The following is a 113,193-nucleotide window of genomic DNA, read 5'->3' as shown; positions in this document are numbered from 1 at the left end:
CTAATTAGAATGATAAACATTGATGTTACCTTAGTAACACTTGAATTCAACGATAAATATCAATGTTGCAAATGACCTGTTGCCATAGCAACGGCTCATTTACGCAAAAAAGTTCTAGTTTTGATTAGAAAAAGGACTTTGGACTCTGATTTTTCTTTCATTTCCCCTAATTTAATGGTAAGAATTGATATGTTTGCTGTTAACATACAAACAATATCTGAAGCCATTGTCATGGCAACCAAATTAATCTAATTTGAAAAAAAAAAATAACATGGTTGACAACACAATGGACAGGTGGAAAATACAATTAGAATTGACTTAATCTGTATGCTTAACTTTTGACCCCCTCATTTGAACAAAAAGTACTTAAAATGTTCTGCAGGAGTTCTTTAAAAAGATATGAACTTATGTTGCCTTGGTAACACTTGGATTAAATTCTTTTTTAAATGTTACAAAGGGCTCGTTGCCATGGCAACAGCTTATTTCCCTCTAGAAAGGTAAAAATATTGATAAGAATTTAGAATACAGACATGTATGATCATCTTTCCATTTTCAATAATTTTAAGGTACTAATCGAGATATATATGTGACTAAATTTATAAATATAACATCTTAGACCATTGCCATGGCAACCAGATAACATCTAATTAAAAAAACAACATGGATGAGAAGGATATGGACAGGTGAAAAATACAATGAAAATTCACTTGATGTGCATCACTGTATGCATCAGGATTGACCTCAATTAATCTAGGGGAAACAATACAATGAGTGTTCTGCATGAACTATTTATCATTCTAAGAATGATAAACATTGAAGTTGCCTTGGTAATAATTGAATTCGATAAACATCAACGTTGCAAATGACCTGTTGCCATAGCAACTACTCATTTCCCCAAGAAAAGTACCAGTTTTGATCAGAAAATCTGTAGAATCTGATTTTTTCCTTTCATTTCCCCTAATTTTAGGGTAAGAATGGATATGTTTCCTGTTAACATTCAAATTATAGCTTAAGCCATTGTCATGGCAACCAAATAACATCTAATTTGAAAAAAAATAACATGGTTGACATGATAATGGACAGGTGGAAAATGCAATCCATTAACTCAAGGTTTGACCCAGTCAATTAATTTTGAACAAAGATTACAGTGGTTCGCATTAGTTCATTAGAATGATAAAATTTGAGGTTGCCTTGGTAATGCTTGAATTTAATGATAAATATCACTGTTACATATAGCCCGTTGCCATGGCAATGACTCCTTTTTTCCCGAATAAAGTACCACATTTGATCGAAAAACAGTTTAGAATCTGCATTTTGTCATAAATTTCCCCTAATTTTAGAGTGCAAAGCATTATGTTTGCTGTTGATATACAAATAACTTATGCCATTGCCATGACAACCAAATTACATCTAATTCCAGTGGCTTAATGTGGTTTATATGCAATGGTTTTAAGGGTGAAGTAGTATATTGTGACTAGTTACAAGGACAGCCAGTGGTCTGATGTGTCCAAGACCCTGAGACAGCTTCCAAAAATGGAGTTTGAAATGGCTGTTGATATATAAATGGACATAGCTTATTTCATATCCGTCTGGGATATATGATTTGGTGTCTAGACCATGGTTTCAATGGTCAAGTAATACACTATGACAAGTTACACGGACAGTCAGTTGTCCAGTATATTTAAAAAATCCAAGATGGCTTTGAAAATAGAGTCTAAAATTGTTGTTGCTGCATTAAAAAAACGTAGATTGTTTAATAGCCTGGAATAAGTTTATGCCATGGTGAAATGTGTCAAACTATACATTAGGACAAGTTACAAGAACACTCAGTGGTCAAGTATGTCAAAAATCCAAGGTGGCTTCAAAAAATGGATTATAGAATAGCCCTGTTACTAAAGAATTGACATATTTCGTGTAATATCTGCCAAGGGCATATTATTTTGATATCTAAACCATGGTTTTAAAAGTCAGTAAATACATCATGATATGGAACAAGTTACAAGGACAGTGAGTAATCCAATATGTCTAAACATCTAAGATGGCTTCAAACAATCGGGGTTTAATTGGAGTCTGTTGCTTAAAAATTGACATAGTTCATTGAAAGTCAACCAAGGAAAAATCATTTTGGTGTTCAAACTTTGGTTTAAAGTTTCGAAAAATACGTTTAGACTTGTTACAATGATATCCAGTTGTCCAAATTGCCTAAAAATCCAAGAGGGTGACCAAAATGGAATCTAAAATTACTTCTATCACTAAAAAATTATCAGAGTTCATACAACCTGTGAGAAACATCTTTGGTGTCTACACTGTGGTATGAAGGGTCCACTATTACATTAGGACAAGTAACAAGGATGGTTAATTTTCAATTTTGTCCAAAATCCAAGGTAGATTCTCACAAGTGGATATCATATCCACTTCAACGTAACAGTCGTCATTTTTTAACCCATTCATTGATGCCATCTTGGATTTTCAGGCAAAATGGACATCTATACATCATTGTAACCAGTCCCAACGTATCATTTGATCCTTGAAATTCTAATGTAGACACCAAAATAACATCCCCAGGAGTATTTTTTAATGTACTATGTCCACTTTTAAGTAACATTAAAACCCCCATTTTTCAAACAATCTTTGAATTTTTGGACACAATATTGACACCTGACTGTCCATTCAACTTGACACAATGTACAGTATTAGTTGACCCCTGAAACACTAGTGTAGACACCAAAATCATACCCCCAATGTGCATTATTAATGAATTATATGTCCATTTCGAAGTAACAACAGTCAATTTAGACCCCATTTTGGAGGCCATCTTGGATTTTTTTAACATACCAGTCCATTGGTTGTCCTTGTAACTTGTTCTATAAATGCATTAAACCATGGTTTTATGATGATGGTTTAGACATCAAAATCATATTCCCCAGACAGATATTGAACAAACTATGTCCTAATTTATTATTTCACTTTTGAAACTATGGTTTAGACACCAAAATCATATCTCACAGGTGAATATAAAAGGAGTTATTCCACTTTTAAGTATCAGCAGCCATTTTAGAATAGTTTTTGGAAGCCATATTGGATTTTCGAATACACCTGACTGTCATTGTAACTTGTACTAATATTGTTAGACTCTTGAAACCAATGATTTACTCTTGAAACCAATGATTTAGACACCAAAATATTATCCTCCAGGCCAATATGAAATGAGGTATGTCCGCTTTAGGTATAAGCAACCATTTTAGATTCAATTTTTTGAAGCCATCTTGGATTTTTGGACATTCCAGACCACTGGCTTTCCCTGTAACTTGGTCCAATGTACTACTTGATCCTTAAAACCAATGAATAGAAACCAAATTAAAGCCATTTTATCAAGTAATGGATGAATTGTGGATTTTTAGCCTATGGCACCCACTGAGGGCACCATCTTGAAATACAGTAAAGGTATTTTTTATTTTATTTGACGAGTCTACTTTTCATGTAAAATAACCAGTGAATAGATTACACTTGGCGTTGAATAGATTCATATGTTACTTTAAGAATTATCACAGTATTACAAAATTTTCTTCTTCAAAATCAGCAGTGCAATTTTGAGGGGGCCAGATATGACATATCAAGCAAAATTTACTTTAAAATGTTCTCACCGAGCCAGCGACAGAGCAAAAATTTCCAAATTTTTCCTTTTTGGTATATTATTCGTAAAATAATCATGTTTTATCCATCTCTCTTTCACTTTCTCTGTATTCTTTCTTGATAATGATTTTTTTTCTTTTTTGGGAGGGGGGGGGGAGACGGGTTGCAAATTCCCGGGAATTTTCTTGATGGAAACTTTCCATGGGAATAAACGTGACTTTTGTGGGAATTTTTTTTAAATTTTCGGCAATTTTCATGAATTTTTAAAGAAATTATGGGAATTTTCACAAAGTAACGATTTTCTGACATTTGTATGCAGGAATTAAAAGGTGTATCCTGGCAGATGATGCCTAATAGTGCTTTGCTATCATATTTCAAGCCAAGTATGCTAAAACAGTCGAACAAGGAAGGATTTCATGATTTCATGATCTCCATGTAAAAGTTGATTTACTGTATTTACCTTGATTAGGATATCAAGACCATGTCTACTCCTCAAATAGACTTAAGATTTTGATTCATCAACCCCTATAATCCCCTTAGATATTGATATGATGAACAGCTTTAAAACACAAATCACCCCAAAACGCTCTCTTCAAAATGGCCGCCTGCGAATACTTTGAACGTAATTGTCCAGCATCAAAATGAGAGTTTCGGGAATTTATTTGAGCCCAAAAAAGTCTGATGTGATTTGTGTAGGTCTTATTTCGATGCCATGTATAATGAAATAAGATGGTGCTTATCATGTAGCATATTTATGTTCAGCAACCTCCTATAAGGGAAAAGGAAATAAATAAACATATTTTTATCAAAATTTGTACTTTTCTGGAGCCATTTGTAACATTGATATTCATCATTATGTTCAAGCATTACCAAAACAAAAGTAATTTTTGTCATCCTAATGAAATCATGCATAACACTTAATGTAACTTTTGTTCAAAATTAAAAGAGTAGGTCAAACCTTACGCATATTCAGTTAATTTTATTGTATTTTCCTTCGGTCCATTATCTTGTCAGCTATGTTTTTTTTTGTAAATGAAATGTTATGTTATTGCCATTTCAACGCCTTAAAATGTTATTTATACATTTAACAACAAACATGTACGTGTATGTTTGACACCCTAACCTTAGTGGAAATGAATGAAAAATAAGATTCTACTAGGTATTTTTTTTATCAAAGATGGTATTTTCTGGGGGAAAAACGATCCGTTACACATTTGCAAAAAAATGATATTAAATTCAACCATATCCAAGGCAGCATCAGTTTTTATCATGCTATTGTACTCATGCAGAACACTTACTGTAATTTTTGTTCAAAACTTAAAGGAGAATGAAACCTTTGGAACAAGATAGCTTGTGTGAAAACAGAAAAATCTAAGAAACAGATCAATGAAAGTTTGAGAAAAATCGGACAAATAATGAGAAAGTTATGAGCTTTTGAATATTGCGATCACTAGTGCTATGGAGATCCTCACATTGGCAATGCGACAAAGATGTGTGATGTCACTCTTGAACAACTCTCCCCATTACTTTAGTATATATTTCACTTAAATTGCCTCTTTTATTACATCTATCAGTAGAACATGTATTCTTTCTATAGGAGGGCATGTAATACAGATTTTTAAAGAATACATCATGGATAAAGAGTTTGTATCACCATACGAAAAAGCAAAAAGACACATTTTCAGGGTCCATCAAAGGGAAAGTTGTTCATGTGTGACATCACGCATCCTTGTAGCGTTGCCAATGGGAGGATCTCCATAGCATTAGAGATTGCAATATTCAAATGCTCATAACTTTCTTATTATTTGTCTGATTTTTCTCAAACTTTCTTTGTTCTTATTCTTTGATTTTTCTGTTTCGACACAAGCCTACTTGTTCCAAAGGTTTCATTCCCCTTTAATGACTGGTCAAACATTATGGAGCTTTTAAAAGTAAACCTTTATTTTACATCCCACCTGACCATTATCATTTCAATAGTAATTTTTTTTTGTATTTATAAATTACATCTTGATTGGTTGCCAAGGCAATGGCTGAAGATGTTATCTACATATTAACCGCAAACATATATTTTCTAATACCCTTAACTTAAGGGAAATGAAAGAAAAATCAGATTTTATCATGTTTTTATTTATCAAAGCTGCTGATACTTTTCTGGGGGAAATGAGCTGTTGCCATGGCAACAGAACATTTGAATTATTAATATTTATCATTTAATTCAAGAATTACCGAGGCAACATCAATTTATTATTCTAATGAACTCATGCAGAATACTTAGTGAATTTTTTGTTTAAAATTAAATGACTAGCCAAACCTTTCGCATATTGAGTTATATTTGTATTTTCCACCTGTCCATGATCTTGTCATCCAAATTATTATTTTTTTGTGAATTAGATATTATTTGGTTGCCATGGCAATAGCATTAGATTTTATTTAAACAATTTGCATCAAACATATCTATGTTTAACACACTAAGATTGGGGGAAATGCAAGAAAAACCAGATTCTATAGTCCTTTTTTAATAAAAACTGGTACTAAATGATCCGTTGCTATGGCAACAGGCAATTTGCAACATTGATATTTATCGTTGAATTCAAGTATTACCAAGGCAACATCAATCTGTATCATTCCAATTAGTTCATGCAGAACACTCACTGTATTATTTCCCCTAAATTAATTGAGTAGGTCAAACCTTATGCATATACATAAGTTAATTTTCATTGTACTTTTCACCTATCCATAACCTTGTCATCCCTGCTGTTGTTTTTTAAATTAGATGTTATCTGGTTGCCATGGCAATGGCTTAAGATGTTATATTTATAAATGTAGTCACAATCATATTTTGATTAGTTCCTTAAAAATATTGAAAATGGAATGATGATCATACATGTATTCTATATTTTTATCAATATTTTTACCTTTCTAGAGGGAAATAAACTGTTGCCATGGCAACGGGATCTTTGCAACATTCGTTTTTTTTATTTAATTCAAGCATTACCAAGGCAACATAATGTTTTATCTTTATAAAGAACTCCTGCAGAACACATTCTGTATTTTTTGTTCAAATGAGGGGGTCAAAACTTAAGCATACAGATTAAGTCATTTCCAGTTGTATTTTCCACCTGTCCATTGTCTAGTTTACCATGTTATTTTTGTAAATTAGATGTTATTTGGTTGCCATGGCAATGGCTTGAGATGTAGTTTATACATTGAGCAACCAAAATATCGTTGTTTTACACTGTAAAATTAGGGGAAATTAAAGATAAATCCTAATCTACAACGTTTTTTTAATCAGTTTTTTTATTTTTCTGGGGAAAAACAAGCCGTTGCCATGGCAACGGACCAATTGGAACTATCTTGTTAATTTTGAATGTTTCTAAATTTTATATATATTCAATTGGGAACTTGAAAATTATCATTTTGGTCATCTATGTCATGTTTATTTACCATTTACATGGGAATGTATGTCATTTTTTAGAAATTAATCCGTTGCCATGGCAACGGCCGAAAATGGCATTTTGAAATTTACCTCCCACCTTTAAAATAAATCTTACGGCATATACTAATACTTGTGAAAGTTTCATGCTTTAGTCAAAATTTGCACAATTGTTGTGATTTTTGGAGCTAATCCGCTCTACTATATTAAAATGTGAAGCAAAATAAAGATAATTGTATTGTTCATCTTAAGTGAAATGTGTGTATATTTTGATCATTTTTAAGAGAATATATATTATATTGTATATTTTGAAAAAGTGGTACTGAATAATGTTATGATTCAATATTTCAAAGATTTTTGTAAAAGCTGAATTATGATTCTCATGCAATTTTGTGTCGGTTAAACAAAATTAATCTTTTTATAAAATGTGTTATCTTCCAACATGAAAGACCTTATTACAGCTATGGTAAGGAATTTGTTTGTTTAATTGTGTGTTCTGAAATCAATTTACAAAAAAAAAGTCAGTTGAAGAATCAGTACTGGGCCAGTTTAACAAACATATGTAATAAATATCATAACTCTTCATATAGGAAATGTACAGAACATTATCTTGGCAACGAAAAGGATATGTCAGCACAATGATTCACATACCACTATGATGTTGGGGTCACTGGCTTTCCAGAGTTGTCAATCGAATCGTTTGAGAGGAGGCCTTGAATGGTTGGAGTCAGGTAGATGCCATGTACACATATTTTCTTAAAGGGGAAGTTCACCCTGACAAAAAGTTTATTGTAAAAATAGCAGAAAAAATAATAAAAAATATTGCCGAAGGTTTGAGAAAAATTCATCAAATAATTAAAAAGTTATTAGAATTTCAATTATTTGATTTGTGACGTCATGTGCGAGCAGCATTCCTACATAGCGAAAGGTAAAAAATCAATGAAATGTCATTTTCTCAGAAAATTGAAAATGGTTTTCACTGTACCTTTTGTATATCAATAGACAAATCATTTCACACCCGATCATGAATAGAAAAAAAATTAAGTCATCAGGAACCATACAAAATTTGAAATTCATGCATTTTATATTACATAACACATGGGGCAGCTGCTGGTTTATGACGTCACAAATCCAAAACTCTGAACTCTAATAACTTTCTTTAACGGATTTTCATCTAACCTTCACCAATATTTTTTACTATTTTTTCTGCTATTTTTACAACAAAGTTTTTTTCAGGGTGAACTTCCCCTTTAAAGAGAAATTCCAGTATTTGCAGTAAACACTGATTTCATGAGAAAGTCTGTAAAACAAGGCTTAATTGTCAGTATATCATCGAGGATCCAGATCTGGTACAGTTACATAAACTGAACTTTGTGAAATCTTGAAATCTACGCTGAAAAATGTTCACACTGAAGATCACCAACACAGATAGGCACACGTGGGACAGTGTATTATTATAGCTAAAATAAAGACCCGACGGAAGTGACCGAATCCGCGCTTATTTTGCTTATTTCTCAGCAATTACACAATTTCTTCCAGAATCCTTTGGCACATATTTTTTATTCATACAAACAGACACTTGGGTGGTCATTATATTAGATTCTGTAAAACGTCATTTTTAGATCGTTACCAAAACTGGAATTTATCTTTAAGACTTATCTATTTATGATCGGGAGGTTGTTTCACAAAGAGATAAGTATGACTTTGAGTCACACTTGAATGTCTAGTTGTGTGCCTTATAAAAGACATCACTGCATGGGTAAAAATCATGCTAAGTGGACTCGCGCTACTGCGTGTTAATCAATATTATCATCTATATAGAGTGTTTTAGCAATACATTAAAAAACATGTATTTTGGTCTGCATCAATTGCCCGTTCAATACCAGAGCGTATCCCTAAAGGACAGAAATCCAACGAAAATCCCATAGGCTCCTGTACAAAACTTGCTGTTGAATATGAGACCATATTCATTCAATAGTCTAGTGCACATGTGTCAATGCATGAAATATACAATGCATACAACAATAAAAGGAATGCGATGCACAGCATAGAGCACAATGACACTCAATGACATCATAATGAACTACATGTAAGTCGCATATCATTGGCCAAATTTGATCTTATGAAGTGATGATGCTATAATGGTAAGTGACATGACTTGTTCAATCAAGTTTATTGCACTGGATGGATGGTAATAATTATATTGGATTACTTTATTTCATGGAATACCAGAAATGTTCCACTCGTTAGGGCCTATATTGTACTCCTCTTCAATTTGCCCTAACTCTTGAGAGTATTTCTGGTAATCAATTCTGAGCCATTCAATATTATATAAATATTGTGCATTAGATTTCATGTGTGCATCAGCACTTAAGCATGACTCTAAATCACGTTAAATCTTTATGAAACACCCCCCCCCCCCATGATCAATTTCAGACAAACTGATTACCCTGGCTTTTGGCTCATCATTTAATCAAGATATAATCCATTTCAGAAAGATATATATCCTAGACGACAGATACCTACAGCAGAAAATTACACGGGGGCTAAAGGTATTTTTATTGCTTATGAAAATTGTACAGTATATGTAATCTATGCATGGTGTACATGGGCTTCTGATTCTTGAAACTGTCAAATTTGCTCTTGATAAAATTGAAGAGACTGACGTCCGTATGGACAAGTCCATGAAAATTGTATATATTCCGACGGTGATAACATATGTGAAGATAAGTGTTTACATGTTCCAGTCCATAGAGTCATCAGGCTAAATGTTGGTTGTACAAGAGCCTAAAAGGGCCGGCATTGCAAGAAACTTGCTACCAATTACATCTATGTTTTCAGTCTCTAGATAAATTATAACTCTTGAAATTAATTGTGAATTATCGATTGATTGCTAATCTACTTCTGGAAACAAGGAGTGTAATCTGATTTGCTACAGTTAAAATTGATTGATCAATTATAAAATTGGATAAGAATATTTGCAATTGATTGCAAATATTTTCTTGCAATACCCCCTAAGTTTGTCTGACAGACGGCATATATTTTCTTGAAACATTTGGGGGAAAATTGCCTTGTGTCATTGGCTCAGTGCTGCACATCTCATAATTGAGGTTAATTAGAATTTGTGTAATTTCTGTTTTGATGAACAATGTATGTTGATTTAATCTTGAAACTTGCAATTAATTCACATATTGAAATGTACAGCAATAGTTTTTATGTGTCACAACTTTGAAGAAGGTTGAATAAAGTGAATTATTGGAGTATCATCTAACATTCCAAATTTATAAGAGAGTACTTTGCTGTTAATATTTTTGTCCATTTATTCTATGTGAAAATGTTAATTTTACATATGAGGCTAATAAGTGCACTCTCTTAGTAATATCTTAACTTTTCTTTAAAAGAAAATGCTATTTGAAATTATCTTACAAATTAAGTGATTGCATGGATCATGAAATTTTCAGCCAATTCCATACTTGAGACTTGGTCTTATACCAAGAGAAAAAGTACATTCACTTCTCTTTTGGCAAGGATCCAACCAAAAATAACTTTCATGTAAAACATAAATTCTTACACTTCCAATTAACATCATACAAATCTTAGAATAAACATATTAATATAATGTTCTAGTAGTATTGAATTTGAATAGTGGCCAATAATTATGGGGGAATAATCAAGTTAGAGAGACATTAATCATTAAAGAAATGAAAATCTTATAAATGGTTAAGATAAAAGAGAAAGAGTCAGAAGAGAGAGAAAGGGGAGAGGGAGAGAGAGAGAGAGAGAGAGAGAGAGAAGGGGGGGGGGGGGGGGGGACACATATCATAGGCACATAATCTGAAGTCAAGTTTGATTTAAACTCTGTTCTAAAGTTGTAGTTTAACTCCGGATAGCCAATTGTGACACAAATCTCTTTAACAGCACAAGTTCAATTCATCATCTCATCTATCAGATCATTAATAAATATCTGAGATTAATAACTAAATTGGTTTTATTCACATTTACAGCATGATAAAAGAGCATACTGAGCATAAGAATCATACAATTTTAACAAATTGTTGACATTTTGAGCCATGATTTTAGCACAGACTATAGCTGAGGTTAAACCAGACTTCAGAATATGGGCCATTGAAGATGAGAAATAATCAAGTAAAAAACAGAGAAATTAGAGGAAACAGGGAGACAATGATGAATGCAGTACTAGAACAATTTTTGAGCTACACAATTGAATACACAACAAATTGTACAAGTACATCATAAGATTGTAATAAAGTAATTTTAATACCAATCTTGCACTAGATAAGTTTTCATATCGTTAGTAGCCTAATCATCCATAAAACATACAATCAATTGTGACATAAACTATAGTAAACAAATCTATATCATATAATATCAAGTTAACCCTATCTCCCCTCCCAATGTTTACAAAATGTTTTTAACACTTCAAATACCAAAATATACATCTTATTTTAATATATACATATTTCATGCAGTACAAAGAATATAAATCAAAACAAACTATGTTGTCATCAAAGCTCTGACTTCACATATAAGTTGAATCTCCGCAGATGTAAAAAAAGAAGATTGCTTGGGTCCAAAGGGGTAAGACTAAAGCAAATTTGTGGTATATATTTTTTTTTTCTGGTACATTAAACCACTAAGACATGGCATTTTCACATTTCAAGATTGTAATTGCAAGGCATCAACACTTTTTCCCTTTTTCAGACATTATTACCAATGGGGATGGATCACCTTATCAACCATCACTGAGAGGTGATCTATTGATCACACATCGAAACGTTCCTCTATCACCACTCACACTTTTGTGCTACGGATAATACCACGGTCACATTTGATCTACGGCGGCCGTACGGCGAGTCGAAAACAGCCGTTTTTTTCAATTTTATTCAAACCATCGATGTATAGCTGGTACAAAAAATTTTGAAACGGCAGTTTCCGACTCGCCGTATGGCCATCGTAGAGTGAATGTGACCAAAGTATTAGACGGCCATCACAATAATGTCTCAATCATGTCTCGCCAATCACCACTGGTGATAACTGGATGTAGCTAAATTCACACGCAATACAGTGCCATAATTTGCATAGCGATGCACCATAGGTCAAAATGCTACGGATAAAGAGTGTGTAACATGTTACAAGTGGTGATAAAGAGTGAATGACATATTACTGATCACATATGGCAATCTATCATAAGTTGCCATGATGTGTGGATGACATGTTACTGATCACCACTAGTGATTGTTAGCACTATCCATTGTGAGTGGTGATAAGGTCTGAACCTGCCCTGTAATGTTAATGAACATTACAAACAACCAAATTAACTGGAATACCTATGCCATGCTGCATAAACATCTCAGTAATTTTAATTGCTGTACTAGCCGGAGCTAAAAATATGCAGATGCTGATTTATTGATAGCTACTCAAAAACAGTTGAAGTGCAAATCATATATATTTTTAAATCTTTATTTGAACGAAATCCTCTAAGAAAAACTTTTATTGTGTATTTGTACCAAGAAATGAGTAACTTAACAAACAGCTTTATTCACACAACCCAATACAACATGATTGGAAATGGCAAAATTGTGAGGCAGAACAATGATACTACATATTCTTTTACTTTGGCAGGATGAAAGCACTAGACAAGATATATAATGTACTGGTTAATATGGTGTTTTTTATGTAGGCCCAGTGGAAGTTTGGGAAACTATTTTATTGCATACAAACTGTATTACCATGACTTTTTGGTCAATACAGGTGAAGTTGCATAATTTGATTATCTTGATTTTAGCAAGTTTTAGACAAAACATATGCCTCTTCAAGGTAAGTCAAACAGATTTCTGCAGTCCAATTAGAAACAACTTAGTAAGGATGATAGATTACTGAGGTATACAGTATACTTTGTATTTTTAGCAAACATTTCACAGATCAAATGTGGTCTGTTTGGAAGTTGCTCAGTATGTATTTTTTAGTACGTAATGGTCTGTATTCCTCTGATGAAGACAATCATTAATACACCTAACTTTGGAAAGGGTAAATGTCATTGTCTATAGATTGGCAATTAAACATGTATAACATGAAAATTGTTAGGTCTTTAGCTACATTCATTATTTTACCCTTCATTTGCATGTTGTGACACAATGTTGAATGGGCATCAGTATGAATAGAAAACTTTTGATATAACATGAAAGTAACGATGACCTATTTCATTCTTCTTAACCCTATTTGGTAATACATGGAAGGATGGAGAAAAGCAAGCATTTCATCTATGAATAAAATATTCTCAACAAGCTGAACATGAAAACAAAAAAAAAACACCTTAAAGAGAGCCTACAAATTATTGCATTGATTTCAAATGAATTGCACAACCAAAACTATCTATAGGCAAACAGTGCATGACATATCTAAGGAAAAGATCACAGTGTGCAAACAATTGTATAAAAATTGTTACATAATAAAGATATGTTAAGAGAATATCACCAATGAAATGGAAGAGAATCCAATTATCTACAATGAATAGATTCACTGACTTGGGATATCATGAAGCAATCAAACTAATTGTGACTGTTTGTACAAGGTTGGCCACAGACTTCAGTTTCAATCAAGTGTATGATTGATAGGTATCTTTTATACCACAGCTTTCATACAAATTGCCATTAACATTCATGTTTCCAATGTAAACAAATAGCTTGCACATGTAACTCCATGAATAATTGTGGTGGTAGGGGGGCTTTCACAAAGAATGAAGATTTAAGATCAACTTAGATTCTGAGTTGTGTTTAAATTATATAAATATCACTAAATTTTGTGCCTTAAGCACTCTAAAGAGTGGTTTTGATGCATTATTAATCAATATATATTAGATCATGCCTTCATAGGGAATGTGCATTACTGTACAATTAAAGGAAAATAAAACATTTGGAACAAGATAGCTTGTGCAAAAACAGAAAATCAAAGAAACAGATCAACAAAAGTTTGAGAAAAAATGAATAGATAATAAGAAAGTTATGAGCATTTGAACTTTAGATCATTATTGTAATGTAGATCCTCCCATTGGCAATGCGACAAAGATGTGTGATGTCACATGTGAACAACTTTCCCATTACTTTTCAATATATTTCACTTAATCTGCCTCTTCTATCACATATATCAGTAGATTATGTTTTCTTTCTATAAGAGGACATGTAATGTAGATTTTCAAAGAATATATTTTGGATGAAGAGTTTGTATAACCATTATGAGAAAGAGCAAAAAGAGACATTTTAGGGGTATTTTAAAGTCCATCACTGGAAAAGTTGTTCACATGTGACATCACAAATCTTTGTTGCATTGCCAATGGGAGGATATCTATAGTATTAGTGATCGCAACATTCAAATGCTTGTAACTTTCTCATTATTTGTCAGATTTTTCTCAAACTTTCTTTGATTTTTCCGTTCCACACAAGCACACGTGTTCCAAAGGTTTTATTCCCCTTAAATGATATTACACAAAGTGCACACACTTGTACTTCAAAATGTCTTCACTATTTATGAAAAACTTCCCCTAGACTGAATGAAACTCATCATGCACTCATTGAAATTCTTGGAACTATATCAACATGCACTATCAAAATACATAGGTGAAGTAAAAAAATTACCCTGTATACGTTATCATTTGACCTATACTCCAAACTCATTACCCATCACACAAAATACTTTGAGTTTACTTACTATGATAGATGAAACAAAAAAGGAAAAACATTTACTATTCAAAATATACAAATATTTCATTCAGAACAGAAATATCATGAGATGTATGCATATCAATAAAGGTTACCACCTATTACCGTACGTACTTCACTATTAAAACTCAATTTAATTACTGATAAATAATGACCATTTTGAATTTCAATTGAAGCACAGAAGTCATATTATATAGACCTTTTAATTGTACTCTTGAAAAAAAAGGTTATCTGTGAATTGTTTTTAAAGTACCGGTATGCAATTTTTTTTTGCCGAGATGGATCTCAAACCATTGTCCCAAATCTTAATCATTTTCATTTCAATTATATTAGCTTAAAGAAACCTAATCTATACTTGGATGATCAAATTTCTTCGCATACATTCATTTCCATTACATTTGATAAGTTGATAAAAGAGAAATAGAGAAACATAGATTCAGCGCAGGTCTTACAGGGGGGGGGGGGGGGGGATAAATGGCAGTTCTCCACATATACTTACAAAAAGATATATTTAATCATTCAGATCTAATTTATAGGTTATAGCACTGTAAAACATATATGGAATTTGCCTTCTGAAAGGCACCCTAAATGAGGTATTTAATCATTCAGATCTAATTTATAGGTTATAGTAATCAACTGTGCATACATATTTCTCATATAAACATGAAAAAGGATTTATCCTCCCTCGCTTTCTGAAAATGAATATTTGACCACCCCCTCATCTGTAGTATAAAATACTTGTATTATAAAAAAATAATTTCTAAATAAACCTACATCTTTATATAAAATACATCATTTTTATTGCTGAAGATACAACAGACCCTTTTAAAAATGCAGTAATCCTGATAGACATTGGATGTTCCTACCAATATTCAAGATTTCAATAAAAATACAAGTGTCATGGAAATCAATATGAAAATCACGTTGTTTCCCTCACTTAACCAAAACGGAACATAAATAGCAATGTTCAAGAATAGAAATATCAGCCATATGATAATAAATGGAAGATTAGGAAAAATTATTTTGAGGTATAATATTGCAAGGTGGGATTCATTACGAAAATAGAAATTTCTCACAAGACATAGTAAGAACAAATGTAGCAAGAAATGTAGTGATTAAACTACTCATAATTACTAGAAATATGTAGGAAATTATTAACTGATACTGTACTAATTTTTTTATAACTTCAATTCTTCAGAGTTAATGGTATTGTGAATTTGCTTTTTTTCAATGTCATATACCCTTATCATTATTATCTTTATATGTTTTTATCATCATTATGATTATGATTACTTATTTTATATTGTGATCATTATCAATAACACCATCATTACCCCCAACCATCGTCATTATTACTTGACTAATCAAGAAAATATAATTTAATGCACTAAGCAATAATTTACCACTTAAATGAAAGAAACAATACCATGCAAATACAACATGTTAATAAAAAAATGTCCAGTAAACTAAATAGTTACAGTGACATGATTCATAGTAACATTGATATATTTGTTTAAAAAAAGGGAAAATGATATAGAATGAATAAAGAAAGTATGTTGATAGGAATAAAGGAGAATTTGAAAATTATAAATATATTTATATCAATTTCAGGTTATTTCATAGAAATCTTTGATTGATAAACATAAAACATTTTAGTTAGTTTCATAAACACCAAACTAGATGAATTTCAAATGTAACATATAGCATACGTGAGTGTAATTAACATATATTGTGACCTTTATATAAAAAATTAGCAATGTGCAAAATTTAATAAAAAATATCCTGAAAGATTACAAGAAGACTTTAGACCTGCCATTCTCAATCTATCCACATAAAATACAAACATATCACTTAGAAAGTATGCACATATATTGGACACATGTACCATATTACAATCTTAAGTACTGTCAGCATGCATTGGAAAAAAAAGTATGTATTAAAGAGAAACACATCATTTTGATTATCGGTATACACTCATATAAATCAAGAAAGTTCACAATCTTCACAATTCAATATTTGTCAGATACAGCTATCATCGTATATCATAAATGTGTACACAAACAAGATAACTCAATCATCATTATAAAGAAGATTAATAAATTGATAAACATTACATGAAAGGTTCTTCATATTGGTTGTTCACTCGATCTTAATCATAAAGGCCTGTATTTTGAACTCGGGTTTAATTCAAACTCTGGTTTAAAGTAATGGTTTAACTATGAATAGCCAACTGTGAAATATATCTCTCACATTACAAGTTCAATTCATCACCTTGTTTGACATTCAAATCATTCTTAGTAATCAGGAAATAATACCTAAAATTGTTTTCTTGACCAAAGAGCAAAGTAAACATGAGACACAAAATATGTAAACAAACTTGACATTTTCAGCTTCCCATAATTTTAGGCACAGAGTTAGACCATAGTCTAAGTTAAATCAGACTTCAGAATACAGATTATTCTTTCTTGGGAGGTATTTTACACTTAGCATTGTAAAAAATATATGGAAATTGCCTTCTAAAATGCACCCAACAATGTTTCAAGCCCACTTTATATTTCATATATTTAGATCCTAAACAAAGATTTAGTGTTTCGCTTGCTTTTGAGAGAAATCTCAACATTTCCTACATTTTCCCTGATCTTTCAATTCTTAATTGAACTGAATATGGAGCACTGAATTTGAGGCCATTTTCCATACTTTTTGGTGTTTTTGATACCCTTAATGCAATATGCATATTACATGCCTGGTGACAAAAATAAAATGGGGGAACAACTCCTGTGAGTTCACTTTATCTTTTTTTTCGTTTTTATGTTTCTGTATATCAGGAATACTAAAACAAAGTGCATATATTTGATATTTCAGATGTAAAGGATAATAAATAATATGGTTATCTTTAATGCGCTCAATACATTGTACATATCTAAGCGCTTAAAGTATCATTGCCCCAGTCTCTAGATTCAATCATTCATTCCTGCACAAAATGTATTCATAGTGTCCTACATTCCCTGGAGAGTATTCCAGCCAGTTACCATGGGGTGCACAGTACTGGACAAGCAACAATGACTTTCACATCCTACCAAGTACCCATTTAGCAAAGTGGCAAAGTGTGTATTAACGCCTTGCCAAAGGCCGTGGTGGGATCTGAACACACCACCCTCTGACTACAAGGCGAGAGTCAGAACCACTACACCACTGCTCTTCCAACATGTAGGATATAACAGTTTGTCTCCCCCTCATTTTTTCATGTCCAGCTCTAGCTATTGAGATTTAACAACAAGGTACCTTATTGCAGTTTATTAACTCTTTGTATTAACAAAGTTATCCCTAAATTACGACATTTATGTTCATATATCTGTTCAAACTAAGAAAATCCTGATTAAAATTCACTTTTAAATACAAAAATGTATTTAAATTGCACAACTTAATTCCTGCTGTAGTTATGAGTGACTCAGTTGAACATCACCAAATATTTATATTATTATTTCCAGGAAGTCAAATGAGATTTGGCAGTTTTGAGGAGTGCAAAAAACAAATGAGTAGGTTATGACAATAAACTTATATAATTCCTTTGTTTACCACAGAATTATATGAATGTAACCAGAGGGTTGTTTCATAAAGCTGTTCGTAAGTTAAGACCGACTTGAAGAACGACTGGTGAACCTTTCTTATGCGCTAAACCATCGATCGCCAATGAACGTTTTGTTGTATACCATTTACCACCAGAAAGGATCACCACTCGTTCTTAAGTCGCTCTGAACTTACGAACAACTTTATGAAACACCCACCAGGCAAACTAGAAATAGTGATATGACAATGCAAATTGATTTATTACACTTGTGTGCCATCAAAATTGATTGCATGCAAAGAGTGTGATAACTTCCGCACTGATAAAAACCGTGTTTAAATCTAGTCGATATGGGGCCCAACTCATAAAGATGTTCAACTATAGTACTTCTGCCATTATTGTAAATACCATGAAATATGCTGCTGGGCCCTGTTAGTATGATCTAGGTCTCTGATCTCCAACTTGACTTGATGCATGGAACATGAAGACAAATGCTGCAATACAATAACCTACAATCTCGTTCAAGGACAACTCCCTTCCCAGTGAATGGCATGATATCTTTGAAGAGTTGCTTGATTTTAGGTTCCCTCTGTGGAATTCTGTAAACCAGGGAGCTATCGTTTGTGGGCGATTATGCTCTTGCTCAATGTGGGAATACCATCTGAAGTATTTGTCCTCTTGAGGTTTTCTTGTAAAACTTTATACTGCATTGTTCTGATCTGCACTTCCATTGCCATGTGCATGTTGCAGTTGCTCAGATGTTAGACAACCCCACCAACACAAAGTTATATATGAGCAGGAACTACATGTATATGGTTCAATGAAAAGATCGAGCACAAAACAGAGTTGAAAATTAAGAGACTTGATATCAGGACCCTTTTACACAGAACTCAAAGATTAATCACATGATTGATTGCTAATGGCTGTCATAGCAATCATTTGTTCAAATCAGTCCTGTCGTCAATCACTGAGCTTGTGTTACAGGATCAGTTAATGTTTGCATAAGGTGTGAGCAAAAAATATCCAGATTGTGACAACTGATCCTGATAAATAAAACATGGTTCTTTTTCATATATTTATGATAAACGGAACAATTTTTTTTAGCTATAGCTTACTGCACTGTCCTTTAATTTGCTGTAAGCTTCGATACAGAGTGTCCCCTAGCTGAGCCATCCAGCAAGCCCTGACCAAGTGTTGTAATAGCTGGTCTTGGCATTGACATACACATCATTTTCACCAAGGCCTTCTGTGAAATCTTCAATGTCAGGAACGGTCGACAGTGCTTGATTCGGGCTTCTATTGGTGTTACATTCCTGTAGTGTTTAATAAATGATAGGAAGTCAGGGATGAAAATAAAATGTTATTTGAACTTATCTCCTCTGTGTAAAAATAAGTTTTGCACTAACTTCCAGTCATAGTTCAATCTTTTAAATTGTCTAGAGGGGCTGTCAATTATGGACCATTAGCCAGCGTGTGCCGACACACATAGGGCAAGCCATTTTCTTATTAATTGCTATTTCTTATTTCAAGAATTGCCTTTTACTAACAACACAAAAGGAATTCTTAAAACAAAGATTTGATTTCTTGATATTCTGAACTGTTAACAATAGGCTAATCTTCATGTCAAGAATGGAATGATTGATAGCAAGATACAGGATTAAGTAAAAAGTAAAAAAGATTGCCATTCATATGAGCAGAAATTGTATAGAAAATAGAAAGATGTTGAATGAAATTCTCTCTGAAAGGTTAAGCATCGTGTTGGTTCTAATGAAAGCAGGAAAATGAGTTTTATCAAAGATTTGAGAAAATTCAGTTTTATTTTTTTTTTAAATTCAATTTGTGTCCTCACAAATAAGCAGCAATGTCATGTAATATACGTTAAATTCCATATAATAAAATTTTATTTTTTGAATCATTCATGACTACAAATTTATCTTATAAAATCACATACATGTATAAAATCATGTGTCTATTCATATCATTTCCATTTTTAGAGATATGGCATTTTATGGATTTACATCCCATGAAATATGGGGTAGCAGCTCCCTAACCCTAATGATCCATAACTTTATTTATATTTGATGATTTTTTTTCATGAAACATTCATCAATGTTTTTTTTTTCATTTTTAAACTTCCAACAAGACCAACTTGAAGTCGGACTGAATTTCCCCTTTACTGTGGAACAGACATTTTTTAAATATTAATAGGCCCTATTGATGAGTTACCTTACAGGGACAAAAACATGGCTACGATATAGAGCCCAAGTACACATGTGAAGAGCTCGGTTCCAAAAGGATTTACATCCACTTGTGATGAAAATTGAATTATGGGTATTCAGTTAGTGACCAATCATGGAATTTTTTTTTGAACTTGAGAAAATTGACTTTTTATCTATTATCACATTACCAGAAAGGTGTACAAAATATTGCAAACAAATTCATTTTTCTCTGAAGTTATGAAGAGAGAGATAATTCCTTTTGGAACTGAGGTCTTCATATTCTGAAATAAAAACACCACATATATGATTTCTTTTAATAAGGTTTATATTTATTACGTTTCATCCCAAAACAGAAAGAAAACACACACCTGATACCTCCTTCAACAATAGCAATATAATATTCTGCATTCATAATGTTTTATTAATGCACTTTACCATTCCAAAGTGTTTTTAACATTCTGACATTGCATAGACTATAAATACTAGATCAGGCTGCTTCTAAGAAAGTGGTATTTGAGACATACCTTCTGGATTCCTCTCTCCTAGTGGTTTTTAAGCAAAATACATTCAAAATAATTTGAAGTACAATTTTGCTATATAATATCAAAGGGTAGAGTAAGTTCTTCTGAAATATACATGTAATTACCAAAGGCAAATAACCATTTATTTACCATTGATTTTATGACAATGCTAACCACATCATAAATATAATAAGCTCATTGAAAACTAGAATGTAATTTAAGGGCCTGAGGTGATGGGGGGAAAATTTGGTCAAGTAAGGTACCGGGGTATGTTAAATTTGATGATCTTTAGATGTAAACATTCAGAATAAAAAAGTCAAAAGTAAATTATGAATGTCTGAAATCTTTGGGCCAACTTAAAAAAAGATACCATACAAATATGGAACTCAAGAGCAATCATATGCATTATGTTGCAATACACCTTTCTGCCATGTCATAGAAGAGATGTTAGTAAAAAAAAATTGCATCCTTATACGATTAACTGTATTTTTAAAAACGTAAAACATTTTACCATTTTTTTTGGCCCATATATTGATGTCATCAACCAACTTTATGTAAGAAAATGATGAAAGATTTAAATTTGTGAATTCAATTCATTCTCAAGTCCTATACAAATGCACTCGACAAGCCATATACTTCTTGCATCTTTGTTACTAACACACACATCCATGTGTATTATTTGTACAAAAGAGGCCTTTCAAGTTTGGAAATGTTCAACTATATGCAGATCTCTATTTTGTGCAATAATAAAAAAAAAAGAACAATGGAATGTTCAAAACCTTACACTAGAAAGAGATTTCATGAAGGAAAATATAAATCATAAAAAGGCTAGTCAGGAATTGAATAACTATAAAATATGTATCCAGTATCAAGTTCACAAAGATACATGATAAATAAAAACAAGCCTTCAAAGCAAAATTAAAGAAAATACACTCTCAATATATCTGAAATACAAACTGGTCTCATCTTAGTCTGTAAAACAAACATTTCTAGAATATTATAGAATATTTTGCAGCACTCTGTAGAGAATTGATACAATTCAATCACATTCACTATTTACTAGAGAAAGTCTACAGCATCTCAATCTCTTTTTTTATTATTATTACCTCAAAGCATTTATATGAATATCTTTCAATCACCCCTTTCGAAGAGAAGAGGAGCAAAACATTTAAATATTTTTGAAAAAGTTTTAGATGCAAATAAGTTAAATTCATTATTTGCTAAAAATAAAATAAAAACAAATATCATTGTAATCAATTTTGTGTGCACTTGGACTTGAGAATACAACCGTTAATAATTATTCACAATTGTTCTTTTAATGATTGTCATTTGTTACTACATTAACCCTATCTAGGCCGGGGGGACGGGGTGGGGCATCGGAGGCCAACTGGTAATTAGACAAAATGGTGAGTGGACTAATTAGCAGTTACACAATGTGGACAGTGGACAAACTGATGGTAGACCAAATGATAGTAGACGGGTTGGCAATTGGACGAATTGGCATTAGACAAATTGGGAATAAACCGACCAAAAATTGCTCAATAACATGATTTAGAGTACAAAGTCAATGCAAATTGTGTTTTCAACCAAAAATCGTATGTGTGATTATTTTTAGTTTTACTAATCTAAATAGATTTATTTTATGCTCTTTCTGATCTCAAAAGAGTCCTGATCAAAGTTCATCAGAAAAAAACAAAAGGTAAAAAAAAACACAGAAACGCATAAGAAATCGATCTACATTGCAATTTTTGTTCATGTATATTTGCTAAGAACACCACAAAGACTTTCTACACCAAAAATTAGACCATTTGGAGCTTTATTTAGGGAGTTAGATTAAAAAGTGAAATTTTGCATACTAATTACATATAACATAAATTAGCATATCAATTAATAGCAATTTGCATGAAATAAATTAATAAAAAATTTAGTAGATAATGTCCCAGACAACCTTCGTGCCAATTTTCGGCGTGATCGTGCGATCAACGGCCGAGATCTCGCCTTGCAGCACCCCTCATCGGCCTTACGATCTCCCAAAATATCCCAGCCTAAATAGGGTTAAAACATATAAATAAACATAATATAGTAAACAAATAGTTTTTTAAATATCAAGTGAATTGTGAATTACAAAAAATATCAACTCAGTGTGAAAATCTTGAGTACAATTAGGGAGAATATTTTGAACAACCCAGAGTGCACACATCAAAACACAAATACAGCCTCAATTCATTGCACTTATCATCATCATTTCTACAAATTATGGGGAAAAAGTCGTTCACACAGGTTATGAAAAATGATCTGAAAAAAATAGAAAGAAATTTCAAGAGAGTACTAAGATAGTTCCCAACTTATAAATGACAGGATTGGTGGAATATTGATGTCAAGGATGGTTTACTTAACAGTTAAAATCAATTTTCTGAAATATGATTGGTCTATAGTTTCTTAAAGCTGATATGGATCAGCCACATTGTAAAGACCGAGCTCAAGAACTGAACTGCTCATATAGTCCCTGGATCCTTAACCGTAGTGCAACATTTTGATCATATAGTCTAATAATATATACCCAATAAACATGATTTTCTTCTATCTAAATAACATTCATAACACAATATTTGCTTATTATTGGCTATGGAAAATTAGTGGTTCACTTGAGCTCCTTGGGAGTTTTTGTTTCCCTCTAAAATTGATTTTTCACTTAAAATATCAATTGACAAATTATTTTTTTTAAACATTTTTTTGGGGTACATGCAAATATTCTTTATTTACAATGATGAAATTTCACTTGTTTACTTGTTCTGTTTCACTTGCAATGCTGCTATCATCATCAGAATTTTGTCATATATGCCATAGGTGATGCAGCATGATGAAGCATAAAAATGGGATTGAATGTCAAGAAGAGAGAGAGAGAGAACAAAGAACATTTTCACATGTCTCTATACCAATGAGAAGAACATTTTCAGTGTGACCCTTTTTTATAAATGATAAATCATTGGCCATATCTTAATTTTCTTTCACATCGAGGCCTTAAAGGATTTCATTAATTTGGCCAAATAAGCTACTTGGAAATTTCAAAGGAATTTGTTTGTTATTTTCAATCTTTTTGCTGGAGCTGAATTTTACAGTCTATACATGGTCTAAGGAGCATCACGAACAAGGAGGATGAAGGATGTTGCAGTATTGTCACAAGACCCAGGAAGAACTAGCTGAGAGGGTGAAACCTAACCCCTTTATTAAGGTAGTTTTGATCTCCTGTTGCCTATTTGAGGAAGCCTCGTGGGTCACTGATTTTCTGGAACCGCCTTTGGAATGGGTAAGATATTCTGTTTGAGATTAGGGAGAAAGAAAATGGGAAATGGTAAATTATCAAAAGCTTGGATGGTGCGATCCTTTCTCACAGAATCAGTTTAGTGCACCTTGACTCCGAGAGAGCGGTCAATCCATTTAGGGGTAGACCTCAAGGACGCAGACTAACAGGAGATCAAAACTACCTATATAACATCCTTAACCTGTTGCCTACGGGAACCGAGGCTGATGCGCTACAGCTTTCCAGAGATTCCAGAAGAAAATTGACTGGAAATCGTTTTTCTTTAACACCTACAAACGTTGCCATGGAGAAGTGATATTTTCAGGTCTGATTCCACAACTGGCCTTCGGAGTCCATTGACATCCTCCTGCCATGGGTGACCTTGAACATCCTCATTCAAAATGGCAATATTACTCAATGAATGTCAATAAACCTTTTACCAAATATATTTTTGCTATATATATGAATTTTAATATTTCTCTAAAAGAACCTCATTTATTAACTAATTCCCTTACAATACACTATGGCCCCACTATAGAACGCATCTATTTTGTACACTGTTATTGTTAAACCTAAACTAGCTCTGGAATTTAACACAAAAAAGATTTTTCCCCAGGAAATATATAACATTACAATATAATATATCTTTTGAATATGGAAATGGGCAATTCCATAGGTTGGTGGACATGAGCTCAATGTGTCTTTGTACTGTATAGCCCATCTAAACTGTAACGTGACTTTATCTGCACCCCTAGTAAAAACCATGTGTTCTTTATTTTTTAATTATATACAAAGTTTGTCTCCCTAATATACTTCTTTGAAATGGAAATAATCAACTTTCATAAAAGCCTTGTATGAGGACACTTTTCACTTATGTCGACTTTTCATTTTATGCATGTCCAAATCATGTAACATGAGTAACCGACACATTTCAAAGATTTGCCAGGAGCATAATAAAATTTTCCAAGTTTTGTTTTTATACAAAGGATAGTCAGACTGCGTACTTTGTTGTGATAAAGAGATGTTTAGTTCCTATCAATAATAATGGAGTTACAGCTCCAAGTATGAGTCAAGGTGTCTCCAAATGTAACGTGAGTAACCGTGGAATAGCCCAAATGTAATTAATTTCCAGTCAGTTAAAAAAAAATACAAAATCACAGAAGTTATTAAGAACCAATACCACCCCTAAACAAAAAACACCACAACAAACGATGCATGGCATATATGTGCCATGGTGGTGCGTTGGCAATAGTGAAGAGCCAAAATTCTTTTTTTACAGATAAGCCACTATATGATGTGGCAGCAATTGCTTCTGTCTCTATTTGTTTATACATGTAGTGGCAATAAACTTGATTTCCTCATAACTAAATATCATTTCCAATTGGGTGGCCTCTAGACATAGCTTCTATTAAATAGAATTAGGTTCAGCAGATTGTTTTGTGCTATGGTTAGTGCTGCATGTAGCCATACTGAGTAGATATCACTGAAGGTGTAATATGTAAGTTAGGAAATGATTAGTACATGATATTGGCAGTGAAGCAATAAGCCGCATCAAAACACTTTAACCTTAAATCCATTGAACACTGGACAATCCCTTCTAGTAGATTAGATGCGCTTAAGAATACAATATATTTGATAAATAATGAGTAAAGAGCAAAAATTATTTGAAATTTACTTACTTCAGGTTTAGGTCTGTGCGTATCTACTGCTGGGATGTTTAACGTCACAGTTTCTACCCGACAACCTGAAAAGATTAAAACAAACAATCATTCAGTATTCTAACTCTACTTCTTGGTTTTACAATTGAAGTTGGGAAGGGAAACATTTTTCATGAACCAAAATTGTCTCAAATCAGGTATTCTTCCTCCATGCAACTTAATACTTAAATCAACAAATATCTGTCATGTACTTGTTGATCAATAAAACTTTACGAATTTAAGACTTTAATTGTTACAGTAAAAATTTATAATTTTCAGCAGATTTTGAAGCGAAGGAGAGCATTTCAAATTGCTTGAGAATTAAAGGAAACCTTTCAATGGTGGATATACTTTCCATGTTATGAGAAAACCCCCAGGAAATATAAGCAAAATAAAATATCAAAGCAGAAAAATGATGAAACACTCCCCAGGGTTATGTTAAAGGTCAAGTCCACCCCAGAAAAATGTTTATTTGAATAAATAGAGAAAAATCAAACTAGCAAAACGCTGAAAATTCCATCAAAATCGGATGAAAAATAAGAGAGTTATGACATTTTAAAGTTTTACTTATTTTTCACAAAACAGTGATATGCACAACTCAAATGAGACAGACGATGATGTCCCCCACTCACTATTTCTTTTGTTTTTTATTGTTTGAATTATACAATATTTCATTTTTTATAGATTTGACAATAAGGACCAACTTGACTGAATCATATAGTATTAAACAATGCTCATTCCACATATTCAGGGAGGAATTAATCGTTGTTTCATTTGATAATGAGGAGAAAAATAGAATATTCCCTATTTCATATAATAAAATACAAAAGAAATAGTGAGTGTATGACGTCATCAGTCTCCTCATTTGCATACCCACCAGGATGTGCATATAACTGTTTTGTGAAATCGAGCAAAACTTTAAAATGTCATAACTTTCTTATTTTACATCCGATTTTGATGAAATTTTCAGTGTTATGCTTTTTGGATTTTTCTCTTTTTATTCAAATCATCTTTTTGTTGGGGTGGACTTGTCCTTTAACAAAATAAAATATCAAAGCAGAAAAATGATGAAATGCTCCCCAGGATTATGTTAACGATTAGGAAGAGAAACATGCATGTAAATGTATTGTAGAGGTTCTTGTAGTTCTATTGAAATGGTTATATTATCTTGTAAACTTACCATAGGCCACAGGAGTGAGTTTTATGACTGTGTGCAGTGGACACTTCAGGTATGGAAGTTCCTCTGTTAAAAAAAAATCAAATGAAAATAATACATTATGCAAATAATGAATTTCAAAAGAATATTGTAATTCAATACTTTAAAAAGAGGAAGGAATGTAAAATACTCTGTATATCAAATCTGATATCTGAAAAATATTTTAATCAGCCCCCCCCCAAAAAAAAAAAAGAAGGAAAGACAGAAAATCGTAGATAAAATACACAATCATTTAATACTAATAGCCAAATAAATTATTTTATGAGCATTTCCTTTAAAAAAAAAATATATATTTTGCTACATTTGTGACTAACATGAAATACCAGTGTATTAGCTGTAAATTTTTATTCAGTACAAATGAAAGATAATTGTTACCTGAGTTTTTATCAAGGAAGTATGCTAGAAGACATCTCATGACTCCTTGATGACAGATTACTAGTACATTCTTCTGTCTCTCTAACTCCTAAAATAACAGATCATGTTAAAGAGTATTATTTATGGTCAGAAATTGATATCTGTTTCAAATAATGGTTAAATACAATTCATATTTGAATACAAGCCTCTCATAATCAAATGTAAAATCATTGTCACTGATCATGATACGGAAATGTATTGCATTTTGCTGTTCAAAGAAAATATTTGTGTGGCTGAATAGTGTTAAGCTATGCAGTTGTTATTTATTTATATTCTTAAGTCATAAAGTTAATCAACTAAAACTAATTTGATGAATTTTAAGTATACAATTTATAGGTTGATTTTTAAGTCAAGAGAGAATACTTCAACACCAATTTCATTCAAAATTTCTGCATTTTTTCTTCAAACCTAGATACATAAAAAAAAAATAATCATCACCAAATAATGCGATGTCAGAAACACTATAACAGAAATGATATGAATAGGAATATATAGTGCTATCTATCTGAGGCACACTCGTTCAATGTCAAAACTCACCATGATAACTGGCTCTAGCCTGGCTACAAGATCTTGGTATGACTGTAATCAAATGAATAATTCATTAAAAGAGGATCAACACACTGAATGGATGACATTTTCGGGTAAATGCTTTTATGTAAACCACAATCTATATAAAGGGAACATCTATCATAGGCTGCTCCATTTGAGTGTTTTGGGTTAAAATCATCTACTTTCAAGTATCTTTCTTTTACCTGGTATGCATGAGAAACCTCATTAACACTCAGAGAGTACTAATACTTTGACATGAAATATGTACTGCTTTATAAAGCATATATTTAATAGCTTATTCACATCTTTCTGTCTCTGTTTTGTTTGCAATGACACAGCAAAAGTTGTAAGTATTTTAGGGAAATTTCACATGAGAAAACAACCAACCCACTTCATTTTTATAATCAGGGCTGAATCATGTCAGAATTTTACATTTTGGTATTATAAATTTATAGATAAATGTTGGAAACTGGGAAATATTCAGAAATTATGGATTTTCATGTTCCAATTATCTTTGTACATTTATGTAAAAAATGATTAAATGGAAATGTATTAAGCTTACCTCTCCCATTGGGTACCTATAATGGAACTTGTCTTGATCTCTCAAAGCAAACTCTTCTGGATGTCTTGCCTGGATCTCTTCATATGATAGACCATCACAAACACCCTGCATATATAATATAAACATATCTTTACAACATTGTCTGTATACATTCACTATGAAGTTGTTGCGAAAAAATCTTTTTCAATCGATCACAAATATCAACTGCAAACACAATTAAAAGATAAAATTTCTACTAAGGTAAATCAATCTGCATTTTCTGTTGCAAGATATAGATTACCAATTATTTTGCAAATTAGCAATGAATTGCAAGTTCTTTTAACATCCCATTAAATGGCCCTAGTCAATCCTTATTTTCTGAAGTTTCTTTCATAAAAGGTTTTGTAACAAGTTGAAAATGACCACAGATCAATCTTACAATTTATAAACAACTTTTACAATCCTTTTGTGTATATATAGGCCTATATTATTTTTTAAATGGTTACAGTATTTTTAGATTTTACTCAAACTGTATAAATTTCAATTCACACTCAATAATTCAAAATGTAATTCTTACAGCATCGAGTTCATCTAAGCTCTTCCACTGCTCAATGGCGACGTCGATGCTGGATGCCGTCTGGACGGTCCTCTTGAGCCGACTGGTCCAGACCTTGAGATCCTGAAGGTTCTGTGATGACATGTACTCTCCTAGAGCCTTAGAATACGCCCATCCCCTCTCAGATAGGTTAGCATCGCCACCGATCCGACCCTTCTGATTGTGCTTGCTCTCACCATGCTGAAGGGATGGAAAGAGAACAAGAGTTTTTTAGTTGGGGTCTTTAAGCTTTATTATTTTTTAATGATTCATTCCATGTATGATAAAATAGTGCAAATGCAGACTAGGTACATGTAGCAGTGCACTGTTTTACCTCTCTATATTGTACATGTTACTATCAGCAGTGCTGGAATGTTATACTCTGACATAGGATTGTAGGAGCAGCACCTTCAAGTTTTTGTCTGATCAGAATGTTCCTTTGATAGGGTTTAAATCAGAGCAGAGGTAGTGAGATTATGACTCCACCAAAAGAGGCAAGGGGAAGAATTATCATAGCAATTACATTTAAAATCTTGGCCAAAAAACTAAATTCTATTCAAGTTAATGAAGAATACCCCTTGATAGACAATGTGTACATTCTGGAAAGTCTTTTGAAATCAAAAATTCATTTGTCTGTCGAAACAAAGTATTTTAATACTAAGATTCACAGACTTAGCTCAAGATGAAAATAACTCACCCTTGTCAGGTAGATGGTTCTTGGGATGATGTGAATATTCATGAGATAGTAGACTACCCTGCTTTGAATATGACCTGTCAGAAAAGAAAGGCAAAATTAACACTTTTATCCCATAAATGTCACTTTTCTCTAAATATTCTCATAAACATATATACATGTACTTCAGATATGTACATATGCTGATACCCACTTTCATGAACCAGGATCATATCTACATATTGAACAATGATTGAAGTTTGGCCAAATCATAATAATGAACAAGGCAACTTCTTTTATTCACTATCAATGAACCATGAGTAAAAGGACAACAGTTCACCATGAAGCGCAGCAGTGGTCGAACAATTTTTATGCAATATTGAGTGTAATAAAGATATCTTTAAAATCAAATTATAAATGCATTGTGATATGTAGAACTAGATATCTGAACAAACTCTCAACTATTTAGCTCAAGGTTGCATATAGATTACACATAATTTAGGTTTTCACTGAATCAGGGTTTCACTGAATAAAGTTTCATGAATACATTGGTATACATACTACACTTGGTAATAACACTTCTAAAAATTTGGTGTAAACAGAGATAAGCCTTTTACCCCATTTTGAATAATTGTTTACACTATGAAGCAGACAAAACATTCATATGCTAGAAACAGATCAGGTTTAAAAGCTATTTCCACATATCTAATGTTGTATAAAAATAGTGAACGTTAAACTTACCACTGACTTTATTGACAAGAAAACGATCCCCAACATTGATGATCTTGATATAGGACAAATTTCTATGGATGAAAATTTAAAAAATGATTCTACCATAAGAGAGAGAGAGATCATTGCTACATCCTCACATCTACAGCTATATTGTACAACCTGTGTACTTGACACTTCTATTTTTGTAAATTTTATGATTGGAAAAATATACACAAGTTCATAGTACATCAACATATCTTGACAAAATACATACCCTCCTTTAAAAATAACATGAAATTTTAAATAATTCAATCGGCTACCGCTTGCTCAAGGCACGCATATTTTGCTTAGGTCTCTGGGTGCAAAACACAAATCTCCCAAGGCATGCAGCAAAGGTCATTAATTTGCCAAATGTCTGTATGCACAGATAACAACTTTATGCAATATTCATTAAATGAATATAACTCATAAAATGACTTAAGAGTGCTATTTACCTATCATGGTCATCTGAGAGCGATTGATATGTCTCCTTATAGTGTTCTATTCTCTGTAAGAAGTCTTTGATTGCTTTCTCTTTGTTGATGTCGTAGTAGTCAGGACTGTTTAGTTTCACCTCCTATAAAAAAAAAAGATCAAAGAATTTATCATTATTTTATTTATAATCATACTGCATAATTTCTAAAATTGACAAGTATGATAAAATGTATGGTAATATAAGAAAGTTCTGCTTTCTGAGAGGTGTGTTGGTTGTCGTAGGAGGAGAGACAACAGCTGTCACTATGACGATACAAAGCTTTTGATTAAAGTTTCAAGAACTCCATTCCTTACCTCTAGGCTTTCCTCTCCCAAGAGTGAAAGGGAATATGAGCAATGCTTGTGTAACAGAAAAATACATGATGTATGGAATCTAAGACCTGGGCATTGAAATGGTATAGTGTAGAGTACATGGAGAAATTGAGATGAGAAAAGATAGGTGGATGAGCAGGATATCTCTTTATGAGAGAATGAAGAATAGTCTTCTTTGAATTTTTAGGACTGTTCGAAGTAGCACAGGTTATGTTGAGAATAATTTGAAGATGTGGCAAGAGTGCAAGAAGGCTCTCAAGTTTCTATTCATTAAAATGAGACATAACTGGAGAACCAAAAAACACAGAAAAAAATGCTTGAAAAGTTGACATTGGGGAGATGAAATTTCCAACACCACATGGTTGAATAAGTGGGCTCTAAACCCTGATGAAAAGAAAATCTATGGATTGAAGATTATAAGGAAGAGGCAACTTACCCTGATATTAGACTGTATAGTCTCAGGATCATCACACACCGATTCCACAAAGAAACACTGAAGAGATAAAAACATGAAATGAAATTTTAATAAAACATTTTTATTGCATAAATGAAGAAAACAAACACACTGGTAAATAATTCATTGGCTTTTATTCCTTTCTTTTCTGACTTCATGACTTTAATCTCAACTAACAATGATCTCACACCAATATTTGGGTACGTGAAATATTGTACAAAGAATATAAAGAAAAGTCCATCAGTTATCTAAATTCCCAATTAACATCCAAACCTATTGACCCATCGACTTCTGAATTCTGTAATTCCTATTGATATGCCTTGAGCAGGAACCACCTGGTTCCAGTAGGAAACAGTTTAACAAAGTCATCATGAAATGAGGACAAGACAGATGACCGTCCTAAACTCAATTTGGGCTTTCATCAGAAAGCATAACCCATAATTCAATATTCTCAAAATAACTACCTCTCTGGGGAGAGAGCGAAGGGGAGAGTTGCCATTATCCACATAGTAGTAATTTGTGTCTACACTATTAAAGACCCAGACCAGATCCAAAAGTGAAATTCACTATTCACATATCAGTTGACAGCTTATAAACTACCAAAAACAGTATTGCAAGCTTTATTCATTTTAATCGCTTACCAGCTGAGTATTTTGCTTAAGAATAACTCCTACTATCAAGCTTAGAAAATAGGGTTTTGTGTGCTTTCTAACAGCCTCAAGACCGTGACGTTATGTTGCATTAGAAGCGCTGTGATTCCATAGGTTTATACACAGAAAAACTGGGTGATATTTCTGCTTTTTAGATTATGTATTTTACTTTATTCACTTCTATCATATCATAAATGTCTTTTCCTTCAAGCTTGGATAGTTGAAATCTACAGCTTTTCACTATTTTTTTGCCATATTTTATTTTTTGCTTATTTGACAAAACTTTCACATTTTATCTGCATTCAGATAATGTGCAACAACTTTTCCTGACATAGCAAGTTAGGTCCAATAAGAGACTTAGTGAAGAGTTGATTTCCATCTGAATAAGCACTGAATCAGTGCCATTTTTTACTGCAAATTGAAAAAAAAAATATAATTCATACTATGGAAATAAAAAAAAGATTCTTTCATTCTACATACAAACCTATAGAATTACAATTTTCCTGACAACAATGTGATGTTACATAGTTCAGGCCGTTAAGAAGCTCAAAAGAGTTTATTGTCAAAACCACTTGAGTTTTTCCTTAAACAAACTACTTGGCTGTCAATCAGAGAATATGAGTAAAACTTACATTGTTGTACTTTGTAATTTTACATATTTTCCAAAAGATAAATATTCAATGAATGTACATCACATTCCTTTCCTACTTGTAACTGTGATTTCACTGGCAAACAAATAATTTCATATTTTCTTAAAATCAAATTCAGTGAAAAATATAATTATTGAATACAAAGACACACAAAAGAGGTGCAATGGTTGATTGAATAATTGTTTTACCTTGATCTGCCTCTCTCCTAAGAAATCAAGGATGATCTTTCTTCTGTCCCGTGTAGTATTGGTTGCATCAAATACCTTTAAGGATGTAAATATAAAGACATAAAATATTCCTTCATGTTTAATACAATCGAGAATGACATTGCATTTTGTGACCGAAAGTATGACATGTAAATATCTGAAGTACACATAAGCAAATTTGCCTTATGGTAAATTATCAGCAGTCTACCAACTCAGAAAAAAAAATAGTATACTAATACAGAAAAAAAAAGATAAACTGTACGGTGACTTTGCATTTCTGCTTTGATATATAGACACAATAATGATGTTGTATGCATATCAATGTTTTCCTTTCCAAAAAGTAAGTGGTAATTACCCAGGAATTCCTTCCTGTAACTAATGGCAATTGGAAGCAAGTAGTAATTCAAATGAATGAAGAATCTCATTCTCTATCATGACAGTGCTTTATCATTTGGCAATGGCTTTGGAAAAAACAAAAGATGTTCAAAACCCCTAGCTCATAGTCTTTACTTTGAGCACCACTTTCAACTCTTTAACTCACCTATCTTCAAATAATTTATATTTAAAGTATCCTCATTAAAGCCTCCTTCCCAAATTTTCCATTAAAGCAAGATTCCTTATGTCCTCTTTTCATGTAATATTACCCATGAACTACAAGACCTCAGAAATCAGTTTCCTTTGCACCGAATCACTTTAATAAATGATTGAATAATAAAGCCATCATAGATTAAATTCATGTACATGTAGATATTGAAAATAACACATCTAATTCTGTCTGGGTTGATTACTTAAACTGTACTCCATTCATGTTTGAAATAGAATGGTATAATGTCACGGCAAGAGAGAGATTTCACATAATTTTCTTTTTATAATGATCAATCTAATTACTTTCCATTACACCCTTTCCTACTGTAGATCAGATTAAGTAGTGAGAAAGGGGTCCTTTAATGAACTATTGCTACTTACCGCTACTTCCCCATCCTCCTCTAACCAGTTTGCCATATCTTCCAGGGCTTCTTTGGCACATTGCCTAGACAGGGAACAGAAGACATAACATCCATCAATATATCATCCCAATGCAATGCAGAGGTTATATGATACCTGGGAGACATGAATGCTTATTGTTTGGTTTCTAGGAAAAAAAACCCAGTGTTTTATTTCTCTCATGATTGAAGAGGTACCATTGACTTGCATTAATCTTTATGCTATAACTGTTGGAAATTGCTTCAAGTCTCAAGACCAAGATTGTATTGGGAACATTCAAGTAACCCTATGGATTCACTCATTCATAGTGCAATACAAAGCATTGTCCAAATAATATAGGCCTAAAACTTCATGGATCACTTGCGTAATTTTCAACTCATATTGTGATATACCATAGTCAATATTTGTCTTTGACAAGCTTCAAGAAGTTAATGTGCAAGATTTAAAAAAAAAATCATTTTTATCATAATCCAGCACTTCTGATTTAAGGTAGATAAAGATAAGAAAATCTTCTTCCCCTCCTTGCTGTAGAAGGTTTGTTCTTTATAATCAGCAATTCAAATTAAGACTATCTCTTTTCATGTGTAAAATAATCATTTCAAATGCAGTGTATGACATGAATGACATGCTGCAGGTTGATATAGGAAAAAAAACTCAACATCTGGCTCAGGTGCTTGCTGCGGAGCCAATAGGAAAAACAAATTATCATAAGCCCTGTCTTGAATGGCACAAACAGATGAATTGATAGCAAAAATAAATTAGTTGCATTCTCAGTGAAAATGTTGTGACCTTTCAATGGGTAAGCACATCAATCTCTGCTACAAAATTTGTAGGCCTGTTATGAGCTGAACTAACAATAAAGAAGATGCAATATCTTTAACTGTTCTTGGTTATTCTGTTGACTTAAAACAAATGTGTTGACATTCTTCTGCCAAGCTCATCATCATAAAATGTGTATACACATGAATTCAAAGATAAATGTTCTAGACGAAACATACTGTAATGTTGCATGAAATATAATCAGTTAGACTATGGTTTAATCAAAGATATTTTCACAATATCTTGCAGTGTGATATCTCTCAGGGAAGGTGTTAGTTTAATGTAAGATTTAGTTCTACTGCACTGCGTAGGTCTACACATTTTTTAATATGATGATTGGGATACCATTTGCTGTCATCACCATCATGGAAATATTATTAGCTTCCAATTTTCACAACTTTAAATTTCAGTTAGCTCCAATTACTGCAGCAAACCACAGTATCATATTAGCTACCAATCAAAACAGGATCTGACAGTAATAATTTCTGTATTAAATTTGGAATTGAATTTTATATACTGGTCTACTACTCTCAAAACAAAATCAGCAGATCCTGCAAGCTCGCCAGACATTGCAATGAACTGGATTCAGGTATTGTACTATTTGCAGTTAAATTTTATACAAATTATAGGAATACCTTGTTACTACCAGTTTCCATGAAATAAAGATGCATAAATTACTATACTTACATGTAGGCTCACATTCAAAAAGAAGGTTTTTTAAAAGAATCGGTTGAACCCATGGTTTATGCAGATTTCCAGTAATAATTACGCTTATTTACCACGTATATAAAAAAAAATGTCCAATACTAATGCACACTTTTGTCACAGTGCGCCAAATTGGCGCCTGTTGGCGTGGTTATCCACGCTATTTCATTCTTGAGTCCACTGTTTTGAATTAATGAGTCCACTCTTCACACAGTGGACTCATGAATACAATAGTGTATTTAACCATGGCAACAGGCATCAATTTGGCGCACTGTGACAAAAGCGCGCATCAGCATTGGACATTTTTTAATATACGTAGTAAAAAAGTGTTATTTATACAGAAAATCTACATAAACCATGGATTCAACCGATTGTTTTAAAACCACCTTTGTGAATTCGGGCCATTGAATCCCATTTCAAATTACATGAAGACAGGGTTTCATTATATTTTGAAAGTTAGAGCTTAAGTAAAAATATTGCAGTCTCACAGTTTTTATGATTCTGAACATAAAAGGTCCAATGCCATTTTTCTTGAAGTTTTTTATTGATAGGGTATGAATATGCAGACTACATGAAATACAACTTCACTCTGATTGGAAGGTATTATAATTAAATATTCTACTCGCCTACTTCAAATCAAATTAATTTTCCATCTCTAGATGGAAGCCCATGTTTTAGAGATACAGATACAATCTGCTAAGTTGAATTCACTGAGCAAAGAATACTGTTATCACCAACATCTTGAGCTCTCTTGCCTTCATTAATATTCCATTTTAATAAATTCAGCTTGATTGTATCTATCAAATAGATCTCTAAAGCTTATTCCTGACCTATGGCATCTGAATTTTCCATAGCCCTTTGTCTTGCATTCATATTAGGTTCTTAATGGATTGAAATAAAGTTAACTCCATATAAAAAGTAAATAAAAAACAAATAAAATTACAAAAATAATGCATCATTTCTTTATGGATTAGAAAATTAGAAGTCTATCACAAGGCAATCTTTATGAAATTAATGTGAATTAATGGCAACAGAAAATAAAGATGAAGTTACATTGACTTGAAAAAGAAAAGATCAGACAAAAACCTATGTTAACTGTACACTGCTTTCCCCATTCACAAGCAAGCATTATTGTGAATAAGTGTTTATATCATCATAACACACAACTTTAAATAGCTTTGGGGGGGGGGGGGGGGAAATAAATCAATAATCTGTTCCTTTCATTCCTAATTCACAGCAATTCCAATCTGTAAGTTACAAAGACCAGTATTTGGCAACACATTTTTAAAAAATAAAATGAAAATGGTATTCAATTTCTAGTGAGAATATGTCAAGTCTGATGTCAATATTGATCAATTTCAGGTGAGAATTCACCTGCTTCACACCTGTAATAGATCAGTTTCATCGTTCACCAACTAAAGTAGTCCAGATGCTGGACCTTCGAGATTTTGTTTTCCTCCACACACTGCGCTCTAACCACTGCTCACTTTTCCTACACACTGCACTAACCCATTGATCGCGCGATCCCCAAATTTAGGGGATCGCGCGATCAATGGGGAAAAGCGAACAGTGGTTAGAGCGCAGTGTGTGAAGGAAAACAAAATCTCGAAGGTCCAGCATCTTCGGTAGGAGGGCAAATTAGGGGATCGCGCGATCAATGGGGAAAAGCGAACAGTGGTTAGAGCGCAGTGTGTGAAGGAAAACAAAATCTCGAAGGTCCAGCATCTGGACTACAACTAAAGATGAAAGGAAGTGCCATCAAATATTTTGAAGTGCTTTAGATATACATGTACAGTTCAATTGTGAAAATACTGATTTAATGTATATCAAATCCAGTCGAGCCTAAAAGCCCATTCATAATTTCATGCAAACTAAATGACAATCTGCATTTTACTATTACTGGACAGTATGAAATATCAATGATACATCTTGGTACCTACTTGTACAATCATCTTTCAAAGTAAAGTAGTTTTATTTGTGTGACTTTCTGTTTGGACTTTGGACACTGAATTTCTCAAGAAAGACACCTCAAACAGGTGAAAATATTTACACTTCATGTTGCATAAGTTTGCATAGTGCATAACATTCAGCTTGCGATGGCCTTCATATTTAATTTCACACCAACCCAATGATGAAAAATACCTGGTATTTTGCCAGTGTCAAGTTTAAGTACATTATCCTGCAAAAATACCTGCAAATTAGTGGACACTTTTCAAAGTTAAACTTCTAAGAATTTTCACAGGGATTTTCCTCAAGGTCACAGGAATATTTGCAGCAATATAGCGAATCATGAAAACTTTCATTTTGATGCAACTCCAAAACATGGATTTGCAAGCAATCTTTGCTTTCAAATGTGAGTCTTGTTATTGGGTCATAAACACAAGAAAGTTACTACATCTGCTTGAGGCAGGTTGGAATGTGCAAAATAAATTATCAAGAATTTTCAGACTTAAATAATTTCTTCTGATTGGGGAGGTGTGAAATGTTAATACACCTATTGAGTACCAAGGTTTACCTTCCTCACACTCAATGACATGTTGAATATTACTGTCAATAGGATATAGTAAAATCTAAATGAATGCCAAGTTTAACGGTAATATTCTATAATTCATTTCCTTGTTTGGTGTACAATATGGTAGTCAAAAATAACGAGAAACCAATTCAATCAGTTATTTCCTGCAGAATTCCAGATGAGAAGGACTTTTTCAGGAAGCAATGTCCCAATGACAATCTAGTATTTGCCATTTTATGATGAGATCCTTGAATTGGAGGCAAATTGACAAAATATGGTAAAAAAAGGTGAAATCATGTTTCCTGGCTAATACCCAACTTATTATTTTGATGTCATTTAATCCTTTGCACAAGGGTGCTATCTGTCTGTTTTCTATGAAGACTCAGAGCAGTTTAGCTGTTTGTACAAAGAATAAAAAACTACAATCTGTGGCAAGCCATGAAAGTGGGTTTACAAATCATATCTGATCAAGGTAAAAATAATAGCAATATGGTAATCTTGATATGATGCAAAGTTGATAGCTGTAAACGCTAGAGAAAGAAATATATATTTAAGTGTAAGTAGGCCAATAATTTAACCCTGCCACTCTGAAAAACAGTTATTTAAACTTTTTTTTTAATTTTTCTATTACATTGACATAAAAATCAAGTAATTACTGTACTGCTACATATATATATATGTTCACCCCACCTCCACCAGTCTAAACTAAGAATAACATGATTTTGAGCAGTGATAATTGTTTTGATCTTGAATTTATCCTTGACCCTGTAATTATTACAATACAAGCCTGTCAATAAGTTTGGACTCCTTGTTATTCCAAATTGGCAGAGTTTGTGAATAAATAAACAGGAATTCAAAAAAAAAAATCATGCTCCATGAAGAAGGTCACTTTTTATTGTACACTATGAATCATAACAATGATATATTCTACAAGTAAATAATACTATATCACAAAAATGGAAACACCTTTGAAAAAACCCTGTCTGAGATTTAAAAAAAAGAAAAAAGAAGACATTGTTACTTTTAACAAGGCTGCAACAAATAACATAAAAAGATGACAAAAAGTTATTTCACACAGAATTATTCATATTCAATGAATATTAAGGTACATGTATTGTATTTTGTTTATTTTGTTTTGTTTATTCATTGTTTTGTCATATTGCTAATGATTAGTTATTACTTTCCCTCTACAGCAACAAAATGGGTATAATTTCTTTTTCTTCTGATCAATTATCATTGACTTGTTTGATTTAACATGTTGTAATCAAATTACAATAACTACAAAGTAAACCTAAAACACAAAGCCTTTACCTGCATCTAAAAGGATAACAATCTTCACATAATAAATTGTCACAATTGAGGAAACCTATCAAAATTTTACAAATAATTCAATAACAATTAAGAGGACAATCTGACTGTATCAGAAAGAGAGAGAAGGGAAGGGGGGTATTTTAGATTTGCACATGTAGGAGAATTTTGTTAGCTACGTATAATTCAGTCTGCAAGATAGCTGTATTATAGGGTAAAAGAATTCTACATCCTGATTAATTTCCGTTAAAGCCTGATTGCTACACAAATACAACTAGTCACAATCTCGCATCACTACCTGCCAATTTCCCATCAGGTCATTCAAATCAGATGGCTGTCTCTAGTATTATCAGTCATTTATGAAGGATATAAAATTGTCTGAAAATGAGTGACCATTTGGCACCATAAAAATCAAATTGGAATATCACTATTGTAATTTTGTGACACTACTGAAAACGCAAAATGTCAAATTAACATAAAGCTAGGTGAAACAGAAACTATATTTTTCCCACACAAGCAACCTCTATTGTTTCAACACATAAAAATGTTCAAACAATGACAGGTAACATGTGGGCAAGAATGGTATAAGTAGAAAATCAAAGCAATAAAAGATAGGCCAAGTTAATTCTGTTTTCAAATCTGCCCTTACAATAATTAATGATTCTGTCGAATCCCAGTGCCTCCAAGGCTAAAGTTTGCTACACGTACTACACATAATTTCATTGGTGGATCAGATATTCCACTCAGAATCAGATAACACAAAATCTGTTAACGCTGCACAGATAATCACCCTGGTAATCCAAGTTTTTATTCCACATTAAAAAAGCATGAAATATCTGCAGATAGATTATAAAAAAAATTGGCAATAATGATGAAAGTAGATCATCATTGAGATCAAGTTTAAAGAATCTGTTTTTTTTTCACTTTCATGTGTGTTATATTAAATTACAGATATCAAAAGTAAATATAGTAGCCAGTTGGTGCACAATGTGAACAATCTTGTTATCCATTTTCATGACTTATTGCCAAATATTTAATACAGTTTTAATGAAATGACAAAATAATAGGAGGTGGAATTGCCATTATCTTGGCATGGAATTAGAGAATTTGCCCTTCAGGCAAAGCTCCATGTGTGTAGAAGCAACATACATTCCCCTAGATTGAGAGCCACCTTAGCTGTCCCAAACTCGGCCTAAACCAAAGACGTGATCGACTATGCAGGGCGATGTTATCAACAGGAGCAGAGCCACCCCACCCCTCCCACCCCCCAGAAAAAGGTAAGAAAATTGAAAAAAATAATACAGAAACTAGAACAAAACATTCTTGAAAAGTATCTGTTATAATTCTTTGAGAGCAAACATAAAGCAGAAGTGAAAACATCATCCAGGCATTTCATAGTGAGCTCTTTATTGTTTAAATGAAAGGGGGAAAGAATGAAAGCAGGATGATGAAAGGAACTAAATGGCACAGTATGAAAGGCTAAGATACAAACTTCCCCCCATTGAAACTTACATGTAGGAGGGTAACTTCTCCACCTCGCACGGTGGTGAAGTTGGATGAGGAAGTTGTTTTGCTACTTAAATCTAGCAGCGTCAAAGGGGTGCTACAAATTTCACCACTTCATGACGTCAAAGGTAAAATTGAACTCTCTGCCCCCCCCACCCGCAACTAGATAATTACAAAGCCTATGTCCTAAAACACCAGCCTGCTGTACTTCCAGCATAGCTTTGTCATAAAAGGGTCCTACTTTGATTGGTAAAGAGAAGGTAGTCTGAAAGGATACTTTTCTCTTCATAGGGTCACCAGATAAGTGAAGGGATGCATGCTCACAAAGTTAAGTGGTGAATTTTAACAGGTAACAGGGAAGAACTCACTATGAAATGGGCATAACAAATATTTTGAAAATAAAGGTAGTCAACATATATGTCAACTAGATCAAGGCCATACTAAGATCAAGAAAAATTTAGAAATAGCAATTGCTGACTATAAAATGAGGAGTAGCATCATTTATAGAAGGAAAGAAACATTTAATCTATAATCTTGAAGCATCACATAACATTCTTATAATCCTCCAAACTGAAAATATGTTGTTAGCAAGTCACAAGTGAAACACTTATTACCCCCTTGAGAGGCACAATTAAAATTTGTAATGTAAAAATATGGTTAAAACAGAAGTGTACCCCTCCCCCTTTTGAAAGGTTTTTTTTTGTCAATTTTTTGTGTGGACAGAATGTCCTTATTTTTTTGCTTTTCTAATTCTCTTCAGAAAAATGTGCCCCCCCCCCTTTCGAAAATCCTAGATCTGCCCCTGTTTACGGGTACATTACTTGAGATGAAGTGGATCAGAAATTTGAATCATAATAGATGTATTGCACTTTTACAGACTTTGTCAGCTTTCGTTGTCGAAATAGATCTATTTTCAATAGGTTAAAGGATCAACTTCCTTAGTTATTCACTCATGCATAACATAAGTTTTACCTCTCTTCTTCGCCTGAATGTGTTTCTTCCATACAAAACCCTGATAAAAATTAGAACCACCTATATACAGTCCAACAGCATGCAAATCCTTATTCTACATTTCAACTTCATAGTAAATGCTTGATCTCACTTCAAGCAATAGCTTATATGTGCAACTGCATGAAAATGTATGACACAAGATTCTACACAAGTTTTTACTTCTAACAGGTAAAAACTTGCATGAAATTGCTTCTTATGATAGAACATACATCAAAATATAAAAGCTAGCCACAGACTAAATGTACACTATATCAACTATAAAAGCAAAGCAGTGATGGCAGTTAAATAGGGTATTGGCAAACATAAAACATTGGACATAAAATGTACATTATAATTGAGAATAAAACATGCCATTGATAAGTGAACCACTCCTACAAAAGTGACTTCTTACAGTGTCATGCAATGAACAATAACTTGAAATGTTATCTTTATCATGCAAACGTAACATTCTATCCAAGGAAAAGATATAAAAAAAATATTGTGTTAGTACTAGAGTGTAGTAAAAATGAAACAACAGTTTGAGTCTAGTTCCGTTTCAGGTAATTTCTCATTACTTGATCCAGCTGCAGACCTGAGCCCCTGTAACATCAAGCTTAATGATCAATCACACATGATTTACATGAGTGCTTGCATTAATGCAATGTCGACTATTTAAATTGATGGTATGATCAAACACAAAGCTTTCTATGACAGGGTCTGGGTTAAAACGGGATTGAATGAAACTTGTAAAGGTAAAAATAACTACATGTATTTTTCAGAAAAACTAAATAGAACCTGAATATTAGTAGAAGAACAATGAGAGACTGGCAACAAAATCAATTTGGTGCTATGTTGAACAGCAGCTGGGTCCATTTATTCAAATTGGCCATGTTGGTGGCAATCAAAGGAGTAATTTCAATTAATACCTCTTCAAAAATTTTTCCAGAGAAATATCTAACTTTTTCCTAATTAGTTCACCAGCAATAAGGCACTTCTCATAGCACACGCAACTTGCCATTTCTTGAAAGCTCTATTCTACAGCTATAAGACTAACCTACCTCCATTTATTAAAAAAAGTGCTGTCATGTTTAAAGAGAAATGAAGTAAAAGTGTTGCCAATTTCAGAGTCCTAGCCAAAAGGTGCACTAAAAAGACCCCCACCAACATAGCCATTTTTGCCAGAGTGAATACTTACAACCGGATCTTATAAGCCTCCATGTTGTCATGGCGGAAGAAGTCATGGGATATTTCACCAGACACCGCCTTGCGCCGATATTCGCCAACATTGAAAACTGGAGATGGTTGGAGACAAGAAAAAAATGGGTATATACTCCACTGAAAAAAATACACACCTACAACTGTTCACCCCACCCTCGAGTTAATACCTTCCCTAAAAAGCTGATAGACATCTAGGTTTATGGGTTTTATGTACTTACAATCTTACTTGTTGTGCTTCATCATTATCTGGCCTAAAGAAGTCGTGAGGACTCTTTCCTCCCACAGCCTTTCGCCTGTACTCACCGACATTGAACACTAGTGAAAATAAAATCATATGTTACATGTACTACTCAAATATTGCCTGCAAAAACCCTCTTCTCCTTTCTTCCAAACGTGGATAGATTAGAAAATTATGCGAAACAATTATGTTATTCATTAGAAAGGACCTAAAAAGAGAAAATTATTAATTCAAATTAGGAATAATCTACATGTAGTACTGACCAAATGAAAAACAATTAAAAAAAAAAGTCAATTCAGGACTAGGATTGGTTTTCCTTCGTTTATTTATGCATACACCTTGCCAGTACAGAAAGTTAAACACCATCTTGAGGTCAGTTTCTAGACAACTGACCTCCTTTGGTATTTATTTTCCACAACCTCTTGGCAAATAGAGCACTAACCAGAGGTCATTTCAAGAGCTTTGTGTTCGACTGCACACTTTAGTACAGGGGTACTCTAGGTTGAAAATAAAATTATTTGAATGAATGGAGTTAAACAAGCAAGAATTTAAAATCTCATTAAAATCAGATGAAAAAAATTGATGGAATATCATCAGTTCACTCAATGGATATTCATGATGACAATATAACTGTTTATCATAACAATTCAATAACTAAACTATTTCCTCCCAATATTTTATGAATTTTTATGCGATTTGCTTAAATTCACTTGCATGTAATTTCTTCAAAATCTCAAATCCTATCTTTTTTTTACAGTCCGTAGTACACCTTTCAAGGCCAAGTCAACCCCAACAAAAATTAAAAATTGTATAGATTTGAATGGATGCTGAACAGGTTTCAGCTATGTGTGGGTGTGACTCTGAAGCTATAAAGCCTTCACTCCACCACCAGCCAATCAACTGTGTGTGCAAAATAACACATAGACACTACAGCAGTCACTGCCTATTACCTATCGTCCCAATCAAGCAAAGCCCCTATTTCATATTAACAATGCAAGCCCTGACACCGTAATTCATAAACCAAGGCAGTGTAATAAAAAATAGCTGTCAACATGTATACAAATTACAAGGCAGGTGATATTATAATTAGAGGTTTTCTTTATTATTATCCCTGATGAAGCTCATGTTTAGAGTCAAGGTTGTCTACTATTAAAGTTCAAAATAAAACTATTAACAAAACAATTCACACAGCCACTGGCTTTATACATATAAGTAACTGTTTGATCTCTGAAATGTTGATTTATGAAAAGGTTTGGCACTATGGCAGTCTTTGTGAGTTAACCCATATAAAGAAAATAAACTGAGGGGGGGGGGTAATTAAAAAAAAATCAATATTTGTTATGAATAAATGGATTCATTGAATGGCCATGACCCTGTTTAGATCAGACAATACCTCTGATTGAAACACAATTATTTGAAATGGGTCATTGTAATTTTTCAAACGCAGGAAATGCCTGTGGAAGGATTGGTGGGGTTATTTTCAGAGGGTTTTTTCCCAACTAGGTCAGATTCTAAATGAAAAGTAGACACACACCAACAAGGAAATGCTTGATTTGAAAGGTTGACAATTAAGTAGAAGGTAGGCACATTCACATCTGCCCAATCATGTAAATTTCTGTGAATTACAAGTACTAGCTTAAAGAGATAAATACAATCATTTTCTTGGTACATTACTACCTACTTGAACCACATTAAATACTAGTGTTAAAACTAAGTTATAAGACTGCATTCGTTAGGAAAGGATGTGCATTCTCACATCAAAATTTTTCTTAATTTCCTGTCATAGAGAATTGCGAACACCCCCCTGATCTTTGAAGAAATCTCTTTGACTCTTTTCTCACAGTTTTGGGAAGAATCTATTAATTTGCAGTTCTTAATTTTTTTCCTGGGGATGCTAGTACTTTGCCTTCCAATGGCAAATAACTGGTATTTTCTGATCGGGATAGACTTCTTGAAGAGATAAGATACCTAACCAATTTTGGTTTTGAATTTATTAATTTGGCTTAGTACTTTGTCTAATGTTTCGAAGACTAGAGCCATATAATTTGGAAATCTCATTGACAAGTAAAGGTTTTTGTACTCAGTCATCCTGGGCTGCACAGAAGTGTATTGCTTTTGGTGGGACCTGGCAATAATAACACAATGTAACAATGCTTCTCAGTAATATTTTGACTTATATTACTGAAGTACAGAATTATTAAATGAATATGAAAATTAAAGTAAATTTCTTGCCAACTAAAATACTTTGAATAGGTTTTAAATTGAATATCAGCCAAGGTGTTTTTTTTTATTGGGCAGGTGTCAAAGCATCTATACCTTTTATCATTATGTAACTTGTGTTAATTCCTGTTTACCATTTTATACTGACCTTTAGTATTGATACCAATCCAATTCAGGTATCTGGAAAGTTTCTTGGCGATATATGTCTTCCCTCTGGCAGGCAAGCCAACCATTACGATCACTGCATGGGGTTTGTGAAGGCTTGGCATGTGAGCTGAAGGAGACAAAAAGAATCAAGAATATTCTGAATTCTAGTCACCATTCCACACATTAGGGGCCTTAACACCTTCTGCAGACTCATTTCAAAGGGTGCATTCAATTGATTTCCTTAACCTCGAATCGCAAATAAAAAAGCTCAAACAAAAAAGATGGTTAAAAGAATATTCAAGCAAGTTTGTTCATCGAAGCTGATGCTCCCTCATATTCAAGCTGAGAGCTATCCTTATCATAATTTCTATGTTAAATTTATGATTGATAAAAACTTGAAATAATAATCTTTGATGATTTTCACAGGCATTTGCATAACCTTTAAGGGGAAATACAAACTACATTGAATACACAAAATGAGTCTGCTAAATTATAGGCCTTCAATGTATAATGCCAAACCTCCACTCTCTTTCAGTTTTGCAAAATACAATAATGTGATGAAACTAGTGATAATTTTGAATTACATTTTTGGCCATAAAATGTGAGCTTAATGACATCACCTCCTGAACAAAACATTGAAGGATTATGAAAATATAGGTCAATGAGCAACCACATGTACATATTCAACCTTGGGAAGGTAATGGTAGAACAATTGACGAAAAGGTTGGTTTTATAGGTCATTTATTTACATTACACAGCATGTTATCTTCTTGTGAGGATGTTAAGTTATGAAGAAAAAAAGTTCCATATCTAATAGCTGAATTCCAATATATATTGCAATTATTGTTTTTGACTCCATACTTCCTCTTTCTTGTAAATCCATGCAGGTCGAGACAAGAGAAGGGTGCAATAAAATGTGTAATTTTTTTTACTGCACAAACTCTTTTTGATTTCTAGACTTGTTTTTTATTGAATCATCATTATGGGGGACAACATCACACAAAAATGACGACAATGATGAATGTAGGCCTACATTAAAAAAAATGACTGGATGCACTGTTCATCCCATTATCTGGAGTATCGCAATGACCTTGCACTTAGGCTGAATAACAATTTACAAAGCCTTGCCCTTGGGCCAACATATTATTTATGCAGGACATGGTGTGTACATGTATGTGTGTCGGCTCCTAGTCGAACTGATCTACACGTACCGTACACGTACAAAGACATCTCTGTGTACCCGGTTCTGTAACAGATAACCATGACCTCAATATTGTGTCCCTGGTCAGCTGTGTGACAACAGCAGCAAGCAATATTCAGGGTACCTTGTACATTGTGGAAATAACCGACAGCAGCTTGCCATAAAGCTAAACTGGAATATATCTGGGCAAAACGTGTTGACCGAGTAAAAGTGCATGTTTACAACATTTGGTGAATAATGACTTCTAAATTATTTACAAACAAGTGGAACGCCTCTGGCAGTCTTGCCTGCATTATGCGATTCGATATAGCAACAGAGCTACATGTAACTTTGAAAACAGCTATTGAATAATTATTCACAAAAGAAAACATTCATATGATAATAAAATACTATGTCCATTGACCCAACATGACCTTTGACGATGATCATGTGACATAAGAAATGTGCAAAACATACTTGATTACCCTTATGTCTATGTTTCATGAATTACATGTGTAGATCCATAAACTTTCTAAGTTATGGTGCCAATTCAACAAACACCCCCAACACGGCCAAAGTTCATTGACCTTAAATGACCTTTGATCTTGGTCATGCGACCTGAAACGCGCACACAATATATTTAGGGATACATGGTTACTCTTATGTCCAAGTTTCATGACCTAGGTCCATATACTTTCCAAATTATAACATTTCAAAAACTTAACCTTGGTCAAGATTTCGATATTGATTCCCCAACATCTCTGAGTTCATTGACCCTAAATGACCTTTGGCCTTAATCATGTGACCTGAAACTAAAGCAGGATGTTCAGTAATACTTGATTAACCTTATGTCCAAGTTCCATGAACTAGGTCCATATACTTTTTAAGTTATGATGACATTGCAGGCACAGACCCTGATTGAAACTTTGATCAACAAGCGTGTCTCCATGCAGACTACATGTAGCACATCCAAAACCATTCACCAGTGGATATCATGCATGTCCTTTTAAAAAGAATGTTCAATGATCTGGAAATGCATCCCAAATAGGGTGAAATCCTAACGTTATCATGAAACCGCGCCCTTAATTATATAGCTATAGAACCCCACCCTTTACAAGTATTGAGTAGGAAAGAGTAACCCCTTAACAAGTTGAGTATATACATACATTTTGTACCAATATAATTTTATCATTTTAGCAAGCAGAATGATAATGTAACAGTGCCAGCAAAGAGCCACACTAATGCTTTCTTCAAGCATAAGGCATGGAGCTAACCATAAAGTATTTATCGAGACTTTACATGTACATCACAAAGAAACCCCCCATTCTCCCCAAAATTATACCCTTTTTACATATTATTTTAGTTTTCTACCTCGAAAATCAGACCCTAATCACATACATGTAGGTTACTGCATGAAAAGTACCGGTATACCTTTTCCAGTATTTTAGTGCTTTTGACACCCTCATTACTGTTGGTAACATGCTTTACCGTATCTTGAAATAAAATGTAGATTGGGCATGCATGATATGCACTTGTCAATGGAAGTGCCCCCCCCCCCCTCCTAGCTATGAGATGATCTATGCAGGTAGAAATGTGCATGCCCATGGTTTCATCAGATCTCGGCCAATTCATGGATGTCCATGTTGTGACCATGGTAATATAGGCATTCCAAATGATAATCTTCTTGACTACAGGTGCGTTTATGCACCACTGTTTTGCCCAAGAATCGTGATTTGAATCATGATTCGAATCGTGATTTGAATCATGATTCAAATCATGATTCTGATTTCTTCATAATCTATTTTGATCCAGCACCCAATTAAAATAGCTTTCCCATATTCATTAATGTTTGTAAATTAAAGTGCTGAAAGGGCTTTTTCAAAATAAATTTAAAAATTACATAGAGTGGGTGCAACATGCGAAATTGAATTCTAACAGCTGGAAAATGCCAAATTAAAATTCTAATGGCTTAAAAACATTCCATGACAACAACTCTGTCGTAATATTGGACGATAATTCACATTATTGACCCTTTAGTACAAATAATCAAAATTAGAAGGGGCAAGACAATCATATTCATAGAATCTTTAACATGTAGGCCAACAATGTAGGCTTGTGAGGACTTAAAGAAGCCACCCGTGTACTTTTCATCCAAAGATACCCCTACTCATGTGATCCATTAGTACATTTTTCCAAGATGAATTGGCATGATGATTAGAAGCTGATGCAATGTATCCATTGTTCAGACAACAGACAAACAACTGACACGTGTGTGTCGTGTCGTCCCATCCAATGCATGATCCTAATACCCTGGACCTCTCTGTCCTGGACATCATAGGTATTCTATTTCCATAGCCTGATTTCAGGCAAGGTAGAGTGATGTGAACTGTAATGTAATCTTATCATACATTGTAGAGACTCGAGAGTACCGTACATGTGTATCAAAGTAATTTATCATCACAATTACATTTTAGATTTTTTTCCTGATTGGGAAATTTATATTTATATATATTGAGAGTTATGCCAAATATGAGGGCTTATCATACAGAAAGGAATATTTTGCAAGTGACTGAATATGTGAACTATACAGAATACTTCAAATGTTTAATGTGAAAATATACATTTCAAGATGATTCAGATATTTTAGAGATTTTTAAGAAATAAAGGCTCTATATATTGAATCACAAGTAAATTAGGGGTTGTTGGCAAGTTATCATTGCATGCAAAATGTATCGCTCCTCTAAAAGAAACAGATCACGTCAGGAATGTCAAGACCTTTTTTTTTCAAACAGTTCTTCTCAGAACTTATTACAGAAAGAAGTAAAATCATTCTTTTCAGGTTCACAAGTACGGATACATGTACCTGGTATTTCTTTCGAGCTTGTCAAGTATACATGTAGTTTGCCACAATGAAGGAAACTTTTAAAGCTCAATTATTATTTCAATTTTCAATCACAGAAAATCTTCATTGCAATTTTCATAAACCAACAATATATTGATTGTACTAAATACAATAGCAATGACAACCAAAGAATGAAATAAAAAGGAAAGGTTAAGTAATGTATCAGTCAGCCAGTGACGACTTTCTTTCAAACACACAAGTTTTCATTTCTCGGCAACCCCAGGTGTTTGCTGTATCAAACATTGAAAATTTACCAGACCTGAATGCTGCTTTATGTCTCCATATGAGTGCAATATCAATAGCCAAATGCTTTATGATATTTACCCACTTCTATATAAAATGGCCAGAAGAGAGTACCGTAATGAAAAATTTCATTTATATATCCTGGTAATAAAATGTTATTCATAATGAAGCTTCCTGTTTTGGGAAAAAGGGTTTGTGCATCAGAATATCCACCGGGGTCTAGGAGGCTGTTCACACCGCAAGGGGGGACCGTGGGCGGACCGTGGATCGCGCTATCGTAGCGCGATCCACGGTCCGCCCATTGGCATTCGCCGGATTCACACCGCAGTGAGATAGCGCGGTCTATCGTAGCACTCCCTTTTTTTAGAGGTCCTGTTGCCATGACGCGTGACGTCATGAGGTCAGAGCGGTCAAAGATTTCGCGCGCTATTACGAACCCGTACTAGTTAGTTGAGAGCTCGATATCGCTGTGCCTATTATGCTAGCCGGCCTACGTTTATTTCATGGCGTTGTATACAGAATGAGTATAAAATTCCCCGCGTGTAGAACGATGACTTCCGGCGTGCTATCGTAGCTCGGGTTCACACCGGCAGAGATAGCGCGATCTAGCGTGCGCTAGACCGCGCTATCTCTCGTGGACCACCCCCAAGAGGTGCTCCAGTGGCACGCCGTTTTGGCTCGCCGTGGCTCGCTGTTGGGCGGACTGAAACGACGTTGTACCTTCCACACCGCAGAGATAGCGCAATCTAGCGCGCGCTAGATCGCGCTATCTCTGCCGGTCTGAACAGGCTCTAGGATTCAAATATCACTGCAGCTCTGATGTCCTTCAATAACACTATTTATGATATGCTACCTTGTTTAACCATCAATGCCAGAACCTCACATTGGACAGATGAATTACTCCCCAAGGAGTGGAGAATGTGCATGCATTGTATGCAAGAAGAAAGGTTGATTGAATCTGACAAGCTGATAAGGATGAAACTTAGGCTGCGTTTATGCGACCTCAATCCAGAATCATGATTTGAATCATGATTTGAATCATGATATTGATTCAAAACACAAACATGAATCACGATATCACAGAATCAGCGTTTAGACAACCTTCATTCCAATGCTGTTTCTCCTCAGATTCGGGCCAATCCAGTGCGTATCACTAGTGTGCAGTTTGACAGAGAAAGTTTTTCGCACGTGTTTCGGCTCTCGAAAAATCTTTTGCTTCCAGAATTCAGTCTATACCTAATTTTGTTTAATTCTATCATATAGGGTCCATATGCTTCTATTCATCTTGTTAGTTTATCCAAAATGGTGTTCGGAAGTGAATTTCAGCGTAGATCCAATTTAATATTGACACTCTATACTCAACAACAACTGAGATCATTGTCTGTCCAGTTAATTAATTTACTAGAACTTGAAGTTGAAGACATGACCAAAAAATGAAAAGTAGTGGACGATGCGATGACCAACACAGAACTTGAACATGACAAGAAATGCATGCAGAGTAATCATGTACATACAATGAGCATATAGAGAGCCTTGAGCTTGGCAAGAGTCAAACCGAAAGTAGCCCGACACAGTGAGGTCATATAATCATGATTCAAATCACGATATCGTTTATTCGAACATTTTCGTACGTGATTCTGCAGAAACGTCTTTCCAAACGCCCCTTTTTTCGTTTTCATGTTTGTGATTCTAATCATGATTATATTCAATTTCGACTAAATGCAATCGTGATTCTGCAGAATCATGATTTGAATCATGATTCAGATCATGATTCTAGGGTGAAAAAGTGGCGGATAAACGCACCCTAAAACATTTTTGCAGCTTGATAACCAGATTTTTTTCTACTTTCTGATAGAAGGCTTGCTTCTCTTATAAATGCATTTATCGTCAATACAGATACATCAATGCCTGACTACAGTTTCTCTACAGTACAGACACAGACACATTGATAGAAAAAAGACATCTTTCACTCAGGTATAACTAAGCTGTATGGAATTATAAAGTGAAACATGAATCCTACCCCTAGAACCCATTGCCACAATCTGGCCTGAGCTGGTTCAAGGCAATCAAGCAACCCATATCCAATGACCAACAAGGCCTGGAAAGATTCAATGGCTTTTAGGCTACATGTAGGCCAAAATCATAACATGAAAATTAAGAATATTCATGCTATAAAGCCAGTACATAGTTACCTCATGGGCAAGTTTGTACAAATGACATTTCCTTTCTTTCATTAGGTTAGGAAAATTTCAAAGGCAGGTTTTACATGAACATTTCTGATACATAAACAGGATGCAGAAATTGCAAAAACTAGGTAACTAGAAAAGCACATCAATTTTATACTTTGAATGCATAGCATGCTGCTCTTATGATGTACTGTACTTGACTATCATAGCGCAAAATACCAGTCGATAATAGACACATTGTTTTCTAGTGGATCTAATGAAAAACACAATTTAAAAGAATACATATGAATAATCAAGAAATCAAAGTTGGTGCTTATCTCATTGAATATCAAACCACCATTCCATCTGAGTTAAAATGACCTTCTTCTGATCATGTGCAAAATGGAACTAGGAACTGGCTTATACAGGGGCCATGGAATGGTTTTGAAAGTAGGGGCTGTGCTGAAAGTTGAAGGGCTGACCATACAAAATATCACAATCAGATGGTCATATTTACTTTACATTACTATTCACGTTTTTTTTTAAAGTGGAGGGGGGGGGGGGGCTGCAGCCCCCTCCCCCTGTTCCAAGGCCCCTGTATTCCAAGGCCTAACTATTGTATAAAGCAAGCTCATAGTTTACAATCATGACTTATGCATAAGAATTCCGTTTCTTTTTTACATCCATTATTGGTGAAGAATTATATTTGGGGTGTATAGTAACATCTTTACATGTATACAAAGTGTTATCAACCTACTTGAATGAAAACATTTTTCACACGCAAAATTATGTTAGGAAAACTTGCATGATAAATCACAGAATTGCTGCCTAAAAACAGCTTTTATGTATAAATGCATCCTTATTGACTAATTTTTTTTTCAATTGCAGATTCTCCAATATTTAAGGGGAAATATATAGGCCTACATATCTTCATTTCATTTGTCAAGGCGAGTCAGTATAATCCTGCATTCCTTGGCCAGTCAACAAAAGAGAAAAAAGATTGTTGTGTTTCCTCATTCCACCGAAAGCCAAAGGTATACAGGTGAATAGCATTTCATACCCAACCATTTTTCAAGGGTGTAGGCTACATATTGAAATCTTTCCAAGAAGAAAAACAAGATGTGACGTTTGCATGTGATCAAAAGCATTACATAAAACTATGAAGAATTATTAAAAGTAATTTCTTCTTCAAGTTTTCTATTGTTGAACTATTATAAGCTTTAAAAAAAACTTTGACCCAACCTAAAGGGAAAGTTCACCCTGATAAAAAGTTTTTTTTAAATAGCATAAAAATATTTTTAAATATTGGTATTAAAGGTTCGAGGAAACTCCATCAAAGAATGAAAAAGTCGTTAGAATTTTAATAATTTCATTTGTGACGTCATATGCAAATGGCTTTCGTACAGATATATCGTATGGTAACAAATCAATAAAATATCATTTTCTCAGAAAATAGATTTTATTGTATAACAATAGAAACATCATTTCACATCTGCTCCTAAAAAGAAATAAAAAAAGGGGTGAACTTCCCCTTTCAAACATAATATATACAATAGCAACAGAAGAATGATTAAAGTCAGGAATACATCTGTCATACTCACTTCCATTTTCATTCTTGTAAAGGTACACAGGGTTCCAGTAATTCCCATTATTTGTCATGATGGTGATATCCAAGAATATCAGAGGGCAGATCCAAAATATATAAAAAAGTACTTTTCAAAACCTCACTTCTCAAAAAAGCAATCAGCACATATAAGTCATTAAGTGGCATATATATCACAGCCTTGACATTGCAAAAATAAAGTGAATTTGAGCCTGACATATATAAGTTTCAGCCCCAAATAGCAAAGAATGAGATCTTTAGTGATGCACCAAGGCAATCATAATCTCTTTATAAGAAAGCTTGGAGAAATGAGGATTTTCTTCAGAGTCCAGCTCCAGTGATTCTGGTCCATTGAGAGCGGAGTATTGAAAATGTAAACAGTGCAGACCACTGTATGCATGCAATGTAAAATTGTTCCCTGATCAGCTGACATGCACCTGTGTGGCTATCAAATGCTGTTCATTTTTGGCATGCATGCACGCTGCACCAGATCAGTGGAGAAACTGACTACATGTAGTCTCATCAGCTAGACACAACTAATGAGAATATGCATCACATGGAACTACTATACAGGAGAGACAAAAGGATCTACTGTACAAACATATATAAGTACAGGTATTTATTTGTAAATTAAGTTACAACAAAGAAATGTAATGAGAAAGGGGCTATAGAGTATTATCAAAAAAGATTTCATTGAAATCTACAGCACAATATTGATTTTCATAGTAGATCTTCATGTACATGTATGTATTGCAGTGACTACATGGTATGGTGCCCTCTATAGGCTAAAACTTTATATAAAAATTTGTTGTTTTTTCAGCTGTTATACATGTAAAGGTGGAATCTTCTCTTCATGTTAACTGTTCCAACATTTTTTTTCTAGCTTGTATTTTATCATTCAATTTTCTCTTTATATGCAATATAATATTAATTTACAAAAAATATAAATGTCACTATAAGTGCTACTGTAATTTGATCTAATATAATGTTCAAATAGTATAAATTTTATATTTGGTCTAGTGATTGTCTCATCAGCAGAGTCAGGATTACCAGAAACATTGTAACTTCTGATAGTTTCCATGGCAAAGAAGAAAGAGTGTAGTGGTTCCAAGGTAGTGTACATGTACATCATGTATTCTATAGTGGGCATGTGTTGGTCCTGAAAAGGACCACCCAAACTTGACATTTCAACAAGTGTGTTTTGTCATCTTCAGGAGAATTTTGAACAAAAAAATGCATCAAATTTCCTAAAATGTAAAAAAAAAAAAAAAAATTGCATGGAGTCACGAGACAATCGCTACCGGTAAATCAGGACAGAGGCTATGAAAAAAACTTGACTTATTTTTTTTTTTTCATCTCCAACAGTTATTTTTCAGTTAAAATAAGCTGGTTTACGGTTACTTGAATAGCTCCGCCCACAACGTAGCGGCATGCGCTACCAGAGCTTGTGCGCAAGGACCGTCTAACTATTTTAGTAGCTCAAAATGCCATCTTCTGTTTCAGCATAAGATTAAGAGTGAACGTGTGTGCTTTGTTAAAATTAGGTGGGGTAGACTTCTTTGTTATATAATACAAGCAGGCCTCTACAATTATTTTTTAATATCACTTGCCCTATTAGGATAGTGAATTAACATCAATTTTGATATACAGTGACCTACAGAAAGAATGACATAAATAATCATATTTTTCTTCAGTGACCTACAGAAAGAATGAAATGAATGAATAACCATATTTTTCTCCAGAATGAAGGCTTCACGGTACACTAGAAACTAGGCCTGCATCATAACGTTTATTTGAAAACATTTAAATGCTATTTATCAACCTTCATTTCCGACATTTCTACGATATTGATTCCATTTTTAAACAAAGAATTCATAATAAAAACGAAAAAATATCTTGAAAAGACGGGGAAGACTTGCCGCGGTGTTTGTATCGCCATCTTATTCTCTTTTATCTTTCGCCAAGCTACGTGACGCACATCAAGGATCGTAGCCTATTTTAGCTAGTCTACGATAGCAAAGACGGCAAAATGGCAACAACGATTCATAATATTCATCGGCTGATGCAAGTATTTTACAATTCATGACATTTATCGGCCGATGCAAGTATCTTTTTTATCTAGTTGGCACTGCTCGTGATATTGTCGCCCTCTATACACGTCTTTGTATCTAGGCTACAATAACAAAGATGGCAAGGTGGCGACAATAACAGACTGTGAGTAAACGCTCCTCTACTTTTGATATTTTCATGTATTTAGTAAAGTATAATTTCACTAAAAAAAGAACAATTTTTTGCCAAAAGTTGCAAACCAATATCGTAGCCCATTTGGGCTCAAAACCCTAAAGAAAACAAGTATTTTGCAACAACTTGATTGTTGCCAAAATACTCTGTGTGCATAGAGCAATGGCATCCCGTCTCCACTCGTGGGTGCATTACGTGCCGCCGTGCACAGGAAAATTGAAGGCACGGCGCATGCACAATTGCATGGCCCTCCTGCAAATATACGAAGAGGTTTTTGTAAAATCAAGTACTTCTATGAAACTTACTGAAAGATGTGAAGTCAATTTCCCCTAATATCATGAATATCCCTCAAATAGCGTCATTTAAGCGCTGATTTTTCTTCTCGTTGACAAAATACGGAGCTTGCTTCTATTTCCGAAATTATATCTAATTAGCTAAAGAGGGCGCACAATTTATCTTCATATCAAAGACTCTACAAGGGAAAGATTAGGCACAAAAACTATTTTACACGTAAATCGCAAAGCGTTACGCAAAGTCGGCAAAGTGTCCAATCTTTTTACTGTAAAGACTTTGGTGGAACGTTTATTAACAAACGAATGGTAGCACTACAAAATTTGTTCACGGAATTTTCTATTTTTTGTTTGATTTGTCATCGCTTTGAATGTTTTTCAAAAAACTATTATCGTCAGCAAAAATAATATAAAAAGTATGTTTTTTAAGTTATTGCATTTATTGGTGTCTATATTTTATCAAACAATCATGGGAACTGCGCATACATTGAATCAAAAATCTAGTTTAAAAAATACCGACAAGCTGAATTAAGGTTGTGAATTGTATTAGCGCAACCAACGACCTTCCTTTTATTTCCGTGGAAGAGACATGATGCGAAGCCACTTTCCAGGTTGTAAGCGATTTTGCTCTTTTTTATGTGCTTTTTATATTAAAAAATATTTAAAAAATTGAAAATGGAATGCTATTCACCAGTAAAAGCCCTGGTGAGTAGCGGAATGAGTTTCGGCTAACAATATTCCCACTATGAAGCAATTATAACCGGCAACTCTAAAATCCATTGCGTAAACATGTTCGTAGTGCGAGGTTAGTGTAGCACTAACCTCGCAATACGTGCGAGTGTCCCGTCCCTGGCTCCGTGGAGATTGAAGCACGTTGGGACTCGTACCTAGGCAGACATTGGTACTCTCCAAAATGGGGCAGAATGGGGTCGCAATAGCACTCCAAATAAAAGGGAAAAAAATAAATCATGCACTTACCTCGATCATACGGATGAAGGTCTACCATGACACAGAATCCTGACATCGAAGCACCAACTGGACCCTCAAAAAAGGATAAGTTAGACCTCCATGAGACCATGACCATGTCGCGTTCATTCTTGGTATCGATCGGCCATTTTGTTTTCAATTTTGAAAGAAGGAGAACGAACGAAACAGAACTTTTCCTTTTTTGAGGGTCCAGTTTGTGCCTCGATGTCAGGATTTTTTGTCATGATAGACCTACTGTGGGTGCATGATTTATTTTTTCCCCTTTTATTTTGGGTGCTATTGCGACCCCAATCTACCCAGTTTGGAGAGTACCCTCTGCCTAATAATTACACAGATGAGTCCTGGGCTCCGGCCCGCAAAGCGGGCCAGAGCTCCCTGGGTTAGTCAGTGATATGACATTATCTCCAGGAGCCTCCTGGGGCGGTATTCTGAAAACCGTGTTAGCACAAAAACGGTGTTAGCTAACACGATTGGTATTCTGAAGATCGTGTTAGCATGGCCCAAGTGGTAACACCGCGAAGGTCATGAAATACGCAGTGCGCAACCCCTATACGCGGTGTTAGGGAGGAAGATATCACAAAATTTGGTATTCTGAAAATGGTGTTAGCTAAAATTTTGTTCAAAAATAACACCAACATTTAACACTGCGTTAAGGAGAGGTTAAGTTGGGGATGACGATGGCTGCACTTTTTCTAGCAGATGCAAACGTCAAAAAGAACAAATACGGGCATATTTCATCTGGCAGAATTTACTGTAAATTTCATTCATTTTTCCAGCTATATTTTCCATCTACCTTTCTATTTCAAAGTCTTGGCCTTGAACATTCAAGCCTTGGCCTTGAGGATTTTGAGCCTTGAAATTTCAAGGCATTTTCAAGGCTTTTTCAAGGCATTTCGTATTTTGTAGTTTCATTTGTTTTTATATGAGTAATTATAAATGTTTAAAATTTTCTGTATATTTAATGACACTAATGGTCAATTCTACCAGTCAACAATAGCAGTAGCAGCAGCAGTAGTAAGTGTACTAGCAGTGCCATCAATTGTAATTATCACCATTATCAAGAATTATCATCACATTATGTTACAAAGAAAACAGCAGTGATGAAAAAAAAAACATTATTTATGTGTTGTAATCATGACTAATAATGATAATGACAATATTAATAATAATGATCGTAATAATGATTATGATAAAGATTATAGTTATTTGATGACAAGAATAATTCAGACAGATCTGATTGCAATTTTAACAACAATTTTTATACAAATTTCATAGCTAATTCTGAAGAATGATAACAAGGTTGATTTCTATTCCATTAGGATTTTCCTCATATTATTTTCTTTGGTCAACAAGAATGTTTTAAATCTTATTGATATTCTGAAAGGATTTGGTAAACTTGAACACAATCTCCGATTTTGTCATATCCAAATAGGCTATGTCAATGGCATGATGAGCCACAAATTTTGAGCGGCCAAGCATGGCATATAGAGCAAAATTTCTGCCAAAAAAAGTTGAAAGCGATCGAAGCGAGCGAGCAAGCAAAATTGTTCACTCTCTTACTATAAGGAAAGCTAATTTTGTGATAGATTGTGACAATACATAAATTTAGAAAATAATATCTCATTTACTCCTTTTCATTTCCTTTTTTAAGTTTATTCTTTGTGGTGGAACTTCCTCTCTCTCTCTCTCTCTTTTTTTTTTTTTTGGGGGGGGGCGGGGGTTCTGATATTTTTAAACAGGCGAGAAAAGGAATGGGGAGAGAGAGAGGGGGGATAAACATGTGAGAGCGTAAGAAAGGATGGGGATGACACATTTGGCCGGTTAGGCAGAATATACTGCAAAATCAGTTATGTTGATAGGCAGTACATCTTTTCTATTAAAATTATTATAATTTTGTTTTGGGTCTAGTGTCTCAGATTGACAAATCAGTCTATGGTTTGACAGTGAATTTCATTTCACTAGTTTTAAGGAAATAAACAGTGTATTTGTTTTGTGTAATAATAGAGTACTCTATTTTACTGTTTCAAGAAATAATTAAGATTTACCCTCCCCCAACTAAGGGTATGGGGTGCGCCCCATTCATTTTATATCCTTTTGAATATAACTTCAATTTGCTAGTATTCTTTTTTCCGGTTTTTGAGATAAAAAAAGAGTAGAAGATACAAAAATGATAATTGAAATTTAACAGTGGTTGTAAGCAGAAAAAAACATGAAAACTGACAAGAGCCCCCAAAATGACTAATTTTCAGGTCAGCATCTGAAAATTTCAACTTGCACTTTGTGCACTCTTGCCCCCCCCCCCCCCCGAAAAATTCCATGTAGGAAAAAATGTCCCTTGTTTAAATTGCATGCCAGGATCAGATGACCGTGGTAATAATACTTCTTACAATGTAAATCGCCTAGAAAAATAATGTATTAAATGTACAAAGGTAACTTTATTATTATTTAACTTTTATTTAGTTGCATGTATGCGCTTGCAAAAATGTCACAATGCAGGCTTCGTGTCACCGTGCGTGCACCCTCCTTTTCCCTGAAAATTTTGCACGATTTGTTTCTTTAAGAGTAACAGCACATTTGATTGGATTAAATACATGTAGATGCAGAGTGGGAGCACTCAAGGGTTCATTACATGCCGCTGCGCACAGAAAAATCAAGCCATAGAAAATATAGAAGTCGTGTGTTGTGGACACCAGAAGTGGGATCGCAGCACGCGTGACCCACTACTACCGGTAGTTAGAAATCCACTGCCAAACGCTGTTCATGGTGCGAGGTTAGTATTAGTATACTACTAACCTCGCAATACGTGTGAGTGGAGTGGGTGGAGCTGCCTGAAGTCAAGATAACATGATGATGAAATAAGATACCGGTAACACTAACAGTAACACGCAGATATTATTAATTATCATGATTATTATTAAACACGGTTTTCAGAATACCGATTTGGCCTTTTGGGGGTATTTAGGGGCGTGTTAAATCAGAGAGATAACACGATATTTAACACCAAAAAGTTAACACGATTTTCAGAATACCGCCCCTGGCTACCCCGGCCATGACACGTCATGACTTTCTAATTCTATTTTCTTTCGCTCTCCATCTCTACTATACTCCAGCGCACAGTCCCACAACTTCATTTTCATGTCAGCCTTGTTTTTCTCGTCACGAACACAACTTCACAAGTTCACAACTTACCTGGGCCAGAAAAGTGCCATAATCGTTGGGAAGGGTTCATTACATGCCGCTGCGCACAGAAAAATCAAGCCATAGAAAATATAGAAGTCGTGTGTTGTGGACACCAGAAGTGGGATCGCAGCACGCGTGACCCACTATTAGTATTACCGGTAGTTAGAAATCCACTGCCAAACGCTGTTCATGGTGCGAGGTTAGTATTAGTCACTCTAGGCGACACCCCAATACTTACCCGTGCTAATAAACTGGGACTCCACTCACGCGCGTTTGGGCCTCCCTAGCTTAGAACTAAGCACTAATATCACCTTAAAAACTAAATCTACAAGGTATGTATAATCTATTTACAAATTTAATAATGTTTAATCGGTACTCACCGGTTCTTTTGTTGCATTTTCAGACCATTTCTCACAATTCTTCGTAAATATTTGCGGCAAATTTTGTCGCCATAGACAGCTTAGCGTCCATCTTTATTGATAAATGGAGCGCCCTTTACGATAGTTGTTAATGCCACGGAGAAATCGTTAGGCATTTTGGCCCGTGTTCAAGGCGTTCTTTCTGTTTTATTTTTTATATTGAAGATTGTGCATTTGTTAAATAGCGCCGTCTACGTCAGGTATGAGATCGAGTGTATAAATACACTCTTCCAAAATAATTATGATTCCGACCTGCCGCTGTTTAACTTCAATCTCTTTCACCTAAATTAGCGATGAATGCTAGCATTATAAAATATATATTATTAACGTCTGACGAAAAGAATAACCAACCGATCAGCTGACGAGAACGCGAATCACGTGATCTTCATATCAGCTTCGATCGCGAGTCAGAAGAGAAGAGCAGCTGCCCAGAAAATCAGGAAAAAGCCGTGAAAATGTAAGTTCCCCTTCATTTCTTTCATTTTTTGTTGTTGCTAACGATGCATTTACACTATAAAATTATAATTTAAATAAGAGAAAGGAATTATAGCTTGTACTTGTGATATAATGTTTAAATATCCTGTTCTCAGAGATTTCTAACCAAAAATACTACTGATGTCGCCTATGAGGTCCATACATGTAATGTTGGACCTCATTGGTACTAGGAGTGGTATTAGTATACTACTAACCTCGCAATACATGTGAGTGGAGTGGGTGGAGCTGCCTGAAGTCAAGATAACATGATGATGAAATAAGATACCGGTAACACTAACAGTAACACGCAGATATTATTAATTATCAATGATTATTATTTAAACACGGTTTTCAGAAAAGACAGAATACCGATTTGGCCTTTTGGGGGTATTTAGGGGCGTGTTAAATCAGAGAGATAACACGATATTTAACACCAAAAAGTTAACACGATTTTCAGAATACCGCCCCTGGCTACCCCGGCCATGACACGTCATGACTTTCTAATTCTATTTTCTTTCGCTCTCCATCTCTACTATACTCCAGCGCACAGTCCCACAACTTCATTTTCATGTCAGCCTTGTTTTTCTCGTCACGAACACAACTTCACAAGTTCACAACTTACCTGGGCCAGAAAAGTGCCATAATCGTTGGGAAGGTGTTTTTCCAATTCTTCGCAAATCCGTCTTTCCAACTTCGTCATCATCTCCATCATCATCAGAATCAATATCTCTTGGAATCCCAACAAAATTTGTTTTTTTCTGGGCCATTTTCTGATGATTTTCTCGCAGACGTTTATCGCGTGATAAGTTGCACGTAATATAATAATACATATCACGGGTTTTCTGCGTGATTGTAATTGTGCAGTCTTGATTATCAGCCCCCATAGTATACAAAGGCAGGCCCAGCGCGCTCGGGTAGCGGGTAAAAAAAGTGGTAAAATGTATTTCAGACAGCTTGTTCTTTCCTTCTTCTTCTTTTCTTTTCTTCCTTCTCCTCCTCCTCCTTCTTCTTCTTCTTCTCCTCCTTCATCTTCTCCTTCATCCTCCTCCTTCTCCTCTTCCTTCCTTCCTTTTCCTTCTTCTTCTCCTCCTTCTACTTCTACCAGGAAAACTTTTTCCTGCTCAGTGGTCTTGAAAATCATAAGGGGAAAGGGGGTATATCAATATCTTACATGCTGCCTTCAGAACATATTTTTTTAAATTATAATAAATACATCTGACGCACTTTTATGTCTAAAATAAGTATTTGTTTATTTCTTGAATAGTCATTCTCTATTTTAAGGAGTACACTTTTCTTAACCTATTTACAGACTGGCAGTTATAGAAATATCATGTATCTTTATAAAACGAAATGGAAAAAAAAGAAGCGGGATTGTATAACCCAAAGCCATAAATACAATGATATAATAAAACATAAAAAAAGGAAACAAATATAGGATTTCATTTAAGAGGAAATAAAATTGCACATAAACTCAAATTGTAAAAAAAAAAAAAAAAAAAAATCAACTTTACAAGTTCAAGGCCAGCAAGAATATCTGAATGTTACAAATTTTAAATAATTATAAGCTCAAAAAGAAACAAACCTAAGAAAGGCTGATTACTTATACATTTCTAATCAAATGCAGAAATTGTGTTTTTTTACATTTACAATCTTTATTGTTTTCTATATATTCTTAAAATGTTTTGTACTATTTATACTTCTTTCTTTTTCAATTATGCTTTAAAACATATGTAAAAAGCGTTGTTAGAATTTTTTTGTATTATCATTAAATAAATCTTGAAAAGAAATGTCTGAACGACATAGAAAATATTTAAGAAGGGTCATAATTTTTTTGACAACTGAGATCAATACACTTCATCAAATATGTTTCTTTCCATAACAATGTAGGAACACAAGGGAAAACATACCTACTTTGAATAAAAAAGGGGGAAATGAATATCAATTTATAATCCATCATCGATTTAGAATTCTGTTAGAAATCAAACACTTCTAAATTTTTTCTCTAATTTTTTCTCTCTAAGTTTTAATCTAATAATTAAAAACTCTCAATATGAATTTCTTCTTTTTTTACTTCCAGAAAATTACCTAATGAGAACTGTTGAACTGTCTTGCAAATTTATTTTCAAAATGAAAAATGGCAAACCAGGTCAGAGAAATGCGTTTACAGTATATGATTGGACCAATAAAAACATTAGTCAGCAAAAATAGCAAATGGCAACAAAAAGAGCACCTAATATTTTTTTTCTATACATCATACTCAATTAACAAAGATAACTTACCACACCTTGTAAACTTGATAGCTTGAATTAATATATTTTTAAACCACATAATGCATCATTAAACACCTCAACTAGTTAAATGATTTGCTTGGTTTTCTCTGGGAAATAAACATAGACTGATATTACACAGTTGACAAAATAATATATAATTTTTTACAACTAGCAAAACACTACAACACTCTGAACAATGGAACATCTACATTCATACAAAAAACAACCTTTGTGTAAGTCTAGGATTTTGTAACAATATATCAATCATGAAAGAATAATTCAAATATAAGCAATAAATGGGGACATGGGAAATGAAACCATGGTAATAAAACATGAAAATATGATGACCATCACTCATGACTAGAACATTCAATTATAATAAATAGTAATAATAATAATGATAATAAAATAATAATGATAATAATAATAATGATAATAATAATCATCATCATAATCATATTGAGGTTGATATTAATATGAATGATATTAAATATAATTAATTTTCATAAAAAGCTTAATATATTGGGACTTTACAGACATATTTGCCCATACACAATGTATGTATTTTCTTCTCTCCCGAGCAGATTTCCAGTAAGAACTTTAAAGTTCAATTGTTTTGCATACTATATTACTGCTTTCTCATCCTCATGAGTACCCATTGAACGCCAAAGTAAACAGTAGCAAAATCAATTTTGATGCCTTGCCAAAGGACACAGGTGCGACATTGGGATTGAAATTGGATTACAACGCAGGAGACATACACCAAAAGACTTTAAAAAGATGAACAAGTTTGCCAGTTTGATTTCAAAAAGGAATAAAGGGCAGTGTTACCAAATGAAAGACAGATAGCAGATTATAGTTAAGATCAGATAAATATGAAATCTTCTGATGTATTTGAAATTATTTGTATTAGACAAAAAACACAAATGTGATTGTTTTAAAGGTAAATACGCTACCAAAATCACGCCATTTGATACTGATATGCCCAGAAAAAATATTTATACAGCATTTGTTATTGAAAGCAAGTTTTACAAAACATGAAGAAGTGGTACACAGACAGAAATCAAATCTTACTGGCTCTTCATTAACCTGATACATCAAAAAATAAATTACTTGTTCAATGTTTGAATATCAAATCAAATATATTTTTAAAAATCAATCATTTATATCTTTACAAATATATTTTTTTATATCTCATCAACTTATCAATAAATACAAAAATATTTAAATTCAATTTGACATCAATTCATTGTTAGAATACAAACAAATTCATTAAAATTTGGAAAAGGACTTGGCAGAGAAGCCTCAAAATATACATTTAGATTATTATCAAGTTCAGCAAAATTATAAACATATAATTTTACAAATATTGTAAATATATTACAATCATTGTGACATATTCCTTCTAGACAATATCAGTAATTCAGTAAATTACGTTCCTTTTTGTATAGTACACATAATCTGAAACTTTAAATGACAAGAAATTTAAAATGAAAACTCATAAGATTACGTTTTTCAAATATATTTTTTCAATATTCAATATCAAATTATCAAAACAATATATAAATATGTTGACAATAACTTTAAATGCTACTATGTGAGTAAATATCTGTGGTAGACGCAGCGGTCATGATATTGTTGCTCATGCAGCCATGGGCAACAATAGCGGGGTGCTACCCACAAATTTTATTTAGTACAGGATCCTATGGGAGAGGGTTGTCTTGTCCCATCTGGGGCCCGTTGCAGAAAGAGTTGCGTTTAAACGCAAGTCAAAAAATCAATCGCAAGTCCCAAATGCGCGCTGTTGATTGGTTGAAAATCAAGTTGAGCATGATTTTTAGAGTTGCAATTGATTGCAACTCTTTCTGCAACGGGTCCCAGCAGTGATAAAAATATTACAAAAATGCTGTTTATGCATGCATGCACTTATCAACAGCTGAATATAATTTCACCATTTCTTTGTATCTGGTACAGTAATAGTGTATACTTACATCCCATTGAATAAGTGGTTGGTTAAATGTGTGGACTAGAACACCTATGAATGATGTATCACAATAGTTCAAATTACTCTCCAATGATATTCTCTATTTAAATGTGTGGACTAGAACACCTATCGCATGAAATTACTCTACAATGATATTCTCTGTCAAAGAGGAAAATGATGTAAATATATAGGTCGCAAATTAATAATTGTGATATTTTTTGTATCGCATTAAAAAATAATTCTTATGGAGCACTTTCTGTACCAAAGCAATATTTGCAACAAAATAAAATAAAAATTTGTGACAGAGTACAAATTAGGCTGATATCATAGAATTTTCAGCAAGTATTAAATGTTTATAACATCTTGCATAAAATGATTATGTGACATGGATTATATTAATTTTACCTTACACTGTACAAAATGGCTACAACCACCATAGAATTTAACATAAATTTCACATACATAAAAATTAGTAATCATTATTTACAGTTATTTCACAGCTGGCCTTTTGAGCACTATGTACTGTTATGAATATGAAAAGGCACAACTGTTGATAGAGCTAAAGCAATCGATACCCCATATCACAAAACTTATTGATTGCAGTGCTGATTTTTTAACGATGGATTGCACTGATAATTATGTGCAATCAATCACACAAATAAGATGTACAATCAGTTACTTAGCTTTGTTTTATGGGGCCCAAATTTCACCCCCTCCCCCATGGATGATAATTAATACGTAATTATAACCATTCAGATAAAAACAAAAGTTTCATCTTTTCTTATCAGCACCAGTTCTGTTTCTCATTCAAGTGTACTCTGCAAACTGGTATGACCTTTTGTGAGACATTGTTGACAAAAACTAAATCAGATAGTAACTGTATTCACACTTTTTTTAAAGGCAATAGTGGAACCTGATTTAAAAATCATTTCCATGACCATACTAAGTACAATGATCAGGTAATCTGATTGGTTGAATATGGAGACATATATTGAACTATGCCAAAATACTAAAATATGCAAGCATCCCTGGATATACTTTTTCCCCCCTCTCCTACCCCTATAAGTATATGAAGTGTTATGTAAGCATGGACAGCATAAAAGTGTGAAACCAAAAAATTTTAGGCAATCTTTTTTTTACATCTTGGATCAACGTTTGACAGTAAAATCTGAAAGATGTGAGGAGACAAACATTCTCATCTATCATTAAGACTATTTCAGGAATATGAAAAAATATGTAGACTTCAAGCAGGTGGCCTATGGAACATAGGTACTGTTACAGAAAAATATTTCCATAATGAAAATTATATCAATGTCAGTCATCAAAATAGAAAAACCCTGATAAGATTTTAAGGCAGAATTTTCAAGGTATAATTTCATTTTATACCCTGTCTGTACAAATATTTCATCAGCTCCCTAGAAGAAGGTCCTTCTTTTTGCCATGATTTAGTAGTTTCTTTATAAGAAAATGAAAACTTTTATGGTTTACGGATAGTTAAATTAAACTAACTTATGTAATTTAAATAAAGGATAAAACTATCTCAAAATATTGGGAAAGTACTGGTGGTTTGTGCTATAAAGTTTTGGAATCACTAAAATGGGAACAAATTGATTCAACTCTGGCGAGTTTGACACACACACAGAAAAACATACATGTAGATGAGATTACACATAAAGGATCACTAGATGTTTTTCTTTCTTCTGTTTGCTGATATAATTAATGAATATGAGGGCATATGAAGATCAATAATTAGCATAATTTGGCTTATTTTTCTACAATAGCCTCCTTGAATATCATTAAAAGCATTTAAAATCTCACAATATTAATTTCTATCCTTTCCAAACTATATTATCTCTTTAAATGAAGGAAAAAAGCATTTTAAAAAATGATCAAGTTTAGGAATTTTTGACCGAGAAGGAAATAACATTCATACTTAAAGCTATTCTTTACTGGCAAATAAAAAAGGCAAACACTCCTAACCACAACATAACAAATTTGAAGAAGAATTGAATATATCCATTTAGAAGTACACACTTAGTTGATCATTGTGTATAAACTTTTTGGGGAAATCACTTTTTTAATGACACAATAAGTAATATCCTGTGGACCAAATCATAGCTCTCTATCAAAAATAATGATTAAAAAGAAAAAACATGTCAAAGGGATAGATGTATGATTGTTTAAAGTGTTAAGGCAACCAATTTTCTTTGTCTTTCCTGAAAATATGACTTTGAAATACAAAAAAAAAATTGTCACCCTATTATGCAGAAAAGAGTTTAATTTTATAATATGACATAAATCAAGACAATGACATCTGCTCAGTTGACAGATACTTAGATGAAACATTGGAAACTTCATCTCAAATCAAACCCTTATCCTACTTCTCATTTACTCCTATTACATCTCTAAAGAATTAAGATTAGGAGTATTTATCAAAGGAACAGGTGCTATGTCACTACATAAAATAGACCAAATATAAAAAAAAATAATAAATGGAAAAAACACAACATTTCCAATATCTTTCATGTCTAAATAGTTGAGATGTGAGAAAATAACTTAATAATAACAATGATTTTTTTAAAATCCATCCAAGACTTGTTTGGCCTGTCATTATCCTAGCATCATACCACTGGGCTCCTTGAAATAAAGATGACTTCTCTTAATACTTATAGCATATATAGCACATGTACTTCAACAAAACAACAATACAAATCATAGTGAATGAAGTTTGATTATAGTTTCTCTAATACAAACAAACATGTACATTTAATGCAGACGGAACAAATACTAGGTTTATTATTAAGCTTGTGATTCCTTGGAAGTTGTCCCTCCAAGATTCAGCACAACATTGATTGGAAAATTGGCATCAGGGATCGCCATGGCAATGTTGGCATTCTGATTGCTGTTGAGATCCAAGGCCGAGAGGGGTGGGGTGAGACCATCACCAGGGGGAGGGGGAGAGGTGTGGATGGGGTGTGGTGGATCCATGGAAGGGGGTAGTGATGAAGGAGGGGATGCCGTGGTGCCCTCTGTTGTGCTGGGAAGTTCCTGTTCCAAGAAATAAGGACCAGGACCAAGTGGATTAATGATGGACTAAGAGTGATATATTTATATGAATAATAGACCAATATTCAATTATTCTTAATTTTCTAACCATCCTATCACAAATGATACCATCTTTATAATAGATGCTATCATATCATGTACAAATCTATACATAAAGAGAGAGAAATAGGCATGCTGTATATAATTTGCTTGCGGCCTGGATAAAAATTTATCATATGCTACAGTTACGCAATCTTGCAGTATTTGATTATTGCCAAGAGTTATACCACCCTAAAACAATACATCGTCCCTCATAAACAAACAGAAGAATTGTACATACATTGGTTTCTGTCAAGTAGGCAAGCAAATGGTCAATACTGATTTTTTTTAAATAGTGTTGATCTTTTCCTGTGGACCTTAGGGAATTGAAATCAGGGATATCTGACCTATTACAAATTTATAACAATTTGAACCTTTTATGTCTGGGACCCCATTTGCTTGTAAATTGTTGGATGTTGTGATATATCGTCTGCTCAATATTTAATCTATTTACAAAATTCCAAAGTTGTAATACTTTTATAATGTAATACTGTGCAGATCTATTACATGCAAGGATTTTTTTTAATTTATGGAGCATTACTGCACATGCACTTCATTCCTTGATGAACATGAATGCCTATGAGTTTTTTTTATGTCCTATGAGGCTATTGTACTCTCATTATTATTGTAGGACAAATATTGCCCCATCTTTCTGTATTACTAATCTGCCTTTATCTATGCATCTAATCAGGTGAATACCTGACCAGTGAACACTGGTTTAGGTGAATGAACACTATTTAGCTCAATATGTTTGTTTATTCGTCTATTTCATATTCTTCTTCACTATTTAAAACAGGTGTTAACAGTAATACTAAGAGAAAATAAGATAAACGTGATGAAGTATGCTAAAGAATACTCTCTTCTAATACAGGTTTCATTTGAAGATGCAAAAAAAAAAATAGGAAGATATCAGAATGCAACTTTCATCCCCTGATTACTTATCTGTCAATGTGATGATATGCTTCATATTAGTACTCAAATATCATACTAGATTACACAATGGTGCTTCATAATATCTCTCTTTAGAAGCAGGTAAGTCTGATTTCTACGCATATACTAAATGTTAAACTTATTCTACACATACACATTATTTACTAAACTTTTCAGGAGTATTATTTTTAAATATGCCTATACCAAAGCCTTATTGTTAAAACATTTAATGCAGGGGAAATAAGTAAAGCTAAAAGTTTAATGTCTGTCTTAAGCTTAAAAAAGGTTCTGTATTATGATTAATATTGGATCACATTCTAACATTTCAATATTTTGACTACGGAAGTAAAGGATCAAATCGTTCCTTGCCATTTTTGTGAAAATTTGAATTTTATATTTGAGATTATATAGCGACCTCTCTTGGTAAAGTTTTATTGTTTTTTTTCTAAATGCCTGGTTTTCATCAACAGTTTGGTATAAAAGCTGCATGCTGGAAAACTTTTTATGAATTATAATTTTCAAATTTTCATTTCAGCATGGAGTGGATTGAAGAAAAAAAAAGGAAATGCAAATGAATCCAAGATCATTTATGATAAAGTATGAACCAAACTTTTGACAATTTGAATGGTTGAATTCAACAATGTGCATTGCAAGGGATAACAATATGACATTTAAATACAAATTCACAATTCATCTTGCTGCTAAAGAAGTGCACATTTAGAAATCACACTATAAACATAGTAATAGTGTAATTGCAAGGTGTGCAGATATAAAAGCTATTTGGATATAAACATGAACTGGTATTTGATAAATTACTGAAAATCAGAAAAATAAAACCCAATGGCTGGCAAACTTCTGTTTATTTTTTTCCATTTTTTTTAGATGTTGCTGATTCTGATCAAAATCTCAAAGCTATTATTCCTTTAGTTTTGCTCACTGTTTTAATAAACCATTAATTAATTCTACTTTTAAAATACCAGACAAAATGTTTTTAAGTACTTTGATCATTTACTTAGCAGTAGATATAGTTGATTTTAACATTATTTAGGCTATGCTTACACTTATAACACTCAGTGACACTAAAATTGCAATAAACAGCCCCAAACCGCCTAACTACTATTTCATGCAAGATAACTACTTTAGTAGCCTTTAATCTATCAAACTAGTGGTTTCATGTCCAAATCATGTAGAAATCTTTATTTAGCCATCAAACTGTTGGGGTTTTTTTTGGGGGGGGGGAGGGGGGAGCACTTTTGTTGATAAAATGATGGAAAGTGTCCTTTTCTTCCAAAGATATCAATAGAATGGATTTCCCTGCCTCAAATGACTTAGGATTGATTTCTATCATTTAAGGCAATAGATGATAATTATTCAAAGATCAAGTGCACCCCAACAATTAATTGATTGGAGTAAATATATAACAACAGTTACACCATTTTGATGTTTAGCTTAATTTCACAAAATAAGTAATCTTCTCAACACAGGTGATATGCAAATGAGAAAGGTGATGATAAACACAATTGCTGTTGTCTTTTATATAAAAGATGAAACATTCTTATTTTTTATAAATCTGATCATAAAGACTCTTGATTAAATCACATTTAAGTACAATCATTGTGACTTCACCTGTTCATGGTTAATTAAAATCACATTAAAAGGATGGTAGGAAAATATCACATTTTTCATAACATCAAACCAAAAAGAAATAGTATATCATCATTGACATACAATATACTTGTGTCGTGCATAATAATAACTCAGTGAAATTAAACAAATTTGTCAAATGCTATAACTTCCTTATTTTCCATTCAATTTTGATTAATTTCACCACTGAATTGCAGTATTCTGCTTGTATGAATTTTTCTCTATTTATCAAATCAAATTATTGTTGGAGTGGATTTGGCTTTTAAAGAAAGACTTCAGAGAAAAGATGAGCGAATCTCAATAGATGGTTTGACAGACTGACATTCTTACAGAGCCTAATAGCATTGTGAGTTTGCTGGTACTTGTCCTAAATTGGTCAAGAAAGTAAAAAGGAAAAAGACTCACCAAATATTGACAAAAATGAATGAAATGTTGGTTAAAAAAAGGAATAAAGAGAGAATAAAAGAACCAAGGGCAAATACTCAAAATGGAGAGAAAGAGAAGGAAACAAAATGAAATTGACACAGGCACAGAATAGAAATAGATCATTAAATAAGATATAAACATAGACACAATGAATTATAACAAAGAAATACAGCTTGAAATATTGGTATTCACAATTTGAAAATATAAAATTAAGGAAATGAGAGAGGAAATAGAAGTAGATAACATAACAGAGAGAGAAAGAGAGAAAAAATGCTCATTCTGACATTACATGACAAAGGCCAGCAACTCTATTGGAATATGAATCATCATAAAAACATGTTGAAATTTGTGGAACTTACCTTCATTGCTAGGCAAAAAAAAAACCCTAAAAAAGACCATTCATATTCTTAAAAGAGCTTGTGCAAAGTAATATTGTCCAAAGATGCAAGGATGATTATGACATTTAATAATAAGACTTATAATATTAACAACAATTATGATGTCATGAATTGTTTGTGCAACTTTGGAACAACTTGTTGATAGTTTACCTTTATTATGTGTTTTATCAGCCTAATTGAGATGATAAGTCTAACCAGGTCTGAACACCATAAACCTACATAGGTGCTGAACTTTTGTCATGCAGTATCTGAATGAGACTTTTAAATGCAAGAGACAGAATGGAATGTGCAGCATGCTTACTATGCTTTCTATTCTTGTTCAGCTACTCATGCAAACAATGTAGACGAGCAGCAGCGTCCATCATGACCCATAATGACCTCCTGTTACCTGCCCGCTAGGGGTCAACGACATGTCCCCTCCGTACCCGTCTCCCGCCCCTCCAGATGTCCTCATCTTCAGGATGGCCTGGAAGCAGATTTCTGCAGCCATGCTCAAAGACTGGCAGATCTCCTCACCCCCGCTGTCCGTCTCAAACACATGACATGTGTATGTCGGTCGACCCACGTCGGCAGGTCGTGATATTGTGATAAACGCCAGTAACCTTTATGACAGAAAAGGGAGGAGAACATCAAGAAATTAGACATTAAAGAAGAACAAACACCTTTGTATATATGCTACTTACTTCAAAGTCCTCTAGATTGTTATACATTGAACAAAATGTAGAATGTTAATTATTGCTAGTCCGGGCTATAAACATACAGAACAGAGTGAATGTAGGCTTACATATAAATAAATATTAAGCGTGGGTCCCAAGCTATGGGAAGGCTACTATTATAGTAACTTGAGAAATGAGCCAGCTACCATGTAAACCTTGATTTGATTGGCAGCTGAGCCCCATTATCATGATATCTTACTGTAAATGTTCATGCAATGGACAAGGTATTAGACCATGTTTCCTCACCTTTTGTTTTCCTGGTGAGCAGCCCAAAAAGAGATGTTTTTTAAGTGAAAATAAGCCCTCAGCGAGTTATTACTAGGATCTTCTAACCTGTTTGGAATAGAAAAAAAAGATGTGAACATCATACAACATATACTTAACTTGCAAAATCCTTTAATCATTCTATTACATGGTACCAAGCATAATATTAAAACTGACATCTGAAGGAAACAATTCTACAATTTGAAGCACTTTTCCACACTAAATGTACAATGAAATTCAAATAATCCTGAGGTTCAGGAGGTAGTCAACATGCATTTATCTTTCAGGAGAGTGAATACATATATTGGAATTATTACAAGAAAATACTATTTTATAATCTGAATTCATGAATCAAATATTTGAAGATACTAGTATGATACCTTATACTGTCATTTGTAATGATCAGATTACATTCTGTCATTCGGAAAATATTGTGTATTGCCCGGGCAGCCATGATGTGTCGTATTGTCTGCATAAGTACGTCCAAGCCTTTGTCTCGGTTGACCTCCATTGACCCAAGGAAGCGAACCACGTATTGTTGAAGGAATCCTGGGATACTGGATTTACCTGAAGAAAATATGAATATGAATAATAATCAATGCAAACCATCAAACTGATGATTAAAGCCTCTCTTAAGTTTTGGGTAATTGTCTGTCACTATTCCAATTCATTGCCCCATTATATGAATATTTATAAATAAATAAATGATAAATCCATAATTTATTGTTCGAAATAGACATGAAATGAAATACTCCGAAAATTTGCTTTGCCCAATTGATCGTGGGCCCGGCAGCCGCTGTGCAGCTCCAGATCGATGAGGCTCTATCCCTTTAATCGTTGAACGCCAAACAGGGTAGCAGCAACTCCCATCTTTTAACGTCTTTTGGTCTGACACGGCCGGGGTTTGAACCCCCGACCTCCCGGTTGTGAGACGGACGCTCTACCAACTGAGTCAACACACCGGTTGCCCTAACAACTGTCAAGGGGATTGATATGAAATAAAAGTGTGATCTAATGGAAGTGTATTCCAACTGTACATGGAAAATTATGTTGATCAGGATCCTGACCAAAATAAAAACAATGCAATTTTTTCCTTTTTTTGGTAATAAAGTTCTACTCAAACACAGGATGGACTGAGAATGTCAGAACATAATCACTGCTTGTAGCTCTCTGACATGTTATCATCACATTTACCTTTTTAGAAATAAAAATAAAAACATGACCGGGAGAGAGCACATATTCTCAAAAGTAGATTTTGAATTTTCAGAGAATCGAAGGATGAGAAAGGATCATTATACCTTGTTAAGATTGGAATGTCCGATGTCCCTGATTATTATTCACATTTTCAAGCCTTTACAAAAACTCTATACACGCTCTAATAGTAAGATTTCAATCACATACCTACATCATTACACAGTATACAAATAGCGAAAGGCAGGAGTGGATTTACTACTTAGTGGAATAATTACAAAACAGAAGAAGGAAATGGACTGATGAAGACAGTGAAAGACAGGGATTATACAAGAAAAAGTCTAATGGGGTGTTACAAGAAACTTGCATTCAATTGCAAGTCAATTTGGGTCTCTAAATCAATTATAAGTCTGCAAATATTTATGAATTCGGATTGATTGCTAATCTACTTCTGGAAACAAGGAGTGTAATCTGATTTGCTATAGTTAAATTGATTTATCAATTATAAAATTGGAATAGAATATTTGCAATTGATTGCAAAACCCCCTCAGAGATTAAGAGAGAGGGAGAGAGGAAAAATATGAGAGAGAAATAGAAAGAGAGAGAAAAGTAGATGGAAAAGAAGAGAAGGAAGAGGAAGAGGTAGACAGAAAAGAGGGGGGGGGGGAGAAAAAAAACAAAGAAAATTAGAGAGAGGGAGAAAGAGGGTGTATGAAAGAAATGAGTTAGACAAACATACTCTGTTCCACTCTTATCTGTCCAGCAGGTTCACTGAAAGGGTTGATCCTTCTTGGTGGATTGTCCCTCTGGGTGGGGCTGGCTTTGACCATGGAGGGGGGCACTGGTTCCGCTGGGGAGATCATATCAAATGATATGGGTGTGGTCGGCAGCATGCTGTCAAACGGTGAAGGGGGTGGGGTCGAGGGGACGTCCTTACTCCCTGATCGCGACCTCTGTCCTTCATTTATTCCTTTTGAGCTGGGACATGAGAATGCATACCACAAATGATTATTTGTGTTCATGATTACATCTGTAAAAAGTATTTTAGGGAACTCCTAAGATAAAGTAACTATGATGCAGAGCCATTGAAAAAATACAAAATAAAGCAGAAGAGTGCAACAAAAATCTGTACTTATTTTGCCATTTTTACTGCACTAGTATTGATGGTTCAATACCAAATGTTTAAATAAATTAAATTTTCAAATTGGCAACATACTAGAACTATCAATATTGCTGTTTCTCATGTAAATTTATTTTTTTCTCAATTCTACATCTTATCTATCTATTTCTGATACATGAAAGGGAAAGTGAAAAAAAGGGAAAAATATTTCCAATTTAAAGATTAAAAATTGATCAAATATAAAGGCTTACAATAATATATGTCACAAATGTGAAATATAAAAAGGCTTTAAAAAATTGATACAAATAATATAAACACAAACACACCTTTTTCCAAAGGTGAAACAGTAAAACTACCAAAAATGTCCCCATACAAATTATCAGTATATCAATCAAAAATTGAAATAAAGATCACACTGCTTTGAAAAAAAATCAGAATATTTTGGTATCATAGGGATTAATTATTATCTCATCTTAGACCTTCAAGTTATTTTTTCTTACTTGTTCTGAAGTTGAAGTGGTCTGATCTTTGACCTAGTCCCAGTCACACTCCCTGATGAACTACCATCAGAGCTTACCCCAGGCACTGATCCTGAATCCTCACTCACAATGCTACCCTGGTTATAAAAGATCAAAAGCATTAATCAACAGTGACCACAAAAATATTAAAGAGAATTTTTTTTAAGCTGTATTCTAAAATTTTTAGATACTTGTATCAATCTATTTACTCTGTTATTAATATCCACTACAATAATGATATTATAAGAGACATGGTTTAGGGCAAGAAAATCCTTTTAAAAAAAGAGGTATGGTGTTGTGTCTTCTTTGTTTTTATATTGTTGCACACATTGGCGGCGGAAACCAAAAAATTTAGGGGAGGGGTCCACCTGAAAAAAAAAAAAAAAGGTGATCAACAAAAAATTTAGGGGGGGACCGTCGATCCCCCTTACCTCAAATTTAGGGGGGGACAAGTCCCCCCCGCTTCCGCCGCCTATGGTTGCACATATCCCCACCTAACCAATATTGGTTGGAGGTAGCAACGATCAGCAGCAGCACAACTTGACAAGCAAAATCAGAGTATTCCATCTCCCTTGTCTTTCAATTTATGCATACATGTATATTTGAACAATATTTCTTGTACAAGTTTGCATACCCGATTGCTCCCGGATCCAGCACTGTAGTCTGAGTTGATGTTCCTGATGGTGCAAATCCACTCTTCTCTATCAAGGGTACTCATTGTCTGAAGATGGACTGACCTGAACACAAAAAAAAAGAAAAAAAAAAGAATATACCGGTACCTTTAGATAGTTCAAAAACGAGGAGGAAATGTAGTACTAAAAGACGAATGGAATAATAATGAAAGCCACTGAGGAGAAAGGTTGAAGATACGAATAAGACAAGTCAAAATAACAGATGGGGATTGAAAATGAGGAAATTGGGAAGAGAAAAAAATATAACAAAATACAATATTTTTTCTTCAATGTGAAATGTCTGAATGCATTTAGCAAAGAAACACTCTTTAGTAGATAACGATTTGAAAAATGAATGCAGTGAACAATCACATGTAAAATGAAATTCAAGATAAAAAACAGAAGAGAAAAATTAGTTAACTTACTCGAGAATAGAAAATGTTAAAGTGAATTAAACTTACTTCTTAGGATCCTGTATATTTTGAATATGAAAGACAAATCGACGATCATCAACATCCGATGTTTGCACCAAACATCCTTCTAGGTCTATGACAAGATGACCTCCAATCTGCAATCATACACAAATAGTTGATTTTCACGTATCGTATAACTTTTTTATCATACCTGTTGGAGTATCCTTGTAACATCAGTGCTAGGGGGAGTGGGTAAAATCTCACTCCTAACTAATTATTTTCATTTAAAAACAAGGATGAAATGTGCATACATTGTATGCAGGCAAGACTGGCTGAAACGTGATAACTAGGGTGACAATAATCTGCAAGCCCGTAGATAGTACTTCTTGAATACGTTTATACAGATGACACAATATATATCATCGCTGTTGATATTCTTTAAAAAAAAACATAAACGAGTAGACATATCCTAGGGAGGTGGTTTCCAAATAAGTATTTGCACTCTAATTCCAATATACAGTGTTTATCAAAATAATGACTTCCAAATCCTGAGAGTATATATGTGTCCTCTAAAATATCAATTTAATTATAATGATCCTCTGAAGATGATACACAAATAAAGAATGATGGAAAAACTAAAAAATTTGTTATGAGCCAAATGTTGACATTCTGAATTCCTAGCGAGGTGCTGGATGTTATGCAGACTCCCTGATGTGTGCAAACTGCCACCTGTATCTAGACCAAGAGTACCGTTGGATGGTGGAGTAATAGCAATAACAGACAGAAAGTGCCAAGTAAATTAGATATTTAAATTAAAGGGAGAATTACATCCTGGTAGAGGTGAAAATTGATTTGTGATATTTTCAATTCTATGTATGCCAGTTTTGAAGAAATGCACTCAATTAAAAAAAGAAATTGCATTCTGCTAATTGAAAGCTGAAATATAGCAAGTCTTGACTTTAAAAAAAATAAAAGGTACTAGTACAGTACGTGGTTCTGCATCTCCACTCTTTGTTAATATATGATATTTAGGAGCAGGACAATGTATTCTTATTTCAAATGATTGACTTTCACATCTTAAAAGTTACAACAGGTCCAACGCTGTACAGAACTACTATAACCCAATTATTTTCAGACAATATATTTTGAACTGTATTTGTCTTGACATTGGCAGTACTCAAGATGAATTATCTTTAATGAAGTTGCCTGTCATTAGCTGCAATTGGGAGAAGGGGTCAGTTGATATATCATAAACGGTAATAAGACCACTAATCCCCAGGGATGAGGCTGCTGTGTTTGTCATCATATCAATTAGGGTCAACTTAAAGGAATAATCCACCCTAGGTATCATATACTATATCAAATACTTGAAAGAGAAATTATGAATGTACAAAGGGCTAACTAGGGGAGGTGGTCAAGTCATTAACAAAATAAAACATATGATCAATGTAAATAATTTATTCATTCTGAATAACCTTTAGATTAACCTGTTGATAAATGATTACTTATCAATTGTTTTAACTTACATGAATGTTTTTCAATGCCAAATACATGACAAACAAAATGGAAATGGATACAGACTGTACATTTTGGGGCAGGATATGAAATAAAGCTGCAGATCTGTCTGCGATATGAAAATGATAGTTACGTTGGAAATAAAATCACTTTACAATATTAAATATAATGAGCTTAAACAAAGTCTGGAGAAAACAACTACATGTAACTTTTTAAAATCCTAGATATGTCTCGGACTACCGGTATACATTAAAAACTCTTGCAAATATACATATTTTCTGTCGTCTTTTATTCAAATAAAAATATTATAATAATAGATTCCACCTTTAAAATCCCAACTGATTCCTGCAGTGAGGGTAGGGTGGCACGTACACTGGTAAATTCTTTAGATGCCTAAAGAGGTTGCTGTTTTCCATTGCCCAAGGTGAAGGATGCTAGAATTAAAGAGACTATCTGAACAGTCAACTTTACCAAATGAATTATGTCCATGTCCTAATTGACCATGCAAGATGCACCCCCAAAATAACACTGGTTTGATTTTCACTTTTCTTGAAAGTTAGCCTCGTGAACGGGCAGACATAAGATGTAAATTGTGTTTTTATAACTGGGGGAAATACTGTAAAATTTTATTAGCTAGTCAAAATTCCTAATACCTATTTCCCACTGTCATGATTTGTGTCAACCATGGTCTTAATTGTGGAGTTATCGTAGTGACCGTATCAGATTACATCATAGGGTACAAGAACAATCATGGCATTCACATTTATCATAGAAAAAAATGTAACTATTTTCCTGATCAGCTACAAAAGACCAATCCTAGCATTCGTAACAGATTGCACTACAGTGGTAACGAGGTATCAACAATATATTAAGGTAAAGATAATCTCCCAACCCCTTCTCTCCCTCTCTCTAGATCTCCTTTCTTATTTCTCTTTGTCTTTCTTCCTCTAACTTCTTCTCTATGACCATCCCAGGCTTAATCTTCTTCTTATTTCCCTCTTGTTTCTTTTTTCTTTTCCTCATCTTTCCTTTACCCTCCCTCTCCACATCATCCTTTTGTATTCAACTTAATTCAAATTTTGTAAGCTTTCTTCTCATATTATTCATCTCCTTTTTATCCTTTTCATCTTTATCTGATTTCTCCCTTTTTCTTTGTACCATCCACCTCCTTTTGTTCTCTCTCTCCCTCACCTTCCTTCATTTATTCCCATTTCTTCTCCTTCTTTTATTTTATTTTTTTTCATATGAGGTAAAGCAAAATGTATAAATGGAACCAATTGAAAAATTTTAATGATTCAATTTTTTTGCGTGTATATCACTTTTATATGATATGAAAACAAAGATTCAGATTCATTTATTGGTCTATATTAAAAAAGGAAAGTCCAGGGCCCCATTTCATAAATATAGTTGCTATGATACCAAATTTTTATGGGAAGAGCCAATTAGGAAGCGGAAGTTTCACTGTTGTTGTGGTAGTTGACATTCCGCCAAGAGTTTCTATAGTTTCAACTTTTATTGGGTTTTTTTAGGATAAAGTGTCAAATATTTTCATGAAATTACGATAAATTGTAACATTCATTACATCAGTCATCTTTAAAATAGTAGTGATTTTATGATTTAATTGTCTCAACTTTGTGATATCTTATATTTATACTTCCAGCTCTTGACAAATAGAAAATAGCTTAATTCCTCATAAAATATGAGCAAAATCATTATTCATATCAACATTTTCTTATGACTGACCCCATTTTAAAAAGTCTAACTTCACTTCATGAACTAGTGCTCAAGCCATCATAATGTGAAAGCATTACAACCTCTTGTATGAATTAGAATACAGGAACAAAGCAATATTTGGACAAACATGATTTAGAGCACATGACAGAAAAAAAATATTACAGGTTCTTTTAAATAAAAATCTGTAAATCAAATTTCACAAATCATTTGGGGGAAGAGTGAGACTATACCATTATAAAGATCTCATTAGATGTACATTGGTGGCCAAAATTATTAGAACACTTAGCATATTCAAATAATTGTAGTTTCTCACTCAGTTAGCCATTGAGGTATCTATAAAATGGTTGGAATATCTACAAAAGCCATCACTACGCTTAATAAAAATAAAAGAATATATAGCAAAATTTGAGGGCACCAATTCTTTTAACATGAAGCCCCAACTTAATCAAAGTTTTATATGTATATATGTCCCAAATACTTTTTGAATTGTCACCTTGTATGTAATTGCCATTTCACATTTCTGTATTTAGTACTTGATGTTTAATACATGGTCTAAAAGGAAACTGAATGCCCATAGCACAACTACATGTATTTTTTAAACTACGCATTACCAGATGGTTGAAATTATATAAATTCTGTATCAAAAGGTGACTATTCTAAAAAGTCACAAAAACTTTTGATGCATAAAATAGTATTCTCAAACTCACTTCGGGTTAAGAATCCCATTGACTTTACATGGCATGGAGTTTACTAATAATTGTGGCCACCACTATATGTTACTACAACTGTATTGCATGATGCTGTGCACTTAATGAGAAAAAAAATACATTTTCCCTATGAAATAAAATTTCAGAAAAACTTTCACAATCCTCTTCATGTCAACTATTCTCCATCAAGTCAAATCAAATTATTGCTGGGGTGGAAATTTGCCATAAACTGGCTCTCAGTACAATATGAATAATACTCACATCACTTTTTGCTTGACTCATTAGATTACTTCCTTGAATGAAGAAGTATTGTCTTTCCCATCGATGACTTAGGCCTGATTTCCTATTTGTGAGAAAAATCAGAAATAACCAAGATCACAAACTACCCATTTTATGAAAGGGGCCATGTGAGAAGATGAACAGTGCAGGAAATTTCCTGAAATTTACTATTAATGTTTGCAAAAAATTTAAAATACACCCTCTTCAAATATGGCTTCAAATAATTCATAGTCCCAACAGAATGAAGAAAAATTCAGGGAGACAATACAAAAATAGAATCTATAGAGGCAAAGCACCTTGTTGGATGGATGGATGATATATAAGAAAATCTATATGTAAATGCAGCTTTCAGGGATGAATGGTTACTAAATTTGAAGGTAATAACATCCCATAGACAGAAACTTTTTCCTACTTCAGTTCATTTCATTTTGAATAAACTAAAATATTTTTTTCCTGATAACATATTAAAAACATTATATTCTACACTTGTTTTATCCCATATGAATTATGGAATATTGGCCTGGGGTAATTGCAATACAACCTTAATTGATAAAATATTCACGATACAAAAACGAGCAATTAGGGTGGTTAATCAAGTTGGTTTTTATTCCCATACAAACCCATTATTTTTCCAAAATAAAGTACTCAAAATTTCTGATATATATGCATTTCAAGTTGGTATATTTATGTTTCAGCTTTCAAGAGGTGAATTGCCTGATACATTTGTTTCTATGTTTCAAAGGAACAATCGAATCCACACATATCCCACCCGGCTAAGTGACTCCTATCACCTTCCGCGTACTCGCCCTCTTCTTGCTCAAAGAACAATTGCTTTCGAAGGGCCCAGGTTTTGGAATGATCTTCCCGATGATATGGTACATAGTGCCTCACTTAATATATTCAAACGTAAATTGAAAGCGATGCTTATCAATTCTTATAATTTCCCTTTGTAAACTTTTATATTCATGTACTTTTTTAATACGCTCTGGCCGAGTAATGAGTAATAAATAATAGTCATAGAGTGGCGGACTCTTTTTTATTTACTTATTTTTTTATTTTTTTGTGTGTATTCCTTACACAATCGTCACATTTTGGCATTACTTTGTTATAATCAATTTACTTACCTGTCCTCTCCTCATTAAGACCGATTTTTTTTCTGGATCCTGCAGACTTAACAAGCCTTGCTTTTTTATGCAGGTTCCCTCATATTTCACTCTTTTAAATTGTCTTCAATTCCAAATCGCTATTTTCTTTAATTTGAATTAATTGTTATGCCTTGTCTGATTTGTATTCTCATAAGTTTTCTGATATTGTTTCATAATTTTGTTTGTACTTGTGAAATATGTAAAATAAAGTCAAATCAAATCAAATCAAAATTTCAAAGTACAATTAGTATTGAACTGAATGACAGTTAATGGGTGTTCTTTTCAACTATTTTTTTATAAGGATATTGCCCGTAGCTCAGTGCACTTTTTCTCTTTAGGCCCACTTGATTCGAGATTACTTAAAATCTAATTTAGAGATAATCCTGATCAGATATCACTTTCTATTGGAGGTCAGGGGTAAGCTCAAGCTCATATTAAGATGGTACTAGAGGGGCTCTTTTTTCCTCTTTTTTTTTGTTGGGGGGGGGGGAACTGACCCTTTTTGATCGTGTATTTATTCAGTAGGGGAAGAGTCACATTAAACAATATAATGAAATACTTACAATCTAATCCAGAGATAACCCCCTATCTGATATCTCTTCCTGTTGATGATCTTTGGGGGCATTTGGAGGTCAGGGGTCGGCTCAGGCACATAGTAGTATGGGTTTTGTGTGTCCAACTCTCTAACCTGTTCTCTTGCCCTCTCACATGTTACGCTCATTTCAGTCATGACTCTGTTATGATAAATAAAAGACAATTATCACTACTAGAAAATATGGCTCTTGTACATTTAAGGTGGGTATTGTTCAATCCACAGATGTGAAATAGGTAAATATTCATCTCAGTATCATCCCAGACTCCCAATCTGGTACAGGTTCAATTTTCATCCATAACACATAAAGCCATATTGTCTTCAAAGGAGGTGCTTTTGCAGCTTATTTTAATTCTGAACACTAGCAAATATATATGGAATATGATTTAGATACAAACAAATGTTCTGAAAATGATACCACTCTGATTGCAGTATGTTATGCCATTCATGAATAAAAGCTGTTTAAATGAAGTTCATTACGCATTGCACTTTCTATATTACCAACAAAATTATAACAATGAAATCACTGTTGAAAAGGCAATGAGACACTCCTTAATGAAATCTTACATTTTTGTTCATGTTGACTTTTGTTTACAGATAGAAATTTGATTTTTTTCAAAAACTATGTAACCAGGTATAACAATTATAATTGCTTGAAATTTGAGGAGTGAGATCAGATCTATTCTAAAAATATCTACAATTATGGGATTACACAATTGGTATACGCTGTCCATCGTCCATCTTTAATAGTCATGTTTAAATAGACAATCAAAATTCTTATTCTTGTAATACAACTTAACAACTGAATCATTCATACAACTTGTAACTTTGATGGTTATATCAATTTCCAAAATAAAGGGTTAAAAAATTGTTATACTGGAGCCCTAGTATATTGTATTAGACAAAATATATGATAGACTACCAATCACTCCAACCAATTAAACTTAAATCGTTCAAATGTTGCATTATTCTTTCTTCCAATTTTCTTTTTAATAAAAGAGTGGAACTTTCAACTCGATAAGTCAGTTGTAGTAGAGAAAGCAGGCAAGTACACATACCCCTGGACACTGGTGTTGATATCTGAGAGATATTCTTCAGTTTGTCTTGTGAACATCTGTGGTCCCATCTTAACAAAGGCCATGTGAGCTTGAAGATAACCTATCATAGGTTCCAGGAGAGCTGTGGTACGTTTGTACTGCAGCAGGTTGAGGGCGGTATAGTAGTTCATGGCTGTCTGTAACACCAATTCATGAAAGCTTATAGTTTTAGCAATTTATTGATATATAACAACTGGCATTTCAATCCTAGCTTGAACTCTGAATGATACCACGCAGTGGGTGATTTCAAGTACAGTTGGTGTTAAGTGAATAGATCAATACAGCTGGGTCCATTTCTAACACACAGGAGTTTTTAAAAAAGATGACACCATCACATTATCTATAGATTAACATCAAGTGACTTCATTCCTTTGCATGATTGTCTCAACTTCGCCCTCTAATTTTCAATAAGAGATGCTTGTAAAAGCTCTAATGATTTTAACTAATCAGCCTATTAAAGCTAAATTTACCAGAATATTTTCATTCCATTTGTGGTTGAGAGTTTGCCAACACAGAGACCAACAACAAACTCGTAATAAAGATTTTATGATTCTCAAGAGGCCATTTTCAAGTTATTAAAGCACAACTTTTAGAAGACTGGTGATTCTTTCTTGCACTAAATGAGAAACCAAACTTTTTCCATTTTAACACAAAGCTAGTCAAATTTCCTATTAGTTTTAAGAAATTTCACTAACATCATAACCCTTTTTTCTAATGTTAAACATATTGACATTATCATTAAGACTGATAGAAAACTGTGAATCACAATCTACAAAGAATGGATTTAACCCATAGATCTACCAATACTTGTGGGGATCAAAATGACAGAGGATTTGGTTAAGTTCCCATGAAAGGGTCACCCGTCGTTCATAAAGTCACTTGTGACCTATACAAACAGCTTTATGAAACACCCACCTGGACTGATCTACTTGGATGCAATACCAATGCCCCTTTCAAATGCTCTTAACTTTTACCTCTTTTCTTTTCCTTATATTTCTTAATTTATTTTCAAAGTACTAGTTCATATACATGTAATGCTGGTATCTTTTTTGGAGGTTAATGTATTTCATACAAGGTGGTTCACGAACCATGAGTCTCGCCTGATTTCGCAATCCCTAAATTACCTTTGACCCCATCATTCTCAAGGGCTCACATGGTATTACCCAAGGATCACATGCACTAAGTATGAACATAACGGATGCAGAAATAAAGATATGAGAGCAAGTTGAACAAAAATTAGTGGGCATTTTCACGGTAACTGACGTTACACGGCACAATTTTACACACTTTTCACTGTGTGTATCTCTAAAATAACAAATGAAGTGAGTTTGCTTTTGATAGAGTTAATAAAGTGAACCTTGCTGTATACTCTGATACTAAGTTTTTCAATGTAACCACATTTGTTACGCATCAGCAAGCAAAAATGTGTCGGTAACTGACGTTACGCAAAAAGGACATGCAATTTCAGGGTGTTCAGTAAAACTGAAATATCTCATGAGTCATGTCCCTGAGTAGATAGAGTAATAATTTGAATATGTAAATGTACCTTCATTACTAGGTTAAGATGTGTCAAAATATTATATAATTTGTTTTTGTCTTTTGGGGGCTATGATAATTTTTCCACGACCATGCTGGTAACTGACGTTACAGTAACTGACGTTAATTGGCCATAGAGATAACACATGGAAAATGATGGAAGTCAAATGTGTGGAATCATTGCATTGTATCTTCTGTGCAGGGCTTTACATGAAAGTGAGCTTGATGTGGAAGTATACCTGAGTTTCTAGGAACATTTTAATGAATTTTTTTTTTCTTTTCCTGTATTCCTTTTCTTTGATTTGAACATTTTATTATTACTTGTCGGTAACTGACATTACACATTAACATTTACCAGTGCTATATGATTTTCAAAGGCATAATTTTTTTGGTACTTATATGTAGGGCTTTTTAAAATCATAAGTTTCATAATACTTCACATTTTAAATTATCAAAAGATAAGAAATAAATGTTTTTACTCCGGGGGGGGGGGGGGGGGGGTCATAGCTGCTACATGTATTCCTTTAGTAATTTAATATTGCATTGACTGTACACATGGATATTTCTGACTATACACCCATTACATATATTCATCAGTTTTATATTGACTTTTTAAACCTTTTCCTTCTCCAACCTCCCCCTCCCCTCAAAAAAGGCAAAATCAATAAGGGTCTCCTCCCCTAGGCTACCCCTCCCCCAAATCTCATGCAGCCATGCAGTTTTTTTAATTTCTATGCTGGTCAGTGCGAGCAATGCTTATTCATATCTGTCGGATTTCAATTTTCTTCATAATTTGTTTAATCATTCTCTTTGCTAATTTCTTTTTTAAGCTGTCAACAAAAATAAACTCCAGCTTCTAAACTGAACTATTTGTAAATTAGAAAAAAGACACATTTTAGTAGATCCATGCAACATTGATCAGAACTGTCAAATTTCACTTTTCATCTACACATTTTGTAAACCAAAAACATAAATTGTATCACACATCTACACTACTAAGAGGTATAAAAACCAGGAATTTACTTTTAACCCGGCAATGCTTAAGAGAATCCTAGAAACTAAAACAGGGGCCCTGGAAACCTGCATTCATCTTTAATTTTGGTGTAGAAGGGAGGGGTGTTACCTAAGGAGGAAATCTACCAAGTTTCATATATAATATATCCTCTTTTCTCGGAAATGATAAAAAAAGTTCATGTTTTTGGTAACTGACGTTACATACCATATCACATACTTCATCAATATTTTTTTATCAGATAAATGAATTACTGGTGTTTCTTTCTATGGGGTTTGATAAAGTGTTATAATAGCAAACTAAATCACAGGGGTAAACATCATGATCAAACCTGTTCTTTACAAATCTGTCTAAACAAAATATGTATCAATATACCATTTTCAACACTAATTTGTATCCATACTTTGGCGGCCATTTTGAAAAAAAAAATGGCTGCCAGAGTCAGAAAAAAAATTGTCCCAGAAACTTCAGGTCTTATTTCATTAAAAAACATAAAGCATTTGACATGAATATCAATTTGATTATTTTGCCTCTGTGTCCATCTGTGGTGAAAATGCCCAGATATGGAAATGACTCACTTAGTTCAAACATCAAACCAGCCCTCAGGAGGGCAAGATAATTATTAACTAAAAATATGCCTTAGAACCAGTGTTGATCATGGTGTTTGCAGGAAAAGTAACAATGAAATAACAGGAAAATACTAATGATTGCACAAAAAATTCTTAAAATTTCTACCAAGGAGCTTCAAACATGGTTCTACTAAACTGACCTGTTGTAGTTTCTTTCTACATGCGTAGAGTTCATCATTCATCTCAATACACTGTTTGGTTTCATGTTCTCTCTTCTTAGATACCTTACTATACTTTGACAAAACACCCTCATGATCTATGTTTGAAAAAATAGAAACATGAATATAAGCAATGTAACAAATTACAGTCAAAGATATGTTCTTTGAGAACATGCTATAAACAACTATATGATTAGCATGTAGTCATCACTTCTATAATATTTCAGTAAATCCATAACAGCTTTCAGCCTTTCATGTGAAGATTCCTTTGTTTCAAATCAAGTTCTTTAGAAACTTTGACCATTGTGAACATCATAGAAATTGAAATATATGCAACTCTTGAAGAACAGCTACTCGTCATTTCCCACGCAGTTGTAAAATACCTTGAAGATTTGCAAATCTCCACAGAGCTTGAATATCATTCAAGGAAGATTACATGTAGTTTATCAAGAAACCTGATGACATAATTCAAGAAATACAATACTTAATGACTGGAACATACCATGTTGATTAGTTTTGTAGAGTTCTCTCATGCTCATAATCTCTGCAATGTCACTGTTCATAAACCTTGATAGAGGATGTAACACAGTATCTTCTAGCGATGATGAAAGGGTAGAGTGCATTGTGCTAACCTGTAGTTACAACCAAATGAAAATATCATAGCATGTAAACAAGCTCCTCAAATTCTGTAAGACTATTTCATGTTACCATTTCCCCGAAATCACAGGGGTATAAGCTTTTACTGATGCCGGACCAACCCTGCGACATCTCATGAATTATAATTTTATCATCATAAATAAGCATTTGTGAGGAAATAAGAAATCACTCACACAAGGTATTTTTCGAAATGTTATAATACACACAAAATGATTGCTGAAAGACTTTAAATGTACCCTCCAAACGAAACAAGAAAGGCTTGTCTGACTATTAAAGGACAAGTCCACCCCAAATAAATGTTGATTTGAATAAATAGAGAAAAATTAAAAAAAAAAAAAAAAAATTCATCAAAATCGGATGTAGAATAAGTTATGACATTTTAAAGTTTCCCTTATTTTTCACATAATAGTGATATGCACAACTCAGTGACATGCAGATGAGTCGGCCGATGATGTCCATCACTCACTATTTCTTTTGTTTTTTTATTGTTTGAATTATACAATATTTCATTTTTTACAGATTTGACAATAAGGACCAAATTGACTGAACCATATATTATTAAATAATGCCAATTCCACATGTTCAGGGAGGAATTAATAATTGTTTCACTTGAAATAAGGGGAAAATTAGGATATTTCATATAATAAAATACAAAAGAAATAGTGAGTGGGTGACGCCATCAGTCTCCTCATTTGCATACCGACCAGGATGTGCACATAACTATTTTGTGAAATTAAGCGAAACTTTAAAATGTCATAACTTTCTTATTTTACATCCGATTTTGATGAAATTTTCAGTGTTATGTTTGTTGGATTTTTCTCTTTTTATTCAAATCAACTTTCGGTTGTGGTGGACTTGTCCTTTAAAGCAAGAAATTTATCCACATTGTGCTGCACTCGACCCAGGTGAGGTGAATGGGTACCTGGCAGGATTAATTCTTTGAATGCACCAAGCGCCTTTAGCAGCTGGAGTTACTAATATATAGTGCGCCATTGAATAGGAAACTAGATAAATCGGCACCTCATAAATGCTATATCTTATTAAAGTTACTTCCCTCTTTTACATAAAATGTACAGCCTTGTAAAACACAATACGATCTAGGTGTTAGAAACTCCCCTGATTATACCATTTAATTTGATCTATGCAGGAAACACAAGTTATGATTTGCATTATTTTACAAGGATGATAGACAAAAATCATTTTATCAGATTTAAGTATTTGATTACCCCATTAGATTTGTACAGGTCTTTGCCAACCCAGTATGTGGAAAATAGTGCCCACTGCTAATGAACACTGTATCTGTGGTCTGGAAATAGTGAGCGTTCTAACACACACACACACATACCTTTATATATAACCTGCAGCTTATATCACACATTATTGAGTATGTTTGGTCCTCAACCCTGCTATTATATCAGGGTTGATTTATATTATATCACCAGCAACAGGTGCATCATATGTGAAATACACCTTCACGAGGGCGACACTTTCACCAGCAACTCTACCAGCCTGTCTCACCAAATCAAGGGCAACATCACATGCACTACCACTAATGTTGTATATCTCATCACTTGCAGAGTTTGTAGGGTACAATACATAGGGGAAACCAAGACCACACTCAAGAAACGATTCTACGGGCACAGATCCACCGTCAACACAGCAAAGCTGGACACTCCAGTTGGCCGCCATTTTAACCTCCCCAACCACTCCATCACTGACATGATGCTACAGGGCATCGAATCTTTAGGTACCCGTCCAGACTCAGTCCGTACTAGCAGAGAGAAGCTCTGGATGAGACGACTTCGCACCACCCAACCTCATGGCCTGAACATCCAAGAGGGGAACGACTGATTATTCTTTCCTATCCACTTTCAATTTATATATACATATAATTTTTCCCCTCAGCTCTTTTGAATAGTTACATTATAGTTTCTTCCTCTACTTTCCTCCCATATCTCATACAAGCTCAGCTCAAATTTTTCCTTCCTTATTCAGGCGATATAATAATTATTATACATATATATTTTTTTTTTCTCCACTCACCTCTTTTAGATTTACCACATTTGCTTATTTACATGTATACTATGGTTTCTTCATAATACACCCCCTCTCTTCTATATTTGCTTTTACCTTTTTAGGCAATTTGCTTCCTCTCTTTCACATATAGTATATACTGGTTTTTTTTTTCTTTTTCTTTTTTTTTCCCTACTATATAGTCTTATGTTTTTTTCCCGTCACACCTAGCGGATTACAACATCAGTTACACCATATGTGTATTTATATATTTTTTCATATACATTTCTTTTTTTGGATATATTTATATACATATCACTTATAGATACATATTTACACTTACCTTCTTTTCTTAGTTTGTTTAATGCTTTATCATATATACTTATATGTATTTTGCACATTATCAGTTGTTCCCCATTCTTTTCCCTTTTTTTTCCCCCCACTCTTATGCACCAGTTTATTATGCCTTTATTTTTAACCTGTTTGACCCACCTCTCACCAATTCTCTTGTTATTCATCCCTCTATCACTGTTTTGTTCCAGATCCTGTTTGATGTTGCCTGCCTCATTATCTTAATCCCTCTTGGCTTGAGGTCTTTTACTGGCCTTACTTACACTAACTTCCCTTTGTGTGTGCCTACTCCTTTTCTTTCATCCCCTTCACTAACCAAATTGGTCTTCTCTACTCACTAATGCCCCTTTTGTCTCCTTGTTTCTAGTGTTGCTGTAGCTTGTTTGTGGTCTATATTATGGTTGTTCCACTTTATATGTTTGTCATTTTGCCTCCGACGAAGATTCTGCTAGGATCGAAAGCTTAGGCCCCTTTTTGACTTTCTAATTATATCAAAACATCAAATTTCAAGCATTCTTGTGTGAGATAACATATCATAGACCTAACATCTATTTTGCTGAAGATTCAATGTCATATTTTGATATTACTCTCATATTGTGTATCCATAGTCATACTCACCTGGTCAACATTACCAGCAAACTGTTTCAGGGTAGACACAAGAATGCTGTCATCTCTTCCAAGCTCAAACTTCTATAGATATATGTCAAAGAAAAAAAAGAGAATATATGTATCTACTGGATATCTAATGAGCTGTTTACTTTTGGTGAAAATTTAGACTCCTTCAAACTTTTCAAGTTTTATCTTATTTTTACCATATACAGGGTTTGAAGTTATCCTTGTTTTTTTCAAATTGGCAGAAAAAATAAATAATAAATAATATGAAAGTCTGAAAATATGTGGAAGTTTTACTGCATATATAAAGCCACCATGTTATTTTGGGATTAATGCTTTTAGCAGGGAATTTTACTACCTCTTTCTATACTCTACAACAAACTAACATACCTTTTGGATACTTACCCATGATTCAAATTCTCCAAGCTTTGTGGAAAGTGCTTGAGTAGCATTTTTTAGTGCATTCTGAAAAAAAAGAAGGGAGAGACATGCCATACAAAAATCGATTTTGAAAAAGGAGTTATAGTTACATTCACAAACAAATATCTTAATATTTTATGATACTGATTTATAATTGTCTTCTTAAGTGGGAAATGAAAATGAACTTTAATTCAAATTACACTTGCCAACAATTACAATCACTTAACAGGTTACGAAACAATGCTCAATTCTATATTAAGCTGAAAACTATAATCACTAAGATTTGGAAGGAACAAATATTATTCTGCACTTACCTGGCAGTCCACAACATTTTTACAAACATCTAAGAGTCCCTTCATATAGCCACTCAGCTGTACAGCATCCGTCTCAAATAGCTTTAGCAAAGATCGTGCCTGAATACAGGACAAAACATGGAGATAATACATTCAACTAAAGAACAAACAGAAGAGTAGTTTTGATAAAATAGCCTTAAAGACGGACATACTGAAGCTTTTTGACATGCACTCGTCGGAGTAAAATCGCATGAATGACTAAAACGCTAGAGCAAAACAATATATAATAGAACCGAAGCTACACAATGGACGCTAAATGGCGAGCTGTGATTGGCTGTCAAGTTAACAAGTTAGGCTTGGTACCAGCCGTATATTGAAGCGAAGCAACTAGAATAACGCAAGGGTTCTTACGAACTCCTTCTGGCAGCACAGAATCGGGTCTGTTAGCTGGATATACGCTGCCTCGAGCATGCGCAAATGAGTGAAACTCCTTGCTCGGCTAAGCACCTTAAACCAAGATGAACAGTGTTGTTCAGCGCATGCTTGGTTGCTCAGCAAGTGGCTAGCAATAGCCGAACTACTACCACATGTCTGTCGCAGTACTAGCGGTATGTTTTCTGCATGTAGGTGGAGGTTGTGAACGCGCGCTAATTTGACAATTTCTGATAGAGGCAGGCACACGTTGGCTAATGCAGTCTGCTAAACATTGGGTTGTACGCCCTATGTACCGAGCTTCACATCGGCATTTAAACTCGTAAATAATATTACTGCCGTGATTGTGATTTTTTTTTTGCAGGGTCGACCCCCCCGACTTTCAACCCGTTTCGCAGCTCTTGAATGATCTCCGCCCATCTTCGGCGGATGTCAAAAAAGTTAGCCGCCACTTTCCAAAAATTCAGAATCCACCCCTGAATTCTAAGGCGTCTACAATAAGTTTGTGTTTAAGTCATTTGTTATTATTATGAAATTATGAGACATTGTGTGTGGAATATTAAAAAATAAAATAACGTCATAAAATGAAACTTGTCACATCATGCATCTCTTGATACTACATGCCTAAATTAACATATTTTCTTTTCAATTCTTGAATACTAGTTTATTTTGAGGTAAACAGAAAATGAAAATATATTACAAAGACTATTTCAAGCAATTTCCTCAAGCATTATAATAAATATTTATAATCACGTATTAAATTTTAGTATTTGTTAAATAATAATTTTTATCTATAAATTGTTCTTCAAAACGACAGTTTTTAACATCGCTAATCGGATGTACGTCATAACGAAGCAGTTCAAGGGTCAGGCCTATTGTATTTGCTTTGTTGACAAATGGATCGAGGGATCTACACTAGATCGGTCTGGTAAGAAACCTTAAAATTTTCACATTTTTATTAACCAATTTTTTGAGCCTTCATACGCATTAGACGTTTGAAGGGTCAAATATCAATAAAATTCACACTTATAAACCGATTTCACCCTGTAAATATGGATTTCCTAGGGAAATCCATCTGTTTTGGTCAGTCTCTTATACATGGCAAGCGGTTCAAGGCTCCATGATGGAGAAGTATATGTCAAAATATTTAAAAAATCATCATGGAGTCCTAAAGGCTAATTCACACCCGCACTGAACATAGCGGTGAGGCACGCTAACACACAATGCTAGCACCAGTTTTTTTGTTAGACGTCTTCCACCATGCTGCGGGACTCAAACCCATGCACGTTGAGATCTACGATTTTATCCGGAACAGGCGCTCTAACCGACTGAGCTACGCTGCCTCCCGTTACGAAGGGGACGGCATTTTCATATCTCTCGTGCATGAAATATCTGATCATACCATGTGGTATGATCAGATTGTGGATTGAAAGAGTCACCATGAGTGTATTACATGATAAGGGTAAGAATGACAAGTTGAGTTACAGGCGCGATATAATAAGAGATCATTGAATCTAACATCAGTGGACGGACATGGTAACGTCTCAATACTAGTTTTTCAAACGGCCATATTTCTGAAACGTAAAACATATCAACAATTTATTTGGAATTAGACTATCAACAAACATACACATCAGACTTCTTTATGGTAATCCAACTTCATCACATTTGTTTTTAAGTTTGTTTTATTCCATTTTTTTATTATATGGCAAGTTCCGCCAAGTCTGCGCAGTCCCCCTTGTCTGCGCACACGCGTATCGGCGCGATTCTAGTAAAAGAAGATACGCAACGAACACAAACTTTACACATGCAACACATAGACAGATATTCATTAAAAAATCCGACTCAAAATGGTGGAAATATAATGAATTTTGGGCATTTCATGTGACGGCCTCAAAATGCAGCCTTTCTCATCAAAATACCCGAATCGTGTGCAAAGTGAATGGGTGTGCAGACATGGGGTATCATTTTTTTTTCAATCTGAAAATGACTGCCCGAGGTTTTTTCAAAGAAAATCCTATAGGCCTATTTCTTTCATTTTTTTCAAATTTTAAGGAGATATTTGGTACACTTACTCATGATAATATAAGGAACATTATTAACAGAAAGATTTTGTGAAATAAAAAGAAGTTCATGTTAAATTTCAACTCAAATCGTTAGGTGCGCAGACTTGGGGACCACCATCATATACCGTATGGGTACTAGTATTCAACCCGGCATAATTCAAAGATTTTGACATATTCCCCAAAATATTTAGAAATAGGGAATTTATCTTAATTTCACACCTTTGTTATTTCCAGGGTAATCTGTTGTCGATATTTTCTTTGTCAATCTGTCGACTGTGTGCGCGGAGGATCGAATTATGCGGCGATGGCCTTTTGCACTGAATGGTACTAGTATTCAACCTAGTGAGGATTGATAGCAAATCTCAAAAGGGTTTAGCTTGCTAAATTAGATCTAGATCTATGTAAGTCTCTGGCTTTGATTAATTCCCTGTTTGGTCTCATCTCAAATGGTCTAGTCCATAGTCGGATGGGACAAGGGCAGATTGAGAGACAGGGCCATCTTTCATCGCTAGGTTGAATACTAGTGCCGACGGGTTGAATACTAGTACCAAAATCCGCCGCCGTATAATTCGATCGCCCGCGCACAGTCAACTGGTTGAAGAAAAAAATAACGGAAAAAGAATAACCAGCATTTGCTCTTGGAAATAAGACGGGTCTGAAATTCAGGTAAATTCTATATTTCTATATATTTGATGAAACTCTCCAAACGGTTTGAATACTAGTGCCCTTACGGTATTCTGTTTCTCCAAATTTCCTATAATTTATAAATACATTTTTTGTGAGAAATTCATACCGTACTTCAAAAATTCAATCGTGAAATTCTCAACAATGAAAAAACTTTGCATCTTGAAATGAAGTCACTGCTATATCTAACTTACATGACTTGTGAATAATAGTTCACTCATTACAAATTTCCTATGGCGATACTTATTTTTTAGGGAGGGGCTTGATTTTGACCTTGCCGTTTTCTCTCCTTAACCGGAATTAATGGCCCACATATACTTCAATAGATGGGACTGTAATAAACAGCAGGAGCTTGAGTTGATAATCAATTTCCTTAGTTTCTGTGACAATTGTTCAATTTACCTGAGGTGAATCATCTTGAGCGTCCTCGAGACGCAGAAGTTGAATTCCAGGCATTTCGGGTCTCCTCAATTCAATTCCTCGTCGACTTTCTGAAACTTGCCACTCCTTGTCAGTTGTCACAGCTGCTTTTCCATGGAAGGTCAGATGAGGTCATGCTTAATCGTGTCTCATTTGCATTTCCGGGTAAACAATAACTCGGGTCGGGGCTGGTACTCGCCGCGCCACGGCCACGGCCACGGCCGCTCCGGGGCTCGGCGGCCAAGGCAGGCTCCAAAGTGCAAGTGCAAGCTCAGTCAATGTGTCAATGTTCAGGCTCGACGGAGGGATAGTTAGAAGCGAGCAAGCAAGCTCAGCATCATATCATACTCATAGCAAATCATAGTTTTTGACGACTTGATAGTGGTGGCAGTGCAGAGCATGCTGAGCTGGGCAGACCAAGCTTTACCATAAATAATGCTGCGATGTGATTGAGAGACTGAAATCAACTAATTACTTAGACAGGAATAACCGTCGTTTCTGGGGATTTATAACAATTTCTGACATCGCAGTTAATCGGAACAACCAAAATACAGAGACTGAAGCTTTTGGTCTACCAATTACTGATTTATAGCCAGTCGAGTTCCGGGCAGGACTACGGTATTGCAACAGCTTAGTAGTCAGTTTTATTTCCAATTCGTCTAATGCCAATTCGTCCAATTGCCAACTCGTCTACTATCATTTGGTCTACCATCAGTTCGTCCACTCACCACAAGGTCTAATGCCATTCCGTCTAAATAACCAGTTGGTCCAATAGCCAATTGGTCAATATACCATTTGGTCTCGGCCCTGGCCTAAGTCTAACGTTAAATGTTAAATTGTGCAAAGTGAATGAAAATGAAATGGATAAGACCAACTGGTTATGAGACGAAATGTCATAGACGAAATAGTGATTAGATGAAGTGATGATTGGACCAAACGGTAAATGGACCAAATGGTTGTTAGACGAAATGTGGATGGACGGAATGGCATTAGACTACATGAAAGTAGACCATGTGGTGAGTGGACGAGTTGGCAGTAAACGAATTGGCAATTTACCCATGATGTTAATTGCTCCATTCCTAAGTTGAACATGGCATAGGTTCATTATTTTGAATCCTAGTCTGCAATACATCTGATTTAATGTGGTTTCCATCATATCAAGACTTAATTCAATCCAGTGTTGACATTTCTATTGGATTAAAATCCTCCATCATTTCCATTCTCCAATACATTCATTATTTTGAATATGTACATAGATCTAAATGATATTTTTTGCACTTCCACTTCAGTTGTAGCACTTCTTTACTACACTATTTTAAGTAAGACATTTTCATTCCTATTTGGAGAGAGCTCCATGTAAAATATATCTCACAAATGTTCCGCATATATACTGGTCCATATCATAATTAATATAACTATTGTGTTGTAGGCCTAGTAATATTCTTTGTTTAAAATCTCTTAAAAGATACCTTTTTCCTTAATGATAAAGTTTCCTGTTTTTCTTGAATAAAGGTTTGTGATTACTATTGTCTATGCGATTCATATATTGTATGCATGATGGAAGCAATGGATGGAAGACCCTACTTCTTGTTTTCAGCACATCTAAATATCCATAATATCTATCAAGGCAATTTTTTTTACGAGTTGACAGATACTAGTAATAAGGCAAGAAAGCTCTTTATAATATAATTTCCACCAAACTTTCTTTATTTCAGTTAAAGATAACTATTATAATATTTATATTTTCAATTATTTAATTTTCCAGCATCTTCAGAGTCTGTTCCTGTTTTTATTTATTTGATATGTTGTTTGCTCATTTATGAGTGTTACTTAAGCTCATTTTCCTTTTGAACATTTATTTCATAGAACAGACTCTTCATTTGTAACCATTCATCTGCTAACTGTCTGTTGTTGTGTTGTAGTAAATTATAACTTGTCAGTGCTGGCATTTTTCATTTCCCCAAAAAGAAAATATGTCAGTGTTGATAAATTATTCCCCAGAACAGACAGTTAATTCTGTTTATTCTCACATCTTATCCCATTTGATTATCTTGGAGGTATTTATTAGGAGAGTAAAACTTTTTCTCTAATCACCTTTCACCAAGGCTAGTTTTCATAAACTGTTGGATATCATGCAAAAGTGAAAATTCTTGCATTCTTTTGAACACACTGAGAAATGAAAAAAAAAATATTGGACTAAATTGAATGGAAAATAATTACCTGCAGGAATTTTTTGATTCACTATTTATAGAAAGGACTGAACAATTAGGGCACAAAAGCATAAAATTTGGCTTGAATTTGCAAGATTCTATACTTAAGGGAGAATCATCAGGTGGAATTTATACGGTATTGTTCTTGTACTCTACAGAAAGAGCTGAAGCTTGAAACAAAAGAAATTATGAGTAACTTCACACTGAAAATTTGTGAATCTATCGATGAAGGGCCCACTTCATAGTGGCTACTTAATCGCTCAATTTGTTTTCTTTCCAACTCTTGTCAACATTATGTTGTTTCTTTTTTTTTTTTCTTTGTATATATATCTTTGTGTGTGGATTAATGTATTACCCTCTTCCTATGTCTGCAGTCAGGATATTCATTATGAATGATGCTACAAGAAAACAGCTTGAATCCTATCTGGATAAATGTGAATCAGAACTGGATCGGGTCATGAATTTTTGGCTTACAAACTCTCATGATGATGAACATGGGTAAGAGGAATTATTACAATAGAATTTGATCTTTTAGAAAATGTAATCACATCAAGAGTAGACCGTCTGCAAGACTCATTTTTTTTGACACACAGAAGTAGGCTTTCAAAATATAGAGGATCTAGATCTAGCATGAAAGCGTGAGGAAAATATGCAACATTTTGGGGATTCATAGTTTGAAATACATATAAAGTAACCCTTTGGATGTTCTAAAGTCTGTAATCTTCCATTTTGTAGCATTTCTTTTAATTTGATCAATCACTTTCTTGAGATGCTGGACAGGGCTATGATCTTTCCACCTTATTTGCTTTTTATACATGTTTCCCTTCATTATTGGTCACATGCCCTAACCACTGTAATGTATAATACTATACACACATTGTAACTTCCACTCCATTGTAATCTTATAGTTCCAAATTTATGCAATCATTTGGTGTAAAATGAATAACAAGAGAGATCTGATATCATTTTGATTGATTTTCAGATACATTTGGGGACTAATACCATAGGTCCATGCTAATACTACCAAAATTCTCTTTTTTGGGAGTTTGGCAAATTTCCTTCATAGCAAGCATTTTTTAACCTTCATATATTTGGTCATATTTTGTTTGGAAATGTGAGAATTATGCATGTTTTGATCTTCATCTAGGCTGCTCTAGGCATATCAGGATAGATGATCATCGAATTATGGATATTTCTACAATTACATTGATGTTTAATCATTTTTAATACAGTGACATTTCTGAAAAAAGTGAAGTGTATACTAACCTTGTATTGTTTTTCTCACTCTCCCCAACCCCTGTTGAATTTCAGTGGATTCTTTGTGTGTCTTGGAAGGGATGGAAAGGTGTATGATGAAACAAAGTATTGCTGGCTTCAAGGCAGACAGGTAAATCAAAAGTGTTATTGTCATATTTGTAAAAAGAAAAATGCAAATTTTTTAAGACAACCCCCTGAAATATATACCGGTATATATTTTAATGTTGCCACTGGTGAAATCATTGATGGTGATCAAGTAGGGCAGGGAGCTAAAGATAATGAGAAAGAGATGTAAAGAGAACAGAAGAAGGGAGAGAGAGAGGAGGGAGACTATGTTGAAGGTTTGAAATATATTGTTGATAATGATTATAACTGAGACAAGAGTTTTTCAATCAAAGACACTCAATTGTGTGGTATATCTTTTGTGTGGTAAATATACATGATTGTTTTTTGATAATTCAGATAGTATTTTTATAACAATATTTACTTTTACGCTGTAAGACCTTGTACATGTAGAGCTGTTCTACTGATAAGCATGTCATATGACAGTTCATCTTACTTTATCATGCCAATGCATTTTAGTAGCCTTTTTGCACTAAATGTATTTGCAATGACAATGGGAGGAAACGGGCTTCAATTTATCTTTTGTCTTGATATCTTTATAAGGCTCCCAGCAATCAGTTTGAGTGAAACTTTGTAGCAGGACATCATAACTGAAGCGTAAACTATGGTGTCAAAGTCTAAAGATTAATCTACATGTATTTAAAAAGAGGTCTTGTGACATAGACCTGTGACCCAGTTGCCATTGTTTGCTTAAGATGATAAAGCATAATCTGTGTTTTTGAAGATATTATTCCAGTGACTGTACTCTAAGGAGTAATGTGACAAAAATGAAAATATACATTAAATGGAAAGCAACCTACAAGAGTGCATCTAAATGAAAATTAAATGCATAAATAACATAATTAAAGAGGGTATCTATGAACTACTTTGTGCAGGTAGATAGAAGATAATTTAGAGATATACTTATATTGTATCTTGAACACAGCAAGAGAGGGAGAATCTCTAATGCAAGTTGGATAGAATACCATAGTACAGGACCATACAAGTTGACAAATTGCTTCTAGATTTTTTAAAGATGAATTTGAATACATATAGGCCTACATTAATTTTCTGATAAGTATACTCATTTTTATTCTAACTCCTTTTCCAACACATTTTAACATTCATTTTGTTGTCCATTTTTTCGCAGGTTTGGTCATACTGCAAACTGTACAATAACATCCCCAAATATCACACCGAAGAAATACTTAACATTGCTAAAAGAGGTACATTTTAATGATATTTGATACTAATATAATTACCATTACCATTTATTACTTTACTTAATGGAGATATTGTCATTATTTTTGTTGTTGATCTCGTCATTATCATTAATTATGACTTACATTGTACTGTCACATATAGGTCCAAAGCACTTACAGTGAATTCAATTGCATAACTGTTGTTGATAGTCACTTACACAAAAAATTGCAATTTCAGTAGGCTCTACATGAAATGTTATAATCACCCATCTCCACTTTAAATTCTGGATTCCTAGCTAGAAGACATGAGAACCCTTTTTATCAGAGAGATGGTAAAAAGTATTCAGTATAATAGTTTAAAGTATCACACATTGAGTCTTAATACAAACACTTGGGGGCAGGGTAAAAGGCTAGTTAACAATCTTTTTCTTGTCACTTAAAATAAGGAAATAAGGTTATTCTTAGTACCCAGGTTTTGTTTTTTGTGAGCCATTAACATTTCACCAAACAATGATCATACTTGCATTTTGTCTTATACATTATTAGAAACAAAAGTTCTGGCTGTATATGATGAATTGATATAATCGTATCATTCTTCCATATTACTAGTATATAATTCTTAGAAGGCAAATATATTGATTGTTGAATATTTCACCCGGGGGGGCCACTTACATTGACGAGTGGATACCATGCGCGACCAAAAAAACACGTAAAAAGGATGTCTTTTTCAAGATAGGGCACGTTACGTACGTAACGTGATAAGGGTGTCAAAAACACAAAAATAATGAAAAAAGGGTATCTATTTCGCTAGGAAAGTTACGTGTTTAGGGTCAAATTTGCAGGGATGATAAAACAAAATTAAAATGTTTTATAAAGGATGTCCTTTTTGCCCCAACACTACGTGTTTAGAGTCCGTTTTGCACGAGGTGTGTAGCTTGGGGTCGTACTAAACCAAAATTGATGTGTAAAGGTAAACCAACGACCAAAGGACCTGTGACAACAAAATATTCCTGTACTTGTTTAGGGGTTTATTTCAGGGAATACTTGCCAAGAGTATCGTTTTGTTCCCAATACTTGTTAAGGGTAGGGTTTCACACGCCAATACTTGTTAAGGGGTTCATTTTCAGAATACGGAAAATACGTGTTTAGGGTGCTTTTCGAGACCCCATGGTCGCGCATGGTATCCACTCGTCAATGGAAGTGGCCCCCCCCCCCCCCCCGGGATATTTCACCAGTTCATATTTAGATGATTTTTTAACTTGTACACATTGATATACAATTTTATTTTTAAGTACATAAACTGGTGAATATGAAAGTGAACTTGTAAAAAATTGTCAACAATTGATTAAAGTTTATCTTATGAAATTAGTAACTAGAAAGAAACACAAAGAATATCCTTCCATACTACCTGATCAATAATTGGGGCTTCAGCTATAAAAAATTTAGCTAAATCTTTTAAACTTCTTTATATACAGGAGGTGAGTTCTTAATGAAATATGTGAAGAATCCAGAAAACTACAAATGTTTCTTTGCGGTCACCAGAACAGGGGAACCAATAAAGATTCAACGAACCATCTTCAGTGAGTGCTTCTACATGATTGCTATGGCAGAACTGGCAAGAGCAACAGGCGATGCAAAATACAAGGTGAAACAAATCTCATTATAATGATGACTGGATTATGACAGGATATATGTTGTCTCAGTGGCTTGAAAGAGGCAGATATTTTATTCAACATCATAATGTTTAAAATCCTAAAACACACTTCCAGTGCAAGTTAGACTTCTTAATGCTAGTATAACTGAACATATTTGAAATGCTCATGGTTTGCAATATGTCATGAAAATATTTGTACTCTCATTTTTGGCACTTCTGGCTCATATAATTATTCATAACTTCATGAACAGTTTTATGGAACACCCAAAATAGTGGTAATTATTTATTGTCTATTTTTATAAAACAACACCATAAGCAACCTTTTTGGTATGTGGTCATCTTTGCCATTTTGTAAATGATAAAGTTCTCGATTCTCAAAATGTAACATTTTTATATTCATAGAATGCTTTTTATCACACAACCGACTCTTAATAGCATGACAAAATGACCAGTAAATTGGTGACTTGTCTGTTCTTGTTTCAGCTTGGTCAAAATAATTTATTCTTAGCTTTGATATATGCTTATCTAATAATAGACTCATTTACAATGAACATTGTGACATTATGGGAAACCCAGTGAATAGTGAAGGGAAGAGGTGTATTAAAAGTAAACCTTTCAAGCTCCATTGCATAATGGCATAAAATTGTTGAATCAAGCCACCTTATTAATCCATTGAGAAGGGATTATCAGATTGAGCTTAATCTAGGTAGAACCTTTGAATACATACATAATCCTATAAGTCTGTCAAATCTGCCTTTCTTTCTGTAATAGTGACTTTTTGGCTATCTTTGTGAATAAGACTTGAGGGTGTACTGAGTTTTTCCCCTACATATGATGCTCATAATCATGTTGAAATAACATAGATTTATACATACAAGTACAGAGAACAGTGGCTTCAAAGAATTTTTTTATTTGAAAAAGAATGTCGGAGAGACTGTGATGTGATATTCTTTCGAGAGCCAAAAGTGGTGTTGTTTAAATTATTCTGGCAAATTTATTATAATTATGATAATATGAAAAAAAAGATGAAGTATACTGTGGTGATGTGACTAAAAAGTTGTAATTAGAGCTACTTTACTGTATAATCTGTCATGAAAGAGGTACCCTGTTTTTGTAAGTTATTTAAAAGGGGATTAAGACACTGATGTCACCACCTTCTTAAAACTAGTTTAGTGGAAATTAGTTTAACGTGTAATGAGAAATGTTGAAACGATCTTCCAAACCGGTTCGTAAACCACCTCGCGATGTAGTTTTCAAGATCGCTTTTCCTGTTAAACTGGTTTTAGCGTAAGTGAGGACACAACCGTTCTTTGGGAAGCGATCTTCGCACATTTTGAGCGCGCTACTCCACATACTGTGTTTAGAATGCCTTCACTGAGGGCATTCCCATAGCAACAAGATCGCTTTACTTGAAGTGATTTTGCAAACCACTTTTGGGTGATCAAATGCGAATGCCAGCAAAGCGATCTTCCAAACTTGTCTCGTGAACCAGTAAACTAGTTTTAGAAATTGTAATGAGAACGGGGTCTAAGTCAGCTATTTTCTTTATCTTCTACTATTAAAGACTGAAGCGATAGCAATGATGGACCACCTCCAGCACTGGGTGATGGTGGATGACACAACTCTAGGGCGCCCTCGCCTGTCCGGTTCACCTCCAGTTAACACACTAGCAGCAGCTATGATCTTCATCATACTGGTTGAGGAGTTAGCTTGGGATGATGCGGAACTGAGAACAAAGTATGCTCCACTCGAAGAATGGAGTCTCAAACAGACTATGCAGCATATACAGGTTAGAAGGGGAAGTTTGTGAAATTCATTTGGCAAATATGCACAAGTCCAAGAGAGCTGTCCTTACACGTCCCATTTTTCTTTATTTTTCTGGGTCAATATATTTTTAGCATTCCCTCTCAAACTCTTGCTTGAAATGTGACGTTACGGGGTGTGAGAATTTGGATAATGTATTGCCTGCTTGTGTCTTCCCTGATCTAGAGCCCTCTGTAGTAGAATGCTGGTATAGAAAAGAATGTACAATACTATCTGGAAAAAGGTGTGTCGCATATTTTCCATCGCAAATATCAAGATGCCTATTATCTGTTGAGAGTAAATTGCATAGTTTATTCCTCACACAGTAGGGTAAGCTGATTTGTTGCTATAGACTCTGAAATATATTAGGTATATGTAATTTTTGTTTTGCTCGTTAAGTTCTTGCGTGTTCAGAAAATTTGACACACAAGAAATCATCAAATTGCTGTTGGTTTTGCCAATGTTCTTTATAGCTTTCTTCCAAACAGTAACTGCTTAATGTATCTTTCCAATTTTCCTAGAAGCACATTATTATGCTCATTGAATCTTGTTTTGTCACAATTATAATTGATTAAAGAAATCAATTAGTCAATCTTTTAATTTGTAGAATGATGTGTGTAGAATTGTTACATTTTCTTTCACTTTTTTGAGATAGCCATATACATTTATTTGGTTAATATTGTCAATAATGTACTTTATTCTTCTATGTTTTGTCAGAGAAATGGTGAGGTTGTACTGGAAGTTGTTAGTACAGAGGGCAATGAACTTTCCGGTTCTCAAGGACGTGTCATGAATCCAGGTGAGCTTATCCTGCTTTGTACTTTTCTTGTTTAACTGACTGTTATAAGATTTTCTGCTGAATGCCACAAATATGACATTGACCTTTTTGAAGTCCTGATGACTAACTCAAGATAATATCTGTTGATCTATAACAAATTGTTTTCATTTCTTGAGACAATTATGTGTTATCCCTTGCACTGTTGTACATTTAGTGACATTCATAAGATACTTCCCTGCCGTGTTTAGAGCAAGATAGTCCCTGCTCGACATGTCCCCAAAGATGCCCTATTCTCTGGCTCTCTTGTATACCCACCCATGTGTGACATGATACTACTTTATTCATATTAGGTAGGTTTTATGTTTTACACCATTTAAATTGCCCTGAAAAGGGATTATCTTTCTTGGCTAATTTTAGCCAAGAAAGGCCTATGGAATCCACTAACTCAGTAGTCTCATTCCTTATATCATTTTTTCTCACTTTACTTCAACTCTAGATACTGGCTGTCTTTAAATTCCTATTTTGTTGATCACTATGGCATTTCACCATTGAAACAGATGTATTGAGGTGTGGCTTTTTTATCCTTTCTAGGTCATGCTATAGAGACTGGTTGGTTCCTGCTGCAGTTCGCTAAGAAGCGCAATAGACCAGAGCTCCGTGACATTGCCATCTCACAGTTCATGGTCAAGCCCTTCTTGACCGGATGGGACAAGGAAGATGGTGGAATATTCTACTTCTTGGATGCCGATGGTCTCTCTCCCACACAGCTGGAGTGGAATATGAAGTTATGGTGGCCTCATAATGAAGCTCTGATTGCATTCTTGATGGCTTACAGGGATACCAGAGAACAACAGTACCTGGACTACTTCCAGCAGGTCTGGGACTACACCATGAAACATGTAAGGATGAATGGATTTAGAACTACAATTTGTATGTCAAATCTTACGAGTCTCTGCCTGAAACTTTTTGAGGGCAATTTTAGATCCCCAATTCAATAAAAGAAAGGGTTAAAATAAGTTGAAGATTTACCATTGTCTGTTTTTTGAAAGTATATTGGTTAATTGATTTGCTTTAGTAACAATTGTTGAGCAATATACAAATAGCGAATAGGCATGAGTGCGATGGTGCAAGATTTTGCACATGGTGAAAGAAAGATGCTTGGCTAATGCCTTGTTGAATAGAGTGTCTCTTTCTTTCACCGAATGCAAAATGTTGCACCATTGCACGATTAATATTCATTATTTGTGTTGTACAATGCCTCAGAAGTGAGCGAAAATACGAACAATAGTAAATTTTTTCATATGTTAACTTATGAAAATAAAGGAAATTTTAAAAGCAAAAAAAATCAAACGTGCATCTGATCTGCAGCAGCAATGTGCATTCAGCCAGTAAGCCCTACGTGTGTATTGCACTTGCATTTACTAAGCGCTTGCAATGCGTTGAATTGTATTTTTACAGTGACGTTACCTTTTCCTGACCCGTTCAACGGTACATTATAGACCGTACAATTTGCACAGTACGTGTGCAACGGTACGAATGTTTGACATTCAGCCCCCATTTGCTCGCGTACAACAAGTTAAGTAGGCGTTGTACAATTTTAATAATTTAAATAAGTTTATTGCATTGCTGAGTTCAATAATGTGGTATTCATTATCTAATTTATACACTTAACAATATACACAAAAAAGATAATGTTTCATTTTAATGAGGAGGTAAAATGTGCATGAATGTTCAGGTGTATATATTTTAATGTTGGAATCCAAACACATGTTTGTGATGGTCATTTCAGCCCTTTTGATATTCTATATTTAGGTTAGATATTATTTGTGTTCAAAACTTATGTCTTACATGAAAAAAATGAAAAAGCTACTTTTTCAAATGAAAAAGCTACTTTTTCAAATAAAAAAGTGATTTATAGAATTAATTAGTGATTTCTATTACCATGATTGAATGTACTTGCACATGTGCTAGAGACTTAATGGAATTTTATGTTAAATCAGATTAATTGTATGAAGTTTTTGAGCAAAAGTCAAATGAAGATTGCAAACATTGTAGGAATCATATGCACATGTATGCTGAAAATCAAGAACTAAAACTTGCCTTAATATATATATATATTTATATTAGTTTGTAGATCCAGATCATGGAGGATGGTATGGATATTTGTCAAAGCAAGGAGTCGTCAGTCAAGATTTCAAAGGAGGACCTTGGAAAGGTAAATAGACATGGTCACATACTGGGATCTTTAAGTTACATATTTACTATATTGAGGGCATAGAGATACTCAAAGTGAACTAATCCCTTAAAGGGAAATCCAGCCTTGGTCATAAAATGTTGTGTTTGAAAAGAGAAAAATAAAGAAAAAAGAATGGTGAAAGTTTGAAAGAAATCAGACTAGCAATAAGAAAGTAATGGCTGCTTTGATATAAAAAAACCCTAAGACTATGTAGATTTCAGATTGGCAACTGTTAGTAAATTATGACAAGGGTCAAGGACAACTTTCCCATAGGCCATGTGTCAGGGATTTTAAGTACCCATTCCTCTGGGGTAGAGATCTAAATATAACCCAGGTAGTATATTGTTTTATATCCTCATGAAAGAAAAATATAATTAGAAGTAACACTTTTGAAAAAAAATACATATTAGCCATTTTATGTATTGGAGTATGTGGAAGAATAGTCCTTGCCTTACATCACCATGACAATACATATGCGACCAATTTGAAGTCTCCATGGGATGGGTATAGTGATTTCCAATTTTAAAAATTCATAACTTTCTTATTCTTTGTCCGATATTGTTCAAACTTTCACCTATCAACTTGTCTGATTTGTCTTTTACCTCTGAAAATGAGTTTTTATTTGGGTTGGATTCCCCTTTAATGCTTGACACTGTGTTATTGAATTCAATAATTCAAGTCAATATCCAACTAGAATTGCCTTTAGGATTTTCTATCCTTAGATCATTTGCACACATCTTGTGTAGAAATTTATGCCTTCGAAAGGAGCAAGGAAAATAATTCAATAATAAAAAGTAAAGAACTTAGTACTGATATGCTAGACTGGTGTGGAGAGGATGCTTTCATGGTGACACGAAGGGCATTGGCTTTTCCAGACGATGTTTGGCATGGCTGTATGCAGGAATTATTTTATTCCTATGGGTGGAAGGAAAGTATAAAGCTGAGTCAGGAAGCAAAACATCCAATCTGAATACAAGAGCAATTTTTGTGTATTCATGATATGATTAAAGGATCTAATTCAAACCTGTGGTAGAATTTTGTGAATATTTGCATTGCGAAAGTAAAGCTATAAGATATACAATTGCCTTATGTGACTTATTTTTACATCCCTTCTCTCTCTTTCCCTTTCTCTCTCTTCCCCTCTTTATTTCTCTTAACCTCCCCCTGCCTTTCCTGTTTTGTCACTCTACCTATTTCTCTCTATTTCTTTGTTTCATCTGTAGGGTTCTTCCATGTACCTAGATGTCTGTTCATGTGTATTGAGATGCTGAAAGAAATCCTTAAGTAGATCTACCTCAAAAAGAGATGAAACAAGACTACATCTTCAATTTGTGAAGTACTTGCATCTCCTCTTACAGCACTTTGATTTGTTGGGTATTTTCATTGAGAAATTTTGTTTAATGAAAGGGGATATTTGAATATTTGAAGGTTTTAACTAGATCATGTGTCTTAAATGTACACTCATTTTAGAATGAATGAAAGTCACTTGGGTCAAAAAACAATGATTTGGTATGGATTACACAAATGAAAGCACCATTCTGATTGGTTGCTGCTTTGTGTCTTGAACAAAATGCAAATGTAACGATATTCTTGATTGGCCAGTACAATTTAATAATCGATTGAAAATCTTTGTGTTTGACAGAGCCCCAATGACTTCCAGGTGATACTAGGGTGAGTGTTATTAAGAAGGGGCATCTGTCTTTGTTGACTTCTGGGTTATATTTTATTTCAGCCTGGAACCGCCATGGGAAAGTCTTTGCAGACGTGTACTAATTAATTACCCATTGTGGAAGCGAGAAAAGGGCACTCGGGAACATATTCACCACTGTGAAAGTTAAAGGGGAATCCAGCCTTGGCCATTAAATGGTGTGTTGGGAAGGAGAAAAATAAATTAAACAGAATGGTGAAAGTTTGAAAGTAATCGGACAAGCAATAAGAAAGTTATAGCTGCTTTAAAATTGAGATCACTATTCTATGTAGATTTCAAATTGGCAACTGGGTAAGTAAATTATGACAAGGGGCAAAGACAACTTTCCCATAGGCCATGTACTTTATTATCAGGGATTTGTGGTTTTTTCCTAAGTACACATTCCCCTGGGATAGTAATCTAAATATAACCCAGGTAGTATATTGTTTTATGTCCTCATGAAAGAAAAATATGATTTGAAATAAAACTTTTGGGAAAAATTAAATTTTAGCCATAATATGTATTGGAGTACATGGAAGAGTAGTCCTTGCCTTACATCACTATGACATCCCATATGCGGCCAATTTGAAGTCTCCATGGGTATAGTGATTACCAATATTTACAACATTAAAAAATTCATAACTTTCTTGTTCTTTGTCCAATATTGTTCAAACTTTCACCTATCAACTTGTCTGATTTTTCTTTTCCTTATCAAAACAAGTTTTTATTTGGGTTGCATTCCCCTTTAAACATACAACCAGAGTCCCCTGGGCGATTCCTGTGAAAAAGATGTGTAAATGCCAACAGTTACGTTCATCTTTTAAGGATGGCAAAACATTCTTATCAAAGCGTCAAGGATGATTAGGTTCTCTGTGGGATCACACTAATTTTGAAGGGAGGATCGCATCATCTGCGATGTACTGCCATATTTCATTCCTATGTGCATTTATGGTTATTGAATGTGATTCACTAAAGTACTGCGGTGATGTGCATGATCGATAATGCAAATGCAAAGTTTTTAGGTTAGACTTTGTTTAGTTGATGTTTCTCTTAATTAATTTCTCTCCAGTATTATGACTTTCCTTTGTAGTGAAAATTTGATTATTGCTATAATGTACAATAATTTCAACATTCCGATGATGAAATAAGTAGTATTGTGACTATAAAATGATAATATTAAAAAGTGTGTTTTTATATACCGGTATATAACTCTCAGGTCTGTCAAATATGACACTCCAAGGACTACAGAATTGTTGTGATGTGTGCAATGTTTCTCACAAAAATGATTCTAAATGTCTAAATATATTTAATTGAATTTAGAAATCTACTTTTTTATGTCCAGACACTTTTTATATCACTTGCTTATTATGCAGTTATTCTTAGTTTTGATGCTCCTTTCTACATGTGTACTATGTTATCAAACATTTGTGTGTGGTTACCTACATGTTACATATTCTTTTCATGTGAGATATCATGGCATGATATGTCGTAAAGCCATTTATCTTTTAAGTTAATCCAAATATAAAGGAACAATATTGCCTCAATTTACTGAGAGATATCTTTTACGATGGGAGAATAATCATTATTAACCTGAGAATGATAGCTGTTCACTTTATTTTTCAAATTTGTTCTTGATAGTTTATGTGAAGGAGAACTAAATAACCTTACCAAAATTCTGAGCCTTGTCTTACTGCAGATTTTAAGAAGAAAATAATTTTTTTTCCCTTCCAATTCTCAAGTATCTCCACACACAAAACAATAGTGGATCGGGAAGACTGTCTTGAAATCCTCTGTGCGGGAAAACTGAGGACTCTACTTTTGTTAAAGTTACTTATAATAGCCAGTTTGTATTCGGTGTTCTATTTGTCACAAATATTTGAAAGTTATCCATGGACCCTACTCTAGATGACAAAGTACCCAATCTTATAGGCCCGAATTCACAAAGGTGGTTTTAAAACCATCGGTTGAACCCATGGTTTATGCAGATTTCCTGTATAAAATATGCCTATTTACCACGCATATTAAAAAATGTCCATTGCTGATGCACGCTTTTGTCACAGTGCGCCAATTTGACGCCTGTTACCATGGTTGTCCATGCTATGAGTCCACTATTTTGAATTAATGAGTCCACTTTTCAAACAGTGGACTCATTAATAAAATAGCGTACTTAACCATGACAACAGGCGTCAATTTGGCGCAATGTGACAAAAGTGTGCATCAGCATTGAACACTTTTTGATATATGCGGTAAATAAGCATAATTTATACCAGGAAATCTACATAAACCATGGGTTTCAAAACCACCTTTGTGAATTCGGGCCAAAAGGAGTACACTGAACACCAAAGGCAAAAGCTGCAGCATCTGCCTAGATTATAGGTTAGGGAGCATGTTACCAATGTCATGATTCTATGGACAAAGTCAGATGCATCGATTTATTCATCAAAAGTAGGGTATAGATCTGTTTCATTCAACGATGAGGAATTGTAAGGGTTGTTTTAATGGGTGTGGTTGTTTGTGGGGTTTGTTTGGGATCTTTGTGATGGATGGTTGAAGTTAAAAAAATTGTATCTTTGTATTTTAAATTTACTCTTCAATTCTCTATATTTTGTTCAACCTTTATATCCCTGTAATCATGCATTTTGTTGCCATATGATATTTGAACAGTCACTCTGTCATAAGTGCAATTAAAGTTAAATGAGTGTAAAATGTTTTGGATATTAGGAAGTGTATTTACCTCACATGGTTTATATTTTTTCACTCGTGCTTGGAGTAATGTCTACCCTTATATATACAATGAAGAAAAATAGATATGAATGTATATATTTCACCTTGCCTGAAATAAAAATGATATCTATCAGCCTATGCATGCCTTTTCAATATACAATTTACATTGACATAGTACAATTTTGTTGAAAAAAAAACAGTTTTACTATCATAGAAACTAAATGAACTCGGGGTTATATTCATAGAACCATATGCTGCATAAAGTGCCATGAAATAGTTTTGAGAATTCAGCTTGTCAATTTGAGAATATCTTTTGTATTTTTCATAGGAAATGATTGGTAGTCCTGCATTTTTAAGGTGCGTAAATTATTTTTTATTGCTAACTATAAGATGAATCTCTAAGAGTAGATATTATTTGATCTGTAAGGATTTGGAATGGATTAGATGGCTTGGATTAAGATAAATTACAACTCATATAAAGAGTTTGGAATATGATTGATATTTGGTTAAATGGGGAAGTATGCATTGTTTGTATTGATGCTGGCATTAAAAAAATAATTCTTGCCCATAAATTGTGGAGTATTGAAATAATGTAAATCTTACTTCCTCATCATGATTCAACTAGAAAAATCCTTAATGTAAAAAAAAAAGTAAAGGCAATAATCATAAATTGAAACTTTCTTTTGATGATAGCTGGTGTTTGGGAAATATTGAATATTTTATCATGCTGCTAATTTGAGGCATTGAGAATTTGTTTTTCTTTCTCTTTTCAACTTGCTTACTGAAATTGGAATATTATTTGCATTAACTTTTCTAGTAAAGAGTAATAATTGTCAAATTTAAATGTTATATTTAAATAATGGTAATAAAAAATCATTCCATTTATGACTTTTGTAATTTGTACAGTGTATATTGTTTATGTACCTTTTTTTGTTCTCAGACTGTTTTTCTGTTGTTCTACTGGTGAGCTGATATTTTTTATTAGCCAATTTTACCATTCCATTGCTCCATTTTAATCATGTGTGTGTGTGGGTAGGTGGGTGTACATGTGTATGATTATTATGTTATGCATTATTTTTTAACTGCAGGTTACAATATCTCATGCAGTGAAATCTGTCCATAAAGATCACCCAAGTGATTCAACATATGATTTAATGAGCAGGTCTTTGTGTACAGGTACCAGTGATAAATGTTTCAATAGAACTTTATATTTAGACAGGTGGTCACTTATACGAGTTTGACTTTATTTTTTAATAGACCGGTTTACGAATGTAGTCAAATTTATGGATGTTTCTTCCCTCGGGGCCTAGTAACGAGTTATTCCATTAACCTGTACCTAACGATGGTATTTCAAATCAATACTTGGAATCCACTTTGCATACATTAGTTTTTGCTATGTCGGGCAAACCTCGGGCAAGCTTTCTGGTTGTTAGAGGCAACCTTTGTTAAACTGGTATGCATAAAATTTGAATACGTTAGTAAACCGGTCTATTGGGGGAAAACTGATTTTGTTTTATGAAGTAACCTATGACGCAGATTTCCAGACCCTTTTCTCTGA

General features: G+C 33.9%; 3 protein-coding genes across 8 annotated transcripts; 1 reads left to right on the top strand and 2 right to left on the bottom strand.

The window, feature by feature from the left end:
- Positions 1 to 15,074: 15,074 nt before the first annotated feature.
- LOC129257392 (6-phosphofructo-2-kinase/fructose-2,6-bisphosphatase-like) lies at positions 15,075 to 54,897 on the bottom strand. Of its 4 annotated transcripts, none has more exons than XM_054895699.2 (16): positions 54,349 to 54,800; positions 46,259 to 46,384; positions 43,871 to 43,967; positions 34,577 to 34,640; positions 33,593 to 33,667; positions 32,087 to 32,143; positions 31,299 to 31,420; positions 30,835 to 30,896; positions 30,118 to 30,191; positions 29,403 to 29,621; positions 28,847 to 28,951; positions 28,273 to 28,314; positions 27,697 to 27,784; positions 27,286 to 27,348; positions 26,088 to 26,152; positions 15,075 to 19,680 (listed from the first exon to the last, which is right to left on the bottom strand). In XM_054895699.2, the coding sequence occupies exons 1-16, from the start codon at positions 54,404 to 54,406 to the stop codon at positions 19,528 to 19,530; spliced, it is 1,470 nt and encodes a 489-aa protein (XP_054751674.2). In that variant the 5' UTR covers positions 54,407 to 54,800; the 3' UTR covers positions 15,075 to 19,527. The 4 variants fall into 4 exon arrangements, with proteins under 4 accessions (XP_054751674.2, XP_054751675.2, XP_063952952.1 ...); XM_054895700.2 differs by lacking the exon at positions 43,871 to 43,967 and adding an exon at positions 43,630 to 43,726 and having other exon boundaries at positions 15,584 to 19,680; positions 54,349 to 54,897; XM_064096882.1 differs by lacking the exons at positions 15,075 to 19,680; positions 43,871 to 43,967 and adding exons at positions 20,894 to 24,424; positions 43,630 to 43,726 and having other exon boundaries at positions 54,349 to 54,826.
- A 10,734-nt stretch (positions 54,898 to 65,631) lies between these two features.
- Positions 65,632 to 96,149, bottom strand: LOC129255681 (DCC-interacting protein 13-alpha-like). Its single transcript, XM_064096878.1, has 17 exons — positions 95,965 to 96,149; positions 92,402 to 92,500; positions 92,073 to 92,132; positions 91,674 to 91,745; positions 88,537 to 88,666; positions 88,017 to 88,132; positions 84,661 to 84,836; positions 83,574 to 83,744; positions 81,848 to 81,929; positions 77,679 to 77,785; positions 77,181 to 77,283; positions 76,529 to 76,644; positions 75,648 to 75,886; positions 74,098 to 74,284; positions 73,700 to 73,786; positions 73,039 to 73,339; positions 65,632 to 69,243 (listed from the first exon to the last, which is right to left on the bottom strand). Exons 1-16 carry the CDS (start codon positions 96,016 to 96,018, stop codon positions 73,099 to 73,101), a joined length of 2,040 nt encoding a protein of 679 aa, XP_063952948.1. The 5' UTR covers positions 96,019 to 96,149; the 3' UTR covers positions 65,632 to 69,243; positions 73,039 to 73,098.
- On the top strand, positions 96,150 to 112,520 carry LOC129257394 (N-acylglucosamine 2-epimerase-like). Of its 3 annotated transcripts, none has more exons than XM_064096879.1 (10): positions 96,150 to 96,600; positions 98,567 to 98,690; positions 99,504 to 99,579; positions 100,702 to 100,777; positions 102,229 to 102,398; positions 103,972 to 104,196; positions 104,928 to 105,009; positions 105,580 to 105,887; positions 107,116 to 107,203; positions 108,448 to 112,520. In XM_064096879.1, exons 2-10 carry the CDS (start codon positions 98,581 to 98,583, stop codon positions 108,510 to 108,512), a joined length of 1,200 nt encoding a protein of 399 aa, XP_063952949.1. In that variant the 5' UTR covers positions 96,150 to 96,600; positions 98,567 to 98,580; the 3' UTR covers positions 108,513 to 112,520. The 3 variants fall into 3 exon arrangements, with proteins under 3 accessions (XP_063952949.1, XP_063952950.1, XP_063952951.1); XM_064096880.1 differs by having other exon boundaries at positions 96,162 to 96,619; XM_064096881.1 differs by having other exon boundaries at positions 96,270 to 96,307.
- Positions 112,521 to 113,193: the final 673 nt, after the last annotated feature.

Source organism: Lytechinus pictus, chromosome 3 (assembly GCF_037042905.1).
Source record: "Lytechinus pictus isolate F3 Inbred chromosome 3, Lp3.0, whole genome shotgun sequence".
NCBI classification, from domain to species: domain Eukaryota; kingdom Metazoa; phylum Echinodermata; class Echinoidea; order Temnopleuroida; family Toxopneustidae; genus Lytechinus; species Lytechinus pictus.
Note: the sequence above shows the minus strand (reverse complement) of the source record. Positions and strands in the feature narration are given on the sequence as shown.

Excerpts from the sequence above, each read along its gene's own strand:
- LOC129257392 (XM_054895700.2), bottom strand. The coding sequence starts at position 54,406 with ATGACAAATAATGGGAATTACTGGAACCCTGTGTACCTTTACAAGAAT. Across the intron at positions 46,385-54,348 it reads TTACAAGAATGAAAATGGAA|CTCACATGCCAAGCCTTCAC; the intron begins GTGAGTATGACA and ends TGTCTCCTTCAG. Across the intron at positions 30,192-30,834 it reads TCTTGTCAATAAAGTCAGTG|GTCATATTCAAAGCAGGGTA; the intron begins GTAAGTTTAACG and ends CTTTTCTGACAG.
- LOC129255681 (XM_064096878.1), bottom strand. The coding sequence starts at position 96,018 with ATGCCTGGAATTCAACTTCTGCGTCTCGAGGACGCTCAAGATGATTCA. Across the intron at positions 84,837-88,016 it reads GTAGAAAGAAACTACAACAG|ACAGCCATGAACTACTATAC; the intron begins GTCAGTTTAGTA and ends TTGGTGTTACAG. Across the intron at positions 76,645-77,180 it reads CTGGATCCGGGAGCAATCGG|GGTAGCATTGTGAGTGAGGA; the intron begins GTATGCAAACTT and ends TTTTATAACCAG.
- LOC129257394 (XM_064096879.1), top strand. The coding sequence starts at position 98,581 with ATGAATGATGCTACAAGAAAACAGCTTGAATCCTATCTGGATAAATGT. Across the intron at positions 102,399-103,971 it reads CAGGCGATGCAAAATACAAG|ACTGAAGCGATAGCAATGAT; the intron begins GTGAAACAAATC and ends CTACTATTAAAG. Across the intron at positions 105,010-105,579 it reads AGGACGTGTCATGAATCCAG|GTCATGCTATAGAGACTGGT; the intron begins GTGAGCTTATCC and ends TATCCTTTCTAG.